General features: G+C 48.1%; 2 protein-coding genes across 2 annotated transcripts; one reads left to right on the forward strand and one right to left on the reverse strand.

The window, feature by feature from the left end:
* The first annotated feature begins 19,525 nt into the window (after nucleotides 1-19,525).
* tmprss15 (transmembrane serine protease 15) lies at nucleotides 19,526-79,263 on the forward strand. The gene is made up of 21 exons (XM_086007259.1): nucleotides 19,526-19,676; nucleotides 20,712-20,831; nucleotides 23,676-23,784; nucleotides 26,456-26,565; nucleotides 27,752-27,892; nucleotides 31,207-31,356; nucleotides 38,723-38,828; nucleotides 45,632-45,782; nucleotides 50,674-50,818; nucleotides 52,115-52,204; nucleotides 54,053-54,178; nucleotides 54,919-55,059; nucleotides 57,020-57,130; nucleotides 59,456-59,588; nucleotides 63,710-63,805; nucleotides 65,600-65,649; nucleotides 70,638-70,812; nucleotides 72,274-72,455; nucleotides 73,446-73,541; nucleotides 77,270-77,409; nucleotides 78,138-79,263. Exons 1-21 carry the CDS (start codon nucleotides 19,598-19,600, stop codon nucleotides 78,306-78,308), a joined length of 2,622 nt encoding a protein of 873 aa, XP_085863385.1. The 5' UTR covers nucleotides 19,526-19,597; the 3' UTR covers nucleotides 78,309-79,263.
* Nucleotides 79,264-90,539: 11,276 nt separating this feature from the next.
* chodl (chondrolectin) lies at nucleotides 90,540-118,825 on the reverse strand. The gene is made up of 7 exons (XM_086007261.1): nucleotides 118,255-118,825; nucleotides 112,971-113,289; nucleotides 107,350-107,507; nucleotides 105,007-105,048; nucleotides 95,086-95,181; nucleotides 92,890-92,992; nucleotides 90,540-91,394 (listed from the first exon to the last, which is right to left on the reverse strand). Exons 1-7 carry the CDS (start codon nucleotides 118,343-118,345, stop codon nucleotides 91,310-91,312), a joined length of 894 nt encoding a protein of 297 aa, XP_085863387.1. The 5' UTR covers nucleotides 118,346-118,825; the 3' UTR covers nucleotides 90,540-91,309.
* Between the last annotated feature and the right edge of the window lie 25,354 nt (nucleotides 118,826-144,179).

Here is a 144,179-nt window from a genome sequence, read left to right on the forward strand (position 1 = left end):
TGCATGTACATCAAGAGAAGCCAAACGGAAAGGTCAACGTGGAATTAGCTGTGAGACACATCCTAAATGTTTAATAAGCTATGGCTTTTTCCACCAGTCATGTCCCTTAAATTTAGTCTTTCACTCTCCTTTAATAATGTATTTAATATTATCTTACATTGAATCATACAGTGCAGAAGGAGGCCATTCGGCCCGTCGTGTCTGTGCCGGCTCCTTGAAAGTGCTGTCCAATTAGTCCCGCTCCTCCTGCTCTTTCCCCAGAGCCCTGCAAATGTTTCCTTTTCAAGTATTTATCCAATTGTCTTTTGAAAGTTACTATTGAATCTGCTTCCACCGCCCTTTCAGGCAGCGCATTCCAGGTCACAACAACTCGCTGAGTGAACAAAATTCTCCTCATCTCTCCTCTGGCTTTTTTGCCAATTGTCTTCAATACGAACATACGGACACTGACAGAGAGGAAAAGGCCCTCTGGTTCATCCAGACTGTCCCACATATTCTGACACCTTCTTCATCATAATATATACACTCCCCAACCCACCCAAAACCATGTGTTTTCCTGGGAGAGGCGAAAAAAAGATAAAAACTCAGGCCAATTTGGGGGGAAAATCTGTGTCCTCTGGTTACAGACCCTCCTGCCGGTGGAAACAGTTTCTCCCCCTCTGCTCTGTCAAAACCCCACATAAGGCCAGGTTGAGCACAGTCTAGAAGGTAAGATTCGCTGGCCATCAGCCTAGGCTGCCATATGGGACCTCCCATCTCTTAACGCACGGATGAAAAACGTGGATCTCGGTATTGTGAGAGTACATTGAAGATATTGAAGAGTCTTGGATGAGTAGAGCAAAATGGAAACGGCATTGAGTTTGGTTTTGACTGCCCCAAAAAATGGGCTATGAATAAATGTAGCGGCCTACAAACTTTGACAAGGTGATGGCCTAACCGAATGTCCAATAGAAATTTGAACTGATAATATGGCCCATATCTTGCTGGAGCAGGATATCTCCTGGTGTACCCCGTTTGTTCATTTGTAATTCAGCTTGTAATTTGTGTGCATCACAAATGGCTGGAAGTGCGAGCTGTTAACGGTGCGGTGAGGTCAACGGAGTTTCTGGGACCTTGGTGAGTGATGGGACCAACAGTGTATCAGACCAACAGAAGAATGAGAGGGGATCTCATTGAAACGCATAAAATTCTGACAGGGCTAGACAGACTGGATGCAGGAAGGATGTTTCCCCTGGCTGGGGGGGTCTTTAGAACGAGGGGTCAGTCTCAGGATACGGGGTAGGATATTTAGGACTGAGATGAGGAGACATTTCTTCACTCAGAGGGTGGTGAACCTGTGGAATTCTCTACCACAGAAGGCTATGGCGGCCAAGTCACTGAATATATTTAAGGAGATAGATAGATTTCTAGACGCAAAAGGCATCAAGGGGTATGGGGAGAGAGCGGGAATATGGTTTTGAGATAGAGGATCAGCCATGATCATATTGAATGGCGGAACAGGCTTGAAGGGCCGAATGGCCGACTCCTGCTCCTATTTTTCTATGTTTCTATCTCCTTAAACAATGGAATTTAAGGAAATAGCAGAACGACAGAGAAGGAGGGTGAATTAGAGTCAAATTACAGGAAGAGAAATAAAAATTGGATTGAGAGAGAGGAAAAAAGAGACAAAAGGGGAAAAAAAATAAGAAAAATAAATTAATGATGAATTTAAAATCCTTTGGGAACAATGGAGGATTGAGACTCCACTGTTTCAGTTGTTCCATTTCTTGGTCGGGGAGTTTGAGTGGCATTGCGGGAATCTCATGATGAAAAGGGTATTGATGTTGTTAAATGCCAGCCCTAACTTTCTGCGGTGAGTTTACTTCGTAGTTACTACGCAAATGCGACAATTTCTTGAAGCTCACGGGGAGGCTGAGGACGAGCACCCTTTTTCACGAGGCTAACAGCGGATCGCCCAGCAACTTGTGCGGGTTGACAACTCACGGGGTATCTCTACTCCCCGCCATAAGTTGCTGGATTTTCTACACACTAATAATGGCGAGCGCTGTGAATTATTTTCCCATCAATCCTGTCCTCAACTTATTTGGAGGCATAAGAATGAAAAAAGCTAATGGAATGAGGCAGGCTGACTGAGCCCGTGCTTTAACTGGACCATTTATAACTTACACTGCCCGGGAACTCTTGCCGACATATTTAATATTCCGATGGAGGCAACTGCAGCAACTCGCCAAGGCTTCTTAGGCAGCACCTCCCAAACCCGTGACCTCTACCGTCTAGAAGGACAAGGGCAGCAGGCACATGGGAACACCACCAGCTCCAAGTTCCCCTCCAAATCACACACCATCCTGACTTGGAAATATATCACCGTTCCTTCATCGTTGGTGGGTCAAAACCCTGGAACTCCCTAACTAACAGCACTGTGGGAGTTATCCATTGGCAGGATAGGCGCACCAACATCAGTGTTCTTGCTCAGGCCAATATCCCCAGCATCGAAGCTTTGACCACGCTCGATCAGCTCCGATGGACGGGTCACATTGTCCGCATGCCCGAAACGAGACTCCCAAAACAAGTGCTCTACTCAGAGCTCCGGCACGGCAAGAGAGCCCCAGGTGGGCAGAGGAAATGCTTCAAGGACACCCTCAAAGCCTCCTTGAAAAAGTGTAACATCCCCACCGACACCTGGGAATCCCTGGCCCAAGACCGCACAAAGGGGAGGAGAAGCACCCGGGAAGGCGCCGAACACCTCGAGTCTCTTCGCCGGGAGCAAGCGCAAACAGCGGAAGGAGCGCACGTCAACCCAAGCACCCCACCCACCCGTCCCTTCAACCACCGTCTGCCCCACCTGTGACAGAGACTGTAGGCCCCGCATTGGACTCATCAGTCACCTGAGAACTCATTTTTAATGTGGAAGCAAGTCATCCTCGGTTCCCAGGGACTGCCTAAGAAGAGAAGAGGGAGCACCTTCACCGCACGGACTGCAGCGGTTCAAGAAGAAGGCCCACCGCCACTTTCTCAAGGACAATTAGGGATGGGCAATAAATGCTGACCTTGCCATCGACGCCCACATCCCGTGAATGAATTTTTAAAGGTAAAACCTTCAATAAGCACAAACCATGAAATTACTGTCTGAACCCAAAAGCAATGTAACAAAAGAACTGCGGGATACCAATTTAATGCTCGTTCACAGCTTTTAGAAAAAAACCTTGAGAAACTGACAATTTGTCTTTCCATTTTTTCTTAGTTCTTTCAAACCTTACTTCAGCTATCATCGCCCTTTGTATGGCTTTCATTGCTCGTAAATGCTTGATTAGTGGTTTCTGCTCAATTTGCATTTTATGTTCCTCTTGACCTTTTTATTTAGTGGCCCTTGTCTTTTTTTTCGCAGAATAGCATATTTCCTTTCCACATCCTCGAATGGAGCCTTCTAAAGATGCCATTATTCAGCCTTCATTACATTTACCAAGTGCCTTCTCTCACTTAAACTTTATAACCCCAATTTTGTTCCTTAATGTTACTCTGGGCTCCACCCTTTATTACATGCTGACTATTAATGGTATAATAATCATTAGAGGTCAGCTGTTCACCCATTTTTCAGCCAACTCACCACTTCTGATAAACACTAATATAACAACAACTTGCATTTATATAGCGCCTTTAACATAGTAAAACGTCCCAAGGTGCTTCACAGGAGTGTAATCAAACAAAATTTGACACCGAGCCTCGTAAGGAGAAATTAGGACAGGTGACCAAAAGCTTGTTCAAAGGGGTAGGCTTCAAGGAGTGGCGGAAAGGGGGAGAGTGTGGTAGCGAGGCGGGGAGTTTTAGGGAGGGAATTCTAGAGCTCAGGGCCCAGGCAGCTGAAGGCAATGGTGGAGCGATGAACAAGAGGCCAGAATTAGAGGAGCGCAGATATCTCGGGGGGTTCTGGAGCTGGAGGAGATTACAGAGATAGGGAGGGGGCGAGGCCATGGATGGATTTGAAAACAAGGATGAGAATTTTAAAATCGAGGTGTTGCTGGACCGGGAGCCAATGTAGGTGAGCGAGCACAGGGGTCATGGGCGATCGTGACTTGGTGTGAGTTAGCACTTTCCCTAGTACCCTGCTCCAAATATGAAGTCACTACCTGAAGTTTGTGGATGCAAGCTGCTCCTCAGGACTTGAGAAAAACATCCAGGCTGACACTTCAATGCAGCACCAAGGGAAGTGTTACATTGCCAGAAGTGCCATCCATCGGACCTGCCTACCTGTTCCAGCGGTTAAGATGGCCTTTGGCAAATCAAAGAAGAGCAAGGAGTTTGAATACTAGGCAAAACCATCTTACAACAATATACAGACCATGTTGGTTCAGCTGGCCTGTCGCAGTGTCTAGAAAGAATGCACTGACTCAGAGGTGAGAGTGCTACCAACTGAGTCATGGTTTCAAGGCCTTCAACAGTAGATCCTTGCTGTGTTCACCTTCTGTCTGTGCTTCATCTGAAGACAACGCATCAGCCATTAGTAGAAAACTTGAAGAATTGTTGAGGAAATAGGTTCGACGGTACACTATGTCGCCACACTACTGCACCGTTGTCAGCCGTAGCGCGGTGTGGTAGCACTCACGCCTCTGGGTCAGAAGGTTGTGGGTTCAAGTCCCACTCTGCAAACATTGGCACAAAATCCAGGCCGACACTCCAGTCTAGTCCCGAGGGAGTACTGCATGGTCGGAGTTGCCGTCTTTCAGATGAGCCATTAAACTGAGGCCCCGCCTGCTCTCTCAGTTGAATGTAAAAGATCCCACGGCCACTATTTCAACAAAGAGCAAGGGGAGTTCTCCCCGGTGTCCTGGCCAATTTATATCCCTCAAACAAAATCACTAAAGCAGATTATCCGGTCAAGGACCCAGATATTCCGATCCCTATGGATGTGTACGCGCTGTGTACTCACCCGTAGGGACATCGGAAATGCCGGTTTCAGGCATGCACAGCGCATGCGCTGAAAACTGGCATTTCCAATCTGTCAAGAATGGTCTTGACAGATCCTCCGCTTGCCCTGGAGCAGGGCCTCTACGGGCGGAGAGTTCCGCTTTTTGGAGACCCTCCGCCCGCAGGAAACCCTTACAATTCTTACGCCTGGTAAAAGCAGGCGCAAGGCTTGCTTTTACCAGGATAAGAGTTGAAAAAAGTTTTTTTTTTTAAAGTTTTTTTTTAATGATTTAGCATTTAAGCATACTTTAAAAAAAGGTAAGTTTATTTTTAGCCCCATAAATAACTTCAATTACTTTTTTCAAGTCATTTTAAAAATGTGATTTAAAAAAAAAATTATTTGAAGTTTTACTATGTTTTTGGGGTGATCTCCATTCATATATTTGACAGGTCTTCCTGTCAAGTGTATGAAGGGAGATTTCCTTCTTTGATTGGCTCCCCATGGCCCACGTGATCCCAGGGACACTGCGAACTGCCTGCGCCCCTGGGATACCTAGGCCCTGCGCACTGGCAGTTTGGTGAGGCCCGGGAGCGGAAGTGTGTGCGTCCCGGGAGCCCTCAGGTAAGGGCGTAGATTTTTCCAGATCGCAGGCCTCCGTACGCGGGAAGCCTCTGATCGGAAAATACGAGCCATTATCTTATTGCTGTTTGTGGGATCTTGCTGTGTGCATCTTGGCTGTCATTTTTCCTGCATTAGAACAGTGACTACACTTAAAAGAAAGTAATTCATTGGCTGTAACTTTCTTTGGGACGTCGTGCAAGGCGCTACAGAAATGCAAGTTCTTTCTTTATTGTTGCTAAGTGTCACAATGTGTAGCTGATAATTAACATTTACAACTTTATTTACGCGCACAGTTCAACAGGTAAGCATTTTCTTTTGGAATGTCGTGATTCTATGACCAAACACATCTTGCAAATAAATGTCATAAAAAATGTATTAATCAGTATAGATGTGACAGGTTTAGAGTTGCCGTCAGCTGCCGGCCGATTGACATAGGTAACTCGGTTCGCTATCTGGTAGTTTTTTGCAAAGCCGCGGCTGTCTGTCCCTGCACCACTGAGGTGTGCTTTATATGGAAGCGCCTGCAACATTTACAAGATGTGCGGAGGCTCAAAATGCTCCACAAGGTGGGGCAAGTTCAGCACACTTGAAATCATGCTCCTGATCATCTCTCTCCTTCTGCTGGCTGTGTGCGCTGGGTTAATAGCCGTCGGATGGCTCGTTCTCCACCAGCCCCTGGCTGTGGGTGAGTTTATTTCAAATCCTACTATACCTGTCGGGCGTACACTATTTGAAAGCAATATTTAACCGCTTGTCGGTCGTGCAGTGGCTCCGGTGATCCACGTATCTCGCTCTCTCTCACGCCACGGAATTCCCGATCTCAGCGTCCCGTCCTGTAGAAGGCAAGCTCTTCTCCACTGAGAGAGAGGGACAATCAAGGCAGCATTTGCTTTTGGAGCCTTCCTTGCCTGGGCATTAATTCAAACAAGCCAGGTTGGCTGCCTGACCTCTTAGCCACAGCTGGAGAACGATTCAGGCAGGTCAGAGGAGAGCAAGTGGGTTACAGTTACTCACTTTCGATTCATATCTCTCCGCCCTTATGTTCTGAAATGGGTTTATGTCTTGGGGGTGTTTGTATATATGGGGATGTCTTCAATATTACGGGGATGTCTGCAATGTTGGGGGGTGGTTGCATATTAGGGAGTGTTTACATATTGGTGGCATTTGCATGTTAAGTGGTGTTAACATAAGAACATAAGAAATAGGAGCAGGAGTCGGCCATTTGGCCCCTTGAGCCTGCTCCACCATTCAATAAGATCATGGCTGATCTTCTACCTCATCTCCACTTTCCTGCACTATCCCCATATCCCTTAATATTCAAAAATCTATCGATCTCTGTCTTGAATATACTCAATGACTGAGCCTCCACAGCCCTCTGGGGTAGAGAATTCCAAAGATTCACCACCCTCTGAGTGAAGAAATTTCTCCTCATCTCAGTCCTAAATGGCCGACCCCTTATTCTGAGACTGTGACCCTGGTTCTAGACTCCCCAGCCAGGGGAAACATCCTCCCTGCATCTACCCTGTCAAGCCCTGTAAGAATGGTGTATGTTTCAATGAGATCACCTCTCATTCTTCTAACCTCTATAGAATATAGGCCTAGTCTACTCAATCTGTCCTCATAGGATAATCCCCCATCCCAGGAACCAGTCTGGTGAACCTTCGTTGCACTCCCTCTATGGCAAGTATATCCTTCCTTAGGTAAGGAGATCAAAACTGTACACAATACTCCAGGTGAGGTCTCACCAGGGCCCTATATAATTGCAGTAAGACGTCTTTACTCTAATACTCAAATCCAGTTGTAATAAAGGCCAACATACCATTTGCTTTCCTAATTGCTTGCTGTACCTGCATGTTAACTTTTAGTGATTCGTGTACAAGGACACCCAGGTCCCTCTGAACACCAACATTTCCCAATCTCTCACCATTTAAAAAATACACCGCTTTTCTATTTTTCCCACCAAAATGGATAACTTCACATTTCTCCACATTATATTCCAGTTGCCATGTTCTTGCCCACTTACTTAGCCTGTCTATATCCCCTTGAAGACTCCTCCTCGCAACTTACATTCCCACCCAGCTTTGTATCATCAGCAAACTTGGATATATTACATTTGGTCCCCTTTGTTTACATTATATTATTTTCTTATTTTGATATAACCCAAATTATTCTTGGTGCCCTGTCTCTGTGGGAAACTGGGTGGCTTGTTTGGGAAATAAGGAGGTCAATTCCTCGATCAGGATTGGCGCTCACTGGGGTCGCAGGTCAGCCAATCACAGAGCACGGCCCCTGATTTTTCTCTCGATTTAAATGAACAGATGGAATCGATGCTGCTCTGTTATGTTCTCATTTTAATTGGTGCATTTCATTTGCTCTTATTTTATTCATAGATAACCACAACACGACCAACCAGCCCTCCCAAGTCTCAAGGGGCTCATTTAAGTTAACCCAAGGAGCCTCTTACACAACTCAGTTACAAAATAGATCATCGCTGCAATTCAAGGCACTCGCCTTTGATGTCCAACACCTGGTATGCGTGATTCAGCATTCATTTATTCACTTTAGTCCTTGTGTTAAAGTTACGTGGGGAGCGACAGAGAGAATTCAATCGTCCTTTAGTCACACAGTGAAGCTCACTGCTGGCAGAAAGTAGTCACTCCAGCGACTCGAGCACAGAAAATCTAGGCTGACACTCCGGTGCGATATTGAGGGAGTGCTGTACTGTTGGAGTAGCCATTCTTGTCCTCGGTTAAGTTCCTGATCTGTGTGTTTTTAAAATTATTATTCTACATAGTATTTACAGCACAAAAACAGGCAATTTGGACCAAGTAGTCTATGCCAGTGAGCCTCCAACACCCTTCTTTATCTAACCCCTTCAGCATAACCCTCTATTCCTTTCTCTCTCATATGTTTATCGAGCTTCCATTTAAATGCATCTATTGGGATGTGGGCGGCGCTGGCAAGGCCGGCATTTATTGCCCATCCCTAGTTGCCTTGAGAAGCCTGGCTTATCAAGCTGATGGTAGCAGTTCCATGCAACTGAGTACAGGAAACTCTTTTTATCCGGCACCGACGGGACCGGCGTGGTGCCGGTTGATCAAAAAGTCCGGATTACAGAGAGGTATACTTACCAAGGTACGCGAGCCCCGTACACGGCCACAGGTGCAGGAGCCCCGGTTACACGGCACTTGTGCAGGAACCCCGGTTACACGGCCACAGATCCAGGAGTCCCTGTTGCACGGCGACAGGTGCAGGAACCCCGGTTACACGGCCACAGATCCAGGAACCCCGGTTACACGGCCACAGGTCCAGGAACCCCAGTTACATGGCCACAGATCCAGGAAACCCGGTTACACGGCCACAGACCCAGGAACCCCGGTTACACGACCTCTAATATATAGTAAAACTTACCTGAACCTACTCCTGAATTTTGCTGGTTAAGAGAGATTTCCGGATATTTAGGTGCTGGTAAAAAGAGAGTTTCCTGCAGCTTGCTCAGGCAGTTAAAAGTCAACCATTTTGGTATGGAGCCATGACCAGCTGTTTCACCTTGTCCAGACAGTAGCACCGGAGAACACGGCCTATGCTTGAAGGGGATTCAATACAAAACTAATCTGTGGAAACATTGGGCCGTATTTTCCGATCAGAGGCCTGATCTGGAAAAATCTACGAATTTACCCAGGGGCTCCCGAGGCGCCTATACTTCCGATCCTGGGCCTCTCCAAACTCCAAGTGCTCAGGGCCCACGTATCCCAGAGGCACAGGCAGTTCGCAAGCGGCCATGGGGAGCCAATAGGAGAAGGGAATCTCCCTTCATACACTTGACAGATAGACCTGTCAAATATATGAATGGAGATCACCCCAAAAACACTGTAAAACATTAAATAAATTTTTTAAAATCCATCACCTTTTTATAATTAGTTGAAATTACAATAAATTAAATATTTTAAACAAAAAGTAAATTTTTTGAAAAGAATAATTAAAGTTTTTTAAGGGGCTAAAAATAAACTTACCTTTTTTAAAGTATTTTAAAATGATAAATGAGTTTTTTTTAACTTTTTTCAACTCTTATCCTGGTAAAAGTAGGCCCTACGTGTGCTTTTACCAGGCGTAAGATTTCTAAGGGTTTTCTGCAGGCGGAGGTTCTCCAGAAAGCGGAACACTCCGTCCGCAGAGGCCCTTCTCCAGGGCAGGCGTCCGATCTATCGAGAGCATTCTTGACAGATCGGAAATGCCGGTTTTCAGCGCATGCACTTCGCATGCCTGAAACTGGCATTTCCTATGTTCCTACGGGTGGGTACAGAGCACGTACACACCCGTAGGCATCGGAATATCCGGCCCATTATTTCACTGAGTGAGTGCTCAATCTATGGAACAGGCTCCCAAGGGAGACGCTGGAAGCAGTTAATGTTGATTCATTCAAATGCAAATTAAATGTGTCGTGAGTGTAACGTGCTCGGGAGGAACAGGTGACTTTGGACCTGTGGTTCCCAAAGCTCTCCACCACTGGAGTTTTCCTCACCTCATGTCTGGCTCTGTTGTAGACTCATTGATAGAGATTGATTGCTGTGATTAGTCAACAACTCCAATATCATTGTATCATGTGACTACCAGGGTGGTAGAAGGCGAACTAGTTGGACCTGGGTCTTTTCTCATCAAGCACTGCCTATTGCATGGAATCATAGAATCATACAGCACAGAAGGAGATCATTCGGCCCATCGTGCCTGTGCCAGCATTTATAGAAGACCACTTGTTCTATCACTGCTCCCCTGCAGATGACTGTGAATGGACCACCCAAACCCCCCAATCCTACCTCCTTCTGGTTATCACAGAATCACAGAAACCCCACAGTACAGATAGAGGATATAAATATAAAATACTGATAAACATTGCGAACTATCGCCAATGTACAAAATGCACTAACGGTGTGGTGTAACATGGCAATCATTGGTTTCTGTAGGTACGGAGGATGTTCCTACTGGGTGGACTCCGTGATGAGTACAAAGACAGTCAGGTTCTACAGTTCCGGTGAGTAACTCACTGATAACTCAAGGTACTGATACAATGTACAGACATTAGCACTGTCCTATAGAACCCTTAGCCACTGCTCCCATTTCTTGGGACGACAGGGGCTGGTAATGGTTCTGCCGTTGCCATTTTCAGCTCCTCTAGACCCATCTTTTGTTTATTTAGTTGTCCCATTACCATCTCCTTTGCCTTTCACCATCATCCCATTTGTCTTTTAATCTCTCCTACCTTCCACCTTATCACAGACCTTCCCTTTTCTCCCCTCCCCCCTTTCCCTGCCTCTACTTGCTTCAAATCTGGTACATCTCTAACTTCTTCCAGTTCTGACAAAAGGTCCTCAACAACAACAACAACAACTTGCATTTACATAGCATCTCTAACGTAGTAAAACATCCCGAGGCGCTTCACAGGAGTATTAAAAGACAAAAAATTTAACACCGAGCCACATAAAGAGAAATTAGGGCAGGTGACCAAAAGCTTGGTCAAAACAGGTAGGTTTTAAGGAGCACCTTAAAGGAGGAAAGAGAGGTAGCGAGGCGGAGAGGTTTAGGCAGGGAATTCCAGAGCTTAGGGCCCAGGCAACAGAAGGCATGGCCACCAATGGTTGAGTGATTAAAATCAGGGATCCTCAAGAGGGCAGAATTAGAGGAGCGCAGGTGTCTCGGGGGGTTGGAGGGCTGAACGAGATCACAGAGATAGGGAGGGGCGAGGCCATGGAGGCATTTGAAAACAAGGATGAGAATTTTGAAATCGAGGCGTTGCTTATCCAGGAGCCAATGTAGGCCAGCGAGCTCAGGGATGATGGGTGAACGGAACTTGGTGCAAGTTAGGACAACCTGAAATGTTAACTCTGTTTCTCTCTCTGCAGATGCTGCCTGACCTGCTGAGTGTACCAGCATTTTCTGTTTTTATTTCCTAGAAAGCTCCTCTGACCTCTCTCAGCACATTTTAAACCTTTTTAAAATAGACAGATTAACTCTTTAACTGAGGCACTTCCGACAAATGCACGAACGCGTTTACTGCTAATCCTACACAGCCCGATCCCACTCTCTCTACGTTCTTTGGAATCAAGGATTTGTATTATTTACTTGGCCTGTGCTTTGTACTGAGGGAAGGCTGCAGGTGATGTCTTTGGATGAAACGAGGCCTTGACTTTCAGTTTAACTGGATGCCAAAGGTCCAACAACACTATTCGAAGAAGAGCTGGGGTCTCTCCAAGTATCCCTCAACCAACACCAATAAAACTAGTCATTTACCTTGTTTGCTATATGTGAGACCTTGCATGCAAATTAGCTACATTACTTCAGCAACTGCACTTTAAAAGTAACTCATTGGGTATAAAGAAAGAACTTGAATTTCTATAGCGCCTTTCACAACCTCAGAATGCCCCAAAGCGCTTCACAGCCAATTAAGTACTTTTGAAGTGTAGTCACTGACATGAATCAGTCATTCATGAAAGAAAGACTTATGAAATAATACTGAGCGGCCTGCGGGTGGTGCTGTCCAGGGAGAGTATAAATACTCGGGCACGGGCCCAGCTTGCGCAGGACATTCTTAACAGGAACTAGTGAAGGACACAACTAGACCTCCATGTTGTAAAACAGTTGATTAAAGCTTTGTTTAATGCTTAGACCAAGTGCCTAGTAGTTTTCTTACGTCAGTCACTGTTGTAATGTAGGAAATGCAGGAGCTAATTTGCGCACAGCAAGCTCCCACAAACAGCACTGAGATAATGACCAAATCATCCGTTCTAGTGATGTTGGTTGAGCAATAAATATTGGCCCAGGACACCGGGGAGAACTCCCCTGCTCTTCTTCAAAATAGTGCCATGAGATCTTTAATAAAAACAGAAAATGCTGGAAATACTCAGCAGGTCAGGCAGCATCTGTGGAGCGAGAAACAGAGTTAACATTTCAGGTCGATGACCCTTTGTCAGAACTGGAAAAAGCTGGAGATGGAACAGGTTTTTAAGCAAGTGCAGGGGCAGGGAGAGGGGGGAGGGGAGGAAAGAACAAAAGGGAAGGTCTGTGATAGGATGGAAGGCAGGAGAGATTAAGAGACAAAAGGGATAATGGTGCAAGGCACAAGGAGATGGTAATGGGACAAACACGAGAAGGGAGACAGAAAGCAATCAAGATGAACAAGGTAAAAGAGACAAACGGAAATCCCGTCGGAGAGAAGAGCAGAACTTCTTCAATGTGGGCATTCTTAGAAGAGAAGTGGCAGTGAATTAAACAGTAATACAAAAGCAAAACACTGCGGATGCTGGAAATCTGAAATAAAAACAGAAAATGCTGGAAATACTCAGCAGGTCAGGCAGCATCTGTGGAGATCTTTTACTTCCACTTCGAGAGGGCAGACAGGGTCTCGGTTTAACGTCTCATCCGAAAGACGGCACCTCCCTCAGTGCAACACTGGAGTGTCAGTGGAGTGGGGCTTGAACCCACAACCTTCTGACTGAGGTGAAAGTGCTACTACTGAGTACAGCCAACACTCAATTGCAGCACTTTGGGATGCTACTGAGGATTGTTATGTTCATTAATAACTAGTCGTTTTCATTATGAACAGCTAGCTTCTAGCTAGTGACTTTATTCATGCCATGTGGACTTCTACAGGCATCCATCTTGACTACTGCCTTGTGGGTAGCCTAGTGCATCGTGGGTAGCCCACTCTTATATATACAGCTCTACAGCTCCACCTAGTGTACCATTCTAGAATGACAGGTTACTGGTCATTACATCCCCCTTTCTTTGAGGTTAAACAAAATCAATATCAATCAACTTTCAAGAAAAACAATAAAGATGATATCAGTAACACTTTTGTTAGTGCTCTATAAACATAAACATTTTCACAACAGTCAACACATTTTCAAAGCTTTACTTTCTACTCAAAGATTAAGTCTATCAGGCTTTTTTAATTGACGTGTGGATCTTCTCAACACAGGTAAGTCTACTGTGTTTTCATGAGAGCCTGTATGTGTGTTTGTGTTAGATTGTTCTGGTGGTGAGTGACAAGATTCAGTTGCGGCATTGTCATCGATTTGCTCTTGGATAGTTTCTTGTGTTTTTAGGAGGGAACGGCGGTTCCTCCTGAGAATCTGTCCTTCCTCAGTTCTAACAGTGTATGACCTTGGTCCTACTTCCTCAAGAACTGTAGCTTTCCTGTTCCATGCATCTGGATCTTCAATCCTGACAACATCATCCCTTGTCAATGGTTTCAGAGTTTTGGATGACTTGTCATAGTGTGATTTCTGTTTCAGTTTTAACAGTTGAAGTCTCTGTCTCAACTGTGAAGGTGGGAAGTCCATATATGTGGCCATGAAACTTTTCTAGTCCAACTACCAAGCCTAGACATTCCTTTTCAATTTGGGCGTATCGACACTCAGAATCAGTCATAGACCTGGAGGCATAGGCAACAGGCTTCCAATCTTCACCCTCTGCTTGTAGCAAGACCGCGCCTAGGCCATCTTTTGATGCATCCGTTGACACTATGATTCTCTTTGTTGGGTCAAAGAAGGTGAGTACAGGTGTGGTTGTCAGCACTGTTTTGAGGTTCATCCACTCTTGTTCATGTCTTTCTGTCCATGCGAACTCATTTGTTTTATGTAGCAGGTCTCGCAGACAGGCTGTCTTGGCTGACAAGTTAGGAATGAACTTTCCAATGAAGTTTATCATCCCCATGATGCGTAGCACTCCTTTTTTGTCAGTGGGTCGGGGCATGTTGAGTATGGCGTTTACTTTTTCCATATCTGGCTCTATTCCTTTACCAGATAGATTATCCCCTAGGAAAGTGACTTCCTGGATGCCAAACTGACACTTGGCTTTGTTGAGCTTCAGTCCATTCCGGCGTATGCTCTGTAGCACTTTAGTCAGTCTCTCATTGTGTTCTTTCAGTGTGGAGCCCCAGGTAATGATGTCATCAACATAGACCCAAACTCCTTCCAGATCTTCAATTATGTGTTCCATCACTCTATGAAAGATTTCAGATGCAGATATTATCTCGAAAGACCAGTTCTAAGGCATTCTGAGGAAACAATACCTGCCAAATGGTGTGCTGAAGGTGCAGTATTTGGTGCTCTCTTCATCCAGTTTTAGTTGCCAAAATCCTTGTGAGGCATCGAGCTTTGTGAAGTATCTGGCACCTGACATTTCACTGGTGATTTCTTCTCACTTGGGAATCTGGTAGTGTTCACGTTTTATGTTTGCATTTAAGTCCTTTGGATCCATGCATATTCTTAGATCATTGTTCTTTTTCTTTACACATACCATGGAGTTAACCCAGTCTGTTGGCCCTTCGACTTTCTTGATGACTCCTGGTGTGGTCATTCTGTCCAGTTCATTCTTGAACCAGTCACGCAGGGGTGCTGGAACTCTCCGTGGAGCATGTACCACTGGCTGAGCATCCTCCTTTAGCTGGATCTTGCAAGTGAATGGTAGAACACCAAATCCTTTGAACACATCCTGGAAATTACTCACTACAGAATCCACTGAGTCATCTGGTCTGCTTATGGCACAATTTATATGGTAGACTCTCTTGACCAGTTCTAAGCCCTCACAAGCTTTGTCACCAAGTAGTGAATCAAGTCCTTCAGCCACAACAGAAAACATGAGATGATGCACGTTGTCTTTGACTGTCATTTTAAGTCTGCATACACCTAAGCTATCTATTTTCTGTCCATTATAGTCCTTCAGTAGTACTGACTTTTTCTGTATTTTGGGCTTTTCTTTCATATTTTTAATGTCACTCATACTGATTAAGTTTGCTTTTGCCCCAGTGTCTAGTTTCAATGTAACTAATGCTCCATTTACCTGCAGTGGGATCATCCATTTGTCCTCTTTTACTGCATTAACTTTATGTTCAGCATTGTCCATTCCTGAGGGCTGCAGATTTTCTGTATCCTTTTTGATATTGTCACATGACACCATTCCTACAGAAAATGTCTCACTTAAATCAGTGTCCTCAATTACATTGACTTGTTGCCCTTTCTTTGTTTTTACTTTTGAAAAGCATTGTTTGGCAAAGTGATTCTTTCCATGACATTTTGTGCACATTTTTCCAAACACTGGGCATTGTCATGACTGGTGTTTGTAACCACAGCGTTTACAATTAAAAATTCCTTCCTCCGATTGCTTTTCATTTCTGTTCTGCCCATGTTTCTTTCCTTTGTAGGACACAGCACCGACAGCAGCACTATCACTTACTACAATCGCATTATTATTATTTTCACTGAAAGTCTTCGTGTGCTTTTGAGCTAGCTCACTGGCTTGGCATATTTTCACAGCATTTTCCAATGTTAGTTCGGTTTCTCTCAACAGACGTTCCCTGATCTTTCTATCATGAATACCAAACACAATCTGGTCACGAATCATGGATGATTTCAGCTCAGAGAAATTACATGTCTGTGCTTTCAGTTTCAGATCGGTCACAAAGCTATCAAAAGTCTCATTTTGCTGCTGTGTCCGTGAACAGAACACGTATCTCTCATAGGTTTCGTTCTTTTTGGGAGAACAATATGTATCAAATTTCTTTAGCACATCGTCCAATTTTTTTCTGTCTTGCTCTGGATCAAATGCAAACTTATTAAATACCTCTATCGCCTGCAGGCCTGCAACTGTGAGCAGCAACGCTATTTTCCTTGCGTCTGGCTTCGTACCGAATCCGATGGCACCAATGTAGAGTTTGAATTGTTTGAAAGTCCGCCAATTGCAGTCGACATTCCCCGTGAGTTTCAAACCCTCCGGTGGCTTCAAATGCTCCATGTCGCGTTTCACAATATTCAGCAGATTTTACCAATCCTGGTACCATGTTATGTTCATAAATAAATAAACGTTTTCATTATGAACAGCTAGCTCCTAGCTAGTCACTTTATTCATGCCATGTGGACTTCTACAGGCATCCATCTTGACTACTGCCTTGTGGGTAGCCTAGTGCATCGTGGGTAGCCCACTCTTATATATACAGCTCTACAGCGCCACCTAGTGTACCATTCTAGAATAACAGGTTACTGATCATTACAAGGATGTGATAAGGTGTTGTGTAAATGTTAAGTCTTTGTCTTTATCACCTCAACAGCACCTCTTTCAAGCAAAACTAACAGATCAGCACAGCTGACTGGTGTAGTGTGACCTATACTGACTGTTAGACTGAGGCTGCCGCGTGGGTTGTCCCCGTTTCCTGACTATATAAATTATTTACAATACTAAATTCTCAGTAATGCTAGATAGAATTCCGCTGGCAAGATTTATGTTGCAAGACGCTAACCCTTTTATAACCTTAAGGAAGAAAGAACTTGCATTTTATACAACACCTTTCATGACCTCAGGATGTAACAAAGAACTTTACAGCCAATGAAGTACTTATTGATGTGCAGTCACTGTTGTAATATAGGAGACGTTGCAGCCAATTTGTGCTCAGCAAGCTCCCACAAATGAGATAATGACCAGATAATCTGGCTCCATGAATATCCCCATCATCAATGATGGTGGAGCCCAGCACGGGAGTGCAAAAGACAAGGCTGAAGCGTTTGCAACCATCTTCAGCCAGGAGTGCCGAGTGGATGATCCATATCGGCCTCCTCCTGAGGTCCCCACCATCGCAGAAGCCAGTCTTCAGCCAATTCGATTCACTCCGCGTGATATCAAGAAACGGCTGAGCGCACTGGATACAGCAAAGGCTATGGGTCCCGACAACATCCCGGCTGTCGTGCTGAAGACTTGAGCTCCAGAACTAGCCGCGCCTCTAGCCAAGCTGTTCCAGTACAGCTACAACACTGGTATCTGCCCGACAATGTGGGAAACTGCCCAGGTATGCCCTGTTCACAAAAAGTAGGACAAATCCAACCCGGCCAATTACCGCCCCGTCAGTCTACTCTCAATCATCAGCAAAATGATAGAAGGACCACTCGGCTCCAGACCTCATTACAGCCTTGGTCCAAACATCGACAAAAAAGCTGAATTCCAGAGGTGAGGTGAGAGTGACTGCCCTTGACATCAAGGCAGCATTTGACCGAGTGTGGCATTAAGGAGCCCTAGTAAAACTGAAGTCAATGGGAATCAAGGGAAAAATTCTTCACTGCCTGGAATCATACCTAGCACAAAGGAAGATGGTTGTAGTTGTTAGAGGTCAATCATCTCAGCCCCAGGTCCTTACTGCTGGAGTTCCTCAGGGTAGAGTCCTAGGCCCAACCATCTTCAGAAGCTTTATCAATGGCCTTCCCTCCATCATAAGATCAGAATTGGGGATGTTTGCTGATGATTGCACAGTGTTCAGTGCCATTCACAACTCCTCAGATAATGAAGCAATCCCTGCCCGAATGCAGCAAGACCTGGATGACATTAAGGCTTGGGCTGATAAGTGGCAGGTAACATTTGCACCACACAGGCAATGACTATCTCCAACAAGCAAAAGTCTAACCACCGCCCCATGACATTCAACGGCATTACCATCGCCAAATGCCCCACCATCAACATCCTGGGGGTCACCATTGACCAGAAACTTAACAGGACCAGCTACATAAATACTGTGGCAACAAGAGCAGGTCAGAGGCTAGGTATTCTGTGGTGAGTGTCTCACCTCCTGACTCCCCAAAGCCTTTCCACCATCTACAAGGCACAAGTCAGGAGCGTGATGGAATACTCTCCACTTGCCTGGATGAGTGCAGCTCCAACAACACTCAAGAAGCTCAACACCATCCAGAGCAAAGCAGCCCACTTGATTGACACCCCATCCACCACCTTAAACATTCACTCCCTCCACCACCAGCGCACCGTGGCTGCAGCGTGTACCATCTACAAGATGCAATGCAGTAACTTGCCAAGGCTTCTTCGGCAGCACCTCCCAAACCCGCGGCCTCTACCACCTAGAAGGACAAGGGCAGCAGGCGCATGGGAACACCACCACCTCCAAGTTCCCCTCCAAGTCACACACCATCCTGACTTGGAAGTATATCGCCGATCCTTCATCGTCACTGGGTCAAAATCTTAGAACTCCCTCCCTAACAGCACTGTGGGAGTACCTTCACCACACGGACTGTAGCGGTTCAAGAAGGCGACTCACCACCACCTTCTCAAGGGCAATTAGGGATGGACAATAAATGCTGGCCTTGCCAGCGACGCCCACATCCCAGGAACGAATACAAAAAAAATCTGTTTTAGTGATTTTGGTTGAGGGATAAATATTGGCCAGGACACATGGGACAACTCCCCTGCTCTTCTTCGAAATAGTGCCATGGGATCTTTTACATCTACCCAAGAGGGCAGACGGGGTTTTGGTTAAAGATTAATATTTTGCAGATGGCAGAAAAATGTGATTAAAACTCCAGGAATACACCCAACTAGAGTTGACAACCCTAATGCAAACTCGCCCACAGTGCTGTGTGTTAAGATAAACATGGCCCACATCAGGAGCAAGACCTTTCCAGTTAATAGAGACAGGAGACTTTCATCTCACCAGTTGGGTCTGGATTGGAGCACAGGTGAAAGGACTCTGCCCATTTCCTGCATTTAATTCCACTTCAGTAATAGTTACTAACTCAATTTAAAATAAAGCACCATTTGAACCCGTTTGGGTTCACCAGCCTTGTCCTGGAATTCCCTTCCTAAACCTCTCCATCTCTCTCTCCTCCTTTAAGAAGCCCCTGTAAACCTACATCTTTGACCAAACATATGGTCACCAATGTTCCCATCAAGCTGCTCGGCCCCGCAGTCTGGAGGTCCCGCGCCGGCTGCTTGCCGGCTTCTCTGGAAAAAAACGTGCATGCGCAGAAATTTGAATGGGTCGCACAGCCCGTTAAAGGGGCCGCGCACCCAAAAAAAATTAGAGAGATTGGTGATCACCTGTCCTAATATCTCCTTGTGTGGCTCTGTGTCAAATTGTTATCTGACCATCGCTCCTGTGAAGCGCCCTGGGATTTTTTTGCTACGTTAAAGGTGCTATATAACTGCAAGTTGTTGTTGTTGCTTGTGCTTTTCAGAAATGGCAGTGTGGTTGTGTTGTTCAACCTCCACTTCACCAGCCCTGTGTCGATCGTCAAGGTGAGGAGTGAAATGGTGACCGCCATCGAAACTAATGAGGGATCATTTCTGGGAAACTTCCGTGTCAACACCAGCAGCATCCAGCTCACAAGTAAGGGAATAGACCGAGGACTGAACGGTGATGGGGTGATGGTTTGGGGAAGAGCGTTAGCTGTTAACTACTTCGCCACTGCAGTTTGACGCTTAAACTGAGCTGATTTTTTGGTAAACTCGCCAGCACTGGGGAGTGGAGAACACAGCAGCCATCGAGCGAACCAACACCAACAGGAGGGCGCCCTGTACTGAGATTAACGAGTTCATTAAAAATATCAGGGCCAATTTTATGAATGGGTGTCACCGGCCTTCCGCCCAGGCGGGTTATTGGGCGGTGAGCCAACCTATTCCCAATCTACTCAGGAGACGCGCAGCGTGCATTTGTACATTCGATCCTATCAAAGAAGTCCGAATCGCCCTGTCCATGCTGAGTCAGCTAATCACAGCCAGTGTAACAGTTGGCGGAGCTACAATTGGCTGAAGCGGCCATGGGTTAAGTGGGGGACATTCCCAATCATGATTGTGTTCCAGTGAACCTTGCTGAAAAGTGCATTCGTTCTCGAGATCTGGGCCACATTGGCAAGTCTGGATAGGCCGCGTGTAGGTTTGGCCACGCTGAACGCAGGAAGCTGGCAGCGTTAAGGGCAGCCCAATGGGAAAGGGTCCTGAAGCAGGCATTAGGCCACCTTATTTACATAAGCAAAGGGGCCTAACATTTGTTTCCGGCCCGGGCCCTGGACGCCTATACTTCAGCCATTACCAATATGGCAGGTGGCGGACTGTGCATGCGTACGTACGCCGCCCGCCATATTGAGCGCTTAGGCGCCCGTTTTACTCCTGTGGACAGGATGGAGCGTGCAGGTGAAGCGCTCTACAAGTGAATAGCCAGTTGAAGCTCGCTCTCCCAGCTCACACATGAAGGATGGCCAAGTGGGGGAGGTACCCAGAGGGCAGCCAGCACCTGTAGAACTGTATCCAACGCTCGTCAGTGACTTGAGAAGAGGAGGGGAGAAAATAGAAGGAGGAGAAAAGAAAGGGTTTTACTCTTACTATGTCTCAGCGTCACTTAATGATTTATTTGCTTGTGTCAAAGAACATTGCTTCCCAGGAGATAGGATGTGTGCCGATGGTATAACTTGTGTCGATCAGGACTTGTTCTGCAATGGAGTAACGGATTGTCCTGACGGTTCGGATGAAGACGAGCAACATTGTGGTACAGTTATCTGACATCTTTCTTTTGGTTTCTTGCTTTGGTTTTGCTAACTAATGATGTATGTTTACGTTCCTACATTACCACAGTGACTACATTTCAAAAGTCCTTCATTGGCTGTAACGTGCTCTGGGATGTTCAGCGGTGGTGAAAGAGGCGATAGAGATGCAAGTTCTTTCTTGCTTAGCATTGGCATCACAGCCAAGCGCTGGCTGCATTGGCAATGGTGCCAGGTTTTGAGCGTATACATGGGTTCAGATCAGACACCTGATACCACATTGAGATGGGAAAGTAAAAGCGGAGAGTGTCGAACCCCAACACCTGACTACAGTGTACATGTGAAATTCAGCAATTCAGGACCAAACTCAGATTTAAGTTCCCACGCAGCCTTGTAGCGTCATCAAGCGGTGACATAATCTGTTGATTAAGCTTCGCAATCAGAAACTGAGAAGGGACTTAGAAGAAGCAGCGTACATCAGTTCTCCATAACGGCAGGGAAATCGAGAACCATTTGCTGTCGGTTTGCTGTGTGTAGGGTAAATGAACCCTATGATGGGCATTAACGTTAAGCTCTGTTTAGTGTCCAGTAAAGCTGTGCCCAATAACAGAGTTATATTGCCTACTGGGCAAATCTTTGATTGAATCATTCCTATTCCAATTGGTGTACCATTTAGATTTGTACGTCATTTGATTTGTAAGTTCGAACCCTGGCTGGTAGTGAGTTAGCTGATCCTAGGGAAGCGATGAATGTGTCCCAGTTAGCTTTGGTGTCCCCAGTATGAGAGGGAGGAGAAATGAGAAGTCATCCAGTGACTGGCACCCAGCGCCCCCCTGCTTTGAGATTCATGCATGATTTCATGAGGCTTGGAAATGACCCTTCCTCCCCATCACTGTAGCGGTCAGGTGACGTGTCCCCACTTTCTAGGTTGATGCATGGAAAATGGCCGCTTAGGGGAGGAACTGTCCTCTGACATGGATCAGTGCCTTTAGAGTGGAGAGAGATGGGAAAACAATTTAGTTGGGAAAACATACCACTCAAGCTTTCATCACTCAGAATAAAGTCTGTATTCCACACGATTGAATCGGTATCTATCAGAACTAAACCTCTTGCATGTAGTGCGCACTTCCTGGAGGTGTCCTACTTCATTCCTGGTCACACTTTAGCCATCACACTTTAGATGTCACAGTTTAGACGTCACACTTTAGTCAATCCTCTGTCTCACTGTGAGCAATACTTGATCAAGCCCGCTTGATTGGCACCCCATCCACCACTTTAAACAGTCACACCCACCACCGGCGTACCGTGGCTGCAGTGTGTACCATCTACAAGATGCACTGCAGCAACTCGCCAAGGCCTCTTCGGCAGCACCTCCCAAACCCACGACCTCTTCCACCTAGAAGGACAAGGGCAGCAGGCGCCTGGGAACACCGCCACCTCCAAGTTCCCCTCCAAGTCACACACCATCCTGATTTGGAAATAGATCGCTGTTCCTTCATCGTCGCTGGGTCAAAATCCTGGAACTCCCTCCCTAACAGCACTGTGGGAGCACCTTCACCACACAGACTGCAGCGGTTCAAGAAGGAGGCTCACCACCACCTTCTCGAGGGCAATTAGGAATGGGCGATAAATGCCGGCCTTGCCAGCGACACCCACATCCCATGAATGAATGAAAAATAACTTTGGGAGAACTGCTAGTATTATATAAAATATAACCTGCAATGGGCAGGTACTATGGGTTGTAAATAAATTACATCAGTGATACTTCTAGAGAAATAGAATTGAAATGAACTTAAGTTATGTTAAACCTATATAGAACCTTGGTTAGACCACACTTAGAGTACTGCGCACAGTTCTGGTCTCCACATTACAAAAAGGATATAGAAGCACTGGAAAAAGGGCAAAAAAGATTTTAAAGGACGATAAGAGAGCCGAGAGGTTATACCTACCAGGAAAGACTGAACAGGCTCGGGCTCTTCTTTAGAAAGTAGTAGGCTGAGGGTGAACTAATAGAGGTCTTCAAGAGTATGAAAGGGTTTGATTGGGTAGACGTAGAGAAGATTTTTCACTTGTGTGGGGAGACCAAAACTAGGGGCCATAAATAAAAGATAGTCACTAATAAATCCAATAATGGATTCAGGAGGAACTTCTTTATCCAGAGAGTGGTGAGAATGTGGAACTTACATGGAGTAGTTGAGGCGAATAGTATAGATGCATTTAAGGGGAAGCTAGATAAGTACATGAGGGAGAAAGGCATAGAAGGATATGTTGATAGAGTGAGATGAAATAGGAGGAGTGGGAGGAGGTTCGTGTGGAGCATAAACACCGGCACGGACCAGTTGGGCCGAATGGCCTGTTTCTGTGCTGTAAATTCTATGTAATTCTATATACTCAGAATTCAGCCCAGAGGCCAATTGTGGCCAGTCTACCTTTCACCGTTGCCTTTGGCAGGCTGGCTGCCTCATGGGCTCCTGGGCCTCCATCCAAGGCCTGCCCCTCTCTGAGATGATGACCTCACTGGGATTCAGTGCTGGTCCTTCCCCTTTGCTGGCTCTCCAGCAAAAAATGAGGCGGGGCTTTCTCAGCTCCCATGCAACAAGTAAAAGGGTACCACTAAAATAGACCTATGGAGTAAAGCTATTGGTACACTATTGACCTTTTACTCCTCTTCCTGTGGTCCCAGTTCCCCGCCTGAACCATTACCCCTTCCTTTCCTCTTTCAGATGCTAATGCACCCGCTGTAAGTTTCCAGCATTTTCTGTCTCTATTACAAATTTGGCTGTGAACTGGTGGCTTACACTCTGCATTGGTAGAAGACGTTAATTAATATCCCTCTCTCGTTCCCACAGCTACACCCTGCGATGGATCGTTTCTGCTGACTGGCTCTTTCGATTCATTCCATTCGATTAATTTCCCCAAGCCGTACGATCCTGACACTTTCTGTCGATGGATCATCAGGTGAATTACCAGGACACTTCTTCACTCTGAGCTCGATATTAGTTTGCTCCCTGTTCCTCTACTCGAGACCCAAGACTGTTGCTTCAGTCCAGTTTCACGGGAACCAGAAGACCTCCGTCTATCTCATTCGAGGGTGTCGGCCGTGGCTCAGTGAGTCAGAAGGTCGTGGGTTCAAATCCCACTCCAGAGACTCGAGCACAAAATCAGATGGTGCCGTCTTTCAGTTGAGATGTTAAATTGAGGCCATGTCTGTCCTCTCAGGTGGATGTAAGAGATCCCGTGGCACTATTTCGAAGTAAAGCAGGGGAGTTCTTCATAGTGTCCTGGGGCCAATATTTACCCCTCAACCTACATCACTTAAAAAAATACAGATGATCTGGTCATTATCGCAGTGGGAGCTTGCTGTGTGCAAATTGGCTGCTGTGTTTCCTACAGTACAATAGTGAATACACCTTTTAAAAAAGTACCTTATTGGCTGTGAAGCACTTTGGGATGTCCTGAAGATGTGAAAGGTGCAAGTCTTTCTTTCAAGTGGCTATGGGTGCCACTAAACTGCGACTAGGGAGGGAGGGGACATCAGACACAAGGCCAGTCCTCTCTTCACCCAACGTTCACGATAGACACTACAGCACAAGGCACTGGATAGTGATGAGGAGCAGGAACCCTGGCTGTGTTTTTCCCTTGCCTAAACCGGAGACACTGAGGCCGATTGCGGTGTCCTTCCTGAGATCAAGAAAGGAAGAAAGACCTGCATTTCTATGGCATTTTTCACGACCTCAGGATGTCCCAGGCAATGAAGTACTTTTTGAAGTGGAGTCACTTTTGTAAAGGGAAACGCAGCAGCCAATTTGCACGCAGCACAAACAGCAATGTGATAATGACTAGATAATCTGTTTTTAGTGATGTTGATTCAAGTAACTCAGCACAGATCAGGAATCAAACCGGGACCTCCCTGATCCCTGAGAGGCAGTGGCACACCACATTCACCATTCACACAGGGAACATGGGAATTGCGAGACGAACGATGACCACGGTCAATCTAGTTGACCTTCTACCATCCTGGTATTAACCAAGCCAGTACCATTCCTTCTATTAAAATTTGTTTCTAGTGTTCCAGACAGATTTCTGTACTGTGTTTATAAGAATTATTATAATGATGAAAAGTGTTGAAAAGAGTGATCATTATGGTTGAAGGGATAGAAATGGGACCATTTTACAGATTTAGAAAACCGTCTCAAGGCAATTCACAGGAGCGTTATCAGCTGAAATTTAACACACCGAGCCACATAATGAGATATTAGGACAGGTGACCAAAAGCTTGGTCAAAGAGGTAGGTTTTAAGGAACGTCTTAAAGGGGGAAAGAGAGGTTGAGAGGCGGAGAGGTTTAGGGAGGGAATTCCAGAGCTTAGGGCCCAGGCAGCTGAAGGCACGGCCGTCAATGGTTTAATGAGCAAATGTCACCCTGAGCCACTGGTGAAAGGCTTGGCACACTCCACATCTAGATCAACCAAATCTTCATCAAGTCTTTGGGTCATTAAGCAACTCATTAGCAGCTTACGAAGTATAAAATGAGCAATGCTATAAGCTGCTTCAGGATTGGTCTGCTGTCTATTAATGAAATCACATGAAATTGGATGTTGCAAATCTGCTCTCATTAAAATGTAGGAAAAAATATATATATATAGTTATTAACATCATTTCGAAAAAGAGGAAAAATATGTCCCCTCCGTGAGAGTCTGGCCCTGGTAACATGCAGCTTGTAAGTTCAGATATTATTAACTCTTAGACTGCTGCCAGCTTCATGGAAACTCATGCCCTCCCCCTCCCCTCACCTCACCTCCCCAACCCCACCCCACCCCAACCCCCTCCCCCTCCATGTTGCGGGCTGTCAGACAGTTAATCAGCCCGCGAATCATAGGATTACATAGGATATACGACACAGAAACAGGCCATTCGGCCCAACCAGGCCATGTCAGCGTTTATGCTCCACTCGAGCCTCCTCCCGTCTTTCCTCATCTAAATCTATCAACATAACCCTCTATTCCCTTCTCCCTCATATGCTCGTCGAGCCTCCCCTTAAATGCATCTATACTATTCGCTTCAACCACTCCCTGTGGCAGCGAGTTCCACATTCTCACCACTCTCTGGGTAAAGAAGTTTCTCCTGAATTCCCTATTGGATTTCTTGGTGACGATCTTATATTGATGGCCTCTAGTTTTGCTCTTCCCCACAAGTGGAAACGCTCTCTCTGTATCCACTCTATCAAAACCTTTCATAATTTTAAAGACCTCTATTAGGTCACCCCTCAGCCTTCTACCCAGCCTGTTCATCCTTTCCTGATAGGTGTACCCTCGCATTTCTGGTACCATCCTTGTAAATCTAACCAACCCTCCCACTACTTCACATTGTTCTCCAAGGGAAGAGCGTGAAGGTATGAAAACAGCAACAGTACCAGCCCTAGGTCAGTTCTCAACCTAATAGTTTTAGTGGTGCACTGGGCAGAATTCCCTAGGGAGGTCTGGGAATGCCCCTAGACACTCCCCCAGAGCACTGCGTTGATTGGGGGGGGGTGGGGTGAGGCGAAAGGAACTGGAATTGGGGGCTGGTAAGTTCATGTTGAAATTGGACCCCTCTAATATCCCCCTTGTGTGTGTGTGTGATTGTGACTAGAGTTGAACCAGGCCTTTATATAAAGGTGAATTTCATTGACTTCCAAATCGAGGAATGGACTGACTCCCTTAACCTGTACCAAGGAACAGGCTCCAGTAAAGAATTAATCGGTAAGCAATCAACGGCTTTCTAGATTTTTACATTAAATCTATTTTAATTATTTTTGGGGGTGAAGGTAAAAGGCGTTAGTGCTGGAGAATGGAGGACTTTCCTATTTCAGACACCCAGGGGTGAATTGTAACCCTGTCCACCCAGTGCACAGTTACAATTGGCGAGGCAAAGACTTATTCCTGTTCTATTCCCACCCGCCACCGTCTGAACTGGGCCCTTTATTTAGGCGGCTGAGGCGCCTGCCTGACTCCGACGGGAGCCTTATTAATTTATTGCTTAATCTGGGTCCAATGATGATCCATTTTAACAGCCTACTGAGCAGGGAGGAGGCGCAGCCCCTCTCAGATACGTCCGAAAGCAATTTGAGTGCTGCTGTGGGCCCCATAAGGAAAGACTAGAGCCTCGGCTATCCCACCTGGGAAATGGCCCCGATACCCCAGCCCGCCCCCGAGACTTACCTTGGGGCTGGAGAGCGACCGCCAGAACCCGTGATTTTGACCTGTCTGAAGCTGCCTAGTCAGCTCCTTCCACCTGTTTCGGGAAGGCATCTGGCCAGCGGGATGTGAATGAGGCCCGGCAGTTAAAATAGCCTAAGCCTCAAACTAATGACGTCAGGTGTGTTTGACGTTCACTCCCACCAGCTGAAACTGGCTCACAGTTAAAATCCCCCCCAACCCACCCCTCGCCGATGTCAGTATTTGTATAGTATAGTGAAGTGCCTCTAATCTGCCCCAGTAACGTGCCTCTGCCTCCAAAGAAACAACCCTAGTGCGCCCATGTGACATTTCCCAATTTCGACATGGGGTTGGTGGCCTTGCCCGCCCCGTTAATCCTGTTCGGCGCCTCCCAGCTTGCCGGTTCGATGGAAATGAAGCCTCGTCCTCACGATCCCGGCCGCCTCGTTACCGTGGAGACGGGCGATCGGCCGCGCACTCCGCTGGTCGGGAGCCCAAAGGTCAATAATCAACCCCCAGGGAGGTACGGGCGAGGTATGGGAGGGAAAGGCGGCTCCCACTGAGGTCTAACCCTGGAGTGAGTCAGGGGAGGAAACTAGGGAGAAAAATACGTAAAGCAGGGGAAGGAATCTCAACCTCAGCAAAAAAAACAAATGGGAACGGCTTTGTATTTTGACAATGACTCTCTACATGAACTCACACAATCCTAACCTTGCTCTGTTTCACTTAGCCTCACTCTCAGGTTTCCATCCCGGATCTGTAAGGATTTTTTCCAACCAGGCTACGGTAGAATTCCAGACGGATAATTTCCCATCTTCCGATTTTGGTTTCAACGCAACCATCACAGCGTTTAACCTCAGTTCCGTCGGCAGTAAGTCCCCACAATTGTTCAAAGGGAGGCTTTCGTTTCATTAGAATATTAATCGTAATTATCTGTTCCAGCAGCTGGCTCTCCACTGCTTATGCACAAGACATCAGAATATAACAGGGACCCAGTGGCAATAGCACAATCAGTGCCCTGGCAGCAACTCGGGAATCAGGAACAAGGGGGCACGATCTTAAAATCAGAGCGAGGCCATTTTGCTTGGAAATCACGCAACACATTTTCACACAAAGGGTAGTGGAAATTTGAAATTCTCTCCCCCTAAATGCTGTGGATGCTGGGGGGGTCAATTGGAGCTTTCAAGGCTGAGACTGATAGATTTTTGTTGGATAAGGGTGTCAGGGAATATGGTGCAAAAGCGGCTAATTGGGGTTGGGGGTATAGAGCAGCCGTGATCTAATTGAATGGCGGAGCAAGCTAGAGGGGCTGAACGGCCTCCTCCTGTTCCTAATGTCCCTATGTTCCTATGTCAGTGCCCTGGCGACTAGTATTATGACCCTGAATATTTGTGGGGGGTGTGATCCCAATAGTTATGCCAGGGTCACGCCCGTCAGTGCCCTCCAGCACTGACCCTGCCAAAGTTTCTGGGGTCAGTGGCTCAGCACTCCGACTGATCAGCGAGAGTGCAGACTATAAGGCACCGATGGTCTGACAATTTGGTTTCCCGGCTTGGCAGAGATGGTTGAGCTCAGGCCTTGCATGGCACCCCTGATGGATTAATGGTGCCGTAGGCTCCTGCACACATTGAGGTGACCACACGCTCCATGGTTGACTGCAAAGCGACGATGCCTTGAACCGGAACCCCACACAAGTTGGTGGTGGACTCCTCCACGAGCTCCAACATTGTTTCGAAAATCCCTCATAAGAACATAAGAAATTAAGAATTAGGAGCAGGAGTAGGCCATACGGCCCCCCAAGCCTGCTCTGCCACTCAGATCTTTACCTCAACTTTACTATCCCACCCTATCTCCATAGCCCTTGATTCCACTAGAGCCCAAAAATCTATCTATCTCAGCCCTGAATATACTCCATGACTGAGCAGCCATAGCCCTTTGGGGCAGAGAATTCCATGATTCCTCTGAGTGAAGAAATTCCTCCTCATCTCAGTCCTAAATGGCCGACTCCTTATCCTGAGACTTCGCCCCCGAGTTCTGGACTCTCAAACCAGGGGAAACACCCTTCAGCATCTACCCTGTCAATCTCCCTCAGAACCTTACGGGGGGAAAATTGGGTTGCTTTGCGCTTCCCATTAGCTCCCCGATGGGTGCTAATGGGGCGCACAGCCCCTAGCACCTGAGCGCGGCGCCGCTAACGCCTCCTGCGAAATTCAGTGGGAAGTTAGCGGTGGCAGCAGCCGGTAGCACCCCGTGACACTGCATCTCCGGCAATGACATCATCGCCGTGCGCAGTGCACCACTCGCAAACATCAGTTGTGCCCCCTGACCTACTGCCGGACGCTCTGTCCGACAGGGTCAGGGGGCGTGTCTGCGGCCGTGGCGGCACAATTCAAAGGGCAGGTGCCGGGCGTCCATTTTTTTTGGGCCGCCTGCCAGCACCTGACCCCTTTCGCTTCCTCCTGCGGGGTGCCGGCCGCGATCGATCAGCCCGGCACTCCTCTTGAATGCCGGGCTGTTTTCCCGGCACCCCACTCCCCGGTGGTCCAGCAGAGCCCCGGTGCGTGCAGAGCTAGGCCCCTCCCCTTTAATCAGGGGAGGGAGGCCTGTAGTACCGTGGCGCTACGTGCCGACGCGGGTGACGCTGTTGCACGCAGCGCCGCGATATTGAATGGTAGCGCCCCAGGAAGGAGGGGGTGCTTCCCATAGTGCCCCGCCTCCTGCTTGGGGCGCTACCACTCAATTTACGGTGCGGGGCGCTAACATTTTTGGGGCGCCCAGGCAAAGTTAGCACCCCAAAGGGGGCGCGACCGAATTTGTCCCCCGTACATGTTTCAATGAGATCACCTCTCATTCTTCTGAACTCCAGAGAGTTTAGAACCGCACACGCAGCCCAATGCATTGAGCAAAAATGCTGCACATGAAGCATTGGAATATAGGAATTGCTAGATGCAAAAAGACCCAGGTCCACCTAGATTGCCTTCTACCATCCTGGTAGTCACATGATACAATAATAGAGTTGTTGACTAATCACAGCGCTCAATCTCTATCAATGAGCCAGACATGAGGTGAGGAAACCCTCAGTGGTGGAGACCTTTGGGAACCATAGGTCCAAAGTCACCTGTTCCTCCCAAGCCCACTACACTCACTGCACGTCATGTCTCAAATGACTCATATACTGTGTCCCAGCGGCCCAGAAATTCGGGTCAGAGGCTTCCCGTGGGTGCAAGCCTCCGACCTGCACTTACCTAGCGCGCCGGCCGTTGTGCTGTGGGCCCGCATGGGATTCCGATCCTGGGCCTCCTCCAACTGCCAGCGCGCAGTGCTTGCGTATCCCAGGGGCGCAGTTAGTTCGAAGCGTCCCCTGGGATCACGTGGGCCATGGGGAGCCAATGGTAGCAGGGAATCTGTATTCATAGATTTGACAGGAAGAGGTGTCAAATCTATGAATACAATTCAGCCCCAAAACATCACTAAAACTTCAAATAAATTTTTTAAATATCACATTTTAAAAATAACTATAAATTATATAAAATAACTATTTTAAACAATAATTTAAATTTTTGAAAAAATTAATTACAGTTTCTAACAGGGCTAAAAATAAACTTACCTTTCTTTAAAGTATTTAAAAATAATAAACCTGTGGAAAAAATGTTTTAATTTAACTTAATTCACCACTTACCGTGTTAAAAGCAGGCCTTGCGACTGCTTTTTACAAGCGTAGCTCCTGGAGACTTACCCTCCCGGAGAAACCTGCAAGAAAAGCGGAAGTTCCAGGCGTACGCGCTGCCTCTCCGGCGCACGTGTTCGACCCATGAACCCCTTCCTTCAAGGGAACGGAAGTTCCGGTTTCCCATGCATGCACAGTGCATGCACGAAACCAGCACTTTCGTTGGGCCTACGCGTAAGTACCCAACGCGTACTCACCCGTGGGGACCCGAAGTTCTGGGCCGTTGTTTTCTATAGAGAGCCACTCCATGTTTTACGACAGACACATCTATTCCATTAGCTTCGGCATGGTCTATTCCATGTTTTACTACCAACCGCACTCAGCCACGCGGGACTCACTGGGAAAACTTACTGAATGGTCAGTAATCATTTAGCTTGGGGTTTACTCACAGGTCAGAATTTTTCACAAAACAGTGCTGATGTGTTTAAAACTGTGGTTGTCATGATCTCTGTCTATAGATCAGGAGAAAATAAACTGCAATTTTCAAGACGGATTTTGCTATTGGAGACAAGGTCCAGTGGACGAAGGTGATTGGGAGAGAATCAATGGACCTTCCTACCCACCCATAACTGGCCCGACTGATGATCACACGTATGGAAACCAATCAGGTAATAATTAAATAAAAACAGAAAATGCTGGTAATACTCAGCGGGTCAGGCAGCATCTGTAGAGAGAGAAACAGAGCTAACGTTTCAGGTCGATGACCCTTCGTCAGTTGGAGATGTAACAGGTTTTTAAGCAAGTGTAGGGGCAGGGAGAGGGGGGCGGAGAGGAAAGAACAATAGGGAAGGTCTGCGATAGGGTGGAAGGCAGCAGAGATTAAATAACAAAAGGGATGATGGTGCAAGGCAAAAGGAGATGGTAATGGGACAAGTCAAGAAACAAAAGATGAGTCTAGAAGAGGTGTAAATTGGAACGGCAGAATCAACAGCTGCCATGTGAAAAAATAGGGGCAGAGGTTATGGTCTGAAATTGTTGAACTCGATGTTGAGTCCAGAAGACTGTAAAGTGTCTAATCGGAAGATGAGGTGCTGTTCCTCGAGCTTACGTTGAGCTTCGTTGGAACAGTGCAAGAGGCCGAGGGCGGAGAGATCAGAGTGGGAGTGGAGCGGAGAATTAAAGTGCCAGGCGACCGGAAGCGCGGGGTCGCCCTTACGGACTGAACGGAGGTGTTCCGCAAAGCGGTCACCCTATCTGCGCTTGGTCTCCCCAGTGTAGAGGAGACCACATCGTGAGCAGCGAATACTGTGTACTGTAATAATGAACCTGTTATAACCAAAATGTAGAATAACATAGAATTTACAGCACAGAAACAGGCCATTCGGCCCAACTGGTCTGTGCCTCTGTTTATGTTCCTCGTGAGCCTCCTCCCACCCTTCTTCATCTAACCCCATCAACATATCCTTCTATTCCTTTCTCCGTCAAAAACTTACCTAGCCTCCCCTTAGTGCATCTATACTAGTCGCCTCAACTACTCCTTGTGGTAGCGAGTTCCACATTCTCACCACTCCCTGGGTAAAGAAGTTTCTCCTGAATTCCCTATTGGATTTATTAGTGACTATCTTACATGGATGCGCCCTAGTTTTGGGCTCCCCCACAAGTGGAAACGTCTTCTCTACGTCTACCCTATCAAACCCTTTCATAAGACCGCTGTTAAGTCGCTCCTCAGCCTTCTCTTTTCGATATGTGCACAAAGCAGGGAGAAAGCCAGGGCAGTGGTAGCAATTACAGGGGGCAAGTGGGCGGCAAGAGGAGGCAGCCGATGGCAAGACAAGGAAGCAAGTGGGTGGCTCACTTAAAACATGCTGAGGTCTCACAGGGCAAAACTGGGGAGTCCCCTGGTTTGACCTCTATAGCAATGAAACCATAGGTCATCTCTGCAGCACTGTACACGATGCACAGAAGGTGAGGACCCTGAAGTTCCTTTGGATCATGGAAGGACCCAGGCCACAGTTGACAACAGGTCTAGCATGATCCAATCAGAATGAAGGTTAAGCCAACCTCCCAACTTCCACCCTTCGTAAACTTGAGCTCATCCGAAACTCTGCTGCCCCGTGTCCTAACTCGCACCCAGTCCCGTTCACCCGTCACCTCCTGTGCTCACTGCCCCGTGTCCTAACTCGCACCCAGTCCCATTCACCCATCACCCCCTGTGCTCACTGCCCCGTGTCCTAACTCGCACCCAGTCCCGTTCACCCATCACCCCCTGTGCTCACTGCCCCGTGTCCTAACTCACACCCAGTCCCGTTCACCCATCACCCCCTGTGTTCACTGCCCCGTGTCCTAACTCACACCCAGTCCCGTTCACCCATCACCCCCAATGCTCACTGCCCCGTGTCCTAACTCGCACCCAGTCCCGTTCACCCATCACCCCCTGTGCTCACTGCCCCGTGTCCTAACTCACACCCAGTCCCGTTCACCCATCACCCCGTGCTCACTGCCCCGTGTCCTAACTCGCACCCAGTCCCGTTCACCCATCACCCCCTGTGCTCACTGCCCCGTGTCCTAACTCACACCCAGTCCCGTTCACCCATCACCCCCTGTGCTCACTGCCCCGTGTCCTAACTCGCACCCAGTCCCGTTCACCCATCACCCCCTGTGCTCACTGCCCCGTGTCCTAACTCACACCCAGTCCCGTTCACCCATCACCCCCTGTGCTCACTGCCCCGTGTCCTAACTCGCACCCAGTCCCGTTCACCCATCACCCCCTGTGCTCACTGCCCCGTGTCCTAACTCGCACCCAGTCCCGTTCACCCATCACCCCCTGTGCTCACTGCCCCGTGTCCTAACTCGCACCCAGTCCCGTTCACCCATCACCCCCTGTGCTCACTGCCCCGTTTCCTAACTCGCACCCAGTCCCGTTCACCCATCACCCCCTGTGCTCACTGCCCCGTGTCCAAACTCGCACCCAGTCCCGTTCACCCATCACCCCCTGTGCTCACTTCCCCGTGTCCTAACTCACACCGAGTCCCGTTCACCCATCACCCCCTGTGCTCACTGCCCCATGTCCTAACTCGCACCAAGTGCCGTTTGCCCATCACCCCCTGTGCTCACTGCCCCGTGTCCTAACTCGCACCCAGTCCCGTTCACCCATCACCCCCTGTGCTCTCTGCCCCATGTCCTAACTCGCACCAAGTCCCGTTCACCCATCACCTACCCCTGTGCTCACTGCCCCGTGTCCTAACTCGCACCAAGTCCTGTTCACCCCCCGTGTCCTAACTCGCACCAAGTCCCGTTCACCCATCACCCCCTGTGCTCGCTGACCTACATTGGCTCCCGGTCCAGCAATGCCTCGATTTTAAAATTCTCAACCTTGTTTACAAATCCCTCCGTGGTCTCGCCCCCTCCCTATCTCTGTAATCTCCTTCAGCCCCACAATGCCCCCGAGATCTCTGCACTCCTCCAATTCCGGCCTCTTGCGCATCCCCGATTTTAATCGCTCCACCATTGGTGGCCGTGCCTTCAGCTGCCTGGGCCCTAAGCTCTGGAATTCCCTCCCTAAACCTCGCTACCTCTCTCTCCTCCTTTAAGACACTCAGCAAAACCTGCCTCTTTGACCAAGCTTTTGGTCACCTGCCCTAATTTCTCCTTATGTGGCTCGGTGTCAAATTTTGTTTGATAATCGCTCCTCTGAAGCGCCTTGGGACGATTTACTATGTTAAAGGTGCTATATAAATACAAGTGTTGTTGTTGGAAAGAGACTATCTGTGTTTGCCACTGCTGTTCCTCACTCATTTAATACAACCCTCCCCCACAAATGGCACAGTCCGGAAGATCACCATGTTACAAGCCTATTTCCCGTTGGCACCAGCTAGTAGCTAGGGGTAGGTGCATGAATGTTGCATGAATGTTCCTGCAGTTGAGCTGGAGGGAATGCGGTGTCCTGCCATGTGACTGTGCGCAAGTGTCAATAATGTGCAACATCGCCCCCTCCTGACTTCAATCTAAAATTGCAGCTGCACATGGCGCTTTCTCTGAGTAGTTTTCCCAGGAAGCTGGGGGAATGTATTCTACAAAACTGAGCCCAATAATTTCATGAGCTAGTTTTACAAGTCAATCCTCAAACAAAAGACTGCCCAGTGGAAATGGAGAATAGCAACTAGTCCTCAAATCTCCTTTCAACATTTACTCTAGCCACGCCTCAGTGGGTAGCACCCTTGCCTCTGATTCAGAAGGTCCTGGGTTTAAGTCCCACTCCAGAGACTTGAGCATATAATCCGGTCAGACCCTCCCAGCGCAGTGCTGAGGGAGTGCTGCGCTGTCAGAGGTGCCGGCTTTCAGATGAGACGTTAAACCGAGGCCCCCGTCTGCTCTCTCAGGTGGACGTAAAAGACCCAAAGGCACTATTTCGAAGAAGAGCAGGGGAGTTATCACCAGTGTCCTGGCCAATATTTATCCCGCAACCAACTTCACTAAAACAGATTATCTGGTCATTATGTCATTGCTGCTTGTGGGACCTTGCTGTGTGCAAATTGGCTGCCACGTTTCCTACATTAACAAAGACCGCCTATTTCCACCTCCACAACATCACCCGGCTCCACCCCTGCCTCAGCTCATCTGCTGCTGAAACCCTCATCCATGCCTTTCTTGCTTCTAGACTTGACTATTCCAACACACTCCTGGCCGGCCTCCCACGTTTTACTCTCTGTAAGCTTCAGGTCATCTGTGTCCCGGCTCGCACCAAGTCCCGTTCACCCATCACCCCTGTGCTCGCTGACCTACATTGGCTCCCGGTCCAGCAATGCTTTAAAAATCTCATCCTTGTGTTCAATTCCCTCCATGGCCTCACCCCTCCCTATCTCTGTAATCTCCTCCAGCCCCCCCGAGATATTTGCGCTCCTCTAATTCTGCCCTCTTGAGCATCCCTGATTTTAATCGCTCAACCATTGGTGGCTGTGCCTTCTGTTGCCTCGGCCCTAAGCTCTGGAATTCCCTGCCTAAACCTGTCTACCTCTCCACCTCTCTCTCCTCCTTTAAGACGCTCCTGAAAACCTACCTTTTTGATCAAGCTTTTGGTATCTGCCCTAATTTCTCCTTTTGTGGCTCGGTGTCAAATTTTGTTTTATAATGTTCCTGTGAAGCGCCTTGGGATGTTTTACTACGTTAAAGGCACTATATAAATACAAATTATTGTTGCTCCATTACAACAGTGACTACATTTCAAAAATATTTAATTGGCTGTAAAGTCCTTTGGGATGTCCTGAGGTCGTGAGAGGCGTTATATAAATGCCAGTTCTTTCTTTAAATAGACTTCTCTCTTATCTTAGTTTTTAGTTCAGTAAGTTACATCAGCATTCCTGCTCACCTCTTCCTCTAAAGACTTGACTCCAATAACAATTCTGGCAGATTCCTGAGAACGTGGATAACGGGAGTGCAGGGAATTGAATCTCCACTCTATCTTAATGCAGTCTATTCGCTTGCTGTATGGAACCAGTGCTAACCTTGCCCCCTAATAGAATTCCCTGCTGTTTTTTACTGGAGAGCTAGAAAAGGAGAGAGATCGGCATTGAATCTGAGCTAGATCAATATCCCACAGACAGGCAGGATACGTCCATGGAAACACTTGGGCCTAGAAATTCAGTGCCCTTAGCACCGATTTTGCGGCGCTAGAGGGCCTAGCGCTGCAATTGGCGCCGGTTCCTAAATTGCCTGGGGCCCTTCCGCGGCGGTAGACTGGTAGCGCTGCGCCGGCACCGATGACGTCATCGGTGTGCGCAGCGTCCCGGTTGCCGTGGTAACCCGGCCCCAAGCCGAAATTCAGTTGCGGCCGCCTCGCCAGTGGCAGCCGCAACTAAGACTCCGGCAAACGAGTGCTGCCGGAGTCTGCGCCGGCGCTTTAAGGAGGCGCGGCGGCCGGCCGCTTTCCCGCCGGCCGCCTGCCCGCAGCTCCCTCCCCGGACTTCTCCCCCCCCCCCCCCCCCGGAACAGATGCAAGCCCGGCACTTGTCCGAGGTGCCGGGCTCATTTTTGAGGAGATTTGCGCGGGCCGCGGCCGGGTGCAGGCAGCTCCTCCTTAACGGAAGGAGGAGGCCTGCACTTCCCCAGCCTGCCGCACCGCATCGGGTGCCGCAGCGCCGGAATTGCGGCGCGAAACGGCAGTTAGCGCCCTTTTCCAGGCGCTAAGACCCTTCAGCAGCGCCGGCAGCCGTTTGGGCGCGGCGCCACTGAATTTTTGGCGCGCGCAGGGGACTTAGCGCCGGCACTAATTTCCGGCGCTAAAGCCCTGGCTAAGCCAAAACCCAATTTCTAGGCCTTGGAGTATTAAGACAACCGAGGGCCCCAGGTGAAGAGATCTTGGGCTGTGAATGGCTCCTGGATGATATCATGGCCCAGAAATTCGGGTCCCAACGTGTGAGTACGGACGGAGTACCCACGCGTGGACCCGATGGAAGTGCCAGTTTCTTGCATGCACTACGCATGCGCGGGAAACCGGCATTTCCAATCCTCTGAACGAAGGGGTTCAGAGGTCGAACGCGTGCGCGCAGGAGTCTGCGTGTGCGCGTTGAACTTCCTCTTTTTTTTTTACAGGTTTGCCCGTGTGTGAAGGCCTCAACTTTTTGCACATTTAAAAACCAGACGTAAGGACTTCATTTTAAAAGGTAAGTGGTCAATTAATTAAAATTAGAACATTTTTTCCACAGGTTTATTATTTTTAAATACTTTACAGTAAGTGTATTTTTAGCCCCGATTTTTTATAAAATTATTTTTTTCAAAAATTTAAATTATTGTTTAAAATAGTTATTTAATGTTATTTATAGTTGATTTAAATAGTGTGATTTTTTTTCAAATTTATTTTAAGGTTAAGTATTGTTTTGGGCACCCGGAGTTTTCATGAGTTTGACAATTCTTTTTGTCAAACTCATGAATGGACTTTTCCATCCTCTGATTGGTTGCCCAGTGCTCACGTGATCCCAGCCGACGCATCGCACTAACTACGCCGCTGGATCACGCAAGCACAGCGCGCCGGGAGCTGGAGCGGGCCACAGACCGGAAATGCCTCAACGGCCAGCGCGCTAGGTAAGTATAGGTCGGGGGCTTGCACCCGCGGGAAGCCCCCGACATGAATCTCTGGGCCCATGAGTATCACTACTCTATCACTGGGGTGTTTTGTCAAAGTGCTTCCTTTGATTGAAAAGCGCAATCTATCATGAAACAAATTGAACGAAAAGAAAGAACTTGCATTTATATAGCGCCTTTCACAACCTCAGGACGTCCCAAAGCGCTTACAGCCAATTAAGTACTTTTGAAGTGTAGTCACTGTTGTAACATAGGAAACGCGGCAGCCAATCTGTGCACAGCAAGCTCCCACAAACAGCAATGTGATAATGACCAGATAATCTGTTTTAGTGATGTTGATTGAGGAATAAATATTGGCCCCGGACACCAGGGTGAACTCCCCCGCTCTTCTTCGAAACAATGCCATGGGATTTTTTACGTCCACCTGAGAGGGCAAACAGGGCCTTAGTGTTACATCTCATCCAAAAGACAGTACCTCTGACAGTGCAGCACACTCTCAGTACTGCACTAGATTTTGTGCTCAAGTCTCTGGAGTGAGACTTAGAACCCACAACCTCCTGACTCAGAGGTGAGAGAGAGTGCTGCCCACTGAGCCATGGCTGAGACGAGAAAGCTTCCATGTAAATAGAACATTTCTCCCACCCACCCCGCCGCCCCCCCCCCCCCCCAACTCACCCCACCACCTACGTCACCATTGGCGGCTGTGCCTTCAGGTACGTAGGCCCCAGGCTCTGGAATTCCCTGCCTGAACCTCTCCACCTCTCCACCTTCCTCTCCTCCTTTACGACGCTCCTTAAAGACCACCTCTTTGAACAAGCTTTTAGTCACCCCCTCCCTCTTTGGTAACGTGTCCATTTCATGTTTCATTACGCTTCTGTGAAGTGGGATGTTTTTCTACATTAAAGGTGTTATATGAGTTGTTGTAATGATATCTTGATAACTGCTCCTTAATTCCAGGCTATTATATTGTAACACCAATGCGGCCATTCAATAAGATCAGAAAGATCCGTCTCTTCAGCCCTGTATTATCTGTCGAGCCCGAGCCATCGTGTCTCAGTTTCTGGTAGGTAAAGAGCCCCAGGCTTATTTTTTATTGAGAGACCAAGTGAAGACCCAAGGCCCAGCTACCACCAGGAGTTGAAAGAGTAAAAGAGATGAAGTTCTCCGGGATGAGGACGAGTGGTGAGATGAGGCCAAGTTTGGATCATAGAATCATAGAATGATAGAATGGTTACAGCACGGAAGGAGGCCATTCGGCCCGTCGAGCCCGTGCTGGCTCTCTGCAAGAGCACCTCAGCTAGTCCCACTCCCCCGCCCTTTCCCCGTAGCCCTGCAAATATATTTCTTCAGGTATTTATGCAACTCCCTTTTGAAAGCCACGATTGAATCTGCCTCCACCACCCTTTCAAGCAGTGCATTCTAGATCCTAACCATTCGCTGCGTAAAAAAGTGTTTTCTCACGTCGCCTTTGGTTCTTCTGCCAATCACTTTAAATCTGTGTCCTCTGGTTCTTGACCCTTCTGTCAATGGGAGCAGTTTCCCTCTATCTATTCTGTCCAGACCCCTCATGATTTTGAAGACCTCTATCAAATCTCCTCTCAATCTTCTCTGCTCCAAGGAGAACAACCCCAGCACCCCAGCTTCTGCAGTCTATAAAACACAACAGAAGACCCTCATTCCTGGAATCATTCTCATAAATCTTTTCTGCACCTTCTCTAAGGCCTTCATATCCTTCCTAAAGTGCGATGCCCAGAATTGGACACAATACTCCAGTTGGGGCCGAATCAGTGTTTTATACAGTTTCATCATAATTTCCACACTTTTGTACTCTATACCTCTATTTATGAAGCCCAGGATCCCATAAGCCTTTTTAACCACTTTCTCAACCTGCCCTGCCACCTTCACCGATTTGTGCACACATACCCCCAGGTCTCTCTGTTCGTGCACCCCCTTCAGGATTGTACCATTTAGTTTATATGTCCTCGCCTCATTCTTTCTACCAAAATGTGTCACTTCACACTTTTCTGCGTTAAATTTCATCTGCCACGTGTCCGCCCATTTCACCAGCCTGTTTATGTCCTCTTGAAGTCTATCACTCTCCTCCTCACTGTTCACTATACTTTCGAGTTTTGTGTCATCTTCAAATTTTGAAATTGTGCCCTGTACACCCATGTCCAAGTCATTAATATATATCAAGAAAAGCAGTGGTCCTAGAACCGACCCCTGGGGAACACCACTGTAAACCTTCCTCCAGTCCGAAAAACAACCATTCACCACACTCTCTATTTCCTATCACTTACCCAATTCTATATCCATGCTGCCACTGTCCCTTTTATTCCATGGGCTTCAACTTTGCTGGCAAGCCTATTATGTGGCACTTTGTCGAACACCTTTTGGAAATCCATGTACACTATGTCAACTGTACTGCCCTCATCAACCCTCTCTGTTACCTCATCAAAGAACTCAATCAAGTTAGTTAAACACGATTTGCCTTTAACAAATCCGTGCTGGCTTTCCTTAATTAATCCACACTTGTCCAAGTGACTGTTAATTTTGTCCCTGATTACTGTTTCTAAAAGCTTCCCCACTACCGAGGTTAAACTGACTGGCCTGTAGTTGCTGGGTTTATCTTTACACCCTTTTTTGAACAATGGTGTAACATTTGCAATTCTCCAGTCCTCTGGCACCAGCCCCGTATCTAAGGAGGATTGGAATATTATGGCCAGTACCTCCGTGATTTCCACCCTCAATTCCCTCAGCATCCTAGGATACATCCCATCCGGTTCTGGTGTATTAGCTACTTTAAGTACAGCCAGCCTTTCTAATACCTCCTCTTTATCAATTTTTATCCTATCAAGTATCTCCACTACCTCCTCTTTCACTATGACTTTGGCAGCATCCACTTCCTTGGTGAAGACAGATGCAAAGTACTCGTTTAGTACCTCAGCCACACCCTCTGCCTCCATGCATAGGTCTCCTTTTTGGTCCTGAATTGCCCCCACCACTCGTCTTACTACCCTTTTACTATTTATATGCCTATAGAAGACTTTTGGATTACCTTTTATGTTGGCTGCCATTCTATTCTCATACCCTCTCTTTGCCTCTCTTATTTTCTTTTTCACTTCTCCTCTGACCTTTCTATATATGATTCTCAGATGTATTTGCAATCTGACATCTGTCGAACATAGAAACATAGAAGATAGGAGCAGAAGTAGGCCATTCGGTCACTCGAGCCTGCTCCGCCATTCAATGAGATCATGGCTGATCATCCAAATTCAGTACCCTGTCCCTGCCTTCTCCCCATATCCCTTGATCCCTTTAGCCTTAAGAAATATATCTAACTCCTTCTTGAATATATTTAATGAATTGGCCTCAACTGCCTTCTGTGGTAGAGAATTCCACAGGTTCACCACTCTCTGGGTGAATAAATTCCTCCTCATCTCTGTCCTAATTGGCTTACCTCTTATCCTTAGACTGTGACCCCTGGTTCTGGACTCACCCGCCATCGGGAACATCCTTCCTGCATCTAGTCTGTCCAGTCCTGTTAGAATTTTATAAGTTTCAATGAGATCCCCTCTCATTCTTCTAAACTCCAGCGAGTACTGTATAAGCCCAATCAACCCAATCTCTCCTCATACGTCATTCCTGCCATCCCAGGTATCAGTCTGGTGAATATTCGCTGCACTCCCTCCATGGCAAGCATATCCTTCCTCAGATAAGGTGACCAAAACTGCACACAATACTCAAGATGTGGTCTCACCAAGGCCCTGTACAACTGCAGCAAGATATCCTTGTTCCTGTACTCGAACCCTCTCGCCTTCTTAACCGCCTGCTGCACCTGCATGCTTATCTTCAGCAAATGGTGCACAAGGACACCCAGGTCTCGTTGCACTTCCCCTTCTCCCGATCTATTGCCGTTCAGATAATAATCTGCCTTCCTGTTTTTGCCACCAAAGTGGATAACCTCGCATTTATCCACATTATACTGCATCTGCCATGCATCTGCCCAATCACCCAACCTGTCCAAATCATACTGGAGTTTCTCGGCATCCTCCTCACAGCACACACGCCCACCCAGCTTTGTGTCATCTGCAAACTTGGAGATATTACATCTAGTTCCCTCATCTAGATCATTAATATATATTGTGAATAGCTGGGGTCCTAGGACCGATCCCTGCGGTACCCCACTAGTCACTGCCTGCCACGCGGAAAAAGACCTGTTTATTCCAACTTTTTGCTTCCTGTCTGCCAACCAGTTCTCTATCCAAGTCAGTACCTTGCCCCCAATCCCATGTGCTTTAACTTTACACGCTAATCTCTTATACGGGGCTTTATCGGAAGCCTTCTGAAAGTCCAAATACACCACATCCACTGGTTCTCCCTTATCTATTATACCAGTTACAACCTCAAAAAATTCCAGTAGATTAGTCGAGCACAATTTACCTTTTGTAAATCCATGTTGACTTTGTCCGATCCTGTCACTGTTTTCCAAGTGCTCTGCTATTACATCTTTTATAATGGACTCTAGCATTTTCCCCACTACTGATGTCAGGCTTACCGGTCTATAATTCCCCGTTTTTTCTCTACCACCTTTTTTGAATAGTGCGGTAACATTAGCTACCCTCCAATCCATGGGAACTGTTCCAGAGTCTATAGAATTTTGGAAGATGACCAGCAATGCATCTACTATTTCTAGGGCCACTTCCTTAAATACCCTAGGATGTAGATTATCAGGCCCTGGGGATTTATGAGCTTCATCATATTCTCTATCTCTTTCGTCATCCAGGGAGCCCTGACTTTAGTTGCCCTGCCTTTCTCCTAGTGGGAACGTACCTAAACTGTATCTGAACTATTTTCTCTTTAAAGGCAGTCCATAGTTCCATTACAGTTTTGCCTGTCAATCTTTGATTCCAGTTTACCCGGGCCAGATCCGTTCTCATCCCACTGAAATTGTCCTTCCCCCAGTTAAACATTTTTACTCTAGATTGTTCCCTGGCCTTTTCCATAGCTAATCTAAACCTTATGATACTATGATCACTGTTCCCTAAATGTTCACCTACTGACACTTGCTCCTCTTGACCTACCTCATTCCCCAGAGCCAGATCCAGCAATGCCTCCTTCCTCGTTAGGCTGGAAACATACTAATCAAGCAAGCTCTCAGGAACACACTTCCGAAATTCTTCCCCTTCTCTGCCCTTAACACTATTACAATCCCAGTCTATATTAGGATAGTTGAAGTCCTCCATTATCACTACTCTATAGTTCTTGCAGCTCTATGTATTTTCTCTCCAAATTTGCTCCTCCCATTATTTTTCCCACTAATTGGTAGTCTATAGAATTCACCCAGTAGTGTAATGGCACCTCTATTATTTCTTAACTCTAGCCATATAGATTCTGTCCTTGACCCCTCCAGGACATCCTCCCTCTCCAGCACCGTAGCAATCTCCTTGACCAATACTGCCACACCACCTCCTATCTTTCCTTCCCTATCTTTTGTGAACACTTTATAACCAGGAATATTTAATACCTAATCCTGCCCTTTTTTGACCCAGGTCTCAGTTATTGCCACAATACATATTCCCATGTGGCTATTTGTGCCTGCAGCTCACTAACCTTGTTTATTACGCTTCGTGTGTTAACATACATACACATACAAGTTTCGCTTTTTAAGAGACCATCGGAAGTTAGCAACATTAAGGATTGTAAGTGTGTGCACATGAGTGTGAGTGTGTTTTAGCATGTTAATGTGTGAGTGTGAGTGTGTGTTAGTGTGTGAGTATGTGTGTGTGTGTGTTAGTCTGTGTGTGTTTTAGTGTGTGTGTGTTTGGGCATGTTAGTGAGTTAGTGTGTTAGTGTGTGTGTGTGTTAGTCTGTGTGTGTGTTAGTCTGTGTGTGTTTGGGCATGTTAGTGTGTGTGTGTGTTAGTGTGTGTGTGTGTTAGTGTGTGTGTGTGTTAGTGTGTGTGTGTGTTAGCCTGTGTGTGTGTTAGTGTGTGTGTGTTTGGGCATGTTAGTGAGTTAGTGTGTGTGTGTGTGTGTTAGTGTGTGTGTGTGTGTTAGTCTGTGTGTGTTTGGGCATGTTAATGAGTTAGTGTGTGAGTGTGTGTGTGTTAGTGTGTGTGTGTGTTAGTGTGTGTGTGTGTTAGCCTGTGTGTGTGTTAGTGTGTGTGTGTTTGGGCATGTTAGTGAGTTAGTGTGTGTGTGTGTGTGTGTTAGTCTGTGTGTGTGTGTTAGTCTGTGTGTGTTTGGGCATGTTAATGAGTTAGTGTGTGTGTGTTAGTGTGTGTGTGTGTTAGTGTGTGTGTGTGTTAGTGTGTGTGTGTGTTAGTCTGTGTGTGTTTGGGCATGTTAATGAGTTAGTGTGTGTGTGTTAGTGTGTGTGTGTGTTAGTGTGTGTGTGTGTTAGCCTGTGTGTGTGTTAGTGTGTGTGTGTTTGGGCATGTTAGTGAGTTAGTGTGTGTGTGTGTGTGTTAGTCTGTGTGTGTGTGTGTGTGTGTGTGTTAGTGTGTGTGTGTGTTAGTCTGTGTGTGTGTGTTAGTCTGTGTGTGTTTGGGCATGTTAATGAGTTAGTGTGTGAGTGTGTGTGTGTTAGTGTGTGTGTGTGTTAGTGTGTGTGTGTGTTAGCCTGTGTGTGTGTGTTAGTATGTGTGTGTTTGGGCAAGTTAGTGTGTGAGTGTGTGTGTGTTAGTGTGTGTGTGTGTGTGTGTGTTAGTTGTGTGTGTGTTTGTGTGTGTGTTAGTATGTGTGTGTTTGGGCATGTTAGTGAGTTAGTGTGTGTGTGTGTGTTAGTGTGTGTGTGTGTGTTAGTGTGTGTGTGTGTTAGTCTGTGTGTGTGTGTTAGTGTGTGTGTGTGTTAGTCTGTGTGTGTGTGTTAGTATGTGTGTGTTTGGGCATGTTAGTGAATTAGTGTGTGAGTGTGAGTGTGTGTGCTTGGGCATGTGAACATTGAAGATAGGACCGGGTTTCGCTGTGGTGCCACCACAATGAGCAGATGGCCGACACTCACTGCCCAGACCTACGTTTGAATAATAGCTGTGTGGGTGAAGACTTTCAGCAACCAATTAGTCAACATCTGGCAGAGAGGAGGACAGAGAGAGGGAGGAAATAAACATGTCATCCTTTTTAACTTCTGCATAGTCTGAGATATGAAACAATTCATTGTGACCGAGCTATAATGTATCAGATAAACTGAATTTGCTAAATTTCTGTTTATCACATTTACTGTATAAAACATTACACAATAGACCCTGTTAATCATCCATGGAACACCACACTTTAGGAAAGAGGTCAAGGCCCTGGAGAGACGCTGGGGAGATTTACTAGAATGGTACCAGGGATGCAGGACTTTAATTATGTGGAGAAACTGGGGATGTTCTCCTTGGAGCAGAAAATGTTAAGGGGAGGTTTAATAGAGGTGTTCAAACTTATGAAAGGTTTTGATAAGAGTAAATAAGGAGGAACCATGTCCACTGGCAGGAGGGGCGGTAACCAGAGGACACAGATTTAAGATAATTTACAAAAGAGCCAGAGAGGCGATGAGGAGAAATTTTTCTACACAGCGAGTTGTTGTGATCTGGAATGCGCTGCCTGAGGGGCGGCGGAAGCAGATTCAATAGTGACTTTCAAAAGGGAATAAGATGTATAGTTGAAAAGGAAACATTCCCAGGGCTATGGGGAAAAAGCAGGGGAGTGGGACGAATTGGACAGCTCTTAAAAAGAGCCGGCACAGACACGATGGGCCGAACGGCCTCCTTCTGTGCTGTTTGATTCTATGACTGTGTTTTCGGTCTCTATGGTGTGACGGGGTGACTATTCCCGTGTGGTCAGCGTGCGCCCGCGAGGCCTTCTCATTCTCTTCTCGTCCCAGGTACCACATGTACGGAATCGACGTTTCCCGCTTACGGGTTTACATCACCAGTGATAAAGGCACGTCGCGGACAGCTTTCCAGAAGGAGGGCAATTACGGGAATCAGTGGAACTACGGGCAGCTGACAATAAACGAATCAGCGGCAGTCAGGGTCAGTCTCCGCCAGTGATTTAACGCAACAGCCTTTGTCCTCGTGTTTCCTTGGGCCCCATTTCACTGGCGATAGACAGCAGCAGCTTTGCTGCCAGAGGCTAAAGGTTGTCTCACTTTGTGCCATTCATTTCATGGAATGATACAGCACAAAAGGAGGCCATTCGGCCCGTCGTGCCTGTGCCGGCTCTGTGGTAGAGCTATCCAACTAGTCCCACTCCCCTCTTCTTCCCCGCAGCCCTGCAGTTTATTTTCCTTTTCAAGTATTTATCCAATTCTCTTTTGAAAGTTACTATTGAATCTGCCTCCACCGGCCTGTCAGGCAGCGCATTCCAGATCCTAACCACTCGCTGCATTAAAAAAAATTCTCCCCATCTCCCCCTGGTTCTTTTGCCAATTGTCTTAAATCTGTGTCCTCTGGTTACCGACCTTCCTGCCACTGGAAACAGTTTCTCCTTATTTAAGACGTAGGAGCAGGAGTCGGCCATTTGGCCCCTCGAGCCTGCTCCGCCATTTAATGAGATCATGGCTAATCTGGTCTTGGGCTCATCTCCATTTCCCTGCCCACTCCCCATAACCCATCACTCCCTTATCGTTCAAAAATCTGTCTATCTCCACCTTAAATATATTCAATGACTCCGCCTCCACAGCTCTCTGGGGAAGAGAATTCCAAAGATTCACGAGCCTCTGAGAGAAGAAATTCCTCCTCATTTCTGATTTTAAAGGGTGCCCCCTTATGAAACTATGCCCCCTAGTTCTAGATTCCCCCACAAGGGGAAACATCCTCTCTGCATCTACCCTGTCAAGCCCCTTCAGAATCTTACATGTTTCAATAAGATCCCCTCTCATTCTTCTAAACACCAATGAGTATAGGCCCAACCTGCTCAACCTTTCCTCATAAGACAACCCCTTCATCTCCGGAATCAACCTCGTGAACCTTCTCTGAACTGCCTCCAATGCAAGTATATCCCTCCTTAAATAAGGAGACCAAAACTGTACGCAGTACTCCAGGTGTGGTCTCACCAATACCCTGTACAGTTGTAACAGGACTTCCCTACTTTTATACTCCATTCCCTTTGCAATAAAGGCCAACATTCCATTTGCCTTCCTAATTACTTGCTGTACCTGCATGCTAACTTTTTGTGATTCATGTACAAGGACCCCCAGATCACTCTGTACCTCAGCATTTTGTAATCTCTCCCCATTTAAATAATAATTTGCTTTTTTATTTTTCCTACCAAAGTGGATAACCTCGCATTTTCCCACATTAAACTCCATCTGCCAGATTTTTGCCCACTCACTTAGCCCATCTATATCTCTTTGGAGATTCTTTGCGTCCTTCACACAATTTGCTTTCCCACCTATCTTTGTATCATCAACATATTTGGCTACATTACACTCGGTCCCTTCATCCAAGTCATTAATATAGATTGTAAATAGATGAGGCCCCAGCACTGATCCCTGTGGCACCCCACTAGTTACAGTTTGCCAACCTGAAAATTACCCATTTTTACAGCACCTTTCAGGACCACCGGACGTCCCAAAGTGCTTCACAGCCAATGCAGTACTTTCAGAGTGTAGTCACTGTTGTAATGTAGGAAATGCACATAGCAAGCTCCCACAAACAGCAATGTGATAATGACCAGATAACCTGTTTCAGAGATGTTGAGTGAGGGATAAATATTGGCCAGGACACTGGGGAGAACTCCCCTGCTCTTCTTCGAAATAGTGCCGTGGGATCTTTTACATTTACTTGAGGAAGCAGACAGGGCCTTAATTTAATGTCTCATCTGAAAGACGGCACCTCTGACAGTGCAGTGCAGCGTCAGCCTAGATTTTTGTGCTCAAGTCTCTGGGGTGGGACTTGAACCCACAACCTTTTGACACCAAGGCAAGGGTGCTACCAGCTGAGCCATGGCTGATTTTGCTTCCTTGCAAAGTATTTCAAAGGGAATTTTCAACTTTGCTCGAACAATCTGCCTCAACACCAATCTCAAATGACATCCTTACTTAATCTGCATAACATTTTCATTTCTCACACCATCCAATTTCTTATGGTATTTCTGAGGGAGCTTGTTAGATTAATGCTGTCTCAATGATAAATTTCAAGCAGTTTTTGTAATATTCATCATGGGCTAGGTTGGGATGGCCACAAATTCATCTCACAGTCAGCAAAAGAGATTTTCAACCCATTCACCTGAGTTGCATTTAAACTCAAGTCCCAGAGATGAAAGTGCAGTATACCAGCTCTAGGCTGACACTCCCAGTGCAGTACTGAGGGAGTGCTGCACTGTCGGAGGTGCTGTCTTTCGGATGAGATGTTAAACCGAGGCCCCGTCTGCTCTCTCAGGTGGGCGTAAAAGAACCCATGGCACTATTTCAAAGAAGAGCAGGGGAGTTCTTCCTGGTGTCCTGGGCCAATATTTGTCCCTCAACCAACACCTAAAAATAGATGATCTGGTCATTATCACATTACTGTTTGTGGGATCTTGCTGTGCGCAAATTGGCTGCCATGTTTCCTACATTACTACAGTGACGACACTCTGAAAGTATTTCATTGGCTGAAAAGCGCTTTGGGGCATCCTGAGGTCTTGCAAATCTTTCCATACATCACCCAATCCTCTTAATTATATTTTTGGATATTTTGATTCAGACACTATCCTTTCACTTCTGGGACCTAAGTTCAAATGCAGCTCAGAATGAAGGTCCCTCCTCTCTCTGTGCTGGAGACAGGCTGGTGCAGTGTCCAGCTTTCTCTGCACACTGGGTTTGAATCTGGTTCAAAGTCGCATACGGCAAAGGCCCCTTCGATGGCGGTTTTTTGGGGCATTAATTGAAATTTCCTTGGTTTCAGCTCAGCTTTTAGTGGGCACAGACTCACAGGATAAACCTTTCTCACATCCAACACAAGTAGCAGTTACTTCTTGGCGGCCTCACCCAGAAGAGGCCATAAGGGTAGATAGATGGCCGTTTAAGATACGGGGACCCAGTTAACATTGTAAGGGCTGTGGGGGCTGTACGGTAATAGAAACATAGAAACATAGATGATAGGAGCAGGAGTAGGCCATTCGGCCCTTCGAGCCTGCTCTGCCATTCAATGCGATCATGGCTGATCATCCAAATTCAGTACCCGATCCCTGCTTTCTCCCCATACCCCTTGATCCCTTTAGCCTTAAGAAATATATCCAACTACTTCTTGAATATATTTAATGAACTGGCCTCCACCGCCTTCTATGGTAGAGAGTTCCACAGGTTCACCACTCTCTGGGTGAAGAAATTCCTCCTCATTTCTGTCCTAAATGGCTTACCCCTTTATCCTTAATATATTCCTCAGTATTGTCAGTGAATGTCCTGGGGCTTAGTAATGGTCTTATTGAGATGAGTAATCGACAACATCCCCACTCCTCAGGACAGGTTACTATGGAGATTGTGTTTACTATTCATTCTCAGGATGAGGGCAACGGTGACAAGGCCAGCATTTATTGTCCACCTCGAGTTGCCCCTTGAGAAGGTGGCAGTGGGCCTTTTTCTTGAACCGCTGCAGTCTGTGTGGTGAAGGTGCTCCCAAAATGCTGCCTTGTTATTCTTCGTAGTGGTTTGATACAACTGAGTGGTTTGCTAGGCCACTTAAGAGTCAACCACCTTGCTGTGGGTCTGGAGTCACATATAGGCCAGACCGGGTAAGGACGGCAGATTTCCTTCCCTAAAGGACATTAGTGACCCAGTTGGGTTTTTACGACAATCCAACCACTTCACAGTTACTTTTAATGATACCAGCTTTTAATTTTTTTTAATTGAATTCAAATACTCAAATTGCCATGGTGGGATTTTAACTCATGTTCTGAAAAGGATTATTAGTCCAGATTTCTGGATTACTAGTCCAGTAACATAACCACTACACTGCTTCCAATTATTTTTAATATTGATATGGAAACGTGTTCTGTAAAAACAGGACAATTCATTAAAATCATGTATTTTTCTTAGTAATAAGAACACTGGGGCAGATTTTCCTTATTGGTGCTAGGGCGTAAAGCATCTTCTGGGTGGAGAGCAAAGAGGAAAATCAAGCATTTTAGCTGAGTAAACCAGTTCCTTTCTAATAATTCCCAACTCCAGTTTGCCCCTCTATCCCTCCTGTCTCCAGATCTATGTCTAGTTACTTCTTGAACCCATCTATAGGGTGAGCTCACCAATCGCTGGCATTCAGTTGAAAGATATTCTTGTTCAGACTTGTACGTGCACAACCAGTCAAGGTGGTTCAGACCAATTCGGCTCCGAGGCCCGTGTCAATGTTGCTTTGTAATCTGCCACTAGGAGTTGGCACAGGTCTGTCTTTACGATATTCTCCATCCCTGTCCTGCATGGGGGTGGCTGACCTCCTTCCTGTGTTTCTCCCCCTTTAATGGACTCATCAAAATGACAAACTCACCGGCCATTGAATTGCTGGCAAGCTGCATCATAATTTAAAGATCTTCCCAGAGCATCTCACTATTGCCGCGCACTCCCGGTGTCAACCGAACCGCCATGGAGATGCGGCGAGCAACAGCGGGCATCTTGCCGCGCATGGTGCGGGGTGGAAGGCAAACCGGGCTGAGGGCGATCTCCTCGGGCTGCTCCCCCCCTAACAACTGCGGACCATGGGCTTCAGGGCAGGTCACCAACTTGCCCTGTTGGCTCCAAAAATCTGCACGGTGTAAAAAGGCCTGAATGGGGAGATAAGAAATAGCTCAAAGAAAGAGGAAGCACGCACCTCGCAAAACCAACCGACAGCGGCAGAATGGGGTTTGTGTTGCCAAGACTCCACTGGAAGGAGTAGGAGGAGGTCAGCCAAGGGCGTCAATGGTTCAGTGTTGTAACGTGTGTTTCTGCATACTCACTTATTCATTATCCAGGTTGTCTTTGAAGCTATTAAGAATACTTACATGCTGACTGACATTGCGTTGGATGATATATCTCTGACAAATGGCACCTGCAAAGAAAGCGAATACCCAGAGCCAACAGCCAAACCGAAGCCCACAACTCCCCCGCCAGGGCCCAGTGAGTATGAAGGACATTCCTGAGCGAGCACGACTATAATGAGTTTTAACAAAACACTCCCCGGTAGCACATTGAGTCAATGCAGCAACTGAACCACAGTAGACCAGGAAGATTCCAAGTCCTGTTCCTAATCTGTGCTGAGATGGCAGATCTTAGTCAGACACCGTAGAAGTGCTGCAATTGGCTTCAATTGGTTCCTGAGCTGAGGACAACGAGAGAAAGTTAATCCAGGATTCCCAATCCTGAATGCTATCAAATTGAAATTGTATTGGGATTGTCTGAGATAATAGTGTTTGCAATTGTAATAATATTTGCTTTTCCACACTGCATTATCACACAGAAACATCTCAATGTGCTTTATAACCTCGGCTACTTTTGAAGTGACTGTTGTTCTGTGGACAGGTGCAAGAACCAAGTCAACACCAGCAAAATCCCACAAGCAACAGTGAGATGATTGGCCAATTAATCTAGCTTTTGAGGAAAGCAGGTTGGTCAGGACACCAGAGGTGTTGGTCAATACCTCGATCTTTAAATTGAGTCAGGGGATCTCTACTGTCCACCGAAACAGGCAAACTGGACCTCAGTTTGAGATCTTATCTGAAGGTCGCCAGACCGCAGTTGAGTGGCAGCCCAGGTTAGGTACTCAAGTCCTAGAGTGGGGCTCGAACCCATAACCTACTGGCTCAAGCGTGGCAATGATACCAACTGAGCTAAGTTGATGTCAAAGTTAGACCGCTGCCCCTGCCCTCTCAGATGGGCAAAATTGGATGCTGAGTCGTTGAGTATATTCAAGGCTGAGATCGATAGATTTTTGGACTCTAGGGGAATCAAGGGATATGGGGATAGGGTGGGAAAGTGGAGATGAGGTCGAAGATCAGCCATGATCTTATTGAATGGTGGAGCAGGCTCGAGGGGCTGTATGGTGTACTCCTGCTCTTAATTCTTATGTTCTTGTATTCTTAACAACATGGCAACACTCACTGCCAATAGTTCTTGGCTGAAGTTCACTCCGCACCCCCCCCATAACAAGAGTGACCACACCAAGTTAATCCACTGTACGTGAAGCACTTCGTTTTTGAGAGATGTGATAGGATACTATATAAATGCATGTTCTTGCTTTGAGTGAGGTGGTAGATTGCACAGGACAGCCAGTGCCCATGGAACCATAAGCCCAGCGAGAGTCAGGGCCTGCAGAAGAGGATCGGATGGACGGTCCTGTCTAGTGAAAGCTGAAGGTTTGAAAGCTGCAGTGTTGCACTGTGCGCTGCGTATTATAGACAAGCTCTTCTCTTGCAGCTGACTGTGGAGGCCCATTGGAACTAAGGGAACCAAACACGACCTTCAGTTCAATGAATTACCCCAGAAACTACGTGAATCGTGCCTTTTGTAAGTAAGATTCTCCTTCACTAACTGTTGGAGTTGATTTTTATTCACAGTACTAGCGCTTTGAGAACAGATGTTTGAGCCGAGTTAATGGGCCTGAAATTGCGGTCGGAGGCTCCCCGCGGGCGAATTCCTCCGATCCGCGAGAAAAGTACGCACCTACCTGGTGCCTCCATACCTTCGGACTCCTGCGGTCCCGGGCCTGCGGGCGTACACCCTGCGTAAAGGCCCACGTATCCCAGGAGCGTACACAGTTCGCAAGCGTACCTGGGGTCACGTGGATCGGCCCAACCAATCACAAAGGGGGATTCCCATTATGTTTATGGGGATTCCATTTACGTTCGGAGCCCCCATCATCAGGATTAGGAATCACATAAAAATCACACTTTCACACAACCTAAATAAAAATAAATCATCACCTGGTCAAAATTAATAAAAAAAATACATATAATTAAACATTTAAAACAAAAATTTTATTATTTGAAAAATAAATTTAAACACTTTTAAAAGGGCCAAAAATAACCTAAACTAACTTTAAAGGTTTTTGATTGTTTAAATGTTTTATAAAAGGTTATTTTAATATTTATTTAAATCCTTAGGCTGGTAAAAGGCCCTAGGCCTGGTTTTACCGGGTGTAAGGGTTTCACGGGCATTCGCTGGGCAGTAGTTGGGCAAACAGCAAATAGCCCGACTCTCCGCCAGCGCATGTCCACGTCCCGGGGATGCGGACAATCTGTCGAGCTGAGACTTGACAGGTCGCAAGTTCCGGGTTTTCGCGCGGTCATAGGCCCCGGAAAATCCGGGCCAATGTTTCTTATTCTATTTGCTGTGTTTTCCGCCGACTGTTCCCTTCACTTTCCTCTTTCACAGACATTCCTTCCCCACTCCTGCTCAAACCCAGCCACGAAGCAGGAAAAAGCACCGAAATTCCGACAGGGAGAGAATTACACCCCACCCTACTCCTCTCCCTCCCCCCAGTGCTTGCAACATTCCTCCCCCATTCACAAAGAAGCAAAGTCGGCAGACTCCACAACTCCAAGGAGAGAGCCCGCAGTTGCCCCCTTCCGTAGGGAGCCTGGAGTGATAGTTCCCCTGCAACAGAAAGGCTACAGTCCTCTCCAGTAGAGGGAGAGCCTACAGTCACCCATAAAGGGAACCCCCACCCTCCCAACAGAGAGGCCTCAGAGTCCCCATCTCCAAGGACGGTGCGGTCTCCTCCAATAGGGACCCTGGAATCACAGACCCTGGCAGCAGAGAGAGAGCGTGCACAGTCGCCCATAATGAGAACCCTCTCCCCCCCAACAGAGGGTCCACTGACTCCCTCTCCAATATAGAGAGTCCACTGACTCCCTCTCCAATATAGAGAGTCCACTGACTCCCTCTCCAATATAGAGAGTCCACTGACTCCCTCTCCAATATAGAGAGTCCACTGACTCCCTCTCCAATATAGAGAGTCTACTGACTCCCTCTCCAATATAGAGAGTCCACTGACTCTCTCTCCAATATAGTCTACTGACTCCCTCTCCGATATAGACCCTACAGACTCCCTCTCCAATATAGAGAGTCCACTGACTCCCTCTCCAATATAGACCCTATAGAATTCCTCTCCGATATAGAGAGGCTACATAATCCCTCTCCAATGTAAAGCCTTTAGATTACCCCCTCCCCCACAAAGCGAGCCTACAGAGTATTTTGCATCATGCTGCTCCTGAACTGAGCTTGCGAGATGACACATGGTGCTTGAAATGACAAAGTGTTCCAATCCCTAGTGCTGACCTTCTCCACCTTTCATAGAATTCACCGAAACGCAAAAAGAAATCAACATTCTCCATGTTTGATTTACCATTTCAGGTACGTGGTATTTAATCGCAGACAAGGGTAAAAATATTCAGCTCCATTTTGAAGACTTCAACTTAGAAAATATTTACGATGTGTTGGAGGTGAGAGACGGTAGAGGAAAAGATTCTTTACTGATGGGTAAGTGTCACGTGAATCTAACCTTCAGCGTTTTTGTTAACCTTGTTTAACCACTTACAACTTACAATGGTGCATTTCCAAGATACCATTCTACAAATTGGTAAGATGTGAGTCTGCACCAATGATCCTTCACGCGTGATTTCAACTGTGCCATTGAGCGATGAATAGCAGAGGCTCCTGGAAAAGGGGAGAGCAGGTCACCGGGAGGGTCATTACCAAGGCTTCTTCGGCACCACCTCCCAAACTTTCGACCTCCGCCACCTAGAAGGACAAGGGCAGCAGGCGCATGAGAACACCACCACCTCCAAGTTCCTCTCCAAGTCACACACCACCCTGACTTAGAAGTATATCACTGTTCCTTCATTGTCGCTGGGTCAAAAATCCTGGAACTCCCTCCCTGACAGCACTGTGGGAGTACCTTCACCACACGGACTGCAGCGGTTCAAGAAGGCAGCTCGCCACCACCTTCTCAAGGACAATTAAGGGAGGGCCAATAAATGGCCGTCTTGCCAGCAGAGCCCACATCCCATGAATTAACTCTGCGGAGTGAGTTTCATATGTCTTTCTCCCAACTCTGTCACCATCTTATGTATAAACAACACCACAGGCAATTCACTGGTGAGATATTAAGAATGGGTGAATGGCTACGGTGAAATGGAGGATAGTCTTGAAGAAGTGCTGTGAGTTGAAAGCTTTGGTAAAACCTAAAATGTGACCTCTTTTTTGTTGTCTGATTCCAGCTGTGTATACAGGCCAGGGTCCCGTGAATGACCTCTTCTCCACCAAAAGTGAAATGACAGTGTTTTTCACCTCAGACGAGTCGGGAACCAGAAACGGATTCCTGGCGAATTTCACGACGGGATATCGCTTAGGCCTGCCAGGTACGACAGTCAAATTCCTATCCAGCCAAAGATTTACAGGTTAAACCAGCCAAAATATTGCCAGGTATCTTACAAGAAGGCTGCATCACGAAACTTTAAGTCAGCCCTCGCACTCTCGCCTCTGTCAGTCAGTTAGTTGTGGTTTGAAATCCCACTCCAGACACTTCAGCTCAAGATCTAGGATGGCACTCCCGGTGCAGTGCAGAGGGAGCGCTGCACTGTTAGAGGTGACGTCTTTCAGATGAGATGTTCTGTCTGCTCTCTCTTTGGTGGACGTAAAAGATCCCGCGGCACTATTGAGGATGAGCAGGGGAGTTCTCCCCGGTGTCCTGGCCAATATTTATCCTTCAACCAACCTCACTAAAACAGTCATTAGCTCATTGCTGTTTGTGGGAGCTTGCTGTGCGCAAATTGGCTGCGGCACTTCCCTACTTCACAAGTATTTCATTGGCTGAAAATCACCTTTGGACGTCCTGAGGATGTGAAGGCGCTACAGAAATGCAAGTTCTTTCTTTCTTTGTAAAATCGTTATCCTCTCGTTCTGAGATATAAACCAAGAAGGTCTCAGGTTAGATCTCTGGCCTGTGCTGAGTTAACTGATCTGATCCAGGGCATCAGATGGGGCTCCACAGCATGGTTCAGTGGCTCCAAGCTAGGTAATGGGGAAGAATCCCCCAGGGTTCCAGCCCGTGATGCCACCCAGTGACCCCTGCTGGAAAGTGCACTTGCTCGACTGTCGGCCTGGCTGTTGACCATCCTCATGGGGGAGTAGCCTGCTGCGACTCACTCACGTAGAACCGGCACTTGAGTGAGGTAGTGGAGGACTGCCAGTCCCCTTAGAACATGCATCAGAGGTTTTCAGAGAGGGGGAGAACATTGACAAGCAAAGACAATAGAAGAGACAAAAGCTTAAATTCTCTGAGGGAAGGCACGCTCGCTGCCCGTGAACATTCGAGAATCATGGTCTACATACAGTCGATCTTCCGATATGTTTTGGCAAGAGACCGCGATCCCCGCCATTTATGCGTACTTGGAAAATTGCCCCCAATATTCCAACAGCCTTGGAGGGAGTGCAACAAAGGTTCACCAGACTGATTCCTGGGATGGGGGGATTGTCCTATGAGGAGAGATTGATTAGACTAGGCCTATATTTCCTAGAGTTTAGAAGAAGGAGAGGTGATCGTATTGGAAATTCTTAAAGGGCTTGACAGAGTTGATGCTGGGAGGATGTTTCCCCTGGCTGGGGAGTCTAGAACTAAGGGTCACAGATTCAGAATAAGAGGTTGACCATTTAGGACTGAGATGAGGAGAAAGGTCTATGAATCTTTGGAATTCTGTACCTAAGAGGGCTGTAGATTCTCAGTTGTTGAGTATATTCAAGACAGAGATCGATAGATTTCTGGATACTCAGGGAATCATGGGATATGGGGATAAGTGCAGAAAGGTGGAGTTGAGGTAGATGATCAGCCATGATCTTATTGAATGGCGGAGCAGGCTCGAAGGGCCGAATGGCCTACACCTTATGCTCTTATGTAATATTCATGCTGCTATGCACAGCTTAGGGTATAATGTTGGTGTTACAATCAATGTTTATTCCAGTAGTATTCAGTCATTTTATGTAGCCAGATATACAACCATCGAGGTTTACAATGCAGAAGGAGGCCATTCGGCCCATCACAGCAATGCAAGCTTTTTGCTGGAGCAGTCCAGAACGAATCCTAATGCCCTGCTCCCTCCCCATAGCCCTCTATCTTCCTCTGCTTCAAACATTTATCCAACTATCCCACAACTATCCAATTTTCCCATCAACATAGCACTTTTGGTAAGAATCTTTTTTTACAGATCTGCTGGTCTGTGACAAAATAGTTTATCCGATCAGTAGTCTTGCTTGAGGCATGTTTGTTTTGACCTGGTGTTCCCTGGTTTCCAATCCCAATGTGTCTGCTCTTTGTCTCTGTAGCTCCCTGTGCTCCCGCAGAGTACCAGTGTGGAAGCGGTCAGTGTCTCTCTGTCGACAAGTTATGCGATGGTCTCCAGCACTGTGAAGATGGGTCTGATGAGAAACACTGTGGTAAGAGGATTCAGACCGTGGATTTTATTTTCTGTGTCAGCCGTGACTCAGTGGGTAGCACTCTCTCGCCTCTCGAGTCAGAAGGTTGTGGGTTCAAGTCTCGCTCCAGAGACTTGAGCACAAAAATCTAGGCTGAAACTCCAGTGCAGTGGAAAGGTCCCTGAAGGTGGTGGGACATATTGAGAGAGTGGTTAACAAAGCATATGGGATCTTGGGCTTCATAAATAGAGGTATTGAGTAGAGAAGTTATGCTGAACCTTTATAAAGTGCTGGTTAGGCCACAAATGGAGTATTGTGTCCAGTTCTGGTCACCAAACTTTGGAAAGGATGTGAAGGCCCTTGAGAGGGTGCAGAGGAGATTTACCAGAATGGTTCCAGGGATGGGGGGATCTTGGCTACAAGGACAGGTTGGAGAAGCTGGATTTTTTCATTAGAGCAAAGGAGGTTGAGGGGTGATTTGATCGAGGTGTACAAGATTATGACGGGTTTGGATAGGCTAGACGGGGAAAGGCTGTTCCCACTAATTGATGGTACAAGGACTAGGAGACACAGATTTAAGGTTTAGGGCAAGAGATACATGGGGGACGTGAGAAAAACTTTTTTACACAGTGAGTGGTGATGACCTGGAACTCGCTGCCGATGGAAGTGATGGAAGCGGAGACACTCAATGTTTTCAAGGGGAGACTGGATAGGCACTTGAGGGAAATAAACTTGCAGGGCTACGGGGATAGAGTGGGGGAATGGGACTGACTGGATTGCTCTACAGAGAGCCGGCACGGACTCAATCGGCTGAATGGCCTCCTTCTGTGCCGTTATGACTCTATGGCCTAGAAATTCAGTTGGCTGCGCCAGCCATTAGCGCCTTAGGAGGAGTAGATCTCGAGCGCTAGGCGCTTAGCGCCCGGGCGCAGCGCGATCTGCGCCTCGCCCCAACTTCAGTAGACATTTAGTGCCGGCGCAAAGTCATTGCGCGCGCTCATCTGCGCGCGCAGATCATGACGTCATTTCGTTGTGCAACGCCCTTTGTGCGCCCGGAACCGGAACTTCACTCGCGCCGCCCCATTGTGCGCCTGGCGGCCCGAACGACTGTGAAGTGGAACGGTACACAGCCGAGGCGGGCCGCGGGGAGCGCAAATTAAAGGGCACTCTTGCAGTAGAAAAGGCTGCCGTTTTGCAACACTTCTTCTGGAGGAGGAGGAGGAGGAGGACTCCCCAAATACACTAGTCTCGGCCTGTCAAAAAAACAAATCCACCCTCCCCCTTCCCCTTTAAGAGCTCACCGGAGCCAGAGTGTCTGCCGGCAATCAGCAGCTCGCCGCACCTGCCCTGCGCCCAACTTCCGGTGTTAGCGCCCCGGGCTGCCGGCTTAGCGCCTAATGATAGTCGTGCATCGCCTGTTTTAGCGCAGCAGCAACCTCTTAGGGCGATGCAACTGAATATCAGTGAAGTGGCCTCGACTTTGCGCCGGGCGCAAACTTTAGCGGCCGCCCGACTTTACCGCCCCAAAAGTGGCTATAATGAATTTCTAGGCCTATGACTCTATGAGTGCTGAGGGAGTGCTGCACTGTCAGAGGTGCCGTCTTTTGGATGAGAAGTTAAACCAAGGCCCCGTCTGCTGTCTCAGGTGGATGTAAAAGATCCCATGGCACTATTTCAAAGAGCAGGGGAGTTATCCCCAGTGTCCTGGCCAATATGTATCCTTCAATCAGCAGTAATAAAGAAAAAGATTACCTTGGTAATATCACAATGCTGTTTGTGGGAGCTTGCTGTGCCCAAATTGGCTGCCACGTTTCCTACATTACAACAGTGACTACACTTCAAAAGTACTTCATTGGCTGTAAAGTGCTTTGGGACGTCCTGAGGTCATGAAAGCCACTATAGAAATGCAAGTCTTTCTTTTTTCTTTATTCACACAGATGTAAAATATTCATCTTTATACATGGGCCGATTTTTCAGATCACAGGGCGGAATTTCCTGTGCATTTGCATCCCGGAGGCACGTGTAATCGGCAGGTGCCTTAGGTATAGATGATCGAGCAAACTCAGGCGCAAGTGTGTTGCGCACACAATTACGCTACGCAAAGACAGCGGGACTCAGGATGTAACTCACACGGGACGCTTTAACTGCCCACTCACCCGGTTTCTGCCTGGCGAGGTTGGGGGGGGTTGAAATCCGTCCCCCTGGTGCCTGAAATGGGAAAGTGTCCGTTGCCCAGTGCGAACATCCCTTCAGCTCGATGAGCCGCTGAAAAACCTCACAAATGGGTGTCCATTACTCTCAGTGATGCTTCAGTGACATTTGCCCATTTTCTGTTCACTATCCCAGTGCGTCTGATGAATGGATCCCACAGCAGTGATGGGCTGGTGCAGTTCAAGGTGAAGAATGAGTGGTACTCAACATGTACAGACAATTGGTCAGAGGAGATGTCAACCTCTCTATGTGTACAGTTAGGCTTTAGGTAAGTATGCCTCTCTCTTCATTGGTATCTTAAGTCGTGTTGCGGAACACCTTTAGGTGTCTTGCTATACAACAACAACAATTTGCATTTATACACCTTTAACATTGTAAAATGTCCAAATGTGCTTCACAAGAGCGTTATCAAACAAAATTTGGTACCGAGTCATAAAAGAGTATATAAGAACTTAAGAACATAAGAAATAGGAGCAGGAGTCGGCCATTTGGTCCTTCGAGCCTGCTCCGCCATTCAATAAGATCATGGCTGATCTTCGACCTCAACTCCACTTTCCTGCACTATCCCCATATCCCATGATTCCCTTAATATCCAAAAATCTATCGATCTCTGTCTTGAATATACTCAACGACTGAGCCTCCACACCCCCCTGGGTAGAGAATTCCAAAGATTCACCGCCCTCTGAGTGAAGAACTTTCTCCTCATCTCAGTCCTAAATGACCGACCCCTTATTCTGAGACTGTGATCCCTGGTTCTAGACTCCCCAGCCAGGGGAAACATCCTCCCTGCATCTACCCTGTCAAACCCTGCAAGAATTTTGCATGTTTCAATGAGATCACTTCTCATTCTTCTAAACTCTAGAGAATATAGGCCTAGTCTACTCAATCTCTCCTCAGAGGACAATCCCCTCATCCCAGGAACCAGTCTGGTGAACCTTCCTTAGGTTAGGTTAGGACAGGTGATCAAAAACTTGGTTAATCCGATAGGTTTTAAGGAGTGCCTTAAAGGAATAGAGAGAGGCAAAGAAGTTTAGGGAGGGAATTCCAGAGCTTAGGGCCTAAGCAGCTGAAGGCACGGCCACCAATGGTGGAGCGATGAAAATTCGGATGCGCAAGAGGCCAGAATTGGAGGAGCGCAGAGATCTCGGAGAGTTGTAGGGTTGGAGGAATTTACTGGAGAGATAGGGAAGGGTGAGGCCACAGAAGGATTTGAAAACAAGAATGAGAATTTTAAAATGGAGGAGTTACCGGGCCAGAAACCAATGTAGGTCAGCGAGCACAGGGGTGATGCGTGAATGGGACCTTGTCCAAGTTCTGATACAGTCAGCAGAGTTTTGGATGAGCCCGAGTTTACAGAGAGTGCAAGGTAGGAGTCCGGCCAGGAGAGGATTGAACATAGTCGACATATTACCAACATTTCCCAACTGAAAGAACACGAGAATTGTTAGGAAGAGGAAAATTACATTAGGTTTGATAGACCAACTCCCACCAGCCCCACCTTCTCACCATATACCTCAATTCTGTTCCCAGCAACACATCATCCGCCCATTATACACCCCATCTGATTTACTTTTCCATTGACGCCAGCCAATCGCTAGTTTTTCACCAATTATCCAATTTACTTGCCTCTGGACCCCACTGGCATTATCCCCTTCAATCATCTTCCCTATTAACAGATTTCCCATGCTTACAGTCGCAACAAAGGGTGAAAGGTTGTTAGGCCTGCAACAATAGCCTCCACGTGATTCAGGCCCGAGTGGTTTTAAACATTAATATACATTGACTAATAACAATATTGTTCTACAGTAAATGACAAGCAATCAGTACAACCTGTTTCCTTCATGACGTCCAAGCTGATCAGACTTGCACTTTCGTGGACTACTGTTGAGGCAAATGAAATTCCAACTGTCCACGAGTGCGCTAACCTTTGGAAGGAACATTTATACCTTTATACTATTGAGCTACCTTGAGCTGCATGTAACGCATTGTTCTATCATCCCACCAAAGCTGACGCCGCACATCGCTGTTTACGCAATGTCCTAATCTCTTTGGCCTCCAACGCTGTCTTACAGGCTTGTTATTGTCTTCTGGAATGTGTAGGCTCTATGCCGTTTGTTCCGCTCAGCTAATGCGTCAGAAGGACATTTTAACTTGCTGTACACAAGGAAGGGTTTGATGGTCAACTTGTAATGGTCAATATTCTAACATCCCAGATGAAACTCACCCCAATTACTTGTCTCTGCACCCCATTGGTGTTGTCCCCTTCAATCACCTTCCCTGCTACCATAATTTTAGATGCTGGTTAAAAGCGTTTAGTCAGATTTACTTGAATCTGAAGAATCTGTTCCCTTGTTCTGGATTCCATTACTAGAAGTGGGATTCATTCCCTTTTGACCCTATCAGTTTCCTTCGTTATTTTAAACGCCTCAATTAGATCAACTCTTAACCTCTTCTCCAGTGAATATGACCCACTTTTACTCAGTCTCTCATCGTCGCTCAGTCCCTATGCCCCATCTGTCATCCTGGTGAATCGGCTTATCTTTCCTGAAGTGGAGCACCCGAAACTGAATTGCATTAGCCAGGAATTTCCTCAGAGCTGACCCCACTCCCCCATCGTAACTTCACAGGAGGTGCGAATGAAACCTCGTTCACGTGCATAAACATGGTTTCCGTCGCACTCCCGCAGAGGTTACGGTGGTGGAGCGGGACTGGCTATGAGGAAATTTCCTGCCACAGTTTCAATTGCAGTCTGACCAATGCTCTGTCTAATACTCAGAGCATCTTCCGAATCTTTATATTCTAAGTATCTTGCGATGAAGATCAGCATTCCATTGGCCATTTTGATTACTATTTGTACCTGAAAATTAGCTTTCGATAACTTAACTGGACCCCTAAATCTCTATCATGTCCCAAGTGCTTCATTCAGCGGGAGTAATCACAGGCAGTGCCACTGCAATTGTCACTTCATAGCGAGTGACTGCCAGCCCATACTCTGAAAATCACCCCAATACTCTCATTTGCCATTCTCATGCCCAACGTCTACTAGTTACAAGAACAACAACAACTGGTATCTATAGAGCACCTTTAACATAGTAAAACGTACCAAGGCGCTTCACAGAGAGTTGTCAAACAAAATTTGACACCGAGCCACATAAGGAGAAATTAGGACAGATGACCAAAAGCTTGGTCAAAGAGGTAGGCTTTAAGGAGCGTCTTAAAGGAGGAAAGAGAGGTAGCAAGGTGGAGAGGTTTAGGGAGGGAATTCCAGAGCTTAGGGCCCGGGCAACAGAAGGCACGGCCACCAATGATTGAGCAATTAAAATTAGGGATGCTCAAGGGGCCAGAATTAGAGGAGCGCAGATATCTCAGAGGGTTGTGGGGCTGGTGGAGATTACAGAGATAGGGAGGGGACGAGGCCATGGAGGGATTTGAAAACAAGGATGGGAATTTTAAAATCATTTAAAATAAGGTTACATTAAATTGCATCAACCGTCATTCTACATGCTTGCTTAATCTAACTATGTCCGTTTGCAATGTTCTGCCTTCAGTGCTCCAAGCCCAAGTGTTGCATGCTGGGAGCTCATATTGGGAATTGAGGCATGTACCCGATTCAGGACGGCAGAATTTTCTGTCTATTAAATATATGAACAGAAAACCATGGGCACACAAATTGGCTGCACTGGGAGTCAGAAGGTTGTGGGCTCAAGCCCCCACTCCAGAGATTTGAGCACATAATCCAGGCTGACACGCCCGGTGCAGCGCTGAGGGAGTGCTGCACTGTCGGAGGTGCCATCTCTCGGATGTGACGTTAAACCGAGGCCTCGTCTGCTCTCTCAGGTGGACGTAAAAGATCCCATGGCCACTATTTCGAAGAAGACCAGGGGAGATCTCCTGATGTCCTGGGCCAATATTTAGCCCTCCACCAATGTTACTAAAAAAAAAGGATGAACTGGTCATTATATCTGCTGTTTGTGGGAGCTTGCTGTGCACCAAATTGGCTGCCACATTTTCATTACAACAGTGACTACACTTCAAAAAATTGGCTGTAAAGCACTTTAGGACGACCTAGGGTTGTGTAAGGCGCTATATAAATGCAAGTTACTTCTTTTATAAGTGATGTTCCTGATAACCGGGAGGGCAAACAGGCGACCTGTCCACAAGCCTTCGCTCAAACTGTGCCGCTGGCTGATCTGTCCTCCACAATTCCTTCCCTTCATTTGGAGGAATAAATTGGGTCTATATTGAGTGCTTCTCTTGCCTGACACCATACGTTCACCACACAGGGAACTTGCAGAGCGGGGCGGGTGCAGGCATTAAATTAGCATAAATATGAAGAAACAGAAGGTGTTTCTGAAGCTTTCATTTAATATCTCATGTTCATCCTGACAGGAACACCAACAGAACATCAACAGCGTCTGCTGCTGGCAATCAGCCCTTTGTAAAACTGGATACAAACCCAAATGGAAACTCATCACTTACACCAAGGTATTTAAAATATTATTTAATTCATTCTTGGGATGTGGGCGTCGCTTGCAAGGCCAGTATTTATTGACCATCCCTAATTGCCCTCGAGAAGGTGGTGGTGAGCCGCCTTCTTCAACCATTACAGTCCATGTGGAGAAGGTGCTTCCACAGTGCTGTTAGGTACAAAGTTCCTTTTGCCCCAGCGACAATGAAGGAACGGCGATATATTTCCAAGTCAGGATGGTGCGTGACTTGGAGGGGAACTTGGAGGTGGTGGTGTTCCCATGCGCCTGCTGCACTCATTCTTCTAGGTGGAAGAGGTCGCGGGTTTGGGAAGGTGCTGTCGATGCAGACTGTACCTCTTGATGTAATGTCACGCATTGACTGACACTAGGGAGGCACGGACTAAGGTTAGATTCGCAGCAAAGAAGGTAAAATTCTCCAGCCACGGAAATTCTAGGCAATTTTTCCAATCCACTGGATCAATCTGCTCTGCAACATCCTAGGTGAAAGGTCGAAGCCTTGTTATACTGTAGGTGTGTAACGAGCATTACCAATTTGCCAAACCCATGGTTGCCAAGCCAAAGGAAATATTAGGGTGACTAAAAGTCTGGTCAAAGAGGTGGGTTTGAAGGAGAGTCTTAAAGGAGGAGAGGTTCAGGGAGGGAATTCCAGAGCGCAGGATCCAAGTGAGTTGAACTTACTCTCTTATCCCAGTGACATTCACTACTCCTCAGGTAATGAAGCAGTCCATGGCCACATGCAACAAGACCTGGACGACGTTCAGGCTGAGGCTGATAAGTGGCAGGTAACATTCACGCCACACAAGTGCCAGGCAATGACTATCTGCAACAAGCGAGAGTCTAACCATCACCCCTTGACATTCAACAGCATTACCATTGCCGAATCCCCCACCATCAACATTCTGGGGGTCACCATTGACCAGAAACTTAACTGGACCAGCCACATAAATACAGTGGCAACAAGAGCAGGTCAGAGGCTAGGTATTCTGTGGCGAGTGTCTCACCTCCTGACTCCCCAAAGCATTTCCACCATCTACAAGGCACAAGTAAGGAATGTGATGGAATACTCTCCACTTGCCTGGATGAGTGCAGCTCCAATAACACTCAAGAAGCTCAACACCATCCAAGTCAAAGCAGCCTGCTTGATTGGCACCCCATCCACCACCTTAAACATTCACTCCCTCCAACACCGGTGCACTGTGACTGCAGTGTGTACCATCTACAAGATGCATGGCAGCAACTCGCCAAGGCTTCTTCGGCAGCACCTCCCAAACCCGCGACCTCTTCCACCTAGAAGAACAAGGGCAGCAGACGCATGGGAACACCGTCACCTCCAAGTTCCCCTCCAAGTCACACACCATCCTGACTTGGAAATATATTGGCCGTTCCTTCATCGTCGTTGGGTCAAAATCCTGGAACTCCCTCCCTAACAGCACTGTGGGAGCACCTTCACCACACGGACTGCAACGGTTCAAGAAGGCGGCTCACCACCACCTTCTCAAGGGCAACTAGGGATGGGCAATAAATGCTGGCCTTGCCAGTGACGCCCACATCCCATAAAAACGAATTTTTTAAATATCTTCACGTGGGATGGGGAGAAGAGTGAAGGGAGTGGGATTGCACATTGTTTCAACTGTAAAAATATGCCTTGTTTCTCAATAGATGATGTGTGGAGTGAGAGTGATGTTGACATTTGTAATTGGCGCTATGGATGGCTTACTACATGTCAGCATGAAGTCGTGAAGACTGAAAGTGACATTGCGTTAAGTGATTTAATCTTTTTACCTTCCAGTGAGGTGTGTTCAGGCGACACCGTTGTGGACCTGAAGTGTAACAGGAAACGTAAGTAAATAACCTGAGCATAGCTGATCTCCAATGAAGCGCAAGACAGCTTCAAACTCATGACAGCTCAGAGCCTGCCTCGAGCACTGGAACTGACGTGCAGTTAAATTGCAGCTGATACAATCGCAACTCTTTGCCGCCGGCTCCCACTGAAATCAGTGCCGCCGCAGCCCGTACATCCCCGACATACAGCAGACGCATCGTAACAAGGGCTCCGTTCGCATCCCCCTAGTTTAGATAGAGCGTAGCTCTCATTCTACACTGCCTCATCAAGCACGGCCGGCTCAGCCACATTGTGCAAGGTCACCGGCATTCCATTTTCACAAGAGAAAATGGACTGAATCGCGGGATGCAATTGGTTGATTTTGAATTTGATAGTGGAAACACGTGTCTCATAGGAGCAGGAGCCCAAGATATCCGCATTCAGAAAATGAACTTGTAACTACAACAACAGTTTGCATTTATATAGCGTCTTTAGTGTAATAAAACGTCCCAAGGCACTTCATAGATGTGCCATTAGAAAAAAATTTAACGCCAAGCCACATAGGAGATATTAGGACAGGTGACCAAAAGCTTGGTCAAAGAGGTAGGTTTTAAACAGCCTTTTAAAGGAGGAGAGAGGTAGCGAGGCGGGGAGGTTTAGGGAGGGAATTCCAGAGCTTAGGGCCTTGGCAGCTGAAGGCACGGCCACCAATTGTGAGACGAAGCAAATTGGAGATGCGCAAGAGGCCAGAATTGAAGGAACGCAGAGTTCTCGGAGGGTTCTAGGGCTCGAGGTGGATACAGAGTTAAGGAAGAGTGAGGCCGTGGAGGGATTTGAACACAAGGATAAGAATTTTAAATTTAAGGCATAGCTGAACCGGAAGTTAATGTAGGTCAGCGAGCACAGGGTTGATGGGTGAATGGGACTTGGTGCGATTCAGGATACGGGCGACAGAGCATTGGATGAGCTGAAGTTTATGGAGGGTGAAAGACTGGAGGCCAGCCAGGGAGCGTTGGACTTGTCGAGTCTGGCGATAACAAAAGCATGGCTGAGGGTTTCATCAGCAGATGAACTGAGGCAACTAATGTCTCTGTGTATTTCCTGATCTCCCACTCTTCTGTGTTGCAAGGCAGGAAGAAAGAAAGAAAGAGAGAAAGAAAGAAAGAAAGACATTTAATTAACACCTTTCATAACCTCAGAATGTCCCAAAGCGCTTTACAGCCAATGAAGTACTTTTGAAGTGTAGTCACTGTTGAAATGTAGGAAACGCAGCAACCAAATTGCACACAGCAAGATCCCACAAACAGCCATGAGATAAGCTGTTGCTGGGTTTGTAGAAGTGTTTGGTGCTTTCTAGACTTCTTTAAAGTTGCCTAAAGTCTACAAGGAGTGGTGTGGCACACGCGCAAGGACTTAGTACTGACTTGCAAGGAGTCTGCTCAGACCAGTTGCTCCCAGACATGGGTGCAGTAGTTTGTATCCCCCTTAGCCTGCAGCATGACGGGGAGAATGAGCAGAGGAGACACAGAGCAGGACAAGCTGCTGGAAGAGGGAGGAGGACGAGGGGAGAGAAGGGCTCTCAGCAGGAGGACATAGCCACCCAAGGTCTTCAGGGAGCAATTCTCCTACCTCAACCTCAGCGACAAACAGCATATGCAACGTCTCCCTTTTACTAAGGAGGTGCTCGCTGAAATCTGCCACCTGCTGCAGACAGACCTGCAACTTCAGTCCAGGGCGAGGAAGGCACTGCCAGTGGCTGTAAAGGTGACCATGATTTGAACTTCTTCACCTCAGGCTCCTTCCAGGCTGGAGCAGGCGACATCTGTAACATCTCCCAGTTCATCGTCCACTCCTTTATAAGGGAGGTGAGTGAGGTTCTGTATGCAAGGAGAGCTGAATACATTTCATTCTCTCTTGCCAGAGGGAAGCAGGCGGAGCGAGCACGCGGCTTTGCCAGGATAGCAGGCTTCCCCATGGTGCAGGGTCCCATTGACTGCACGCACGTCGCTTTGCGGGCGCCGCATCTCCATTCAGAGCTGCACCGCGACCGGAAGGGATTCCCTCCCTCAACGTCCAGCTGGTGTGTGACCATACTCAGCGCATCGTGCAAGTCAAGGCTCGGTATCCTGGCAGCAGTCATGATGCCTTCACTCTGCGCCAGTCCGCTGCACCGTCAGCACTTGAGCCACCAGGACAAACCAGAGGGTGGCTACTGGGTGACAACGGCTATCGTTGACCACCTGACTCATGACTCCACTGCGCAACCCAACCACACGTGGGTAGCCTGCAGACAACGAAAGCCATGGTGCCACATGGAACCTGAGCGAGCAGACCATTGGCGTCCTTAAAAAACGCTCCCGCTGCCCGGACCGCTCTGGAGGAGCCCCGCAGTATTCACCAGATTCGTCGTGGTCTGCTGCATGCTTCACAGCCTCGCCATCATGAGGGCACAGCCCTTGCCACCAGGCATACAGTGACCAGCTGAGGAGGATGAGGAGGACGAAGAGGAGGAGGAAGCGGAAGAGGAGGACGAAGCGGAAGAGGCAACCCAGTTAGCCCCTTTCTGCCCGAGCTGTCTGTGATCGACTCATCCGACTGTGATACCAGTGAACACAACTCCAATTCCCCATTCACCAACAGTCCAACACCTTACCTTCCCTCTGTTACTGACCATCACAGCGACCTCTTGGCTACAATGTTACAATAAAAACCACCACAAAACATACATTCCAAACCAATTTTATGAATCAAACCATTCCAATATTTCAATCAAAAGCCAACTAATCACCCTTGTGCATTCCCTTAGTGACTGTCTTCCATGTGCCTTTGCCTGTCCTAGTGCTCCTACGCAGTGCTACCCCAGTGGCTGCAGCACGGCTGGTGGAAGGCTGCTGACTTTCAGTGGGGGAGACTGCAGATGGCCTTGGAGGACGACCTCGAGCAGCTCTGGGCCTAGAAGGCCTGACTTTAGACTGCACCATCTTGGCCTGGGCGGCAGCAGTCTGTACTGGCTGGCTGACAGCCAACACCAAGGGCACTGGCGGAGTGGCAGTGGTGGGAGGACGAATGCTGTCATCCTGAGAGAGGACAGCAAGGTTGACCTCCACGGAGCCATTGCGACTCCCCAGGGCAGTGCCTCAGCAATCCTAGTAATCTGTTGGAGGACAGATTGCTGGACTGCTGTGACACCCTGCGAGCCCCTTTCCACACTGGAAAATGCAGTCATGATGGCAACAGACCGAGCTTGTGTGGCAGCAAGTTGAGTTTCCATGACTTCAGTCTGAGCATCCACTGCAGCACTCAGACGTAGGGTGGCTGCTGCTTGTACTGCAATGGAAGCTGAGACTTCAGCCATCAGACGCTGCATGATGGCTGGGTCCACAAGTGTGCTGATGGATCTGCCCACCCCTTCCATGCTGGAAAGGATGGGCTCCAAGCTCTGCATAAAGCCCTGTGCAAGGCTGGTGCCAGACTCCTCCATGCTCCTTGACATTGCATTCAGGCTTTCTGGCAGGCCTGCCAATGCACCAAGCATTTTGTTGTGCATATCCATCAGCTATGTTCTGTAGGCCGCCCCATTGAAGTCTTCATCTGAGTCCTGTGCAGCAGAACTCGTGCGACCTCTCTCTCTCTCTGGGAAACTGGCACCTGCGCTACACTTCCCTCCTGCCCTGGTTGCAGCCCACTCGTGCCACGTGCAGATCCCACCACTGAGCCACCCTCTAAAGTCCGCGCAGTGCCAGTATCTGAGCTGGTGGCTGCAAGTGTCAGATCGATTGACGGTGTTTCTTCTTCATCATTCACTCTCCTCTTCCTTTGCCACCACTGCCTGGGAAGGTTGGATTTCTTGGGTCTCTGAAATAAGAAAGGTACAAGGGTAGGGTTGTGGTGAGGGGAGTGGGGTGAGGGGGGGAAGCAAGATCTGCATGCTTACACCACCTGCGGCTTGTAAATTACAAGAGATTATGGGAAGAGGGGGAAGTTGGATGTGAGGAGGATTATGTATGAGCATACCATCATCTTCAATGCTTTCAGTGCTGCCGCTGGCCTCAGTCACAGCCACTCCAATTATGCCGAGCAGCATCTCCTCGAGTTGGATCAGGATATGGAGGCGCGCCTATCCCTCTCCAGTTAGGTTCTGCTTCCTCCGGTTGTGCGCCACCTTGTCCTGCAAGAGAGGTGGAAGTGTGTCAGTGAGTGTGGTTCAATGTGTTTTGCTGATGTGGCTGTCATGGTTGAATAGCTGCCAGTGTGTGCAAGCTGTGAGATGTGGGTGTGAGGCTTGCAGCAGTGGTAAGTGTGTGAGGGTGAGATGGAGCATGTGAATGTGAGTCGTGGTTGATAGAGATTGTTGGTAGGTGAGTGGTAAATTGAGCAGTGTGTGAGGCCTGTGGTGCAGTGTGTGGGATATGGCACTTCACGATGCATTCACTAACTTTGATCACTCGCGTGAGGTCTTTGAACTTCTTCCGGCGCTGCATCCAGGTCCTCGGGGCAACACTATTGACACTGACCTCCGTGGCTATCTGCTCCCACTGCCTTCGCTATGTCTGTCTGGAGGGCCTCCTGGCCCCCTGTGGAAACAGGACCTCTCTCCTCCTCTCCACCACCTGTACTAAGACCACGAGTACTGCGTTTGAGAACCTTGGAGCCCTCTTGCTGGCCTGTTGTGCCATTGCTGAATGTTATCCAGTTGAAACTGCCTTCTTGAATGACTACCAGCACCTGGTCTCATCAAACTGCAGCTCCCCTTTAAGAGGTGCAGACTGCCTTTAAGAAGTGCAGGCTAGTTTTAATTGGTGCTAGCCTCGCACGAACTTGGGGTCCCCGCTGAGCATGCACCCACTCAGCAGCGCATTTAGCGTCTGCGTGCTGCTTGCATTACTTTGAACAGGCACGGGTTAATCGCGCATCGCGATCCCCGTGCCTGTTTTTGGGGATATCGAATTTTTGGCCCTATGATTCTATGATACAGTAATATGATTCTATGCTTTCTCCCTTTCAGCATGTGGGAAGAGTTTGGTTGCCCCGAAGAACGTTGGCAAGATTGTCGGTGGCAATGTTGTAATTGAAGGCACTTGGCCGTGGATCGTGTCTCTTCATTTTTCCGGTCGTCACACGTGTGGAGCCACGCTGGTCGGCAAACAGTGGCTTGTTTCGGCAGCTCACTGCGTATATGGGTAACCCTTGTCGCGCTTTCTTTCCCGCATTTGCTTCACAGTTCATTTCATCATTGCGTCATATCCGTGGACTCTGTGAGGGATCTTTTCCAAGGCTCGATACACAATATCAGTGAGAAGGAATTACAGAAAACTTTGAGCACAATAAAGAGAGCAGCAACCATTGGCTTAGCAACATAGGAACAGGAGGAGGCCATTCAGCTCCTCAAAGCCTGTTCCACCATTCAATTAGCTCATGGCTGATCTGTATGGCAACTATATTTGGTTCTTTCATTCTTAATACCCTTTGCCTAACAAAAATCTATCAATCGCAGTTTTGAAATTTTCGTTTGACCCCCAGCCTCAACAGCTTTTTGGGGGAGAGAGTTCCAGATTTCCACCACCCTTTGTGTGAAGAAGTGATTCCTGACATCACCCCTGAACGGCCTGGCTCTAATTTTAAGGTTATTCCCCCTTGATCTGGACTCCCCCCCACCAGAGGAAATAGTTTCTCTCGATCTACCCGATCAACTCCTTTAATCATCTTAAACACCTCGATTAGAACACGCCTTAATCTTCTATACTCAAGGGAATACAAGTCTAGTCTATGCAACATGTCCTCATAACTTAACTCTTTTAGCCCTGTCTTAAAGGAAAATAAAGGATAATGGGGAATTCTTTCTGTTTAAAGAATTCCCCCCCCCCACCCCTCATCTGTGTTTGAAAGAAATATGGGTTCGAATGTATAGCATATCCGATAAAGAGGTCATTTCTGGCCTAGGCAGCCATTTTGAGTCTCCTTCCTATCCTCAATTGCTCGAGTGGTTGGCTTCAGCTTGGAGTGGATCAGTTTCAATGCTGGTGAGATTCAGCCTGACCTGGCCGTCAATCTGGAGTTGTGCTACCCTAGAAAACATGACTATGTAGCATATCCCATTGAAACGAGTGGAGCATCTAAGTAAGGAAGGGTACCTTACTTGGCTGGTCTCTGCAAGGTCACAGTGTCCTGGGGCCAATATTTATCCCTTCGCCAACATCACTAAACACAGATTATCTGGTCATTGTCACATTGCTGTTTGTGGGAGCTTGCTGTGCGCAAATTGGCTGCCGCGTTTCCTACTTTACAACAGTGACTACACTTCAAAAGTACTTCATTGGCTGTAAAGCGCTTTGGGACGTCCTGAGGTCGTGAAATGCACTATAGAAATGCAAGTTCTTCCTTTCTTTCTGTGTGATTGATTCTTAATACCACTCTGAAGGAAGCGCCTCGCCTGCGTCCTGAAGTGTACGCCAGCAAACGAAAGCATCTTTGAGATTAGGTTAGGAAAATGTGAGGTGTATAATAATGAGGGGTCAGTGATGGGGTTTGTTATAATGATAGGCCTGGGGCAGGAGGTTTGAGTGGGGAATAATACGCGGGAGAGCCCTAAAGAGCAGGACACGTTATAATAAAGAGTTGACCCGTGATCTCTTCATCTCCAGGAGAAACGTTGACCCTTTGCACTGGAGGGCAGTGCTGGGTCTACACACGCAGCTGAATCTCACCTATCCACAGACACAGAGCCAACTGATCGATCGCATCTTGATAAACCCTCACTACAACAAGCGGACCAAGGACAGTGACATCGCCCTGATGCACCTGCAGTCTGCGGTGAATTACACAGGTACATCTGCTGCGTTTCAACCCACTCTCAGTAAGAGCTGACAGGGCAGCCATTGAGGGATTTACTTGGGACGGTGTAGAGGGCGCTTTGCCATGCATTGATTCTAACCAGAGCAGTATAGAGGGAGCCCTAAATTGCTTCTGGGCCAATTCGATAACCTTACATGTCAGCCTTGGCTCAGTGGTTGCACTCTCACCTCTGAGGTAGAAGGTCGTGGGTTCAAACACCAAACACAAGACTTGAGCACATAATCTAGACCGGCACTCTCAGTGCGGTGCTGGGGGAGTGCTGCACCATCAGAGGTGCCGTCTTTCAGATGAGACGTTAAACCGAGGCCTCGTCTGCTCTCTCAGGTGGACATAAAAGAAATCCCACTGCGTTATTTCAAAGGTAAGAAGGGGAGTTCTCCCTCCGTGTCCTGGGCCAATATTTGTTCACCAACCAACACCATAAATACAGAATAACTGTTCTGCAGACTATGGCACAGACTTGAGACTTGGCCACCCTCTTCATTACAACAGTGACTCCACTTCAAAAGTACTTAGTTGGCTGTAAAGCGCTTTGGGATGTCCGGTGGTCGTGAAAGGCGCTATAGAAATGCAAGTCTTTCTTTCTCTAGCGTGCCGCTAGAGGGTCTTAAAGAGATGGAGGAAGAATACATTTTAAACAACAACAAAAAAGACATTTGCTAGTTGAAACGACGTTAGAGATCCCTTGAAGATGTGGCGACTGTCAAATCGGACAGCAGCAACAGACAGCATTAGCAATTGTCACGCCGGCTGTCACAACATGTCGTGCAACTGTCTGTACCAGAGCAGTTTAGAACACTTCGACGCTCAGTTCTGCCTCTCACAGCAGTTACTGAATCATTCTGACTCCTCGCTGTTGCTCAATTAATCAAGTGACTGCAAAGCTGTCGATACTTCCCCCCCCGTCAGTTCGGGAGAGCAGTGTATGGTTGCTAACAGGTTTGTGTGGTTTAATTTTCAGAGTATGTCCAACCCGTCTGCCTCCCAGACAGGAAGCAACAGTTCTTGCCGGGAATGAGCTGCTACATTGCCGGTTGGGGCAGAGTGGCGCAAGGCGGTAAGTTCGGCGGCACTTTCTAACGGTGCGGAGCAGGATGGATGCCTGGGCGGAGAGGCTTGGTTAGGAGTTTCATCCTTGAGGCTTAGGGATGTCAACTCTAGTTTAGAGGTCGCCAACCCTCCAGGATTGCCCAGGAGTCTCCAGGAATAAAAGATTCATCTCCAGGACACCCGAGCAACACCCGGGAGAAAAAAAATCATCGGGGCATTAAAAAATTGGGTTTTCTTTGAACACATTCCATTATGATTTACAACAGCAGCGGGCATGGGAAAAAAAGGCTGTTTGATTGACAGCCAAGAATTATCCAATCGGTTGATGAGTCTATTCGCTTCGCGATTGGTGCGGGAAGGTGGGTGGGGGGGTGGCGCCGTGATGAAGGATGTGTCGGGCAACCAATGGCGGGGGTGTGGGGGCGGGGCGACTAGAGGCAGGGGGCGATGTGATGCAACCTCCAGGAATAGGTCCGACCAGAGTTGGTAGCCCTCCTCTAACTGGATGTATTACTGGAGGTTACACTACATGACCTCCCGCCTCCAGCCACCCCCGCCCGGTCAAACAGCCCCTTTTTAAAAAATCCCCATCTCCAATATTTTTATAGCTAATAAACACTAGTGTTCAAAGAAAATGAAAAAAAATGTGCACCTTTTTTTTAACGCCCCCTGTGATTTTTCTCCCGGGGTTTACTCGCAGCTGTGTCCTGGAGATTCAGCGGTTAATTCCTGGAGAACTCCAGGGTAATCCTACTGGGTTACCAATGGCAACTCTATTGTGGATCCATTCCTGTGGGTGGGCCAGTGCATTTTTTATTTTCTTAATTTTCCATCTCGTGTCCTCTCTTTGCTTCCTTGCACTGTTTAAAAAAAAAAGTATCCCACAAAAATCCTCTAGCACCTCAACAACAACAACAACAACTTGTATTTATATGCTGTAGCACCTTTGACATAGTAAAACATCCCACGGCGCTGCACAGGAGTATTACAAGACAAAAATGTTGACACTGAGCCACATAAGGAGAAATTAAGGCAGGTGACCAAAAGCCTGGTCAAAGAGGTAGGTTCTAAGGAGCGCCTTAAAGGAGGAAAGAGAGGTAGAGAGGCGGAGAGGTTTAGGCAGGGAATTCCAGAGCTTAGGGCCCAGGCAGCTGAAGGCACGGCCACCAATGGTTGAGCGATTATAATCAGCGATGCTCAAGAGGGCATCCCTGATTATAATCGCTCAACCATTGGTGACCCAAAAGGTCTTTCTTAATGTGTGAACCTGGACATTAAGGGCGGAATCTTACCTTCCAGGCCGAGTTCGAGGTGGGACTGCTGGTTTTCGGGTTCCAGTCCCGCCTCCAGCGACGTCTGATGAACAGACGCTATTTTGCCCTGATTGACTTTGTAAAGCCGGTGTCAGATGGCATCAGTTGATGACGCTTCATCTGCCGGTTTTCTTAAAGGCATATGCACCACACTTGTTTGACAGATGATTTGACAGTGTTTGACAGCATTGAGATGCTGTTAAACACTGACAATCACTGTCCAAAGGTAAGCTCTTGCACCTAGGCTCTCCAATTACTCTCTCCTTAGGATAAAACAGATGGCAGCTGCAGCTGAGATTGCAGAAGCCATCTGTCACTTCTCCCGATGAGATGAGGCCACACAAACACTTCACAGCTTGTCACCTACAGAAACATCTAACCACATTAAAAATTACTTGCACAACATTTCCTTACCTCTGATACTAACCAGTGTCCCATTGCATCCTTCACACCACTTCTGCAGCTGTCATCCAAACACCAACATAACAACAGACCCACAGCACACCTCACTTACCCTGGCAGGGTTCCCCGACATCGGGAAGCCCACAGCAGCAGTCGTAAAATTGGGAAAAGCCTCTTAACTGCCTGTTAACTACCTGTTAACAGGCAGTTAAGTGGCTATAATCCTCTTCCTGCCGCTAGGAGTTGGGTGCCTGCGCAAATCGGGAGCCAGACTCCCAGGAAGATTGGTTGGAGGCGGGTTTGGGACCCGGTCCCATTTTGGGGGATTTTCCCAGCAGTCCCACCTCCTAACCCGCTTCCTCAGGGCTGGTAAAATCCAGCCCACAGTGTCTGCAAGCTATTTGGCAGTGAGAGCCATCAGAGTCAGGCCAGATCCTGTTCTTGCCTGATTTATTCCCTGTCCATTTCCCTCGGGAGGTACTGGATAATGATCAGGGGCAGAAATCTTATATAATTTTTTAACTTTGTGTAGCCAAGAGGCTCTGAGGGCAACTGTGGCATCCCCGCTGCTGCCCTGTTTGTAGGGGTCCTGATGCAGAGAGAGATAGGAAATTATAAGCCTGTTCGCTTTACTTCAGCTGTTGGTAAACCACTGGAGTCGATCACATTGGACAAAATTACTAAGAGAATCAGAAGTTAATCAGGCCAGTTTGATGGTGTTTGACCAACGTTAGAGAACTCTTTAAAAAAAAAAGTAACAGAGATAATAGATTAAGAAAATGTGGTGGATGTGGTTCATTTGGATGTTCAAAAAGCATTTAAGAAAGTATCACATAAGAGACTCAGGGCAAAGATATAATGATACGGGGAATTAAGAAGAGGTGTGGTCACCTGGAATGGGGGTAGAACCAGACGAGAAAAAGACGTGGTGAGTGATATTATACAAGGATATATACTGGGTGACATAAGAAAACTACTAGGCACTTGGTCTAAGCGTTAAACAAAGCTTTAATCAACTGTTTTACAACATGGAGGTCTAGTTGTGTCCTTCACTAGTTCCTATTAAGAATGTCCTGCGCAAGCTGGGCCCGTGCCCGAGTATTTATACTCTCCCTGGACAGCGCCACCCGTAGGCTGCTCTGTATTATTTCATAAGTCTTTCTTTCATGACTGACTGATTCATGTCACTGGGGTCATTCATATTTACTGTATAAATAATTGATCTGCTCTTAGGAAGTGAAGGAGCAATACCAGAGATTTGTTGATGACACCAAATTGGAGGGGTAGCATATTGTGATGAGGAGTATGAGAGACGGCAGAGAGACATTGATAAGCGAGCGGGATGGGCAGATAGGTGGCAGATGCAGTTCAACATAAGCAAATGTGAAGTAATAGATTTTAGAATTAAGAATAGGGTAAGGAAGAAGACTTAAATGGCAAGATTTTAAATGGAATAAAGGAGCAGATACACAAGTCATTAAAGGGGACAGATTATTTCCACTGGTCCTTATACTTTTGTGTAGCATCTTGGGACACACTTTTCTACGTATATTTAAGGCATATATATATATATATATAAAATGCAAATTATTTCTTTCAGAGGCACTATATCTATGTATGTATATATAAAATATGCAAGTTGTTGTTGTTGAGAGAGCAAAACAATTAATTTATTGCAACAAGAATGAAAGGGGAAGTCCGAAAATCTTTCTTTGTGCAGAAGCTGGTTAGAATACGGAATTTGCTTCCACAAACCATTGTTGAGACAACATCCAAAATACTCTTAAAATAAATGGGATAGTTGCTTGAAATAGGGGAACATTAAAGGCTATAAGGAGTGCGCAGGAGAGCGGGATTAGACTAGATGGATCATGTAGAGGGAAACCAGTTGATGGGCCTCATGGACTGTTCCTGTGCTGTAACACTTCACGATTCTATAGCTGGAGGGAAGCCTTTGATTGCTTTCCCTCCCCGTCCCCACCCTTCTGTATTAAATCATTCTCTCGCTCTTTCCACCCAGGGCCACCAGCAAGTGTCCTGCAGGAGGCGAAGATCCCTCTCATAGCCAATCAAAGGTGTCAGGAGCAGTTGCCACAGTATAACATTACGGGAAACATGATATGCGCCGGTTATGAAAATGGAGGTGCGGACACGTGCCAGGTAAACCTACCCAACACCACCCCTTGTATCAACATCACAAATCCAGGAGAAGATCATTCTGAAATACCAGGTCTAACAATTGCCAGTTCAGTTGAGGATGTCCTCAAAGCATATCTATTGTCATGTGTTGCAGTGGGTTTTCAACCAAAGGATCCTTGGTTAAAACCCGCTCAAATGCAAAAAGATTCCTTCATTTGCATCTTACTCTAAACCAAGTCCTCATTTACAAATTCCACATGGTCTCACCCAACCCTACCTCTGCAACCTCCTCCAACCCGACATCCCAGCTCTCACTTTCTAATGTTGTGGCTCAGTTGACAACAATCTTGGCTCTGAGTCAGAAGGTCATGGGTTCAAGGACTTCAGCAGGTAATCTAGACTGGCACTTCAGTGGAGTACCGAGGGAGTGTTGCACTGCCAGAGGTCCTGCCCCTTGAATAAGATGTCAAACCGAGTCCTGTCTGACCGTGGACATTAAAGATCCCCTCCCTATAGTCAAAGAGTAGGAAGTTCTCCCACTATTCTGGCCAACGTTCCTCCTTCTACCAAAACACCACCAAAAACAGATTGACCATTGCTGTTCTTGCTGTCTGCAAAATGGCTGCCAAGTTTGCCAACATAACAGTTGTCACTAACCTCGAAAATAATTTATTGTATGTGAAGCACTTCAAGATCTTTGACAGATATAACAAGGCAATATATAAATTTTAACTTCTGTTTGTATTTAGGGAGATTCTGGAGGCCCTCTCATCTGTAGACAAGACAGTCAGTGGTTTCTGGCCGGAGTGACCTCATTTGGACACGGATGTGGGCTGCCTCACAGTGCGGGGGTTTACGCACGTGTTACGGAATTCGTGGATTGGATACAGGAGTTTCTCCTTTCTCCTTTCACTCTTTGACCGTAGTGGCCGAGTTCAGAGTTCGCTTTAACATTGAGGGGTTTAATTTTCTCTGGTAATGTTCTGGTGAATGTGGTCACATGAAATTCCCTATGTATGCGCTTTTAATTTTAAACGGGGTAAAATAGCGCACAAAGAAATTTTACATGAATGTGATAAACAGTTCATTACTGGTGGAAATCAAACCTCTCAGTGTTGGCCACGCAGCAGTTATTTCTAAAGACCTGCTTAATGGAAACTACCTTGAAATTGATTGATATTAAATTACTGAATTTTATAGTTTAATGGAACATTAAAGAATGTGTTCATACAAATTGCTGCTTAATGGAAATTTTACAAAGGGAAACATCTGTACAGTCCATTTAAGATGTGACTACTGCTCTCTTCCAAAGCCCTCTCCTCCACTGTCCAGCTCAGTGGGACTGCCCTCGTTCAGCTCCACTCTTACTCTGATCATAGCCACAGCACCTCTGGCAATGGCTCTCCTTCCAGTCCTCGCACTGTTACTTCTGGAATCTCGCAAGGATCGACCCTTGGCCACCCATCCTCTTCCTCATCTACATGCTGCCCCTTAGTCACGGCATTCACAGACAGGGGGTTCACCATCCACATGACAATACCCAGCTCCACCTGTCCACCGCCTCTCTCGACCCTCCACCGTCTTTGTACTATTAGACTGCTTGTCCGACATCTAGACCTCCAACCAATCATTGGGAAGACCAAAGCCATCGTCTTCAACTTCCGCCATCAATTCTGTACCCTTGACTCCATTCACCTCCTCGGCCACTGTCTCAGGCTGAACCAGACTATTCGTAACCTCAACATCTTAGTTCACCCTAAGCTTCTGACCACACATCCTCTGTAACATTAATAGAAAAGCAAAATACTGCGGATGCTGGAAATCTGAAATAAAGACAGAAGATGCTGGAACTACTCAGCGGGTCAGGCAGCATCTGTGGAGAGAGAAACAGAGTCAACGTCTCAGGTCAATGACCCTTCGACCAGTTCTGACGAAAGCTCATCGACCTGAAACGTTAACTCTGTTTCTCTCTCCACAGATGCTGCCTGACCTGCTGAGTGTTGCCAGCATTTTCTGTTTTTATTTCCTCTGTAACATTGCTCATCTCTGCCCCAACCTCACTCTATCTGCCACTGAAACCTCATCCAGGCTCAACTGTTCCAACGCTCCCCTGGCCGGCTTCCCGCCCTTCACCCTCCGTAAAGTTCAGCTTATCCAAAACTCTGCTGCCCGTAACCTATCTTGCACCAAGTCCCACTCGCCCATTACTGATCTACACCGGTTCCCAGTCCGCCAAAGCCTCAAGTTTAAAATTCTCCTCCTCGTATTTAAATCCCTTCATGGCCGCATCCCTCCCGATCTCTATAACCTTTCCTCACCCCCAAAATCTCCACTCATCTGATTCCGGACTCTTCATTCTTCCCTTCCTCCACTCCACCATTGACCGCCGTGTCTTCAGCCACTGAAGCTCCGTGCTCTGCAATTCCATCCCTAAACCCCTCCATCATCCTCCTCCTTAAAAAAACATTTTGTCCAGGCTTTTGGTCACCATACTCCTTTGATTCTGTATCGATTTTTTATTACATCTCTGTGAAACGTTTTGGATCATGTTCTATATTAAAAACGCTATATATAACTGCAAACTGTTGTTATTTGAACTCTTAGTACTCCTGAATGGGATACAAGGGAGAACTTGAGGGCTGATGGGCAATCCTGAACATAGGAACAGGAGTCGGCCATTCAGCCCCTCGAGGCTGCTCCGCCATTCAATCAGATCATGGCTGATCTGCACCTCAGCTCCACTTACCCACCTTTGCTCCACATCCCTTCATAGAAAACATAGAACATAGAAAAATAGGAGCAGGATTAGGCCATTCGGCCCTTCGAGCCTGCTCTGCCATTCAATATGATCATGGCTGATCCTCTCTCTCAATACCATATTCCCGCTCTCTCCCCATACCCCTTGATGCCTTTTGTGTCTAGAAATCTATCTATCTCCTTAAATATATTCAATGACTTGGCCTCCACAGCCTTCTGTGGTAGCGAATTCCACAGGTTCACCACCCTCTGAGAAGAAATTTCTCCTCACCTCAGTCCTAAATGTCCTACCCCGTATCCTGAGACATACCTTTACCCAACAAAAATGTATTGATCTCAGTTTTGAAAGTTTCAATTGGCCCCCAGCATCCACATCTTTTTGGGGAGACAGTTCCAGATTTCCACTGCACTGTGTGTGAAGAAGTGCTTCCTGAATTCATTCCAGAATGGCCTGGCTCGCATCTTAAAATGATGTCCCCTTATTCTGGATTCCCCCACCAGAGGAATTAGTATCGACCCGATTGACTCCTTTTTATCATTTTAAAGACCTCAATTAGATCACCCCTCAGTCTTCTATACTCAAGGGAATACAAGCCTAGTCTATGCAACCTGTCCTCGTAATTTAACTCTCTAAGCCCCGGTAACATTCTGGTGAATCTGCGCTGCACCCCCTCCAAGGCCAATATACCCTTCCTGAGATGCAGTGGCCAGAACTGAATATAAGAACATAAGAAATAAGAGCAGGAGTCGGCCATTCGGCCCCTCGAGCCTGCTCCGCCATTTGATAAGATCATGGCTGATCTTCTACCTCAACTCCACCATTCCGCCCTACCCCCATATTCCCTTGGTTCCCTTAGTATCCAAACTAGTACTCCAGTAGAATGCAGTTACTCCAGATGGGGCCTGACCAAGGTTCTGCACACCTGAGGCATCGCTTCCGCCCCTTGTATATCAGCTCCCTTGAGATAAAGGCCAACATTCCATTAGCCTTTTCGATTGCTTTTGGTACCTCTCCATTAGCTTTTCGTGATTGATGTACATGGACATCCGAATCTCTCTGCTCCTCCACAGTCCCTAGTTTCTCACCATTTAAAAGATTGTGGCCCATAATTTCCGATCGGAGGCTTCCTGCGTGCGGATACCTCCTATCGGAAAAAAATCTACGAACTTACCCGAGGGCTCCCGAGGTCCGTACACTTCCGCTCCTGGGCCTCTCCACAGTCGGAATGCGCAGAGGGCCCACGTATCCCAGGGGCGCAGGCGGTTCGCAGTTCGTCCCTGGGATCACGTGGGCCAGGCTGGCCAATAGGAGAAGGGAATCTCCCTTCATACTTCATACTTTTGACAGACCTGTCAAATATATAAATGGAGGTCACCCCAAAAACACAGTAAAACATTAAATACATTTTTTTTTAAACCATCACATTTTTAAAATGAGTTGAAATTACATTCAGTTAAATATTTTAAACGAAAATTAAATTTTTTGAAAAAAATAATTAAACTTTTTTACAGGGCTAAAAATAAACTTACCTTTTTTAAAAGTATTTTTAAATTACAAATGAGTGGAAAAATTTTTGTTTTTAAACCTTTTTTCAACTCTTATGCTGGTAAAGGCAGGCCTTACGCTGCTTTTACCAGGCGTAAGATTTCTAAGGGTTTTCTGTGGGCGGAGGGTCTCCAGAAAGCGGAACTCTCCCCCCGCAGAGGCCCTTCTCCAGGGCAGGTGTCCGATCTGTCAAGAGCATTCTTGGCAGATCGGAAATGCCGGTTTTTAGCACATGCAATTCACATGCCTGAAACCGGCATTTCCGATGTCCCTACCGGTGTGTGTACACACCCGTAGGTATCGGAAAATACAGGCCAGTCTGATTTGTCTTCCTTAGATCAAAGCGGATGATCTCACACTTCCTGGTTGGAGGTGATGAACAGAGGCAGTGGTCTGTATAGAAGAGAAGGTGCCAGTTTTGATTCCTGGTTTGTGTTGAGTTAACAGATCTCAGGTTGGGGGGGTGTGGAACAATGATAGGGGAGCTACGATTGGTCTCGGTATCACTGGATTAGAGGGTGGGTGGTGGTGGGAAATCAGCCTGGCATGCTCTGCTCATCTTGGTTCAGGTTAGCCTAAGCCAAGGCTTCGGTAGCCCCAAGTGTCCACAGAGATACAGCTGGAGCTAAACCAACTAAAAATGTGTAGTCTACCAGGACAAAGCACTGGTAAACTTGTCACTGCTTGTTCACTCAACAACAACTTGCATTTATATAGCGCCTTTAACATTGTAAAATGTCCCAAGGCCCTTTATAGAAGCGTTATCAAACCAAATTTAACACTGAGCCATGTAAGGAGATATTAAGACAGGTCAGAGGTAGGTTTTAAGGAACATCTTAAAGGAAGAGAGAGGCGGAGGTTTAGGGGGGAATTCCAGAACTTAGGGCCTGGGCAGCTGAAGGCACAGCCGCCAATGGTGGAGTGATGAAATCAGGGATGCGCAAGAGGCCGGAATTGGAGGAGCGCAGAGATCTCGGAGGGTTGTAGAGCTGGAGAAGGTTACAGTGATAAGCAGGGGCAAGGCTATGGTGGGATTTGAAAAGAAGGATGAGAATTTTTTTAATCGAGGTGTTGCCGGACCGGGAGCCAATGTAGGTCAGCGAGCACAGGGGGTGATGGATGAATGGGACTTGGTGTGAGTTAGGATACGGGCAGAAGAGTGTTGGATGAGCTCAAGTTTATAGAGGGTGCAAGGTGGGAAGCCAGTTAGGACAGCAGTGCAAGTCGAGTCTCGAGGCAACAAAGGCAGGGGCAGGGGGCGGAGACGCGCGGTGTTACGGAGGTGGAAGTAGGGTCACCCTACCAATTAGGGCATTGGCTTAGGGTTATCTGTAGCGGAGTAGAAAGAATCCTCAGGGCTAGTGACAAGCCTACTCTCCAGGTCCCACTAATTAACCAAACTAGCTGGTTAATCTGAAGATAAGTGTTAGGGAATATATATATATATATATTTTAATAACATAGATTTTAATATGATTAAAATCTAATGATTTAAAGAAATCAGATTATGCTTAAGCTGACCACATGCCAAAGGATGGTGTGATGTATCAGATCCAATCACAGCTGGTAACGTCACATCGGCTGACTTAGAAACTGAGAACAATGAAAATGCTGATTTAGCTTAAACTGTGGAAGTGCTGATCTTAGCTTAAAACTGAAAGTGATGATTCTGCTTAACTAGAGAACAAAGGAATGACTGATGTACCAGAGATCCAATCAGTGTGATGTAGTTGAACCAACCATAGCTCTGCATGCATGCTGCTGAACCAATGGTAATAGAGGGGGCGTGTACATCTGCTGCTGTATAAAAACCAGCCATTTTGAATATGATGTTAGTCGGATAAAGGAAGTCAAACAGTGTAAATCAAGTGATGCAATAAATCGACTATTTAAAACTTACCACCGGACTCGCAAACTTTAATTTTAGTGTGTTGACCTCAAATCAGTGTGGTCCACTGAAATTAATTACCCGATCTAACAATTTGGCGCTGCGAGCAGGGTTGCTGAAGGAAGAGACTGAATCTAAGACACCAGACCTATATTGGAGGTAAGGACTCCTCGTTATAAAAGTCCTCGGTTGGTTGTCTAGTCATCTCCCCTCCATGCAACTCCGCAAACCTCCCGGGTAGCGAACCCTCCGGGTGGTAAGATGGCTCGAGGTCCAATATAGAGTTCTAACTTCGGCGGTGTTATTTAATTAAGCCTACGACTCGAGACCCCCAAGTAATCAATATTATGGCATCACTCGATAAACCTACAACTATTAAAGGGGGGCGTGCCCCACCTGAGATTTCAGAAGATGAAATTCTGTGGGAGTTGAAAGACTATATACAATTACAGTTTGACTTACCTAAAACCTGGTTCGAAATCGAACAAAAGTACAGTACCTCCTCCGGACAATGGTCTTTGGATGACATAAAAAGGGTCTGGGGAAAAACGACCCGTATGAAAGATAAAAGACGGATCAGATGGTCCTTGGCACTTATGGGCCAGATCCGACGGCGAAATGAGATTAAGACAAACTCCCAACACGATCACGACTTGACCAATGCAAAAGAGCAGAAAGATGCGATTTATGAACAATTGAAAAAGAAAACAAATGAGCTTGAAAAGTCAGAAGTGGAAGTTAAAAAACTTAAAGGTGAAGTTCAGGACTGTAAAAAACAATTGGATAAACAACCGATAGTACCAGTAGTCCAAGAAAAGGAAAAATGTGTCGGGACCTGGAAGGGTTACCCAGATCTAAATGAAATAAAGGAGGAAGGTCGTGGGAGACAAAGACAAGAAGCAGGTCAAGAGACTGAATCGGGATCCTCTAGTAATGTCAGTGAAAGTGAAGAAGAGAAAACAGGGCCCCATTTGGCCCCATTGAGACAGAAAAGGAAAAGAGTAGAAAAGGAGTATGAGAAGAAAGAAGATGGGGAAGAAAGGGCGAAGTACCAACTCCACCCGTGGGACGGAGTCCAAATTCTGATTGTAATGATACCCGGGAGAGAGGGAAATAAGTTACACAGCAAAGTAAAGACTGGCCTGGGAAATGATGAGCAAGAATTAGATGCCGGATGGGATGCGATCCAACAGTGGTTACAAGTGATTAGCCCTACAAAAACGGATTGGGGAAAGATCATAGCCTGTCAACAGAAAGGGACGGAGGAAGTGTTAGAGTACGACGGGCGATTTAAAACTAACTGGTTGGAACACTCGGGGCTGAACACAGCAGAGATAAAGAAGGAAAAAGATCTAATTTGCAGGCTAACCAATCTGAAAACTCAGCAAAGGAAGAAAAAAAACAGGGATTTGGAAAGCCAAGAAATGCTGAGATGCCGATGGAAAAAGAGGAAAAAAAGAGAAACTTAAAGTTTTACTGACATGGAAGTTATTAACATCTGTGCTGAGACAAATAAAACACAAGATTTGCTGAGTGAAAGGAACCTTGAAAAATGACTATGAATGTTTAAGAAGTTACAGTATTTCTTTTGTCTGATTAGATGATCTTTAAAAGAAAGATTCTGTTATGTGTGGTTTAGCTCCACCCACTTCTCTGTGTTAAAAGCGTTTAAATCTTTTGTCTTGTCTTGGATTTTGGAAGTTTTAAGAATGTGCGAATAAGATTGTGCCCCAAGAATTGAAAAAAAAAAACCTTTGAAATAATTTAAGTTAAGCTGGTGTGTAAAAACTGAGAAGAGCAACAAAAAGTTTGCTTAACAAAAGATTGCGATAGATTTTTGTACTTGCAGTGCAAACTGTACAATGTTACATTAAGTTTCAGTCTAAGATTTAACCTTGGAGTCCCGGTTGCTATGGTGAAATCTTCTAAAGCAGTTTGATTTGATTTGTTTAAATGTGAAAAACTAATTTTTCTCCAGTTATGTTTTTACAGTATTTTGGAAAGACATTTGAAGAAAGGACAATAAGAAATATGACATAATTTACTGTTTTCTGCAAGAATGTGCTATTTTGTTTTGTTTTATCTGTTCTGTTCGTGTTTAGTTAAAGTGTGAAAACACAACTGTCTTTTTTGATCAGGAAAGTTTTTTTTAATTTACGTGAAGTGACGCAATTACGTCTGATAATGTTTTGCTCCACCTTCTTAAAAACCTGCAAAGGAGTTAACCCTTTCCACTGACAGCTGTTTAAGTTCACCAAGCAACAACTTTAGTATGAAATTTAAAGATATGGGACATTATTAAATTTAAGTTTCTTAATTTTAAGTTAATATTTCCCCACAGTGATAGAAGGAAAATTATGATTTGATAAATGGAAGTTATCTTGTAAACTAATTGTTTGATAATGTGCAACATGAACTTGTACTGGTAGTGCTAGATTTAACCGATACAGCTTTACCTACGTGGTGTTCGAAGAAAACTCAATAATTATACCAACACCTCCTAACTCAAGTGTTAAAACAAGGCGTGACATGGAATGGAGGTGGGCACCGTAAAAAACACAAACAGATATGGAGATGTAAAAGGTCTGTGATAAATGACGCAACAACTGCCTTTAATATGGGTACCTCAGTTGTTAATACTATTGATTTGGCGACACTGGATCAAAAGGTTAGAAACCTAGGGTCTCGCATTAAAGATGTATTACAAAAGACAAATGAAACAGGATAATTACACTACTGAATGGGCTCCTAGGGTTGGTATTGGTAATACCGTAATGGCACCCCAAGCCCAAGGACGAGAGGTGTACCAAATACAGAATATTGGGGTAGTGAAGGACGGAATGCACATATCCCACATGTAATTAAAGGATAGTGATTGAGAGTGTAAGATTGAAACAGGAGAATTACACTACTGAATGAGAACTTGCAAAATGCTCTCAGGCAGTTTAAAAGAGCAGAAACAAAACTGAAAAAAAAAATCAGTCTGAACTCGATGATCTGAAACAAGAAAAAAATTATTTGAACGATCGCTTACTAAATCTCCAGGTAGATTGCCAGACCAAGGGAGAACTGGTTTCAGACTTGGAGAATAAATTAATGAAGTCAAAGCAGAATGAAAATTCTCTTGCCTCCCTTCTAGCTGAGAAGGAAGATGCTTTACTTGAAAAAGTTGACAGGTTAAAGCAGTTTTCGGAAAACATTGAGAAAAGTCAGGCAACAATAGAGACCGTGAAAAAAAAATTATGCTTTTAGAGAGCCTAATAGCTGAGAAAACCGCATTAGTGAAAGCACAACTACAGGAAACAGCACTTCAGGAGAAAGAAATGGAAGAGATTAATGTAGAGCTAGTTACTGCCAAAAATCAGCTTGAAATCAAGCAGGCTGAAGTGGCCAGATTACAGGCAGAGGGCCAAGAGCTCAGGTCAAAGCTTAAATAGCAGCAAGTAAGACCTTGAAGAAGTATTCAGCCATTAGACGACTACAATCTTTCGATAAGATACCTGAAAGCCCGAGAAAGGCTTGTATCGGATGGCATGGGTGGCATGATATTGAGATACCGGTATGAGTGTGTAAATGTGATTTGTTACGTATGAAGTAATTACCATCCAGGAATGTATGGTGAATCTGCACTGAAGAACGGGTCTCAGACATGCTCAGTTACTTGACAACAGCAAAACATGAAATGGTTAATGTGGCTCAGGAGAGCAAGACAACTTTTAAAGCATTGACACATACTCCATCGAGAAACTATCTAATTGATGAAACAATCAGAATAGAGTTAAACACACTGGTACCTTTTAGAGGGATTGAAATTGAAGTTGAAGTGGAGAGTTACATGGAATCTGGATTGGGACAATTGAGGGCTAAGGAGAAATCATGTTTAGTAAGAATTATCCACAAGATGGATACGAGTAAAAGAGATCTGGAGAATCTTTTAAATCCATGATTTGTTGATTAGATGTTAAACTGTAATGTCGCTTGAAATGATTGTAAGACTGAATTTAACTGTGACTGTGATAATTGTGTTTTGTAAGTAACAGAGCGTGGGAAAACCAGTACGAATCCAGTATGAGGTGATTTTAGTGGTGCCTCCTGTGTCACTACTCTGCAATTACCATGCTTTACGGGTCTAACAGGACCTGTCCCATCAACCAACACGTTTTTAAGTATGAGCTACACAATTATGTGGCACAATTCGAATACTCGGATACGACATTCCCCTGTTGTTTGTGGGTTTCAGTGAGCTCATGATGCGACTGAACTCCTCCCTAAAGCATTTTTATGTTTTGGAGCAAGACAACTCGAGAATAGATATTGAAATTGACAGCATAGGGAACAACTCACATTGGTGGGATATTGGGCTTAAAACATCAGCACACCCTTAGGTTTGTATTATTTCACATGCTCTGGTAGCTATCCAACTTGTAATGATAGTGTATTTGATATATGTAACGTGTGTAGAAGACTTTGATACATAAGCCAATTGGGTACTCATGCCCATGACTGACAAGCATTAACAAATTAATTGAGCACACCGAAAGAGAAGATCCGAAGTAATGTAGAGGAGACCCCAGGCGGGGTAACATCAGGAAAGATAGAAGAAACAGAGGAGCCCCAGGCGGGGCAGAATTGGAACACCGGAACAGTGAATTGAATTTGAGTAAGGGGTCAGAGGTTGCTCCTCCCCCTCAAAGGAATGGACTGTAAGGAAGGGAGAAATCTTCAAGACTCCCTACTAACGCCCAAGTTGAGAGAGCAATAAGAGCTAGCTAGATTAGTCAAGAGCTGATTGTGAGAAGTCAATAAGGATATTTCCTTCTCAAAGAAGGGAATTGTAAGAAATAGCTGTTAGATTCAAAGATGGGTATTAATTCTTAGACCAGGGACTGACAACAGGCAAGCGGAAAAAGATAGCATAAATGCCAGCAAGGTCGCATATCAAGCATCAAAAGACAAATAGAAATGATAAGGGAATGGTAAAATGCAAGGAAACAGGGAGGATAGCACCTGCTAGATAACAAGGAGCCACGAAGCCATAAAATGCCTTGAAGAATCTTGACAAAACACTCCTCAGAAAGATTAAGAAGGATGGCCTTGTACAATAGGATGGGGATCAAATTGTGTGTTTCTGTTGATTAAATGTGCTTGCCACCAGGCGGCTGCTGCCCCGCGGGCAAGACGCCTTGCAGGTCGCCGCAGACCATTTTTACATCTTAAAGGGGCACGTTATATTTAGTTGCTAGATTGTTTTGTACCTTTTTACTTTTTAATTTTTACCTGAATGTATTTTTCAAAGCCAAAGCCATAAGCTGAGGGGAGCTCCTCCCACTTTTTAAGATGCACTAATTAATTTAAGATCATGAAATCAATTAACTTATTAAAACCAGGCTTTTACTGTGGCCAAGTAAAATCCTGGTTGATGTAAATTTGTGCAGAGCCACTGATCCGGACAGTGGCAAAACACAGCAATGATTGATTATATTTTTAATCTGACTCTTTATTTTTATGATTCAATTTTTGAAAGAATCAAAGGGGGGAGTGTTAGGGAATATATATATATGTATTTTAATAACATAGATTTTAATATGATTAAAATCTAATGATTTAAAGAAATCAGATTATGCTTAAGCTGACCACATGCCAAAGGATGGTGTGATGTATCAGATCCAATCACAGCTGGTAACGTCACATCGGCTGACTTAGAAACTGAGAACAATGAAAATGCTGATTTAGCTTAAACTGTGAAAGTGCTGATCTTAGCTTAAAACTGAAAGTGATGATTCTGTTTAACTAGAGAACAAAGGAATGACTGATGTACCAGAGATCCAATCAGTGTGATGTAGTTGAACCAACCATAGCTCTGCATGCATGCTGCTGAGCCAATGGTAATAACGGGGGCGTGTACATCTGCTGCTGTATAAAAACCAGCCATTTTGAATATGATGTTAGTCGGATAAAGGAAGTCAGTGTAAATCAAGTGATGCAATAAATCGACTATTTAAAACTTACCACCGGACTCACAAACTTTAATTTTAGTGTTTTGACCTCAAATCAGTGTGGTCCACTGAAATTAATTACCTGATCTAACAGTAAGCATGCAGGTGCAGCAGGCGGTTAAGAAGGCAAATGGTATGTTGGCCTTCGTAGCGAGAGGGTTCAAGTACAGGAACAAGGATGTCTTGCTGTAGTTGTACAGGGCCTTGGTGAGACCACATCTTGAGTATTGTGTGCAGTTTTGGTTGACTTATCTGAGGAAGGATGTTCTTGCCATGGAGGGAGTGCAGCGAAGATTCACCAGGCTGATACCTGGGATGGCAGGAATGACATATGAGGAGAGATTGGGTCGATTGGGCTTATACTCGCTGGAGTTTAGAAAAATGAGAGGGGAGCTCATTGAAACTTATAAAATTCTAACAGGACTAGACAGACTAGATGCAGGAAGGATGTTCCTGATGGCCGGGGAGTCCAGAACCAGGGGTCACAGTCTAAGGATAAGGGGTAAGCCATTTAGGACAGGGATGAGGAGGAATTTCTTCACCCAGAGAGTGGTGAACCTGTGGAATTCTCTACCACAGAAGGCAGTAGAGGCCAATTCATTAAATATATTCAAGAAGGAGTTAGATATATTTCTTAAGGCTAAAGGGATCAAGGGATACGGGGAGAAGGCAGGGACAGGGCACTGAATTTGGATGATCAGCCATGATCTCATTGAATGGCGAAGCAGGTTCGAGGGGCCGAATGGCCTACTCCTGCTCCTATCTTCTATGTTTCTATGTTAATCACCATAATAGTGCCAAAGAGCGTGGCAGACCTGCCTGAGTCAGGTACCAGATTACCGAGTGAGTCATTCAGGATTGACATGGTTCCAATCTAACACGGCCAGTCATTCCATCGACCAAACCCCAAACTGACCCTGCTTTCCACCCTCGCCAAGATGAATGATAACCGCGAACACGTCACTTGATCACACAATCCACTTTAATTAAAAATATTTCACCTTTTTTCCTCATTCTTTCTTAATATCGTCCCAGCACAAAAAAAAGAGCAATTTGAACCAAACCAGGGGCAATAAACATGGCAAAACTGAAATACTCAATATGGAAAAGGAAGGGAAAAATGACTGGTTTGCCTCATCTCTGGAAACGGTTACAATTTGTAGAGATGGGGAATCGGGCTTTCTCTTTCCACTTTCTGTTAGTCCCGGCTGCCTCTTGTGTCGTTGACCATGTCTTCTTTGCCAGAAGCTTGATGTTGAAGCGATGACAATGCTTAATTTTTTAAAGAAAAATCTGTTGCTGCTAATTTGAAGCATTTTTTTTTTTGCCCCATCCCATCCCCAACCCCCAAAAATGTTTTCAAACCCCTTAAGCAGTCCGTTCTCTGCCAACACCTTCAGTCCAGAACTTAGGCCTGTCCCTCGCTTTCTTCTGTGTACCAATGGTACTCATTGGCTCCATTGCCACTCCCCACAGCGACCGCATCTCTTCCACCTTATACTGAAGTCCACCCTGAGCACAGCAACGAAATAAAACATTGACAAGGGAAAGGGGGATTTCTTTTTCCATTTCTTTTGATGGTCTAGTTGAATGTTCCTTGGTCTTTAAAAAAAAAAACTTGCCTTGCCACCACGCGCGTTCTCTCAGAGGTCTGTAATCAGTTTGTCGGATGGTTGGGATTGGGTGCGCCTTACTATGGTCGCTGCTCTTCTCCTTTACACGGCCTGCGGGTTACTAAACTTCGGCCTGGCTCTCTTTCTTCGGAGTTGGGGATATCCAGAGAGTCGACTCGTTCGGGCTGTTCTTCGATCGGTCTTTGCTGAGAGCAGTGAAGGAAAAGAAAGCCTTCATTAACGAGACAACCTTGCAGTTAGCGCGTCTATTTTCAACAGCGCTGACATAAGAAAACTACTAGGCACTTGGTCTAAGCGTTAAACAAAGCTTTAATCAACTGTTTTACAACATGGAGGTCTAGTTGTGTCCTTCACTAGTTCCTGTTAAGAATGTCCTGCGCAAGCTGGGCCCATGCCCGAGTATTTATACTCTCCCTGGACAGCACCACCCATAGGCCGCTCAGTATTATTTCATAAGTCTTTCTTTCATGAATGACTGATTCATGTCAAGCGCTGTCCTATCGTAAGAGGCCAAGTCTAGGTCACTGAGTTGAGTAACAAGTAGCAACCAGCACTTGCTATCTCTACATTGCCTGGTTCCTGATCTCAGCAGCATTGAGAAGCTCCTACCAGTGGGACGTTGCTGGAGAAGGGTCAAAATAGAGCAAATCTCACCCTCATCTAAAAGAATAGGGACTCAATTGTCCCGTGGGTTAGCACGCCGCACTTTCACCTCTGGGACTTGGGTTTGAACTCAAGCCAAGACCAACAGGAAAGAAATGTTCTCTCTCTACCGGCGGCAAGGGTTTTAAGTGCAATGAATCTGGGCACTCTCAGTTTAGATCTGAGGCCATTAGCACAAAACATAGCACATCATTTGTCACAGAATGGGCACAAAATTGGTAACATTGCTCTAAAAAGGTCACGAGCCCTTCTGAAGTTGGGGCTGTCACATTGGGGACAGGGCAGAGGTAACCTTACTCTGCACCTAGCTGTGCTAAACCTGACTTGGGAGTGCCTGATGTGGATGCTGGAGATCTCAAATCTACACTTTTCCAGCCCCTACACTCACTGGGGGGTCATTCTGACATTGTGCGATAGTGTAAAACGGGCAAGAGCGAATTGGCAGCCCGTCTTACATCTCCTGACTTTTACTTCCATTGAAGTCAATCGAAATGAAAACCAGGAGAGATGTAAAATCATGGCTGACACTCCCTGTGCTTTACTGAGGGAGCGCTGCACTGTCGGAGGTGCCGTCTTTCAGCTGAGATGTTAAACCGAGGCCCCATCTGCCCTCTCAGGTGGACGTAAAAGATCCCATGGCACTATTTCGAAGAAGAGGAAGAGTTCTCCCTGGTGTTTTGGCCGATAATTACCCCATCACTAAAACAGATTATCTGATCATTATCACATTGTTGGTTGTGGGACCTTGCTGTGCGCAAATTGGCTGCCAAATTTCCTACATGTCAACAGTGATTGCATTTCAAAAGTACTTCATAAAGCGCTTTGGGACATCCTGAGATCGTGAAACACGCTGTAGGAATACAAGTCTTTCTTTCAAATAAAAAGATTTACACCAGAATTAAATCTGACCCTCCCGCGGATGTTTTGAAGCTCCCCAAGCCTCCATTCCCCCATCCACCCAGAACCCAAGATGTGCAGCACCAGTGAGGCCATTATAAACCAATATTGCTCACGTACCTTCTGCTCAGCATTTGAATGCAGCAGGTTGCCAGGGCAACCACCAGCAACAACAGCAGGGGAATTGTGGGAATGATGACGTACACCACATTGGGCATTATCCCTGGAAAACAAGAGCACTGGGTCAAGAAGTCCCTTCAAGCCATGGAATGTACAAGGTTACGGACCAGACAAGTTCTTTCTTTCCCCTTCTGGTCCCCGACCTCGACCGGTGCTGCTAATTGTCACTGAGACAAAGTTCCACAGGCACCGTCAGCCCTCACTCAAGATTCTACATTCCACGAGTGAGCTTGGATGGAATCGATCAGCAAGCTACTCAGCTGTGGGAACCAGATGGGCCATGCCTGATGGACCAAGCCTGTTGGACCAAGCCTGATGGACCAAGTCTGATGGACCAAGCCTGATGGACCAAGTCTGATGGACCAAGCCTGATGGATCAAGCCTGATGGACCAAGCCTGTTGGACCATGCCTGATGGACCAAGCCTGTTGGACCAAGTCTGATGGACCAAGCCTGATGGACCAAGCCTGATGGACCAAGCCTGATGGACCAAGTCTGATGGACCAAGCCTGATGGACCAAGCCTGATGGACCAAGCCTGATGGACCAAGCCTGATGGACCAAGCCTGATGGACCAAGCCTGATGGACCAAGCCTGATGGACCAAGTCTGATGGACCAAGCCTGATGGATCAAGCCTGATGGACCAAGTCTGATGGACCAAGTCTGATGGACCAAGTCTGATGGACCAAGCCTGATGGACCATGCCTGATGGACCAAGTCTGATGGACCAAGTCTGATGGACCAAGCCTGATGGATCAAGCCTGATGGACCAAGTCTGATAGACTAAGTCTGATGGACCAAGTCTGATAGACTATGTCTGATGGACCAAGCCTGATGGACCAAGTCTGATAGACCAAGTCTGATGGACCAAGTCTGATGGACCAAGTCTGATAGACCAAGCCTGATGGATCAAGCCTGATGGATCAAGCCTGATGGACCAAGCCTGATGGACCAAGCCTGATGGACCAAGCCTGATGGACCAAGCCTGATGGACCAAGCCTGATGGACCAAGCCTGATGGACCAAGTCTGATGGACCAAGCCTGATGGACCAAGCCTGATGGATCAAGCCTGATGGACCAAGCCTGATGGACCAAGCCTGATGGACCAAGTCTGATGGACCAAGCCTGATGGACCAAGTCTGATGGACCAAGCCTGATGGACCAAGCCTGATGGACCAAGTCTGATGGACCAAGCCTGATGGATCAAGCCTGATGGACCAAGCCTGATGGACCAAGTCTGATGGATCAAGCCTGATGGACCAAGCCTGATGGACCAAGCCTGATGGACCAAGTCTGATGGATCAAGCCTGATGGACCAAGCCTGATGGACCAAGTCTGATGGATCAAGCCTGATGGACCAAGTCTGATGGACCAAGTCTGATGGACCAAGCCTGATGTCTAAACGTGGACACTTTCCAACAAGAGTCACTGGATAGCAATCAGGAGTGGAAACCCTGGATGATTTCTTCCCTTCCCTAGCACAGAGGGACTGAGGCCAGTTATACTAGCCCTAACCAGAGCCCAGGCTCTGACCAGCCAACTCAGAACAGACCAGGGATTGAACTGTCCTGATCTTTGTGACCGGGTTCCATACTGGACAATGCATTTACTAACCTTGGGGGGAAAATGCCTAACCAAGCCAAGTGTGTGTGTGTGAGTGTGAGTGTGTATGTGGGGGGCATGCCTCGATCAAACCCCTTAACCCCAGGTTGCTGGGGTTCAACACTGGAACCATTTCTATTTATAGTCTAGAAAGGTAACTGCTGTTGCTCACCCCGTGTCCATGGAACAAGCGAGCTTCAAATGACTGCAAATAAAGTGGGGGCTATGGTTCCAATACATTACCCTACACAGCAGTAGGGACAAGGGTCCATTTCCATGGTTACCCATTCAGTTGGGAGCAGATTCTGACTTTGCAAGGTAGTGTAAAACGTGTGACAGAAGATCAGCAGCCTGTGCTACGCCTCTCCCGGACGCCGATAGATGGCCCAAAGGATTGCAAGTAGGCCGAATTTCAGGCCGGCCTCAGGCCTGCCGTTGAGGTGGAACAAAGGCCCAGATGAACTTTTACCCCACTGACGTCTAAACTCACGGGAAAAAAATTCTAAATCACACAATTACTGACGGCAGAAATTACCTGACGAATCTGTCACGACCATGTGGTGATGGTCTTCGGCGGAATTACTGGGTGCTTGCACTTTGACTTCTGGCCCCGTGGACACGTTTTCTGAAACTGGTGAAGAGCAGAATCATTCTCGCTTTCTTTTTACAGAACTGCTACTAGCAGGAACTCGCGATTACAAAGGGAAGCGTCTCTAAAATCAGTTCCCTAGACGACACGACGGAGCTGAAAACCTGGCCTGGGCCGAAGTGAAAACTCGATGACAAGTGGAACAGAACCCGGATCCACCAGCATTCTGCACCAGTTTTTATTCTTAACTTCATTCTCGGGATGTGGGCGTCGCTGGAAAGGTCGGCGTTTACTGCCCGTCCGCAGTTGCCCTGAGGAGATGGTGGTGGGCCGCCTACTTCTCGGTATAACTAGAGTGGTTTGCGAGGCCACTTCAGACGGCAGTGAAGTGTGAATCACATTGGCATGGGTTAGGAGTTACCAACCCTCCTGGATTACCCCTGGCGTCTCCAGGAATTAAAAGGTTAATCTCCAGGACACTGCCGCGCGTAAACGCGGGAGAAAAATCATAGGGCAGTTAAACAAACAAAAGAAAAGTGTTTCTCTTTCACTTCCTTTGAACATATTTATTCGTTATAAGAATGTTGGAAAATCGGAACAAAAGTAGTTTGACACAGTCAAGAATCATCCAATCAGGTAAGAGAGAGCCTTCGATTGGTGAGGGAAGGATGGATGGTTTAGGAGATCAATGGAGGAAGTGCGGGGGCGGGGCGATTGGAGGCGCGCGGTCACGTGATGAAGCCTCCAGGAATGCATCCAACCAGAGTTGGCAACACTCGTGTAGGACTGGAGTCACATATAGGCCCAGGCCGGGTAAAGACGGCAGGTTTCCTTCCCTAAAGACATTAGTGCACCAGTTGGGTTTTTACGACAATCCGACAGCTTCAAGGTCACTTTTTCTGACACCGGCTTATTATTTCCAGATTCTTCCTTTTAAACTAAATTCAAATTCTCAAACTGCCATGGTGAGATTTGAACTCACGCTCTCTAGATTATTAGTCCAGCAACATAACCACTATACTGTGAGGGAATAAGCCGTATTTCAGAAAGATACACCATAATATGAACAGAATTCTGATATTATTAATACATGATATACTGGGTTTAAAAATCTAAAGCCTCGGAGACACAGGCTGTAAACAGAAAACAGGCTTCTGAGGTAAAGGTCAGTTGTTTAACAAAGTTGTAAAAAACCAAACAAGCTTTGAAATGGAAAATAAGTTAAATATACTAAAACAATTACCCTATTGAAATGGCAGTTTGGCGCTTCCAGAGGGTCTGGGGTTTGCAACCAACACAATGGGAAGACTCAGTTTAGAGTGTTAAGAAGCTAACACATTGAACAGAAACACAAACATTAAAAGAACCATGTGCCTTTGAAAAGATGACATCAAGTAAAAGAAACACCTGCTGGTCAAATAGTTTTTATGTTAAACTTGGAAGACAGGAAACACGATTAAATATGCAACCAATTGAGATAGCTAGAAATGCATGAAACACTCTGGTCAAAGTGTCTTTAATATATACATAGTAAATATGATACCAACAAGAACACTTTGAAGATACATTGGCCTAGAAATTGAGTGCCCTTAGCGCCGATTTTGCGGCGCTAGAGGGCCTAGCGCTGCAATTGGCGCCGGCGCCGAAATTGCCTGGGGCCCTTCCGCCGCGGTAGACCGGTAGCGCTGCGCCGGCACCGATGACGTCATCGGTGTGCGCAGCGTCCCGGTTGCCATGCCGACGGGCCCCAGCGCCGAAATTCAGTTGCGGCCGCCTCGCCCGTGGCAGCCGCAACTAAGACTCTGGCAACAGAGTCTTACAAGTCTTTGCGCCGGCGCATTAAAGGCCCCGCGGCGGCCGGCCGCTTTCCCACCGGCCGCCTGGCCGCAGCTCCCTCCCCGGACTTCCCCCCCCCCCCCCCCCCCGGAACAGAAGCAAGCCCGGCACTTGTCTGAGGTGCCGGGCTCATTTTTAAAAAGATTTTCGCGGGCCGCGGCCGGGTGCAGGCAGCTCCTCCTTAAGGGAAGGAGGCCTGCACTTCCCGAGCCTGCCGCACCGCATCGGGTGCCGCAGCGCCGGAATTGCGGCGCGAAACGGCAGTTAGCGCCGATTTACCGCCGCAAAGACCCTTCAGTAGCGCCGGCAGCCGTTTGGGCGCGGCCCTGCTGAATTTTTGGCGCGCGCAGGGGGACTTAGCGCCGGCACTAACTTCCGGCGCTAAAGCCCTGGCTAAGCCAAAACTCAATTTCTAGGCCATTGTGTTTGTACTGAACTTGGAGCAGTTATGAAACTCGACGTCTGCTAAAACTAGTAAAGCCAATATTAATTGAATGAAAATTTTTTGTAAGAATGGCATCAAACAGAAACCATTACTGTCATTGTTTTTATGATGGTTTTTGAAACACCTAAAGGTAAAGACATAATTATGCATGCAGCAGCTGAATTGACAGTAAGAATAGAAAGCATTCAAAAGAGAGAATCAATAAAGACAATTAGCTGATATCAGCAGAGAACTTCAAAGAATAAACCACTGCAAAAAGTGTATAAAAATAAGAGCTTTTCAAACAGAAAGTCAGAACTCGCTGAACAGGCCAAGCGTTTCTCAACTTCACAGGCATGCTCTGTAAGTTTTTAACTATGAGTCAAGGTTAATCAAAGTAATTGATTTTGGTGGATGTTCTGGATTTAGAAATAAGTAAGAAATGTAGAAATGTAACAAAGTAAAGATTTGAGAATAAGGATCTCTGAGAAATAAGAAATGAAAGATATTTGTATTTTGAATTGTTAATGTTGCGACTGATTCAACAGCTGTTAACTGAATGTCAGCTCTTAAATAAATCTATATATTTTTAGAATTGTCTCAAAGTGTAATTCTGTATAAACTCGCGAACCCAATTTCTGTACATTCTTTTGTAAGGAGTTGCAGAATTCTGGGGGGTATTCCTGACAGTCATAATATCCAGAAGGTTACAGTCTAGTTCAACTTATTAAAAGTGCTATCTGGAGGACGGTAACATCTTCAGTCGTTCCTTTCCTTTAGGGAGAGGTAGCCTGAACCTTTAGAGCCATTTAAGCATCTTATGGAATTCGGCTATCTCTAACTTAACGTCTGGGGAATATGCCCGAACAGGGCTAGGACTAGTAATTATCCCTTCAATACTACCGTACCATTTCTCAGGTCCTGAAATTGTCTGGTGGGCGGGTCTCCCACCTTCACCCTCGCAAAAAAAGTTTTCTTGGTAGCAGAATATTTGGCCTGGAAGTAGGGCCTCAGGATGGCCTATAGGAGGGAATGCTGTGGGGCCCCGCTGCCTTTCGAGTGCGGTTCAGGGGACAGATGCCTCTGAAACACTCCTTGCAGGCTTCAACACCTCAACCACGCAAGACGCCCTGTCCCGGTAATTTGGGTTTGTAGCCTTGTGGAGCGGGACACCCCCCGGACTTGTGGAGCGGGACATCCCTGGCCTTGTGGAGCGGGACACCCCTGGCCTTGTGGAGCGGGACACCCCCGGCCTTGTGGAGTGGGACACCCCCCGGCCCTGTGGAGCGGGACACCCCCCGGCCTTGTGGAGCGGGACACCCCCGGCCCTGTGGAGCGGGACACCCCCTGGCCTTGTGGAGCGGGACACCCCCGGCCCTGTGGAGCGGGACACCCCCCGGCCCTGTGGAGCGGGACACCCCCGGCCCTGTGGAGCGGGACACGCCCGGCCTTGTGGAGCGGGACACCCCCCCGGCCTTGTGGAGCGGGACACCCCCCCGGCCTTGTGGAGCGGGACACCCCCGGCCCTGTGGAGCGGGACACTCCCGGCCCTGTGGAGCGGGACACTCCCGGCCCTGTGGAGCGGGACACCCCCCGGAATTGTGCAGCGGGACACCCCTGGCCTTGTGGAGCGGGACACCCCCCGGCCTTGTGGAGCGGGACATCCCACCCCCGCACTCCCTGCCACCCCGGAAGATCAGACCCAATGGTTTCTCTGCTCCTGGAGCAGGGAGGGAACGTTGTCTGGGGGACAGCAGGCCGACTGTCCCTCCTCTGCCAGGTCAGGTGTAGGATTATTTAGGCAGGCGTTAACACAGTGTACAAAGGAAGGTCGTACAATCACGACGCAGCCGCATGGTTAAAACTGCCTCGGGAAACCTGCCGTCCTATTCCCACTCCATTCCCGCCTGCCACCGCTTTAACTGGGCCCTTTCTTTAGGCGGCCAAGGCACCTGCCTGACTCAGGTGACAGCCTCATTAATTTATGCAAATCAGGGTCCTGTGATGTCGCCCTCGCGATGTCGCCCTTCCTCTGCTTTAAATTTGTATTTGCTCTTCCTTTGCTGGCACAGGCACGATGGGTCGAATGACCACCCTCTGTGCCGTAAAGCTCGATGGTTCTATTAAAAGAAATGACGAAAATAGGAAAAACAGAATCAGAAATCTGATTACCTTGCGAACCCGCTGGGATTTGGAGACCCCATGGGAAAAGGAGAAGGAAGGTTGTGGCACTCCGTGAGGATAACACACTTCTAAACGGTCTCGGCACTCAGAATGTGCGGAGCAATTTTTACTTTGGCCAAGAGTGTAAAGCAGGCGATATCGGATCAGCCACTCGTTATACATCCCTCCTAATCTTCATTAACATTGAGGTCAAAATTACTCTATGTGTGTGGGTATGTGCATGCATAAGAACGTAAGAAATAGGAGCAGGAGTAGGCCATACGGCCCCTCGAGCCTGCTCCGCCATTCAATAAGATCATGGCTGATCATCGACCTCAACTCCACTTTCCCACCCGATCTCCATATCCCTTGATTTCCCTCGAGTCCAAAAATCTATCTATCTCAGCCTTGAATATACTCAATGATCCAGCATCCACAGCCCTCTGGGGCAGAGAATTCCAAAGATTCACCAACCTCTGAGTGAAGAAATTCCTCCTCATCTCAGCCCTTATCCTGAGACTATGCCCCCTAGTTCTAGACTGTGTGTGTGTGTGTGTGTGTGTGTGTGTATGTGTGTATGTGTATAAATGTGCATATATACTGTCCTGCGTGTGAGGATGAGAGACAGACAGAGCACCAAATTATAAAGAATTAATGAACACAGTGGTGCAGTACAATAAATTTAACAAAATTTTCTGGATCAGCAACTATATGGCTTGGTTGGTTCTGCCGCTTAACCTTGTGCACTTGTTATCATATAGGTTCTTCCTGAAATAAATTACTGGCTCTGTATGAATAGTATCAAGTCCTGCCTGAGCATCTTCTGTTACCAGGAAAGTCTCATTTTCTCTTTCGATATAGAGGGATAAGTGCCAACTGAAAGTGTGTTACGCACAGCTGGCGAGAGACTACAAGACAGATGTGTGAATGTCGTCCGAAACCCAAGAGTGTACGACAGCTCTGATCTCACCAACCAACCAATGGCCCTGGTCATTGTGTGCAGCAAAGTGATGCGCCATCGCTGGGTTCAAATCCTGCAACTCCCAAACCTAACGGCACTGTGGGAGCACCTGCACCACACGGACTGCAGATGTTCAAGAAGAAGGCGGCTCACCACCACCTTCTCAAGGGCAACTGGAGATGGGCAATAAGCCTGGTGTTGCCAGTGATGCCCACCTCCTGAAAAATGATTTTTTATTTTAAACATGGGATTGTGAAGATTTCCACTGTTCGGTGTTTATAGCAAATTCTTAACCATATTCTGTATGCTTGTTTACGGTACCCTAACTCCTAACCCAATGTATTTTTTCCCTCTTCCTTCCTTTTGGGAAGAGTTAGGCTTATACAGGGCCATAGTTGGGGAGTGCTGGGAACCCTTGCTTGAAATGGGCCTTCCTCAGAGGTCAATTAAAGCTACTCTACCACCACGACCCACTGACGTCACTGAATTCAACAGTTGGGTAAGTGTATCTAGGGATACGGAGCTAAGGTGGGTAAATGGAGTTGAGATACAGATCAGCCATGATCTAACTGAATGGCGGGACAGGCTTGAAGGGCTGAATGGCCTCCTCCTGTTCCTATGTCCATGGGTTGAACTTGGGTCCTTCAGCTCTGACTGGCTCACCTCCACACCACAGGTGCTTTTACCCACTGATATATGGGGCAGGGAGGGAGCTTCCCTCGCTTTATTCAGATTTTTTATATTCAGGTATCACAGCTAACAGCTGACATTGTTACCAACAAACGAAGGAAGTGCGATACTAGAACATGTTGCCGTGGGCCAATGAAATTCCGCTGTCTGCTATTTTGTTGACTGTGATTCTGTCTGATTCCGTTCCAGTGAAGCACCTTGGGACGCTAAGGGTCCTACATAAATGCATGTTGTTGTTGTTGATTATATATTTACCAGTAATGGGACAATAAAGAGCTGGGCCGTACAGATGGGGAAGATCTCCGGTTCAGTCCTTGGGCTTGCGCATCCCCGATTTCCATCACTCCACCACTGGCGGCCGTGCCTTCTGCTGCCTGGGCCCTAAGCTCAGCAATTCCCTCCCTAAACCTCTCCGCCTCTCTCTCTCCTTCCTTAAGACCCTCCTTAAAACCTACCTCTTTGACCAAGCTTTTGGCCACCTGTCCTAATATCTCCTTATGTGACTCGGTATCAAATTTTGTCTGATAATCGCTCCTGTGAAGCACCTTGGGACGTTTTACTGTGTTACAAGTTGTTGTTAGCGTTCGTATTAACCCATTTAAAATAAATGTGTTTGTTAAATTATTGTACAGAATAGTTTCATGCAAACACCATCACGCTTTATTACAAACTAGCTGAAGTGCCCGGCGGTGCCGAGGCTTTTTCGAGGGCATGTTGTTGTTGGAAGAGAGAGAGCGACTGGCGGGGGGGGGGAAAGAGAGAGAGCGACTGGCGGGGGGGGAAGAGAGAGAGCGACTGGGGGGGGGGGGAAGAGAGAGCGCGACTGGGGGGGGGAAAGAGAGAGCGCGACTGGGGGGGGGAAAGAGAGAGAGCGCGACGGGGTGGAAGGTGGCCCGATGGACCCCTGCGAAGGAAGAAGGTAAGCTCTCCCACCCCCTCACTCTTTCCCTCCCTGTCCCACCCCTTCACTCTCTCCCTTCCTCACCCTCTCTCTCTCCCTCCCCGTCTCTCCCTGCTTTACACTCTCTCCCTCTCCCCTCCCTTCTCTCGCTCCCCCCTCTCCCCACCCTCTCTCGCTCCCCCCACCCTCTCTCGCTCCCCCCACCCTCTCTCGCTCCTCCCCCTCCCCTCCTCTCTCCTCCCCCTCCCCTCCTCTCTCTCCTCCCTCTCCCCTCCTCTCTCTCCTCCCTCTCACCACCTCCCTACCCCCTCCTCCTCCCTCTCCTCCCCCCCCTACCCCCTTCCTCCCTCTCCTCCCCCCTTCCTCCCCCTCCCCTGCCCGAGCCCTCATCCCCTGCTCCAATCCCTCTTTCCGCCCCGGGGCCCGGGCCTCGGCACCTGGATGAACGCGTTCCCTCGGCCGTCACCCTGATGCCGTTGGCCGTGAGGCAAAGACATGGCCCAGCCGAGTCCAGCGCCCCGGTCAGCTGGAGGTCCGCAGCCGCTGTTCGTCCGCAGCCCACAAAGCACCCGAGCCCAGCGCCGGCGATGTCTCCACGGAGCTCCGTGCCCCCCCCACGCACTGACATGGCCCCGCCCTCCCGAGCTGGCTTGAAGAGCGCCGATTGCGGCTGAGAGACGGCCGGCGGGCCCGGTTGCCGGGGTAACCCTTCCCGCTCTCCAAGCCCCGCCCAAGATCAGCACTCCCGAGAGCCCAGCCCCGCCAGCCTACCTGGAAAAACGGGGAAAGGTAGGAAAATTAATGAGATTAGATAAGTTAATTACTTTGTAAATCTTTTTTTTTTAAAAACAATATGTGTTTTAAAAGCAACGTTTTTTTTAAAGACGCAGAAAGCGGGAAAAAGGAAAAGTTTGGAATCAAGATGGCGGCGACTCACCTCGGTTCAGAACGATAAGGCCCGCCCACACACGCACCGATTGGTCGACCGTCAGGTGACCAAAGCGTAGGATTGGTCAATCGTCCCGTCACTCGACCGTAGGAGGGCCCGGCCGCACGCTGGTCGACCTCGAGGTCACTCTGTCGCTAATGAGCGGATAATGAGATGCTAATGAGCGGAATGTTGAAGGTTTTTCGGATACCGCGGGTGCGATTTTAGCCCGGCCGAAACGTAAATACGCTTAAGACCGTTTTGGAAAGGTAAGCTTTCTTTCGACGTAACGCACGCGTAGGTACGCTCTGTAACTTTCGAGCGCATAGCCCGACAGATGCACACGTGAGGATAGACAGACAGAAGGACAGACAGACAGAAGCATCGCTTTATATATATATAGATATCACACCAGTGCCCAACAACTAATCCCACTTCCCAGCTCTTGGTCCATAGCCCTGCAGGTTAGAGCATCCCAAGTGCACATCCAAGTACTTTTTAAATGTAGTTAGGGTTCCTGCCTCTACCACCCTTTCAGGCAGTGAGTTCCAGACCCCCACAACCCTCTGGGTGAAGAAATTTCCCCTCAAATCCCCTCTAAACCTTCCCCCAATTACATTAAATCTGTGCCCCCTGGTTTTTCACTCCTCTGCTAAGGGAAATAGGTCCTTTCTATTCACTCTATCTAGGCCCTTCATAATTTTATACACCTCAATAAGGTCTCCCCTCAACCTCCTCTGTTCCAAGGAAAACAGACCCAGCCTATCCAGTCTTTCCTCATAGCTAAGATTCTCTACTCCCAGCAACATCCTTGTAAATCTCCTCTGTACCCTCTCTAGTGCAATCACATCTTTCCTGTAATGTGGTGACCAGAACTGCACGTAGTATTCTAGCTGAGGCCTAACTAGTGCTTGACCCAGAGTTCATACAAATCATTAACCAGCTAGCTGAGCAACAAGTTAGTAAACTATCACGATGGGCTGCAAAGGATGCGGAGTCAATCGAGTGACACTGTGGCTGTGGAATGGGATGGGGGAGGAGAGACTGGAATCAAGAGCCTGCAGTGGGGAAAGTGCCTGGGTATTGCAAGCCCAGGACAGACTGTAGACCGGCTATCACAGAATGGGACACGTATGCCAAGCCCAGGACAGACTGTACACCGGCTATCACAGAATGAGACACGTATACCAAGCCCAGGACAGACTGTACACCGGCTATCACAGAATGGGACGCGTATGCCAAGCCCCGGACAGACTGTAGACCGGCTATCACAGAATGGGACATGTATGCTAAGCCCCAGACAGGCTGTAGACCGGCTATCACAGAATGAGACACGTATACCAAGCCCCGGACAGACTGTAGACCGGCTTTCACAGAATGAGACACGTATGCCAAGCCCCGGACAGACTGTAGACCAGCTATCACAGAATGGGACACGTATGCCAAGCCCCGGACAGACTGTAGACCGGCTTTCACAGAATGGGACACGTATGCCAAGCCCCGGACAGACTGTAGACCGGCTTTCACAGAATGGGACACGTATGCCAAGCCCAGGACAGACTGTAGACTGGCTATCACAGAATGGGACACGTATGCCAAGCCCCGGACAGACTGTAGACCGGCTATCACAGAATGGGACACGTATGCCAAGCCCAGGACAAACTGTAGACCGGCTATCACAGAATGGGACACGTATGCCAAGCCCAGGACAGACTGTAGACTGGCTATCACAGAATGGGACACGTATGCCAAGCCCCGGACAGGCTGCAGGCCAGCTATCACAGAATGGGACACGTATGCCAAGCCCAGGACAAACTGTAGACCGGCTATCACAGAATGGGACACGTATGCCAAGCCCCGGATAGGCTGCAGGCCAACTATCAGAGGCTGGAACTTCTGTTAGCAAACATCTGCAACTGAATAAAGTAACTGAATGTGAAAATAAATGGTCACATTTCACTTACCGTAATCCGCGTGGTCCCCTAATTCATCACTCAAGATGCTTTCTATCAACAAGAAAAGAATGCTAACATGTAACATCGTTCCATCAACTGCATAATGCCACGAGCATGAGAAAAATCACAGCATTTTTTCCAAATAAAAATCTCTCTCAGGAATAGTGCCTCAGGAGTGTTTTATTCACCATCAGCATGGGGAACTAGTTAATAACTGCATGACAGCAAGAACCTATTTTGACTCCTGATAATGGAGTCGTTTGCTGTAGCGTTGATATTGATGGTGTGTGTGCGGAAGGAGAGGAGGGAGTCATTAGAACTAAACGCTATTTGAGAGGACAGTACCTTGTGGGATATCTTGAGACACAGCATATATATACAACAGCACAACATGGCTTCCGGTAAGAACTGTTCTGCACATGGCTTTATTATTATATACATCAGTAATCCACCAGGTGGCTCTATTACACCTGGCTACAACACTCTAGAGACAGGAGCACAAAAATCTAGGCTGACACTCTCAGTGCAGTACTGAGAGAGTGCTGCACTGTCGGAGGTGCCGTCTTTCGGATGAGAAGTTAAACCGAGGCCCCACCTGCTCTCTCACGTGGATGTAAAAGATCCTGTGGCACAATTTCGAAGAAGAGCAGGGGAATTATCCTCAGTGTCACTAAAAAACAGATCATCTGCTCATTATCACATTGCTGTTTGTGGGACCTTGTGGTGCGCAAATTGGCTGCCTACATTACAGTGACTACACTTCAAAAGTACTTCATTGGCTGTAAAGCGCTTTGAGACATCCTGCGGTCATGAATGGCACTATATAAATGCAAGTCTTGCTTTCTTTCTTTCAAGTCTAGGACAGGTTGTAGACTAGCTATCACCAACTGGTCCCCATGCCTGGGCTGGTGCCTATATCTGGATAAGTCAAGTGCACAAAACATTTAGACAAGCTACTGCTGATACCCATACCTGGAAATGATAATCCCACAACAGATTGTCGACTTGCTATCACAGACTGGTCCTCACACCTATGTATAACAAGCCTGGCAAGCTCAACTCTGTCACAGAATTGCACTCCAGTTACAGTGTGACTGCTATTGAATATTGATTGACGTGAGGGCATGAGCTATGATGTAAATGGTTCATCTTGTGTTCGTTTTCATGGGACTTACATGCAGTTAGAGAGGTGGATTTTCATATGGGTTCCAGTCTGTGCTAGCTAGTCTAAATACGAACCGGTAATAAGTGCTCCATGTCAACGATGTGGAGGGACTGGAGAAGTTGGGATTGTTCTCCTTAGAGCAGAGAAGGTTAAGGGGAGATTTAATAGAGGTGCTCAAAATTATGAAGGCTTTTGGTGGAGTATATGAGAGACTATGTCCACTGGCAGAAGGGTCGGCAACTAGAGGTCACAGAGTTAAGATCATTGTCAAAGACCCAGAGAGGAGATGAGGAGAATTTTTTTTTTTTTTATGCAGCGAGTTGTTGTGATCTGAATGCGCTGCCTGAAAGGGCAGTGGAAGCAGATTCAATAGTAACTTTCGAAAGGATAAATACTTGAAAAGGAAAAATTTGCAGGGCTGTGGGGAAAGAGCAGGGGGCAGTGGGACTCATTGGAGAGCTCTTTCTAAGAGGCGGGGCAGCACGATGGGCCGAATGGCCGCCTCCTGCACTGTATCATTCCAGGATATGTCATGTTGAAACAAAGGATTAATAATAGTGACATCATTACATCAGGTTTATCCCAAAAATAACATGCAGTTCATTACCGAAATGTTTTATTTCCAATGTATTGTGTATAGTAGAGATTGCATCATATAGAATGTTAGTGTATATATAGATGACACTTGGTCCGCGCGATCTCCTGGCCTGGTTTCGATTGCCTGAGGGGCTCGGAGAAGAGTTTCCCAGTATTGGCCCTGAGATTTTCCTCTGTGTGTTTTGCCTCTCCCAGGAGGTTACATGGCCACAGAGGTGGGGGCGGGGGGGGGGGGCGGTGGGGGAAGGAGGGGTGGGGGAAGGGGGGGTGGGGGGGGGAGGTGGGCTGGGGGAAGGGGGGGGGGAAAGGGGGGGTGGGGAAGGGGGGGGGGAGGTTGGGGGGGGGGGGGGGGGGAGTGTTTAGTTACGATGCTCCAGCTGCCATGAGGTGCCATGACGGGCAGGCTTGGAGGACCAGCTGGTCTTTCCCTGCCCGTCAATTGCGTATCTACGTCTGATATTTATCAATATCATAAGTCATAAAAGGTCATCTCGTTCTGCGCACGATAGACGGAGGGCGAAACCCAACCACCCCCCACGATTGGGCCCCCCCCCCCAACAGTAGCTTCAGCACGGTGGGGCCGCTCGTACCTGATGCGTACTTGCAGATGAAGCTGTGCTTCATGTTACACCTGTCGTCGTTCCACTGGTAGAGGTAGGGGCCGCCCAGCCCAGGCTGAGCTGTTAACTGGTGGTACATCACCACGCACGCCTCACTGCCACAAGAAGGCTCGTCCGTATACCAGTTCCTAGGGAGGCAGGAAGGAAAGAACGTAACACATCAAAGATTGCCAGCTAAATCCACAAGGGTTTTTTTTTCCTCCGTGCTGCCGTATTGTGTGGCACAGGGTCATCAGTACCAGTTTCCCTACCTCACCTAAGTGGCTATCAGAGCCAGGCCATTCAGGAGAGATGTTAGGAAACACCTCTGACATGAATCTTGTCATTCATGTGAAAATGACTTAGGAAATAATACTGGGTGGCCTGCTGGTGGCGCTGTCCAGGGAGAGTATAAATACTCGGGCATGGGCCCAGCTTGCTCAGGACATTCTTTAACAGGAACTAGTGAAGGACACAACTAGATCTCCATGTTGAAAACAGTTGATTAAAGCCTTGTTTAATGCACAGACCAAGAGCCTCGTAGTTTTCTTACGTCAACCTCTTCATGCAAAGTGCGGTAGGAGTGTGGAATTCTCTCCCACAAAAAAGCAGTAGCTGCTAGCTCAATAAATAATTTAAAATCGGAGATCAATAGCTTTTCGCTAGTCAAGGGTATAAAAGGATATGGAACCAAGGCAGGTGAATGGAGTTAAGATACAGATCAGCCCTGATCTAATTGAATGGCGGGCAGACTCGAGGGGCTGAATGGCCTCCTCCTCTTCCTACAGAGTTCCTATTCTTCGCGCAAGGCTCGTTTGCTTTTTCGCCAGAATGATACCAGGGCTAAAAGGGTTTAAATTATGATAACAGGTGCATCGACCAGGCTTGTCTTGAGTATAGAAGATTAAGGGATGATCTGATCGAAGGGTTTAAGATGATCAAAGGAGCAGATAGGGTAGATAGAGAGAAACTATTTCCTCTGGTGGGGGAGTCCAGAACAAGGTGGAGGCAAGACCTTAAAATTAGGGCCAGGCCGTTCAGGGGTGATGTCAGGAAGCATTTCTTCACACAAAGGGTGGTGGAAATCTGGAACTCTCTCCCCCAAAAAGCTGTTGAGGCTGGGGGTCAATTGGAAATTTCAAAACTGAGATTGGTAGATTTTTGTTAGGCAAAGGGTATTAAGGGTTACAGAACCAAGGCGGGCAGATGGCGTTCAGATACAGATCAGCCACGATCTAAATGAATGGCGGAACAGGCTCGTGGAGCTGAACGGCCTCCTCCTGTTCCTATCTTCCTAAGCATGGGGCCTTGGCAAGGATTGACGAAAGACTCTTTGGCCAACCAAGCTCAATCCCGTTCTCCCCAGCGCCTTCCCAACAGGGATTGTTGCTGGACTCCAATCGGGAGCAGGAACACTCCCCGATTTTATCCCCCCGTTAGCTCCAGGAGCTTGGAAACCAAGTGTCCTGGTTTAAGTGCTTCCCCAGCTGAGGTCAGCTAACTGCGAGCGAACATTTCGCCCGGTCCATACTGCTCTACGTGGCTCGGAATCACATTGAGCAAAGCATTCACTCACTGGGCCACGGAAAATAGTTACTTACCATGGTCCCCCGTTGCAAAGTCATTTCTTCCCCTTTTTTTTGGGTGTCCTCGGTCCAGTCGCCTTCACTAACTCAGTGGGCAGATAATGGATCTGCAACCGACCTCTAGGTAGGTCAGATGACAACCGCAAAACCCCTCACTCTTCATGAAGCCCAAGAATTGCGCACTACTCCCGTAAGTACTATTTTGAAGAAGAGCAGCGGAGTTACACCCGGCGTCCTGTCAAATATTTATCCCTCAACCAACATCACTATAAAAAATATAATAGCAAAATACTGCGGATGCTGGAAATCTGAAATAACAACAGAAAATGCTGGAAATACTCAGCAGGCCAGGCAGCATCCGTGGAGAGAGAAACAGAGTTAACGTTTCAGGTCTGGGACCCTTCATCATCACTGTAAAAAATGCTGGTCATTATCACATTGCTGTTTGTGGGAGCTTGCTGTGCGCAAATTGGCTGCTGCGTTTCCCACATCACAATAGTGACCGCACTTCAAGAGTAATTAATTGGCTGCAAAGCGCTTTGGGACGTCCTGAGGTCGTGAAAAGCGTTCTATAAATGCAAGTCTTTCTTTTCATATGGGGAGGTTCCTCTTAAACCTCTTGGACAGGACTCTGGTCTAATAGAGGATCTTTCACTCACACCACCAGCCTCCGACCTCTCTCTCTCTCTACCCCCCCCCCAACCTTTCTTGTCACTCTCTCTATTTTATCGATTCTACTCTGACCAGTTTTGCTCTGAACCGCTCTTCCCTATTTGTCCCAAGCTCCTCCTCCTCCCTGCGTGCTATAAAAGTTGAAATCACTGCACTGTCTCCGACTCCAACTCAATTCTTTACGCGGACTTCAGAACTGTGAAAATTCCTCACCTGACTCGATCTTACCTCCCTCTTACCATCTACAGGCTTTTGAAACCCAATCGCGCCATCGCCTAACCTTTACATTTTTGATTAAACCCATATTCAACAAAATGCTAAAACTGAAATGGCTATTAAAAAAAAAATTGTGAAATAAAATCCGCAGAATCACCAGAAGCCCCTGTTTGCCTCTTAAGGTGTGAAGTGGCTATTTATCTAAAGGTGGACAATAAGCATTACATACACCACAAAGGACATTGTTCTCTCGCCGCACAGTGCTGACATATCCACTACTCACCACCAGAGGGCAGTGGCTGCATTCGTATTGCTGTAATGTCACGGCAGCGATGAGGCGATGAGGCCCGTAATTCAGGGATGTCCAAACGGCAGCCCCAGGGCCACGACTAGGGGTGGCCAACACTGGCTGGGCACATTCCTGGAGGTGCCATCACATGACCTCCTGCCTCCACCCCCCCGCCTCCCCCCACACTCCCGCCATTGGTCACCCAACATGTCCCGCCCCGCCTTCCCGCGCCAATCGGAAAGCGAATAGACTCGTGATTACTCCATTGGGTGATTCTCCACTTGTCAGTCAAACCGCCTTTTTTTTAACCCACAGTTGATATTTTTAGGACAAAAGTGTTCAAAGAATTTTTTTTTAATGCCCCTATGATCTTTCTCCCTGGGTTTGCTCGCAGCGGTGTCTCAAGGTTAGTTTTTAATTCATAGAAATCATAGAAATTTACAGCACGGAAGGAGGCCATTTCGGCCCATCGTGTCCGCACCGGCCAACAAAGAGCTATTCAGCCTGATCCCACTTTCTAGCTCTTGGTCTGTACCCCCTGCAGGTTACAGCATCCCAAGTGCACATTCAAGCACTTTTTAAATGCGATGAGGGTTTCTGCCTCTACCACCCTTTCAGGCGGTGAGTTCCAGACCCCCACCACCCTCTGGGTGAAGAAATTTCCCCTCAAACCCCCTCTAATACTAATTACTTTAAATCTATGCCCCCTGGTTGTTGACCCCTCTGCTAAGGGAAATAGGGTCCTTCCTATCCACTCTGTCTCGGCCCCTCATAATTTTATACACCTCCATAAAGGTCTCCCCTCAGCCTCCTCTGTTCCAAAGAAAACAATCAAGAAGCTTGCAGATCACATCACCAACTTGAAGAGACTGGGAACCCCTGAGAATGGCAGGGGAGAGTACCTGTTTGACAAACTCACTCTGGGAGAGAGCGATAAAAGTGACTACTGGGATCAAGCCTATTGTGTTTAGTACTCGTGTTTATATAATTGTGTGTGAGACCCCTGCCTTGTAGGGAATGATGGCTTGTGACTTTGTACAAAGAGCTGAGACCTGGGCTCTGTAATGTCATTAACTGTAAATAGATTGTTCAATATTAATTTTTTTTAAAACAGCCTATCCAATTCCTGGAGACTCCAGGGCAATCCTGGAGGGTTGGCAGCCCTAGGCCATTAACTCCTCTCCCCCGCCCAGGGAATCCAACCCTCCCAAGCCACACATCATCCATCAGAACCAGTCAATTCTGTGGAAATGTTATACCCTCGATATTATTTCACTTGTAGCTGCTCTTACACTGGTGGATTGTTTGATTCAGACTCCATGAGATCTGTGAGCCGGATCCCCACTTTCACATCACCGAGCTTAACCCAGAACTTAGGCCACAACTGGAGTATTGCGTCCAGTTCTGGTCACCACGCTTTAGGAAGGATGTGAAGGCCCTTGAGAGGGTGCAGAGGAGATTTACCAGAATGGTTCCGGGGATGGGGGATCTTAGCTACAAGGACAGGTTGGAGAAGCTGGATTTCTTTTCATTCGAGCAAAGTAGGTTGAGGGGTGATTTGATAGAGGTGTACAAGATTATGACGGGTTTGGATAGGCTAGACGGGGAAAGGCTGTTCCCACTAGTTGATGGTACAAGGACTAGGGAACACAGATTTAAGGTTTTGGGCAAGAGATACAGAGGGGATGTGAGGAAAAACTTTTTTACACAGCGAGTGGTGAGGACCTGGAACTCGCTGCCGACGGAAGTGGTGGAAGCGGAGACACTCAATGTTTTCAAGGGGACATTGGATAGGCACTTGGGGGAAATAAACTTGCAGGGCTACTGGGGTAGAGCAGGGGAATGATTCCCCTGGCTGGGGGGTCTAGAACGAGGGGTCACAGTCTCAGGATACGGGGTAGGACATTTAGGACTGAGATGAGGAGAAATTTCTTCACCCAGAGGGTGGTGAACCTGTGGAATTCTCTACCACAGAAGGCTGTGGAGGCCAAGTCACTGAATATATTTAAGAAGGAGATAGATAGATTTCTAGACACAAAAGGCATCAAGGGGTATGGGGAGAGAGCGGGAATATGGTATTGAGATAGAGGATCAGCCATGATCATATTGAATGGCGGAGCAGGCTCGAAGGGCCGAATGGCCGACTCCTGCTCCTATTCTTTTTCTATGAATGGGACTGACTGGATTGCTGTACAGAGAGCCGGCACGGACTCAGTGGGCCGAATGGCCTCCTTCTGTGCCATTATGACTCTATGACTCTATAAGAACCTTAAACCGAATGTTTTCTTGTGGAATTCTGCCACCGGGGCTAACATAAATCCAGGGATCACGGGCACTGATTTCACAGAATCCTAACTAAACAAGTGCAATGCATTTGAAATTATGAGGAGTTTCGATAGAGTAAACGAGGAGGAACTGTTTCCACTGGCAGAAGGGTCGATAACCAGAGGACACAGATTTAAGATTGGTAACAGAACCAGCGGGGGAGATGAGCAGACTTTGTTTTTTTAGACACAGCGAGTTGTTGTGACCTGGAATGCGCTGCCTGAAAGGGCGGTGGAAGCAAATTCAATAGTAACTTTCAAAAGGGAATTGGATCAATACTTGAAAAGGAGAAAGTTGCTGGGCTCTGGGGAAAGAGCGGGGGAGTGGGACCAGTTGGATAGCTCTTCCAAACAGCCAGCATATGCACGATGGGCTGAATGGCCTCCTTCTGTGCTGCAAGATCCTGTAACGAAAGCAGCTCATCCCTTTCAGGCACTGATCAACCGGCAATAAATACACAAGAACACACTGAGGTGCAACAGGACAAGACACCGCAATTGTGATCGAGCAGCACCTGCTTTTACCTGAACTTTGCTGCACTTCCGTCTGTCCACCTGTAGAGGTCAGGACAGCCGCTGAACGTGTTGGGAGTCTGTCCCTCACCGCTCCGCCTCAAGCCGATCCAGAAATCCCCGTCCGAAAGCCCGGAGCCAGACTTGCTCAGGTCCTGCAAGAGGTTCTCGATCAGTCTTTGCTCGTTGGCTGACCGGACGCTGACCAGGGCTCCCCCGTCCATCTCGCAAGCCTGACTGGCCTCCTCGAATCCAATGCGCCTGCTCAGGTCCTGAAAGTAGGCGATCTTGTAGCAGGGGTATTCTGTACCGCCGTAGCACACCGTCTGACCTGCAAGGCAGACAATTCCCAACCTCTTGAGCCTCCTCCCAGAGCAAAGCAAAAAAAAAAAAAAATCAACCTGTTTTTGTGTTGTTGGTGTCGGCTGTGGCTCAGTGAGCAGCACTCTCACCTCTGAGTCATGAAGGTTGTGGGTTCAAGTGCCCACTCCAGGGACTTCAGCACAAAAATTCTCGGATGACACTCTAGTGCAGTACTGAGGGAGCGCTGCACTGTCGGAGGTGCCGTCTTTTGGATGAGACATTAAACCGAGGCCCCGTCTGCTCTCTTAGGTGGATGTAATTTTGAAGAAAGTTTTCCCTGGTGTCCTGCCCAATATTTATCCCTCAACCAACATCACTAAAATAAACAGATTATCCGGTCATTATCACATTGTTGTTTGTGGGAGCTTGCTGTGTGCAAATTGGCTGCCATGCTTCCTACATTACAACAGTGACTACACTTCAAATACTATGAAATTGGCTGTAAAGTGCTTTGGTGGGACATCCTGAGGTCGTGAAAGGAGCTATATAAATGAAAATTCTTTCTTTCTGTGATGTTACCATAGTTAATTCGCCTACGTCTGCCTATGCCAGCCTACAGGTGGCAGTGCATGTCTCCATTCATAGCATCCAGTGTTACACCCCCATCTTCCTCCTTCAGCTTTTGAAGATGCCAGCCTTTGCTGCGATATGGATTCAGCTCTGTGGCACCTCACACAGGCTGTACCTGTCCTGGGAGTGTTTGATGGGACAGTGTAGAGGGAGCTTTACTCTGTATCTAACCCGTGCTGTACCTGCCCTGGGAGTGTTTGATGAGGCAGTGTAGAGGGAGCTTTACTCTGTATCTAACCTGTGCTGTACCTGCCCTGGGAGTGTTTGATGGGACAGTGTAGCGGGAGCTTTACTCTGTATCTAACCCGTGCTGTACCTGCCCTGGGAGTGTTTGATGGGACAGTGTAGAGGGAGCTTTACTCTGTATCTAACCCGTGCTGTACCTGCCCTGGGAGTGTTTGATGGGACAGTGTAGAGGGAGCTTTACTCTGTATCTAACCCGTGTTGTACCTGACCTGGGAGTGTTTGATGGGACAGAGTAGAGGGAGCTTTACTCTGTATCTAACCCGTGCTGTACCTGCCCTGGAAGTGTTTGATGGGACAGTGTAGAGGGAGCTTTACTCTGTATCTAACCTGTGCTGTACCTGCCCTGGGAGTGTTTGCTGGGACAGTGTAGAGGGAGCTTTACTCTGTATCTAACCCCATTATATGTCCCTGATGGCCATCAGGGTATCCATGTCTGAGTCTAAATGGCAAGTGTCTGCAGGCTATTGGACCATGCGCGACATCTCAACCAAGTCCCATCCTGTCCTGTCTTCACCTTCCCTTCACTCTCTCGATATCATGCAGTTCCGGTTGCGATCAGCTAACTCAACACAGTCCGAGGACTGAACTGGGGATCTTCCCCATCGGTAAGGCCCAGCTCTTCAGTATCCCATTACTGGTAAATATGATGTGCTATATTTCACGATAAATTATTCCGTGTACCACAGCCAACATGGCAACTACCCTGACTGCGCTTGACATGCACTTTCTAGCAAGACTAACTGGGTAGCAATCAGGAGCAGGAACCTGGGCTGATCACTAGCCCAGGGAAGCTGTGACCTGATGTGACTCCTCTTACAGGGAACGTTGATTAGGAGGAGTGACCAAAGCTTGGTCAAAGAGGTGGGTTTTAGGCATCAAGTAGGAGTTTGGAGTCAGAAGGTTGTGGCTTGCTGACCCACTCTGGAGACTTGGGCATGTAATCTGGGCTGATATTTCAGTGCAGTACTGAGTGAGCGCTGCACTGTCGGAGGTGCCGTCTCGTGAATGAGACGTTAAACCGAGGCCCCGTCTGCTCTCTCAGGTGGATGTAAAAGATCCCAAGGCACTATTTCGGAGAAGAGCAGGGGAAGTTCTCCCCGTGTGTCCTGTCCAATATTTATCCCTCAACCAACATCACTTAGAAAGCAGATTATCTGGTCATTTATTGCATTGCTATTTGTGGGACCTTGCTGTGCCCAGATTGGCTGCTGCGTTTCCTACATTACAAAAGTGACGACGCTTCAAAAGTACTTCACTGACTGTGAAGCGCTTTGGGACAGTCACCTCTTTAACCAGCGCTTTCTGTTTGTTCTTCCCCCAGTTTGTATCTCCTGTGCTAACCCCCCAGGTCGAGTCTCAGGTTCTACCAACCTTCCAGTGCCTCATCCCAACAGTTGCTTTTCATGTGTGAGCCTAGGTGAGCATTGGCAACTGTGGGCAGGGTTTGGTTTCTTGTATGTTTATTATCGGGATGTGGGCATCGCTGGCAACGGGTCGTCATTTATTGCCCATCCCTACTTGGCATCAGAAGGTGGCGGTGAGCAATGTTCCCTCTAAGTTGCGCTTTGTTGTGCGCAGGCTGTTTATTTCTGCGCTCGCGCGGTATTTCCAATGGAGAAGCTGGTGAGCGGCCTGCGTACAGGTGGAGCTTAGAGAGGCCATTGGTGGTCGGCCTTCCTCTTCAACCGCTGCAGTTTGTGTTTGTAGCGGCTCGATCCGGCCGAGTGGCTCGCTAGGCTGCTTCAGCGGGCAGTTAAGAGCTCAACCACATTGGTGTGGGGACTGGAGTCACATATAGGCCCAGACTGGGTAAGGACGGCAGGTTTCCTTCCCCTGAAGGACTTTGGAGAACCATTTTCTGAACTCCCGGGCAGACACCAGGATGAGGGGAGGAATCAGCACCGACCCCGATCCTGTCCTCGATGAACATCCAAACACATGGCCCTTTGCATCAGGAGCAGGGACCCCGGCTGATTTTCAATTCATTAGCCCAGGTCCACTGAGGCTAACTGCAGTGGCTCAAGAATTGGCCAACAACACCAACTTGTGTTTATACAGCCCCTTTAATGTAGGCCCAAGGCGCTTCACAGGAGCGATTATCAAACCAAATTTTAACACCGAGCCACATAAGGAGAAATTAAGGCAGATGACCAAAAGCTTGGCCAAAGAGGTAGGTTTTAAGGAGCGTCTTAGAAAAGAGAGAGAGAGAGAGAGGCGGAGAGGTTTAGGGAGGGAATTCCAGAGCTTGGGGCCGAGGCAGCTGAAGACACGGCCGTCAATGGGGGAGCGATTAAAATCAGGGATGGGCAAGCCCAAGGACTGAACCGAGGCTGTTCCCCACCGGTACGGGCCAGCTCTTTATTGTCCCATTACTGGTAAATATGACGTGTTAGATTCCAGGATAAATTATACTGAATAGCACAGCCAACTTCATAACTACCCTGTCTGTGTTCAAAATTAGCCATTAAAGCACTGTAAAGTCAGGAACATCGATATAAATGTCAAATTGTTAAAGTGCTTTATTCAGTGACTAGAATGTTTTTAAATCGCCAGCAGAAAATGACACATCCAGATATATCTAAATATGAACCCATGTCAAATTACAATAATTTTAAGCCTATATTATTTCCCCCTCATAAGTCACACTGACAGTTGAGAACATTTCTTCCCTTTCAGCGGAAAGCCTTGGCACCTCGGTGATTTGTTGCGGGTGAGGATGTAAATTACACTACACCCCTGATCCAAACAGCTGCTGTTCCCCGTCAGGAGAGGGCTCCTGAGCATAAAGGAGGGAGAGGGGGGGAGGGTGCGGATTGTAAACCCTTTTTAACGGTGGATCGTACTTCTCGCAAACAAAAAAAAAATCAACCAGGAAGGGAATGAGAGCGAGAGCAGGAGAAAACAAGAGAAGCGAACCGTGCGGGAAACTGTGGACGGTCTTGCAAAGGCGTTGGGGTTAGAAGGAGTGAGACTTGTAATGTTTATCACAAAGGAAAGAGACAGCAAGACAGAGACAAAGATATAGATATGGGACAGAGAGAGAAATGCACACAGATATCGTTAGAGACACTCATACACACATACCCAGAGTGACAGAGAGAAATGTGCACACATATAGTAAGATAGAGACACACCCAGATAGTGACACACAGAAACTCACACATATATATAGTAATAAAGATAGAGAGAGACACACACACACAGATAGTCAGTGAGAAATGGGGTTAGGCTCAAATTATCCAGACACACATACATAGAGGGAGATACGCATACTCATAGAGTAACACATAGATCTACACACTATATATAAATACACAAACAGTGAGGGAGGGAGGGGCAATACACGTAGGGAGCAATATTCCGAGTACACGCCCGTGATTTTCCAACTGCGTTGCCGACATGTGAGTTTCGTTGTCTCCAGCAATGGCCTCAGAGCATTAAAGAACGAACTTGCATTTCGACAGCGCTTTTCACAGGCCCAGGACGTCCCAAAGCGCTTCACAGCCAATGAAGTACTTTTGAAGTGTAGACACTGTTGTAATGTAGGAAACGCGGCAGCCAATTTGCGCACAGCAAGCTCCCACAAACAGCAATGTGATAATGCCCAGAGAATCTGTTTTAGTGATGTTGATTGAGGGATAAATGTTGGCCCAGAACACCAGGGATAACTCCCCTGCTCTTCTTCGAAATAGTGGCCGTGGGATCTTTTACGCCCACCCGAGAGGGCAGACGGGGGCCTCGGTTTAACGTCTCATCCGAAAAACGGCACCTCCGACAGTGCAGCGCTCCCTCAGCACTGCACTGGAGTGTCAGCCTAGGTTATTGTGTTCAAGTCTCTTGAACGGGGCTGGAACCCACAACCTTCTAGCCTAGAGGCAAGTGCGCTCCCCACTGAGCCAAGGCTGGCACTTTAAGGGTGACCTACCCCAGAGTAAGGACAGAAATACAAACACATACACAGAGAATAAAACACACTAAACTGGACATTTCAAAGTTGCACACATGCATTGCCCTGTGTTGATCTACTTTAACCCCACTTTACCTCATTCAGACCCCGAGCTGCCCCGTGTAAATACACACACACACCTAAAAGGGATGAGGATGGGACTGTACTCACCACTCAAGACCCGAGTGCCGGAGCCGCTGCCCAGGATCCCGCTCAGTAGCAACACCAGCATCCGACTGACCAGCGCCCGGAGCGGGAGCATCGGGGCACGGAGTGGGAGCGCAATGCAACTCAAGAGAACGCCGCAATATGGGGCGCAATGCAACTCAAGGTACCAGCGAAACAGTCACACGCAAAATCAAGGCTCTTTGCAAAAAAAAGAGGTGCAATGCAATTCAGGGTTCCCGCAAAAAAAAATAAAAGGTGTAATGCAAATTAACGGATCTGCTAAAATAAGGATTCGATGCAAACTCAGGGTCGCCGCAACAACAAAAAGAAAATGCACCGGAAATTGAGGGTCTGCGCCAGTAAGTCGCAAAGCAGAATCAGGAGGATGAGAGTGAGCGGCGCAGGGCAAACACCGCAAGTCAACGCCGACCCCACACACAGTGGGCAGCCTCCAGACCGGTTCTCTCTAACCTCCTCTCCTCTTCTCCTGCCCCCCTTGCACGCACCCAGGCTGCTGTGCTCCGGGGGCTGCTGCTTTATACAGGAGACAAGCAAAGAGCATCACAGATCATCATCACCCATCTATCCAATGCCAGCCCTCAGCGGTCCTGCAAACCCACAGCCAGGCAGGCGGAGGCGAGAATATAACTCCCCTGCAGGGCAGCAGAGGCTGCCTTGTGTTTGCAAACAAAACTTTTTTTTAAAATTACTTTATTCTTGTTCAAAATGAGATGGGGGGGGGGGTGGGGGGGCTTTTGATAGAGCAGATCGGGAGAAACAGTTTCCACTGGTAGGAGGGTCAGTAACCAGAGGACACAGATTGAAGATAATTGGCAAAAAAAAGCCAGAGGGGAGATGAGAATTTATTTTACACAGTGAGTTGTTGTGATCTGGAATGCGCTGCCTGAAAGGGCGGTGGAAGCATCAACAACATGTATTTATATAGCGCCTTTAACGTAGTAAAACGTCCCAAGGTGCTTCACAGGAGTATTAAAAGTCAAAAAATTTGACACGAGCCACATAAGGAGAAATTAGGGCAGGTGCTTGGTCAAAAAGATAGGTTTTAAGGAGCGTCTTAAAGGAGGAAAGAGAGGTAGCGAGGCGGAGAGGTTTAAGCAGGGAATTCCAGAGCTTAGGGCCTTGGGCAACAGAAAGCACGGCCGCCAATGGTTGAGCGATTATAATCGGGGATGCTCAAGAAGCCAGAATTTGAGGAGCGCAGATATCTCGGGGGATTGTGGAGCTGGAGGAGATTACAGAGATAGGGAGGGGCGAGGCCATGGAGGGATTTGAAAACAAGGATGAGAATTTTGAAATCGAGGCGTTGCTTAACCAGGAGCCAATGTAGGTCAGTGAGCACAGGGGGTGATGGGTGAACGGGACTCGGTGCGAGTTAGGACACGGGCAGCCGAGCTTTGGATGAACTCAAGTTTACGGAGGGTAGAACGTGGGAGGCCAGCCAGGAGTGCGTTGGAATAGTCAAGTCTAGAGGTAACAAAGGCTTGGATGAGGGTTTCAGCAACGGATGAGCTGAGGCAAGGGCGGAGAAGGGCGATGTTACGGAGGTGGAAAGAGGCAGGCCTAGAAATTCAGCTGTTTGCGCCAGCCGTTAGCGCCAGATTTCCAGCGCTATCCACTTAGCGCCCGGGCACCGCCGGATCTGCGCCTACGCCGAAATTCAGCTGGGCTTTAGCGCCGGCGCAAAGTGTTAGCGCCCGCTCAGCTGCGCGCGCATCTTATGACGTCATTCCGTCGTGCAACGCCGTTTGTGCGCCCCAAACCGGAAATTCAGTGGCGCCCGGCCGATGTGGGCGTGGCGCTGCTAAGAACTGTGAAATGGAACTCAACAGAGGCCCTGTGGGATTCGTGGAGCGCTAATTAAAGGGCACATCCACTCACCCATAAAAGCCAGCCATTTCGCTGCAATGACTTGACTGGTTTGGATTTCTGCACAGAGAGCAAGGCACAGAGATTACTGATTTCGGACACCATAGGAGAGGTATTTTTGGCTTCTAGCCAGTGCTTTGACATTTGCATCCTTGTGATTTTGCTGTTTGGAACTTTGTAATGGGGGCTGCATGGGGGGCCAACCCTCAGTTCCTACATTTTGTGCGAAGGGCTCGCAGACGCTTTGAGAGAGGGCCAGGCATGCCTAGACGCAGAGGGGCCATTAGGCGTCGCCAACGTAGGCCTTACCCAGTCAGGCAATACCGGGAGCAGGTCTCATATCTCACCATGACTGCGGCGCATTGTGTTAAGAGGCTGCGCTTCAGAAGGGAGGTGGTTGGAGAGATCTGCCAGCTGCTTCATGCAGATTTGCAGCCACAGCTCATGTCCAGGGCGTCTCTCTCGGTGGAAGTGAAGGTCACGGTGGCTCTCAGCTTTTATGCAAGCGGCTCCTTCCAAGCCGCTGCTGGGGACATTGCAAACATCTCCCAGTTCGCCACGCATCGCTGCATCCGACAGGTCACCGAAGCACTTTTCGCGAGGAGGCACCAATTCATCTCCTTCCCCATGACCCAACACAAGCAGGAGCAGCGTGCAGTCGGATTTGCCAGGATCGCGGGCTTCCCCATGGTGCAGGGCGCCATTGACTGCACGCATGTGGCTATGCGGGCACCTATCCACAATGCCGAGCAATACCGCAACCGGAAGGGCTACCATTCCCTAAATGTGCAGCTGGTGTGTGACCACAGGCAGCGCATCCTAGCTGTCAATGCCCGCTTCCCAGGAAGCAGCCACGATGCCTTTATCCTGCGCCAGACTACTGTGGCTGACATGTTCCAGGCACAGCCTCCACCAAGGGGATGGCTTATCGGGGACAAGGGCTACCCTTTGTGCAGATGGCTCATGACCCCGCTCCGCGCGCCCAGGACCCCAGCGGAGCTGGCATACAACGAAAGCCATCAAGCCACAAGGAACCTAATAGAGCAAACGATAGGCGTCCTCAAGCAACGGTTCCGTTGCCTGGATCGTTCGGGCGGGTCTCTTCAGTATTCGCCGGATAGAGTCTCCCAGTTCGTCGTGGTGTGCTGCATGCTCCACAACCTGGCTATCCGCAGGACTCAGGCACTGCCACCTGACATTGCCCCACCACCTCAAGAGGACGAGCAGGAGGACCCTGAGGAGGAGGAGCACCAGGCCAGGAGGGAGCGACAAGGTCCAAGGGCCGTCCGCCGGGGGCTTATTGCTCGACACTTCTAGGCCCCCTGTCAGGGAATGGCCTGGGCCACTGAACGCAGCCGCTCCGCAAGCCCTCAGCCGGTTAACCCAACAACCACTTGAAACATGACACCTGCACATGGTGAATAAATAAACATCTTTATTTCAAAAACTCAGGGCCCTTCCCACATGGAAGAGCAAAACAGAGAAGACCCCCAAAAAACAGTCACAAACTTCTGTCACTCCCAAAACCTGGGGAGGACTAACAAAACATCACCATCCAAATGGCCTTCCTCACTGGCCTAACAAAAACAAGCCCCCCCCACAACACAAACACCCCCATAAAACCAAACAACATAATGCCCCCCAGAACAGAAGCCCCCGCATCACCCAAACCCTCGCTCAACACACTCTATTCGGTGTGGCGAGAGGGCGAGTCTGTCGACAGCCGTCTTTTGCCCCGGCCCGTCCTGCTGCTGCGCCTCAAGCTGGGCCGTGAGGCTGTGGCGAGGCTGGGGGAAGGATCTTCAGGGCGACAAGGCGTCTCGCCAGATGCCCTTGGGGGTCAGCCTACACGAGGGCGGGCCCGGGAGGGGCCGGCTGGTGGCTGCTGCAGCTGTGGGTGGCCCTCTTCACTGCCTGCAGCAGCTCCTTGCACCCTGGCTGGGGGAGTGGCAGGCTTGCCTGCACCAATGGGGACAAGGTGGGTGATGCCAGGCGCGCGCTGGTCGCCAGACACACGTGCACTCGGGCGGCCTGGCCGGGGAGCAAGCGCGCCAAACTGTTGGTCGCCAGACCGGTGTGCGGCAGCAGGGCGGCGGCTGGCCTGGCGACGCCTCCGCGCCAGTGCGAGGGTGGCAGAAGTCAGTGCCCCAACTGCGCCGGCATGTGCCCGCATCTGCAGTGCCATTGTCTGCACAGCACCTCTCAGCTGGCGACTGGCGTGCTGCGCTGCCTCGAGTTGTTGCACCCCCCTCTCATGCGCTGCCACAAGGAGCTCCACCCCCCTGGCGTGCGCTGCTGCGAATTGCTCTAGGCCCCTGGCCTGGGATTGGCCGAAAGCCACCACACTTTGTGCGAGGCTTTCGATGGCGTGAGGCATCTGTGCCACCACCTCCATGAATTCGACGTGCCGCCGCTCCGACACCGCCGACATCTCGTCCAGGAGGCGCACCTCCTGGGCGACGTCTGAGTCCGGACTGGAGGGCGCCTCCACCCTCTGGCCAGAAGGCTGGCGTGCCGCCGGAGCCTTGCCGCGTGCGGCCACGCCACTGGGACCAGGTTCTGCCCTCCCCTCCACCGCCTCCCCCCTCTGGGCAGAAGGCTGGTGTGCCGCCGGAGCCTTGCCGCGTGCGTCCATGCCACTGGGACCAGGTTCGGGGCTCCCCTCCCCCGCCTCCCCCTGGCTCTCCGGCACGCCAGACGTCTCCCCTTCATTGCCATCTCCTGGAGCGGAGGAGGGTTCCCCCGAGGTGGCACCTTCCTGCTGCTCCTCGACGTCCTCCTCCTCCGAGGGCCTGGCTGTCTGGGCTTCAGGGAGCACCTCCTCCTCACCAGCTGAAAGCAGGAAGGCACAAGTGTAGCTTTAGAGTGAGGACAGGCCGACAGCGAGGGAGGCCGCACTGGTGCATTATGCGCATTTTTCGGCCAGTGGGGAAGGATGTAGATCTGATGCGCGAGGGCAAGGAGAGAGGTGCACCCGGTCCTGTCCTTACCAGTGGGTTCCAGTATAGGGTCGGCGTCGCCGAGCGCCACAGGCCCAATCACCGGGTGACGCAGCAGTCGGGCCACCCTCTCTTCCAGAACCGTTAGCTCCTGGTAATCGCGAGGGCCTCCACCAGTGACACGCAGGCTCCTGGCATTCCTCGCCAGCTTGGCCTGCAAGAGAAAGGAGGGCGTCTAAGTACAGTGTGGTGCCCTGTTGTTGTGTGTGAGGCCTCCCATGGTGGAATAGCTTGCACAGTGTGGTGCCCTGTTGCTGTGTGTGAGGCCTCCCATGGTGGAATAGCTTGCACAGTGTGGTGCCCTGTTGCTGTGTGTGAGGCCTCCCATGGTGGAATAGCTTGCACAGTGTGGTGCCCTGTTGCTGTGTGTGAGGCCTCCCATGGTGGAATAGCTTGCACAGTGTGGTGCCCTGTTGCTGTGTGTGAGGCCTCCCATGGTGGAATAGCTTGCACAGTGTGGTGCCCTGTTGCTGTGTGTGAGGCCTCCCATGGTGGAATAGCTTGCACAGTGTGGTGCCCTGTTGCTGTGTGTGAGGCCTCCCATGGTGGAATAGCTTGCACAGTGTGGTGCCCTGTTGCTGTGTGTGAGGCCTCCCATGGTGGAATATCTTGCACAGTGTGGTGCCCTGTTGCTGTGTGTGAGGCCTCCCATGGTGGAATAGCTTGCACAGTGTGGTGCCCTGTTGCTGTGTGTGAGGCCTCCCATGGTGGAATAGCTTGCACAGTGTGGTGCCCTGTTGCTGTGTGTGAGGCCTCCCATGGTGGAATATCTTGCACAGTGTGGTGCCCTGTTGCTGTGTGTGAGGCCTCCCATGGTGGAATAGCTTGCACAGTGTGGTGCCCTGTTGCTGTGTGTGAGGCCTCCCATGGTGGAATAGCTTGCACAGTGTGGTGCCCTGTTGCTGTGTGTGAGGCCTCCCATGGTGGAATAGCTTGCACAGTGTGGTGCCCTGTTGCTGTGTGTGAGGCCTCCCATGGTGGAATAGCTTGCACAGTGTGATAAGTGCAGAAAGAGCTATTGATTAACATGCAAGTGCCATTGCAGCGGCAGCAGGGCTGGGCATTAGACCTTTGATGTCCCTTTGGCCCTAATGGGAGGTGCACATGCAAGGATGAGGGGGACACTGGAAAGGGTACTCACCTTGACCAGCCGACATAGGTCATTGTATTTCTTGCGGCACTGGTCCGCACTCCTGGGAACATCGGAGTTGGAGGAGACCCTCCGGGCAATTTTGGTCCACGCCTCCCTGAACTGGCTCCTGGGAGCCTTCCTGCCACTAGCCGGGCACACGACCCGTCTTCTCTTGCGTACCCCATGAAGGAGCACACCCAGCGCATGCTCAGAGAACCGCTGGGCTCTTTCACGGGCCCTCTCCATGACCTCCAGGCGTTGATTTGGTACACAACCAGTCCTGAGGCCTAGTTGCAGGGCTACAGCATGCAGGGCGTGGCTGCAGTCAAAGTTGACCTTTCCCCCTTTAAGAGCTGGCTGGCGTCAGGGTGTCTGCTGACACTCACCACATGATCGCACCTGCGCTGCGCCCGGAATCGGCGTTATCAGGCTGCATCGCCTGATTAGCGCCTGAACACAGGGTTCCAACGCCTTTTGCAGCGCTCGGCCAAAAAGTTGGCCAAATCTACTGAATTTCGGCGAGCTCGCCTGCACTTTCCGGCGGACGCTAAATTTGCCGAGCGCCCGACTTTAGCGCCGCAATAGCGTCCGAACTGAATTTCTAGGCCGTAGTCTTTTTTATGCAGATTCAATAATAAATTTCAAAAGGGAATTGGATAAATATATTCAAAAGGGATATTTACTTGAAAAGCAAATATTTGCAAGGCTATGGGGACAGAGCAGGGGAGTGTGGCTAATTGGATCGCTCTCTCAAAGAGCCGGCACAGGCACGATGGGCCGAATTGCCTCCTTCTGTGCTGTATCATTCCATGATTCATTCCTCCAGTTTTCTCTCCTGTAGTTTCAGGCTGGGTTTTTCCGTTTCTGTGCTGGCCAGCCAGTCATTTTCTGCCCAGTGGAAATTAAAAAAATTTGGGCGGGTCCTGTAATGGGGAGCCATTCAGTTTGCCAGTTTTAGGAAACTAGGAACAGGAAGAGGCCATTCAGCCCCTCGAGCCTGTTCCATCATTCAATCACATCATGACTGATCTTTGCCTCAACCCCAATTATCTGCCTTTGCTCCATGTCCCTTCATACCCTGGCTCAATGGTAGCACACTGACAAAGTAGCCCGCTTGATTGGCACCCCATCCACCACCTTAAACATTCACTTCCACCACCACTGATGCACCATGGCTGCAGTGTGTACCATCTATAAGATGCACTGCAGCAACTCGCCAAGGCTTCTTCGACAGCACCTCCCAAACCCGTGACCTCTTCCACCTAGAAGGACAAGGGCAGCAGGCGCATGGGAACACCACCACCTCCAAGTTCCCCTCCAAGACACACCATCCTGACTTGGAAATATATCGCCAATCCTTCATCGTCGCTGGGTCAAAATCCTGGAACTCCCTACCTAACAACGCTGTGAGGGTACCTTCACCACACGGACTGCAGTGGCTCTAGAAGGCGGCTCACCACCACCTTCTCAAGGGCAATTAGGGATGAGCAATAAATGCTGGCCCACATCACATGAACGAAAAACAAAAATTCAGCCCCTTGAGCCTATTGCATCATTCAATTAGATAATGGCGAATCTGTACCTCAACTCCATGTATTTGCCTTTGCTCCACATCCCTTGATAACATTATCTAACAAAAATCTGTTGATCTCAATCTTGAGGGGCTGAATGGCCTACTCCTATTCCCAATGTTCTAAATATGCTGAGCCTTTCCAACTAGGAAGGTTCGGGATTTGATTCCTGCTCTGGATTGAACTAGTTGATTCAGTTGGGGTGCTACAACTGGTCTTAGTTTTCCTGATCCAGGGAAGGAAAAATAAATCAGCCAGGATTTCCTGTTCCTGATTCCTATCCAGCGATGCCTGTTGGGAATTGTAGGGGTGTAAGAGCATTGGCTGAGGATAGGATACAAGCTCCTCCCATCATGGTCGAGATTGTCAAGGTTTACACATGAGGAATGGCTGCATGGGTGAAATGTCGAAGGGCAGTGAAAAATCGTAGCTTTGGACCTATGGTTTCCCAAAGCCCTCCGCAACTGACGGTTTCCCTCGCCTCGTGTCTGGGTCTGTTGTAGACGACTAGACAGAGATTGATTGCTGTGATTAGTCAACAACCCCATTATTGTTGTATCATGTGGTTACCAGGATGGTAGAAGGCGAACTAAACAGACCTCGGTCTTTCTTCGTTTGTTCCTATGGCAGTCAGTGTTAATGGAACTGTATCCCATTCGTGAAGGCACAGCCCTCAGGAAGGGAGGAGCAGGACTACGGGGAAAGAGTAGGGGGGGAGTGGGACTAATTGGATCGCTCTTTCAAAGAGCCGGCACAGGCACGATGGGCCGAATGGCCACCCCCTGTGTGGCATGATTCTGCGAGAAACATAGAAACATAGAAGATAGGTGCAGGAGTAGGCCATTCGGCCCCTCGAGCCTGTTCCGGCATTCAATGCGATCATGGCTGATCATCCAAATTCAGTACCCGGTCCCTGCTTTCTCCCCAAACCCCTTGATCCCCTTAGTCTTAAGAAATATATCCAACTCCTTCTTGAATATATTTAATGAACTGGCCTCCACCGCCTTCTGTGGTAGAGAGTTCCACAAGTTCACCACTCTCTGGGTGAAGAAATTCCTCCTCATTTCTGTCCTAAATGGCCTACCCTTTATCCTTAGACTGTGTCCCCTGGTTCTGGACTCCCCGACCATCGGGAACATCCTTCCTGCATCTAGTCTGTCCAGTCCTGTCAGAATTTTATAAGTTTCAATGAGATCACCTCTCATTCTTCTAAACTCCAGCGAGTACAAGTCCAATCTCTCCTCATACGTCATTCCTGCCATCCCAGGTATCAGCCTGGTGAATCTTCGCTGCACTCCCTCCATGGCAAGAACATCCTTCCTCAGATAAGGCGACCAAAACTGCACACAATACTCAAGATGCGGTCTCACCAAGGCCCTGCACAACTGAGAAAGGTGCAAGGGAATCCCGCAGGGCTGATTCGGAGCTCCCAGCATGGAGTGGCAGCTGCAGGGTTCCCATCACGGGAAATCAGGGTTGCCTGAGCTGTGATTTTCCAGGCGCTCATTTTAAAGGACGGACACTCGTCGTCTGCGCACCCCGCGCCGTGCTCCCTGCGAACTCTGTTCCCTGTTGGAAGCTGTAGATTGCCTCTTATATTCCATTAGGTGCACCGCTGTAAAATAAACGATGCGTTTCAGCAAAACAAATGACAGCGGGTGGAAGCTGTAAATCACAAAGCGATATGTGTCCAAAGTCCTCATTTTAAAACACTCTCCCATCCTGACCAGTGTTTCGAAAGCCATCTCTTTCTCGCTCTCTCTAATGCTGGTCATTTTGCAACAGCACTAAGTATTTATTGCCAGTCTCCACGTTTAACTAATGAGTTCTCCCCCCCCGCCTCCCCCCACCTCCCCAACAATTAGATCTGTTCCTGCCGGTTAACTGCGCGGAGTTTTCTTTATTGTCCCTCCTCAATCATTCTGGCAAGAAGCACTCATCTCCGCGCTGGCAAGTTGAGCGTCCGATTAATTTGAGGCAGAGTGCCGACTCATTGCTGAGGTGAAGAATTCCTTCTGAAGCTGCCAGGTTGGAATTCAGGTTGGGTGGGGGGCAGGGGGAGGGGAAGGGGGAGGGGAAGGGGGTGGGGGAGGAGGGGAGTGCAGTTTTCTGTCGAACTGCCTAAAGAGAAGACTTTGCCAGCTGACATGTCACTGTGGACATGTCCAATGTCAGGGGGTTCTGCTTAAAATGGAACGGTTGAGAGTTATGGTAAAGGGTCACTAGCAGGGGTTCCCTGAGTGACCATAAGAAATATAAGAACATAAGAAATAGGAGCAGGAGTAGGCCATTTGGCCCTTCGAGCCTGCTACACCATTCAGTAAGATCATGGCTGATCTTCTACCTCATCTCCACTTTCCTGCACTATCCCCACATACCTTGATTCCCTTAATACCCAAAAATCTATCGATCTCTGTCTTGAATATACTCAACGACTGAGCCTCCACAGCCCTCTGGGGTAGAGAATTCCAAAGATTCACCACCCTCTGTGTGAAGAAATTCCTCCTCATCTCAGTCCTAAATGGCCGACCCCTTATTCTGAGACTGTGACCCCTGGTTCTAGACTCCCCAGCCAGGGGAAACATCCTCCCTGCATCTACCCTGTCAAGCCCTGTAAGAATGTTGTATGTTTCAATGAGATCACCTCTCATTCTTCTAAACTCTAGAAAATTTAGACTAATCTGCACAATCTCTCTCTCATCAGTGCAAGGCCATTGCTGTTTACAGTGCATATCAGTGATTTAGAGTTGGCAACAGAAATAAAACTATCTGAGATTGCAGAATTCACTAAATTAGGGGCGGACAGGAAGAGGGCAGGATCCAGAGAAACGAAGAGACAAGCTAAATGCAAAAAGCTAGATAGGTTGCAAATGTGAGCTGAGGACCAACAAATGGCATTTAATGCAGACAAATGAAAGGTGATAAGAATAGGGAAGAGAAATAAGTAGTGGGAATGCAAACTACATTTTTTGAGGATGTAACTGGTAAAATAGATAAGGGAGAACCACTGGATGTGGTGTATTTGGACTTTCAGAAGGCTTTCGATAAGAGATTAGCGTGCAAAATTAAGGCACATGGGATTGGGGGCAAGATATTGACTTGGATAGAGAACTGGTTGGCGGACAGAAAGCAAAGAGTTGGAACAAACGGGTCGTTTTCCGAGTGGCAGGCAGTGACTAGTGGGGTACCGCAAGGATCGGTCCTAGGACCCCAGCTGTTCACAATATACATTAATGATCTGGGCGAGGGAATTGGATGTAGTATCTCCAAATTTGCAGACGACACAAAGCTGGGTGGAAGGGTAAGCTGTGAGGAGGATGTCGTGAAACTGCAATACGATTTGGACAGGTTGGGTGATTGGGCAGAAACATGGCAAATGCACTATAATGTGGATAAATGTGAGGTTATCCACTTTGGTGGCAAAAACAGGAAGGCAGATTATTATTTGAATGGCAATAGATTGGGAGAAGGGGAAGTGCAATGAGACCTGGGTGTTCTTGTGCACCAGTCACTGAAGGTAAGCATGCAGGTGCAGCAGGCGGTTAAGAAGGCAAATGGTATGTTGGCCTTCGTAGCGAGAGGGTTCGAGTACAGGAACAAGGATGTCTTGCTGCAGTTGTACAGGGCCTTGGTGAGACCACATCTTGAGTATTGTGTGCAGTTTTGGTCGCCTTATCTGAGGAAGGATGTTCTTGCCATGGAAGGAGTGCAGCGAAAATTCATCAGGCTGATACCTGGGATGGCAGGAATGATGTATGAGGAGAGATTGTGTCGATTGGGCTTATACTCACTGGATTTTAGAAGATTGAGAGGGGATCTCATCGAAACCTATAAAATTCTGTCAGGCCTGGACAGACTAGATGCAGGAAGGATGTTCCCGATGGCCGGGGAGTCCAGAACCAGGGGTCATAGTCTAAGGATAAGGGGTAAGCCATTTAGGACTGAGATGAGGAGGAATTTCTTCACCCAGAGAGTGGTGAACCTGTGGAATTCTCTGCCAGAGAGGGCGGTGGAGGCCAGTTTATTAAATATATTCAAGAAGGAGTTGGATATATTTCTTAAGGCTAAAGGGATCAAGGGATATGGGGAGAAGGCAGGGACAGGGTACTGAATTTGGAGGATCAGCCATGATCGCATTGAATGGCGGAGTAGGCTCGAGGGGCCGAATGACCTACTCCTGCTCCTATCTTCTATGTTTCTATGTTTCTATGGATCGTGACTGTACATAAGAACATAAGAAACAGGAACAGGAGTTGGCCATTCGGCCCCTCGAGCCTGCTCCGCCATTCAATAAGATCATGGCTGATCTGATCTTGGCCTGAACACCACTTTCCCGCTCTCTCCCCGTACCCCTCGACTCCCCTGTAGTTCAAATATCTGTCTATCTCCGCCTTGAATATATTCAGTGACTCAGCCTCCACAGCTCTCTGGGGTAGAGAATTCCAAAGATTCACGACCCTCTGAGAGAAGAAATTCCTCCTCATCTCCGTCTTAAATGGGCGACCCCTTATCCTGAAACTATGCCCCCTAGTTCTAGATTCCCCCACGAGGGGAAACATCCTCTCAGCATCCACCCTGTCAATCCCCCTCAGAATCTTATATGTTTCAATAAGATCACCTCTCATTCTTCTAAACTCCAATGAGTATAGGCCCAACCTGCTCAATCTTTCATCATACGTCAACCCCTTCATCTCAGGAATCAACCTAGTGAACCTTCTCTGCACTGCCTCCAATGCAAGTATATCCTTCCTTAAATATGGAGACCAAAACTGTACGCAGTACTCCAGGTGTGGTCTCACCAATGCCTTGTAAAGTTGCATCAAAACTTCCCTACTTTTATATTCCATACCCCTTGCAATAAAGGCCAACATTGCATTAGCCTTCCTAATTACTTGCTGTGCCTGCATGCTAACTTTTTGTGTTTCATGTACTAGGACACCCAGATTTTTTTGTACCGCAGACTGCAGGACATAGAACAGGAGAGGGGTCTGGGAGTATTGGTGGGTATCTCACCAAAACCGATTGCGCAATGGGTAGCAGTAAGGGAAGCTAACCCAATTGTATGGTCAGAGGATAGATAGTAATGAGCCTGAACAGAGCACTGGTGCGACCACAGCTCGAGTACTGTGTGCAATACTGACCTCTGTACTACAGAAAGGATATCTGGGCATTGGAGGCAGTTCAGAGAAAGGGTAACCAAACTGTGCTATGGGATGAGCTTGAAGAGTCTGGGATTGGACAGGAGTAGACCTCAGGGGTAATATTCAAGTATTCAACACCCTTAAGGGTAGATAAATTGAACCCCAATAAGATTGCCACAAGCTCCAGGATCAGAGGACATGGTCTCTGATTTAGAAGAGAGAAGGTGGACAGAGAGTTTTGATTTTTTTTTCAATTCATTTATGGGGCTGTGGGCGTCGCTGGCAAGACCAGCATTTATTGCCCATCCCTAATTGCCCTTGAGAAGGTGGTGGTGAGCCACCTTCTTGAACCGCTGCAGTCCGTGTGGTGAAGGTACTCCCACAGTGCTGTGGGGAGTTCCAGGATTTTGACCCAGCGACGATGAAGGATCGCCGATATACTTCTAAGTCAAGATGGTGTGTGACTTGGAGGGGAACTTGGAGGTGATGGTGTTCCCATGTACCTGCTGCCCTTGTCCTTCTAGGTGGAAGAGTTCGTGGGTTTGGGAAGTGCTGCCGAAGAAGCCTTGGCGAGTTGCTGCAGTGCATCTTGTAGATGGTACACACTGCAGCCACGGTATGCCGGTGGTGGAGGGAGTGAATGTTTAAGGTGGTGGATGGGGTGCCAATCAAGGGAAGGTCATTGATGAAGCAGCTGAAGATGGTTGGGCCTAGGACACTTCCCTGAGGAACTCCTGCAGTGATTGAATTACATTACACAGGAGGTGATGAATGTTTAGAGCAGAATGGCAAGGGAGGTAGTGGAGTCAGATAATGTGGAAAATCTTAAAAGGGAATTGGATAGAGATTGGAGGGTGGTGGAAAATTAATGGCTATTTGTTTTTTGGACCAACTTAATGGACTGCAAAGTCTATTTCGGTCCCCTACTTTCTTCTGTTTCCATGGGAATTGTAAATGTAGAGGACTGAAACACACATGGGAATGAATTGTTCGTTAACTGTTTTAATATCTCCCACAACTTCTACATTTCTCCCATTGCTGAAACAACCTCCAGTGGGATTGGCTTCTTCCTTCATACCAAAAAGTCACTTTCCCTCGATGACTCTTAATTCTCTATAAAGTCCTGGAAAGCCCAAGACGTGAATACTGCTCGCTTATCTGGGCAGGCTCTTTTGTTACTTCTCTCGCACTCCAATAAGACAAAGCAATCTGACGATCAGTCCTTATCACCTAAAGCCTCACCTCTTTCTCCTTTGCCACTGTTTTTTGTCTCTATCTATTTTACCTACACTAACTATGCTCCATGCTCCTCTGAACCACCTTCTCTCATTCTTTATAAGCTTCAAATAGCCATCCAACTTGCTCTCACTACTCCCTGCAACCTCGCTGTGTTGAAATTAAGAGTTATCGCACCATTTTCTTCTCAAACTCATTCTTTTCTCCCTCCTCCTGCAGTATACAGTTCTTAAGACCCAATCTTCTCAACATATAACCATTTACCTCATCTTCTAACCTACTTTTTGCAACCATGGAGATATCTACAGAAAGAAAGACTTGCATTTTATATAGCATCTTTCACAACCTTTGGAGGTTCCAAAGTGTTTTACAGCCAATTAAATACTTTTGAAATGCAGTACCAAACAAGGTCCCACAAACAGCAATGAGATAAATGACCAGGTAATGTATTTTTTTTAGTGATGTTTGTTGAATATTGGCCTGGGAGAGCTCCTCTGCTCTTAGAAATATTGTCCCAAGATCTTTTACAACCACCTGAGTGGGGAGGTGAGGCCTTGGTTTAACAGCTCGTCAGAAAGACAGCACCTCCAACAGAACAGCACTCCCTCAGCCTAGATTTTTGTGCTCAAGTCTCTGGAGTGGGAATTGAACCCACAACCTTCCTGATTCAGAGGTGAGGGTGCTACCTAATGAGCCACGGCCGATGCTGGTGAAAGCCACAGTGACCACGTATCTTGACCCCTTCACTGCCTCTGTGCTGTCAGACTGCTTGTCTGACACATAGGCATGAGCTGTAACTTCCTCCAGCTAAATATTGGGAAGACCATAGGGATTGTTTTCCATCCCTCCCACAAACTCAGTACCCTTGCCACTGACTCCTCCCTGGCCACTGTCTCTGGCAGAACCAGACCGTTCACTACCGTGGCACCTTTTTCGACTTCAAGATGAATTTCCTCTCTATCGCTAGACAACCTACAACACTGCCCGTCTCTGCCCCTATATTAGCCAACTGCTGCTGGAACCCTTTTCATACTTTTCTCATTTGCAGAATTGATTATTCCAAAGCTCCCCCAACTGACCTCCCGCTCTCTACCCACCATAAACTTCAGCTGGTCCTGGGAGGGGCAGGACTGGCAGCTCAATATTCCGGGGTATAGAATCTTCAGGCAAGACGGGGGGGGGGGGGTAAAAGAGGATGAGGGTGTCGCAATATTAATCAAGGAGTCAATTACTGCTGTAAGGAGGGATGATATCTTAGCAGGTTCCTCTAATGAGGCCATATGGGTAGAACTTAAAAATAAAAAGGGGGCAAGCACTTTGCTGGGAGTGTACTAAAAGCCCCCAAACAGTCAGGGGGAGATAAAGGAACAGGTATGTAGGCAAATCTCAGAGAAGTGTAGAAATAATAGGGTAATAATAGTAGGGGATTTCAACTTCCCCAATATTAACTGGGATAGTCAGAGTGTGAAAGGCTTAGAGGGTGCGGAATTCTTAAAGTGCATCCAGGAGGGCTTTTTGCGCCAGCATGTAGAAAATCCTACAAGAGAGGGGGCGGTACTGGACCTAATTCTAGGGAGTGTAGCCGGGCAAGTGGTAGATGTGTCAGTAGGAGAGCATTTTGGTGACAGTGACCATAATTCGGTGAGATTTAAGGTAGTCATGGAAAAGGACAAAGATGGACCAGAAATAAAGGTTCTAAATTGGGGGAAGGCCGATTTTAATATGATAAGGCAGGATCTGGCCAAAGTGGACTGGGATCAGCTACTTGTAGGAAAATCCACATCAGAGCAGTGGGGGTCTTTCAGAAAGGAAATAGAGAGAGTACAATGCCAACATGTTCCCGTAAAGGTCAACGGTGGGACCAACAAGCCCAGGGAACCCTGGATATCAAGGGATATACAAGAATGGATTAGGAAAAAAAGGGAGGCTTTTGGCAGATACAAAGGACTAAAAACAGTGGAAGCCCCAGAGGAGTATAGAAAGTGCAGGGGGGTACTTAAAAAAGAAATTAGGAGAGTGAAGAGGGGGCATGAAAAAACACTGGCGGGCAAAATAAAGGAAAATCCTAAGGTGTTTTATAAGTATATTAAGGGCAAGAGGATAACCAGGGAAATAATAGGGCCCATTAGGGACCAAAGTGGCAATCTGTGTGTAGAGCCGGAAGACGTAGGTGAGGTTTTAAATGAATATTTTGCATCTGTGTTCACTATGGAGAAGGACGATGTAGACATAGAAATCAGGCAGGGGGACTGTGATATACTTGAACAAATTAGTATTGAGAGGGAGGAGGTACTAGCGGTTTTAGCGGGCTTAAAAGTGGATAAATCCCCAGGCCTAGACGAGATGTATCCCAGGCTGCTGTGTGAGGCAAGGGAGGAGATTGCAGGGGCTCTGACACAAATTTTCAGAACCTCTCTGGCCACAGGGGAGGTGCCAGAGGACTGGAGGACAGCTAACGTAGTACCATTATTCAAGAAGGGTAGTAGGGATAAACCAGGGAATTACAGGCCTGTGAGCCTAACATCAGTGGTAGGGAAATTATTGGAAAAAATTCTGAGGGACAGAATTAGTCTCCACTTGGAGAGGCAAGGATTAATCAAGGATAGTCAGCATGGCTTTGTCAGGGGGAGATCATGTCTAACCAATTTGATTGAATTTTTCGAGGGGGTGACTAGGTGTGTGGATGAGGGTAGTGCAGTTGATGTAGTCTACATGGACTTCAGTAAGGCTTTTGACAAAGTCCCGCATGGGAGACTGGTCAAGAAGGTAAGAGCCCATGGGATCCAGGGCAATTTGGCACATTGGATCTAAAATTGGCTCAGTGGCAGGAGGCAGAGGGTGATAGTTGAAGGTCGTTTTTGTGACTGGAAGCCTGTGTCCAGTGGTGTACTGCAGGGATCGGTGCTGGGTCCTTTGCTGTTTGTAGTGTACATTAAGGATTTAGATATGAATGTAAAAGGTATGATCAGTAAGTTCGCAGATGACACGAAAATTGATGGAGTGGTAAATAGCGAGGAGGGAAGCCTCAGGCTACAGGATGATATAGACGGATTGGTTAGATGGGCAGAACAGTGGCAAATGGAATTTAACCCTGAATAGCTGTACAAAACGCTAGTTAGGCCACAGCTGGAATATTGTGTGCAGTTCTGGTCGCTACACTATAGGAGGGGTGTGATTGCATTGGAGAGGGTGCAGAGGAGATTCACCAGGATGTTACCTGGGCTGGAGCGCTTCAGCTATGAAGAGAGACTGGACAGGCTGGGATTGTTTTCCTCAGAGCAGAGAAGGCTGAGGGGGGACCTGATTGAGGTGTACAAAATTATGAGGGGCATAGATAGGGTAGATAGAAATGAACTTTTCCCCTTAGTAGAGGGGTCAATAACCAAGGGGCATAGTTTCCATATAAGGGGCAGGAAGTTTAGAGGGGATTTGAGGAAAAACTTTTTCACCCAGAGGGTGGTTGGAATCTGGAACTCACTGCCTGAAAGGGTGGTAGAGGCAGGAACCCTCACAACATTCAAGAAGCATTTAGATGAGCACTTGAAACGCCATAACATACAAGGCTACGGACCAAGTGCTGGAAAATGGGATTAGAATAGACAGGGCTTGATGGCCGTCGCGGACACGATGGGCCGAAGGGCTTCTTTCTGTGCTGTATAACTCTATGGGGGAAAAATTCAGTATCGCCCCATTTGGGGCGCGATTATCGGCTGAGCTCAAAGTTTAGCGCCTGGCGCTAATTACCGCCTCCGACTGCAAACTTGGCTTTTATCGCCCCCGGAGTTGATTGGAGCGCTAAATCAGGCGCTACACACCTCTCTTAAGGCGCAAAGGCTGAGGAGCGAGGTGCTAACTCAGAGCGCGGGTGCAGCGCAGGTGCTGTCTGTTAACGATGGAACACAGACACACTGGCGCCAGACAGTTCTTAAAGGGGAGGGTCGATCTTGCTCTCCAGCCACACCCTGCTCATTGGGGCCTTGAATCTTGGCCTGGAGAGACCTGTGCCTAAATCTTGCAGCCAAGGACTATGGAGAGGGCCAGGGAGTGAGCACAGCGCTTCAGCGAGTGGGCCTTGGAGGCTCTGGTTGGCGCGATGGAGCGCAGAAGATCAGTACTGTACCCAGGGAGTGGCGGGAGGCCTTTGCCGCGCGAGTACAGAAGAGTGTGGAGGGAGGTGGCACAGAGCGTCTCCTCCAGGAGCATGGTGCCCAGGACCCATATACAATGTAGAAAAAAGTTCAACGACCTCACTCGGGTTGTCAGGGTGAGTGGCTTTTTTTCAATACCTCTCCATCCCTCCACCTCAACCTCACTCTATGGCCAGAGGATCTTAAAAGCCCCAATGCCCAACACTCATCCAACACCTATGGCCCTCTCATGAAACACACACGCACATTCCACACTTTGCATACAGTAAGGGCTATTCACCTATGGGAGGCACATCAGGCAAGACCATGGCTGTATACAGTAAGGGCTATTCACCTATGGGAGGCACATCAGGCAAGATCATGGCTGCATACAGTAAGGGATATTCAACTATAGGAGGCACATCAGGCAAGATCATGGCTGCATACAGTAAGAGATATTCAACTATGGGAGGCACATCAGGCAAGACCATGGCTGTATATTTACTCAGACGCCGTCCTTTTTCTTGCAGGCCAAGCTGTCGCATAATAGGAGACAGCAGCAACGGACGGGTGGAGGGCGGCCTCAGCTCCAACCCCTCAGTGATCTTGAGGAGCGCGTCCACAGGATTGTGGCAAGCCGGGTGATCGGTCCCATCGCCACTGGAGAGGCCGACCCTGTTCTGGACAGTAATGATAAGGTCATCATCTTTTTGTTCTCTCTCCTTCCACTTGTCCCTCACAACACCAGCTTTTGACACTTTCAATCCAACTTACTAAATCGCTGCACTCATGCCTCCCTTACTGCCACCCTGTCCTCACGCTAAAGCCACTCTTGTACCTCCCTGCTTTCAGATGGTGATTCACTAGCTGAGGAGACGGGCCCTCAAGCTGCCAGTGGGAGTGAAGCTGCAGGCGAGGAGGAAGATGAAGCCGGAGCATCAGCACCACCCTCTCCCGAGGAAGCCCAATCCCACAATGGGAACACGCCTTCCCTGGAGGGGAGCAGGGGGGAAGGGTCTGATGAGGGTGAAGCTCCAGGACCCAGTGGGCTGCAGCAGCGCGATGTGGCTAGGGAAGCTCGGGGGCCTTCTCCCCAAAGGGAGAGTATGCCAGTGAGTCCTACTGCACTGGACGCAGAGGAGGAGCAGCTGATCGCTGAAATGAACACCCAGGCGGTGGACATGCACACTGAGCTCATGGGTGCAGTGGGAAGGGTGCCCGAATGCATTAAATCACTGGCAAGGAGTGAGGAGCACTTCACTGTAGCACAGGTGGATGCCACACAAATGTTTAGTGCTGCAATTCAGTCACTGGCTGCCGTGACCCCATCTCTGACTGCTCTCATGCAGTCTCAGATTGAGGCCACGCGAGCACTGACTGCTGCCATCCTCGCTGGTTCGGACACATTTCCCTGGGGCTCTCACCGCGCCGCAGCAGGCCAGCAATCTGTGTTCCAGCAGATTGCTCCGGATGATGAAGTGATGCTCCTTGGGAGTGCCAGTGTGTCGGTCGAGCAGGGAGTTGCTGTCCTCTCTCAAGATGACAGCATTCCTGCTGCTACCACTGTCACTTCTCCACTGCACTTGCCACCGCCTGTAGGACAGACTGCTGCCGCCCATGCAGAGTTGGTGCAGTCTGCAGCCGGGCCCTCCAGGCCCAGAGCTGGTCGAGGCCGTCCTTCAAGGGCATCTGTAGTCTCAGGTTGTGACAATCAGCAGCCTTCCACCAGCCTTGCTGCAGCCACTGGGGCCCCATTACGGAGGAGCAGTAGGGTGGGAAGGGGGGATTTGCAAGGGAAGGCGATCACCCTCGAAGGGCAAAAAGTAAGAGGTGTGACAAAATGTTGTTCATTTTTTTATTAAAGGCCGAGGTTCGTGGTCAAACTTTTGTTTCGTGTTTTGGACATTATCTCCAGGTTGTGAGAGCCCTCCTCCCTCTGGCCATGATAGCCACTCTCTCTCTGCGTCTCTGTGGCCTCCGAATCTGCTGACGCAGGACGACGCCCCCAATTAGTGCAGCCCACATAGTCTCTTGGCAATCAAAGTAATGAAGGTCAAAAATCAAAGTACCTGCAAATTTATGCTCAGTAGCCAAAACTACTTCACACAGCGTTGACTCTATGCAGAAGTCTCTCTTTGTCTCTCAAAATCTCTCTCTCTCTGTCAGAACGAGTGGTGCAAAAATGTCTACCACAGAAAAAGCCAGGAAGAGGCCCCCTTTAAATCGCGCCCCCCCAGCCCCACAGCGACAGGGGAACGTTCCAGTCTACCCGTCGTTGGTTGCGCCAGGCGGAAAGGAGGGAGGGCGCCACTCAATTTCCGTTCCGGGGCGTCACAAGGGCGTTGCGCGCTCGAATGACGTCAAGATCTGCGTGCGCAGGAGATCGGGGCGGTATTGTTTAGCGCCGCCACAAAATGTCCGGTCAATTTTGTGAGAGGCGCAGACATCGCCGCGCCCGGGCGCTAGTTGCTTTGCGCCCCATTAGCGCCCTCTTAAGGCACTAACGGGAGGCGCAAACCAACTGAATTTTTCCCCCATAGAATGGTTACAGCACAGAATGAGGCCATTTGGCCCGTCGAGCCCGTGCCGGCTCTCTGCAAGGGCACTTCAACTAGTCCCACTCCCCCTCCCCTTTCCCCATAGTCCTGCAAATCTTTTTCCTTCAGGTACTTGTCCAACTCCCTTTTGAAAGCCGTGATTGAATCTGCCTCCACCACCCTTTCAGTCAGTGCATTCCAGATCCTAAACACTCGCTGTTTTTCCTCATGTCTCCTTTGGTTCTTCTGCCAGTCGCCTTAAATCATCTTTGAAATAGTGCCGTGGGATCTTTATATGTCCACCTAAACAGTGTCTCATCTAAAGGACAGCGCCTTGGACAATGCGGCACTACCTCAATGCGCCAATAAAGTGTCATCATAGATTAGATGCTCAAATTCTGGAGTTTAAACTCACAGCCTCCTACCTTAGAAGCAAGAACTGCTCTTTGAAAGAGCTGGCGCAGACTCGATGGGCCGAATGGCCTCCTGTGCTGTATTGTTCTATGATGCTATGAGAATTCTACCAGTGAACCAAGCACAAAAAAACCCCACAAAAGTTATTTCATCAGTAAAAGCATTAAGATAGAAACAACCCATTCCCAATGTTAATACTAAATGCCTTTAAAAGCAACATTTAAAAGTCGGTCTAGAAGATCAATATTAAGCTGCACATTAAGTAATAGCAGCAGTTTTCTCTCTGAATATAATGACTGTCTTTAATACTCATGATAGTAATGGTTCACTTCACAATGAGTTGGGGGAGTGATACATAATCACACTGCCAATACAATAACCATCAATGATGAGGAAATAGTTGATCAATACAATATTGACATGCATGTTAACTTTGCTTTTTGTGTGCAATGTAAGAGAGAGTGTCCTTTCTACTCTTGGCATCAGTTGAAATGGGTTATCAGAGAGAATTGCAAACTAAAGCGTTGCAAGGGGTGTCTGCATTCCAGTCATATAGCTTTGAAATTGAAAAGAAAAAAAACTCTCACCATTTTACTACCAATTTCCTAAATCACAGGGTTATGCTTTTGTCGAGGGAATGAGTTGCAATTTGACAGTTTTTAAGCCTTCGCCTTGAGAATGCTCTGTAAATCTAAACAGCAAATTGCAATGTGCACCTTATTTAAGAAGTCTAATTGTCTGATGGAGAAATTGTTGTAGAATTGGTGAGGCTGTGTGGTTTAGTGTCTATAGTCCAGTTGTTGAAAACTGACAGTTTTTTTATTCGTTCCTGGGATGTGGGCATCGCTGCCAAGGCCAGCATTTATTGCCCATCCCTAGTTGCCCTTGAGAAGGTGGAGTGAGCCGCCTTCTTGAAACGCTGTAGTCCGTGTGGTGAAGGTACTCCCACAGTGCTGTTAGGGAGGGAGTTCCAGGATTTTGACCCAGCGATGATGAAGGATCGGCGATATACTTCCAAGTCAAGATGGTGTGTGACTTGGAGGGGAACTTGGAGGTGGTGGTGTTCCCATGCGCCTGCTGCCCTTGTTCTTCTAGGTGGTAGAGATCGCTGGTTTGGGAGATGCTGCCGAAGAAGCCTTGGCGAGTTGCTGCAGTGCATCTTGTAGATGGTACACACTGCAGCCACGGTACGCCGGTGGTGGAGGGAGTGAATGTTTAAGGTGGTCAATGAGGTGGTCAGTCAAGCGGGCTGCTTTGTCTTGGACGGTGTCAAGCTTCTTCAGTGTTGTTGGAGCTGCACTCATCCAGGCAAGTGAAGAGCATTCCATCATAGAGTCATAAGTCACAGGGGGAGAAATTCAGTTGCTTGCGCCACCCGTTAGCGCCTTAAGAGGGCGATAAGTGGGGCGCGTGGCGGCTAGCGCCCGGGCGCGGTGAGACCTGCGCCTCTCGCGAAATTGAGTGGACATTTAGCGGCGGCACAAAACCGCAACGCCCGCTCAGCTGCGCACGCAGCTCCTGACGTCATTTAATGGTGCATCGCCCTTGGGGCGCCCCGAACCGGAACTTCAGTGGCGCCCCCCTCCTTTCCGCCTGTCACTCCCAGCAACTGGTTGACTGGAACGGTTCCCAGTCGCTGTGGGGCTGGGGGGGGGGTGGCGCTATTTAAAGGGGGCTCTTCCTGGCTTCTTAGTGGTAGCCATTTTTGGACCACTCCTTCTGTGAGAGAGAGAGAGATTTGCAGAGAGACAAAGGGAGAGAGCTTTCTGCATTGAGTCAGCGCTCGCTGAGGTACTTCTGGCTTCGGCCCAGAACTTTGTAGTTGGTTTGATTTTTCACTGGCATAACCTTGAGTGGCCACATACTATGGGGGCTGCAATGGGTGGAAACGTTGGGCTTCTCCATTACATTGAGAGGGCTCAGAGACGCCGAGAGAGAGTGCCAATCATGGCCAGATGGAGGAGGGCCAACAGGCGTCGGCACACGAGACCTTACCGTCCCAGGGTTTTCCGCCAACTGTTCTCATACCTCAACATGCCTGAGGAGCAGTGTTTTCGGAGGCTGCGATTCAGCAGGGAGGTGGTCACTGAGCTCTGCCACCTGCTTCAGCCAGATCTGCAGCCTCAACTGAGGAGCAGGACGTCTCTGTCGGTGGCAGTGAAGGTGACAGTGGCTCTCAACTTCTATGCCACCGGCTCCTTCCAATCCGCTACTGGGGACATTGCCAATATCTCCCAGTTCGCAGTGCATTGCTGCATCCATCAAGTCACGAATGCCCTCTTTAAAAGGAGACTTCAGTACATCTCCTTCCCCATGACCCTGGACAAGCAGCAAGAGCGCGCAATGGGATTTGCAAGAATGGCGGGCTTCCCCATGGTCCAGGGCGCCATTGACTGCACGCATGTGGCTTTGCGGGTGCCGCAAGAGAATGCCGAGGATTACCGCAACTGGAAGGGGTTCCATTCGTTGAACGTTCATTTGGTGTGTGACCACAGACAGCTGATACTCGCTGTCAATGCCCGCTTTCCAGGCAGCAGCCACGACGCCTTCATCCTGCGCCAGACTTCTGTGGCAGACCTTTTCGAAGCCCCGGCTCACCCAGGAGGCTGGCTTCTCGGGGACAAGGGCTATCCTCTGTGCACCTGGCTGATGACCCCGCTCCGTGCGCCCAGCACCCCTGCTGAAGAACGATACAATGAGAGCCATCAAGCGACCAGGAACATCATTGAGCACACAATCGGCGTGCTCAAGCAACGGTTCCGCTGTCTGGACCATTCCGGGGGAGCCCTTCAGTACTCACCTGAGCAAGCCTCCCATTTTGTTGTAGTGTGCTGCATGCTGCATAACCTGGCAATCCTCAGGACTCAGCCACTGCCACCAGACATTGGAGCACCAGCAGAGGAGGAGGAGGAGGAGCACCAAGATGGGAGGGAGGCACAAAGTGCAAGGGCCGTCCGTCAGCGGCTTATTGCAAGTCGTTTCTAGGCCCCCTCTGAGGGAATGGCTTGTGCCATTGAAAGAACATGAATGGAACCGTTCCGCAACCCCTAAGTCGGTCAAGGCAACAAATAGTTCAAAGAGCAAACATGCACATTCTGAATAAAGACACTTCTTTATTTAACAAACTGTGTGCCCTTCCCGCATGACAAAGTAATAGAGAGAAACCCCCAAAAAAGCAGTCAGACACATAACTGGCTCTCACAACCTGGAGACAATGAACAAAAGAGTAACCAAAAAATGACCACGATCCTCGGCCTTCAATAAAAAAATTAACAGCATTTTGCCACACCTCCTACTTTTTGCCCTTCGAGGGTGATCTGCTTCGCTTGCGAGATTGGCCCCTTCTCACCCTGCAGCTCCTCCGCAATGGGACCCCAGTGGCTGCAGCAAGGCTGGGGGAAGGCTGCTGAGTGTCAGAAACTGAGTCAGCAGATGCCCTTGAGGTACGGCCTGGACCAGCTCTGGGCCTGGAGGGCCCGGCTGCTGACTGCTCCAACTCTGCATGGGCAGCAGCAGTCTGTCCTACAGGTGGTGGCAGCTGCAGTGGAGAAGTGACAGTGTTGGCAGCAGGAATGCTGTCATCCTGACAGAGGACTGCCACTCCCTGGTCAGATGACACACTGGCACTCCCACGGGGCAGCACTGCAGCATGCGGAGCAATCTGCTGAAGCACAGACTGCTGGTCTGCTGCGGCGCAGCGAGGGCCCCGGCGATTCGTGCCCGATGCAGCGAGGGTGGCAGCAGCCAGTGCTCGTGTGGCCTCAATCTGCATCTGCATCAGACCAGCCACTGACTGCATTGCACCACTAAGCACTTGCGTGGAAGCTGCCTGTGCTGCCTGTGCTGCGCCGAAGTCCTGGACACTCCTTGCCAGTGCTGCACCGAAGTCCTGGACACTCCTTGCCAGTGACTCAATGGATTCGGGCATCCTTGCCACTGCAGCCATGAGCTCAGTGTGCCTGTGCTCTGCCTGGGTGCTCATTTCAGCGAGGAGCCGCACCTCTTCTGCGCTCACTGTAGCAGGACTCGAGGCCAGACTCTCCCTCCGGGGAGAAGGCCGCCGAGCTTCCCTACCCCCCACGCGTTGCTGGGCCCTGGAGCTTAACCCTCCTCAGACCATTCCCCCCTGCTCCCCTCCAGGGAAGACGTGTCCCCATTATGGCCATGGGCTGCCTTGGCTGAGGGTGGCACTGATGGTCTGGCTTCCTCTTCCTCCTCGCCTTCAGAGTCACTCACAGTGGCAGCTTGAGGGCCCACCTCCTCACCTGGCGAATCAGCATCTGAAAGCAGGGAGGTACAAGAGTTGCTTTAGCATGAGGACAGGGCAGCAGCGAGGGAGGCATGAGTGCTGCAATGCACTGTATTGGTTCGATAGTGGCAAAGGATGCTGGTGTGAGGCACAAGTGGAAGGAGAGAGGTCAAAAAGGTGATGACTTTACCATTGCTGTCCAGAACAGGGTCGGCATCTCCAGTGGCGACGGGGCCAATCATCCGGCCTGCCATAATCCGCTGGACTCGCTGCTCCAGATCGCTGAGGTCTTGAAGGTGAGGCCGGCCTCCCCCGGTCCGTTGCTGCTGCCTCCTGTTATGGGCCAGCTTGCCCTGCAAGAGAAAGGACGGGCTCTGAGTACAGTGTGAAGCCCTGATCTTGGCTGCACTGCACCCATGGTCAAATAGCCCTTACAGTGTGAAGCCCTGATCTTGGCTGCACTGCCTCCCATGGTTGAATAGCCCTTACAGTGTGAAGCCCTGATCTTGGCTGCACTGCCTCCCATGGTCGAATAGCCCTTACAGTGTGAAGCCCTGATCTTGGCTGCACTGCCTCCCATGGTCGAATAGCCCTTACAGTGTGAAGCCCTGATCTTGGCTGCACTGCCTCCCATG

Source organism: Somniosus microcephalus, chromosome 14 (assembly GCF_052327205.1).
Source record: "Somniosus microcephalus isolate GS21.2 chromosome 14, FLI_Smic_1.0, whole genome shotgun sequence".
NCBI lineage: Eukaryota > Metazoa > Chordata > Chondrichthyes > Squaliformes > Somniosidae > Somniosus > Somniosus microcephalus.

What these genes read in the sequence shown, in the direction of transcription:
- tmprss15 (XM_086007259.1), top strand. Translation starts at nt 19,598, where the DNA reads ATGGTGACCGCCATCGAAACTAATGAGGGATCATTTCTGGGAAACTTC. An exon ending in TGAAGACGAGCAACATTGTG is followed by an intron (nt 20,832 to 23,675) that starts GTACAGTTATCT and finishes TCGTTCCCACAG; the next exon opens with CTACACCCTGCGATGGATCG. An exon ending in AAAAGATTCTTTACTGATGG is followed by an intron (nt 54,179 to 54,918) that starts GTAAGTGTCACG and finishes GTCTGATTCCAG; the next exon opens with CTGTGTATACAGGCCAGGGT.
- chodl (XM_086007261.1), bottom strand. Translation starts at nt 118,345, where the DNA reads ATGCTCCCGCTCCGGGCGCTGGTCAGTCGGATGCTGGTGTTGCTACTG. An exon ending in CATCTGCAAGTACGCATCAG is followed by an intron (nt 105,049 to 107,349) that starts GTACGAGCGGCC and finishes TCTTGTTGATAG; the next exon opens with AAAGCATCTTGAGTGATGAA. An exon ending in GGTCGTGACAGATTCGTCAG is followed by an intron (nt 92,993 to 95,085) that starts GTAATTTCTGCC and finishes CTTGTTTTCCAG; the next exon opens with GGATAATGCCCAATGTGGTG.